The sequence below is a fragment of the Urocitellus parryii genome, chromosome 3 (assembly GCF_045843805.1).
Source record: "Urocitellus parryii isolate mUroPar1 chromosome 3, mUroPar1.hap1, whole genome shotgun sequence".
Classification (NCBI taxonomy): Eukaryota; Metazoa; Chordata; class Mammalia; order Rodentia; family Sciuridae; genus Urocitellus; species Urocitellus parryii.
In genome coordinates this window covers 152,356,960-152,501,138 of record NC_135533.1, presented here as the reverse complement: position 1 = coordinate 152,501,138, position 144,179 = coordinate 152,356,960, and the positions used below count along the sequence as shown (strand labels likewise).

At 45.3% G+C, this 144,179-nt stretch overlaps 1 protein-coding gene and 2 pseudogenes across 1 annotated transcript; 1 reads left to right on the top strand and 2 right to left on the bottom strand.

Annotated features, from left to right (window-relative positions):
* The first annotated feature begins 59,569 nt into the window (after nt 1-59,569).
* Nucleotides 59,570-61,263, top strand: LOC144253788 (KH domain-containing RNA-binding protein QKI-like; annotated as a pseudogene).
* Nucleotides 61,264-93,459: 32,196 nt separating this feature from the next.
* Nucleotides 93,460-101,280, bottom strand: LOC144253787 (uncharacterized). Its single transcript, XM_077796465.1, is given in 11 exon segments — nt 93,460-93,735; nt 94,058-94,787; nt 94,789-96,195; nt 96,197-96,394; nt 98,400-99,304; nt 99,306-99,478; nt 99,481-99,786; nt 99,950-99,983; nt 100,654-100,886; nt 100,944-100,988; nt 101,244-101,280. Coding segments are annotated over 11 exon segments (4,344 nt in total).
* A 237-nt stretch (nt 101,281-101,517) lies between these two features.
* Nucleotides 101,518-141,353, bottom strand: LOC144253786 (carnosine N-methyltransferase-like; annotated as a pseudogene).
* Between the last annotated feature and the right edge of the window lie 2,826 nt (nt 141,354-144,179).

Below are 144,179 nucleotides of genomic sequence, written 5' to 3'. Positions count from 1 at the left end.
ATGGTTATTAAAACTCGCCATCCACCATGACAAATTTGATAAGGATGAACATGCTTAAAAAGAAAAAAAAATATGTATAGCAACCCACACTGTATCTAGTAGCTTCTTCAGGCCCCACCCGTCTCTCTATGATGATGTGGGAGAATGGCAACCTGCATGCTTTCCTTGCTGAACCTCTCTTTGTACCTTTCCCCTTTCTCCAGTGAAGTCCACTTCTTGTGTGATTTCATAGAATTTGTCGCATACCCTGGTATATAAAATAGCTAACTCTAGGGGACCCACCTTGTAAGACAGCTCTGTGTATCCCATAAATCCATAAATCTCCTACTTGAGGTCTTTTCCCTAAATTGTCCAAGAATGTTGGGGATGTACTCTGGTATATACAGAGTGTGGGTTCTTCTTCCAACAACAGGTGAAGAGGATGTTGAAGTCTCACAGTCTACTCTTGATGCTTCTCATGGCCACATACTGCTCTCCTCTTCTATCCTCTGATATAATGATGCCCTTGGTGGTCCGGTATGCTGTGACATCACAGTGGACCCTAGCCTCCCTCAGACTGGCTCCTCTGTTAAACCACAAAATATCCCCACAGTATCTTTTATCCAGAATACCTGTTAGCATGAGTCAGAAGCTGTGCCTAAGAACCTTGACCTTAGATTCCTGTCTGGAGCCTGAGTCACCAGCCTATATCAGCTTTTTCCTTTATAATTAGGATTAGGGTGTACTTTCCTTCCATCATCTCTTTACTTTGGTTCCTGGAGGTCAGTTGTCATTCTCCTCTGGAAGCTCCAGTTTTGCATTATAGCAGCTATCGGAAGTTGTGGTTTGATCAAAACAGAAATTAATAAATTCTTCTTCTCCCTGAACAATTGGCAGCCACCTTTTTTTTTTCTTTTTGCCCCAAATTGCAAACAGAGATCATTCAAGTTAAAAATATCTACTTCAAGATACATTTCTGAAAGCTGGAAAAAAACTTAAGAACATTCAATACTGGTATCCCAATCAAGCTCTACCTTTGTAGGTTTCCCTATTAATAATTAATAGGGATGAATTATCTTTCACCCTGAATATTAACTATCAACTGTCATATTCCCATTCAATCTCATATTCCCAAGATGAAGATTTGAACTTATTACTATGTGATTTTGGGGAAAAAAAATCTCTGCTTCAGACTACTTCATTTTGAAGTGTGGATAATAATAGTAATACATATGTCCAAGGTTAGTGATAGGCACATAATGCTTTTGTGTTTATTTTTATCATTATTGTTATTATTACCATTACATTTAGGTAATAATACTTTCCTTCAAACACTTGACATCCTATTTGTTTTGAAATTCCTTTTAGTGTCTTTTTAATGCACAGGGCAGAATTCCATAATCAAGTAATTGAATATTTCCACAAACAGCCCTATGAATAAATTGGAATAGATAAACTATGGACACCTTGTGTTCTCTTAATTTAGGTCCGAATTCAGCAACAATTGAATTAAAAATCTTCTTATTATTCAAACATTTTGAATTTCAGAACTGCACATAAAAGATGGCAAATCAGCATTATTATTTATTTCTTTTAAAAAATGACATAACAATTTGCTCTTCTGATTATTCTCTACATGGCTCCAGTTTGCCACTGTCTTGCTTAATATTGAGATTCCCAGAATGAAACATGTTATTTTGCGTATAACGTGCTGGGTTCAGTAGAATTTATCTGTCAACCTCTTACTGTTGATATTAATGATTTTGTGGCCAGCTTACCACATTATGATTTTTCCATCAACAAAATCTTTATTTCTTTTTCATATGTACTACTTAATGTTTAATATCATATCTTTTATAGTTGTGTTACTTCTTTCAGGGAAATAAGTTTGTCCCCATGAAATTGTTTTTCCCCATGAAATTTAATTTTTTTTAGGTTTGGCAAATTTTTCCAATCTGATGAGTAATTTTGGATCCTGACTCTGTCATCTATTTGCTATTGCCATGCATCAGATGTAACTTTGATCAGCATATCTTAATCCAATTTGGTGAGAAAAATATTGAAAAGGACAGTGCCAAGGGCAGAAATAACATTGCCCATTGACAAACATTAGTCAACACTATTTGAAATGGTCATTCAATTTATTAAAATACATCAAAGTGTATGCCAATACATGTATCCATCATTGTCTATAAGAATATATAGAGTATCTTTGCCTGTGGTCTTATTAAAATCCACTTTTGATTATGTATAGAAATCCAATGGCATGCACTGTAGTAGCCCTACTGTAGAAGGAATTAAGATAGACATCACCTAATTTTGTTTTATAAACCCATGTTTCATTCTTGTGCTTGCTTCCTCTCAAAATCATCACAGAAACCCATATGACTGTCTGTTCCTCAGATTTTCAAGACTTTATCTTTTAGTCCAGATATACCAACATAATTCTTCTTTCCATTTAGGAAAATTAGAAGTCCTGTTCATTTCCTATTACAGCACCACTTTTATTTTCTATGTAGTCTCAAAGATGGTTGCAAACAATATAATGTCCTATATTTTAGTAGGCAGATATAATGTTAAAGATGAGCATATATTTTATTATCCAAATAAAGATAGTTTTAAAAGGGAAAGGAGGTCTGTTAATAATTATACTAAAAAGGCAGGCATAAAGCAGAACTGTCTTGGGCAAACCAGGGCATATGGTTACCTACAAATGAACTGGCCTGCAGTCTTTTTTTTTTTAATTTTTATTGTTGGTTGTTCAAAACATTACATAGGTCTTGACATATCATATTTCACACATTTGATTCAAGTGGGTTATGAACTCCCATTTTTACCCCGTATACAGATTGCAGAATCACATCGGTTACACATCCACTGTTTTACATATTGCCATACCAGTGTCTGTTGTATTCTGCTGCCTTTCCTATCCTCTACTATCCCCCCTCCCCTCCCCTCCCCTCCCATCTTCTCTCTCTACCCCATCTACTGTAATTAATTTCTCCCCCTTGATTTTTTTCCCTTTCCCCTAACAATGAGGCCCTGCAGTCTTCAATTCATTCAGAGTCCCTTTTAGAATTGCCTCACTGCTGCTTGGGAGGCTGAGCAGTTGGATCCAGAGTTCAAAGCCAGCTTCAGCAACAGAGAGGTGCTAAGTCACTCAGTGAGACCCTGTCTCTAAATTATTACAAAACAGGGATGGAATGTGACTCAGTGGTCCAATGCCCCTGAGTTCGATCCCTGGTACCAAAGCAAAACAAAACAGAATTGAAGAGTTGCCTCACCTGCCAGCTTTATGCCAGCATCGTCCCCACCCATCTTTAATTGATAGCTGTCCTCTGTGACAGAAGAGAATGAAAATGAGCCCTGCATTCATTCACCAATCCTCAGATTCATTGACTCTTCCATGGCCATCAGAAGATGCTTGCCTCTGTGGTTCTTCTTGCATTGAGTGGCACTTTTAAAAAAATAGGAGGGGGAGGCAAGGGGGAATGTTTTTCCTTCTGTGTATATTTTTCAAGCCTTACCTCACTATGGGCTTTAGCTTTCTTGACTATATTTTACTAACATTCTCCTCTTTACTATTTGTCCTTCTATAATTTGCACAAATCCTCATGATATTTGAGGTCATCAGAGGTTTCTGTTGATCTCTTTTGATATGCCTTTCCGCCCTTTTTTTTGTTTTCTGAATTATTTGCAGAGAAAAAATGGAAATTTTCTTCTGCCTACTGTAATAACCCTCCAGAGCTTTCTTCCATTTCAGAATCTCAGCTGTGGGTTCTTTCTTCCCTTTATGGGGACTTTTTGAAGTTTCCCTTCCTGGCTTCCCCACATCTGATGCAACTTTAACATTCCTCTCACCAGCTCTCAAGAGGCTTGAGATGTCAGAGACACTTTTTCCTGTGGTTTCTGTCATTTTCTCACTTCCAATCTACCTGATGGCTAGAATTAATTTGAAAAATAGACATTTTTTTCTCATTACTTACTCTATTATTTTCTTCATAATTTACAAGTTTCTATTAAGAGGTCCCTTTCCAGTTTTATTTTCCTTTAAGCTTCCCAATCCCTGGAGAAAGTAAAAATAAAACCCCCAAAGAACCTGTTACCAAGTGGAAATTTACAGCAATTCAGAAAATCTGAAGATATTTATTATGAAATAAGACCTGAGCAGTACAGCAATGTGGACATGGCATTTTAACAGTTAATTTCAATGCCTTTCCAGGAATCTGACAAAGCCTGCTTTGCACACAGAGTCTTAGAATCATTAAATATAAGACAGGACAGAAATCAGGCCACTGTGAAGACATGGGAACCATCTCTCATTAAAATGGCATATATTGATCTGAAACAAGTTGCTAAGAAGCTTCTTTTTTCTTTTATTTTTTTTGAGGGGATTTAAACTCTACTCTCTTGGAAGGAGCAGTACAGCAGTACACATATGGTACCTCTGTCTTTCTATTTTATCTTCCTACTCAACAGAAGGAGGGAGCACTGAGTGAGAGGTAAAAGCCCCACAGCCCATTTCTATGGGGCAGAGACATTGCAGGAAGAGTTGGACCTTGGGCTCTCTATTCTCAGACTTTGTAGGTGTTTGGTTTCTTCCTCCTTATGGTAACTGGGTCTGTTCTGAGTCTGCTCAGCCTGAGCACTATCCTGATAAGTCAAGATCCTGAGAGTTCTCAGTGCTGGGTTCAGGGAGCAGCTTAGGAGGTTCAATATATTCTCCAATTTGATCTTTAATTGCTTTACAAGGATGCATTTTAAAACCTGATTTTCAAGATTTTTTCATAGCAAGGGCCAACATTTTACTCTACATCATACATTTACAATCTAGTGGACAGAATTTAGGGAGGGATTAGGGGTGTGGCAGGATTCTGGCAGAATATTTCACCTTAGACTTTCCCTAAAATAGAGTTGGGAGTGCTCTGTAGAGGAGTGATGTTTTCACATACTTTTGTTAATTCCCTCTTGGAACTTTAACCAGTAGTTTTGGCAGCCTGATTAGTCAAGGGTATTTTCTGAAAAAAAGAATAATTATGGAAGGATAATTGCACTAAAAGTAATTAAAACATTATTCAGCCATACTGATTTTAATATTGTAGTGGCGTTACACTACTAGCCAGGCAGATCAATGGGCTTCAATAAAAAGTCTAGAAACATATCCAAACACCTGTAATCATTTAGTATGTAATGAAGCTGGCATTTCAAATTACTGGGATACAATAGAATTATTTAAAATATAGTGTTAGAACCAATTTGGAAGAAGTCTAAATTTAGATTATTTTTATGTAGTGAGGAGTTAAATAATCACTAATGTTTAATCAAGTATTTATTATGTGCTATACATTATGCACTATGCTTTCAATGGATTGTTACATTTATTACTTTTTAACTGTCCCATAAGTATATACTAATATTAATCACATTTTACAATGAAGAAATTAAAGCACCAAATAGGTTAAAAGTCATGAAGCAAAAAGGTATGAAGGAAAATATTCAACTACATAAAAATTTAAAGCTTTTTTGATTGAAGAAAAATGTCATAAAGGAAATAAGACAAATCAATGTCATTTTAAATATGTATGGCAGAGGATGGATTAATGTACTTAACATATTGAGGGGTATTATAAAAGCTTAATAGCTTGGAAGAAAAGTAGACAGAAATGAGGGCTATTCACAAAAAAGTATAGATGACTCAAAACATGAAAAATGATCAGTCTTGCCAGGTGCTGTGGTGCACACCTGTAATTTTAATGACCTGGGAGGCTGAGGCAGGATGATCACAGGTTTCAGGACTCCTTTAGCAACTTAACAAGGCCCTTTCTCAAAAATAAAAAAAAAAAATAAAAGGACTGGGGATGTAGCTCAGTTTCCAAATGTCCCTGAGTTCCATCCCAGTACTATAAAACAAAACAAAAACAACAAAAAAGACAGTCTTACTCGTAACCAAGTAAGTGCAAAACAACAACAACAAAAAAAAAACAAAAATAAAACAAATAATTCAAAATTTTATTTAAAATACTGGAAATTAGAGACCAAAGTTTTTAACTTTAGGGAATTGATTAAAAGCAGTAGAATCTAATATCAATTTTAAAAGGACATTTTCAGAATATAATGGAATTGCAAATTATACAATGTATTACCAAGTAAAATGAAACTACCTGGGTTCCAATTCGATTTATAAACAAGGCATAGATGTGCAGATGAATAAAAACTGTTGTGTAATATACCAAACCATGAAAATTATCATTTCTAAGTGGAAAGTTTAAGGTTGGATAGTTCTCATTTTTTTAATTGTCTTAACTTGGAATGATATGAAAGAATTTTAACTTAGGTATGGTGGCCACTTGTTCAATCTTAGGCAAGATGTTTTGATTTTGAAACTAATCTTAATTTTTTACTTGAATATTATTTTACAAAAAATTATACAGAATTTTTAAATTAATATTAACTAGTGAATGTAATTTATCATTATATATGAAACATGAAACAGACAAGGTAAGAGAGCCTTTAATTCCCTCTTAAGGGAAAGAGGCAAAACATTTTTAAACTTTAAATAAGTTAGGCTCTCTTTGTTGTCTTTTAGAGATATATTTAAGTTGACTTCTCAGGAGAACATAAAATTTTATAACATTTCTCGGTAGTCATCATGAACCATAGAGTGAGGCTGTTTGAAGAGGTATCCCATCGGCTTATAGGAGGGTGCAGTTCACTGAGCAAGCAGGCCAGTGGTGATACCCTGTCTTTCATCCATAATGAGGTGGAAAGGGTGTTTAGGGTTAGGAAGAGAGAGAGAGAGTGTAAGAATATGTAAGAGCATTCCTGAGCTTTTAAAAGGAATTGGCTACTAGCTTAGGGGAGGTGAGGGTCCAATGAGGGGTCTCCTTAGTGGCCTTGTATAAGGGGTTGGTAAGAAGTGCAAAGTGGGGAACCCAATGCCTGAAAAAGTCTGCCAGACCCAGGAAAGAGAGGATGTATTCCACTGTTTGGGTGGTTGTAGGTCATGGAGAGCTTGAATTCTGTCTGATGTGAGGCTTTTAGAGGTTGAAGTGAGAAGTGTGCCTAAATAATTAACTGAAGAGGTAGTAAGCTGGGCTTTGGGTGGAGAGGCCCAATAGTCCAGGGACCACAGGAAATTGAGGAGCTGAGCAGTGTGAGTTCACAAGCCTTGAATGATGAACCGCATAGAAGGTCATTCACATATTGTAAGAGTGTGCTGCCCCCTAAGTCACAAGCAGTTAGATCCCATGCCAAGCCTTGCCCAAAGAGATAGAGACTGTCCCTGAAGCCTTGGGGTAGGACTGTCCAGGTGAGCTGATGATAACTTCCCATGTGAAGGCAAAGAGCTAATAAGAGTCAGGATGGAGGGACACTATAAAGAAGGCATCTTTAAGATCCAGGACAATAAAGTGAGTGCTCAAAGGGGGGACATGAGAAAGAAGAGTGTCAGGGTTGGGAACCACCAGGTGGATGGGAAGAACTGTCTCATTTATTAGGCGAAGATTCTGGACTAAGTGATAGGCTCCTGAGGGTTTGCATCCTGGCAATCTGGGAGTGTTGCAGGGGGAGTCAGTAGGAAAGCGGGGTCCCTGGGCAAGTAAGCAGTCTATAATGGGTTTAAATTGCTCCCTATAGGTTTTGGAGATGGGAACATGGGGACATAAAGGAAGTTTAGTTTGCAGTTTCAGCTAAATATGTATTGGCTTGTGGTGGGAGGCTATGACCGGCTTGAAGATGTCCCAGTCCTGTAGATCGACTAGATCAGGGGACGATGGCACAGTAGACACTGTCTGGTTATTAGAGAGGTAAAGATTAGAGGCAGAAGGACATGGGTGGTAGTATTCTCTGGATGTATTTTGGACCGTGGCTCTTAGTAATTTGAGAACATCTCTGCCTAGGAGAGGAATCAGACAGGATGGAATGACTAGAAAAGAATTTGTGAATGGGTGTCCCTTCAGGGCACAGGTCAGCTGAGCAGTTCAGTTTGGGGAGGAGGGTTTGCCTTCAATCTCCATAACTGAGTCCTTTTAAGAAAACACAGGCCCAGAGTGGGCAGGGAAGACCGAATAGGTAGCCCCTGTGTCCACAAGGATGGTTGTGGACTTAACCACCACCTGAACTGTTATCCTGAGCTCCGTGAGTGTAATGGAGGTCCTCAAGTCTGGGCTTCTTCAGTCTTCTGTGAACCCCAATAGTTTAAGAGAAGATACCACCTAGCTGGTCATACTCCGATGTAGAGGCAACAAGGAAGGGCCAACCATGGGGAAGTCACTCTTCAAATGTTCTGTGTGCTTACAGATAGGGCATGGCCTGGAAGGAGGGTGTGGCTTTGGGTATTGGTGATTTCAGTGACCTTTGCATCCACATTTGAAGCAAGTACCTGGTGTAGAGGAATGATGGAACCTCCATGGAGCTCTTGCTTGAGCTGTAGGCCTCAGGGCTCTGGTAAGGCCTGGGTTTGAAGTGTTACCCTTTTCTGTAATTGAGCCTACCTAGCTAGTTCAGCTGACTCCTCCTGGACATTATAAACTTTAAAGGCCATTTTCACCAGATATTGGATAGGGTCCTGAGGGCCCTTCTCTGCTTGTTTGAGCTTTTTTCTGATATCATAGGTTGACTGAGTCTGCTAGATGTGGGCTCACTCATGGGGGTAAGGATGGAGGACAGAACAACAGAGATGTCATGCCAGATAAGATCATAAGTCTGGGAGAGGTATTGGCATTTTGAAATATAAGTAGAAATGTCAGCAGAGAAGGACCCAAGGTGCTCTTCAATCTGGGAAAGATCTTGAAGTGAGAATGGGACATGTACTTGGACAATCCCTTCAGCATGAGCCACTTCCCTGAAGGGACAAAGGAACTTTGGGTTATCTGGTAAGAGGGTCTGGTGGGAGTGGGTGTGGGCACTGACAGGAGAAAAGAGGGGTGAGTGGGTGGAGGTAATCATGGCTTCAGGAGAGGAGGAAGGAGGGGGGTGAGAGGGATGGAGTGGGAGGGGAAAGGTTGTGTCAGTAGAAGAGGTGGGCAGAGGAGCCTTGGCTGCAGGAGAAGAGGGAGTTGTGTGGAGCGAGGGAGGAGGAGCTGTGGTGGCAGGAGGAGGGGTGGAGGGGTAAGAGGGGTGGCAGGAGCAGATTGGTGTGTATTGGGAGGGGGAATACAGGTAAGGTAGGGCTGAGAGCAGCTCAGGTGGTTCTGAGGATGTGGAAAGAGAGGTTGAAGAACAATGGGAAGAAGTTTGGGATTTTCCTAGCAAGGAAGACTGGATCAGGAGAACAGATAGAACAGAGAGGAGGACAGAGCAGAGAGTAGAGGGAAGGACAGGATCATATCTCAAAAAGCCTGAATGTATTTGCCCACTTTCCTGTCCAGCAACAAAAATTGTCCAATTCAGTGAGGGTTTCAAATCAAAGTTCCTTCTGGCGGCCATTGTGACTCATTGTTTAAGTCTGGTTCTTTTTCAAACATTCTCTCTCTGGGTTTATGTTCTGCCTTAAACCCCTTCAATCTTTCAGCTGAATTCTCTCAGATTCCATTCATATTTTTAAAAGATTAATGTTTTGCATAGTTTGTCTGGCAAGTTCAAATATTTGGCATCAGTGCCAAGAAAGTTATAGAATGTAGGAGGTGTCAGGTTTCCTTGTATTGTGAAATTTCTTGTATTTGTGCTAAATTTGCCCTGCCGATGAGATGGATGTGTCTCTGCTATTTATTTATTTATTTATGTATTTATTTATTTATTTATTTATTTATTTTTAATCTAGGATGGAACACAGAGGAGCTTAAGCACTGAGCCAGCCACTTTTTTTCATTTCCATTTTGAGAGAAGCTATCACTCATTTGAATAGGGCATCACTATGTTACAGAGGCTGGATTTGAAATTTCAATCCTCCTACCTCAGCCTCCCATCTTCTGGGATTAAAGGCAGGCACTGCCATGCCCAGTTGTGTCTCACATTTGTTTTGGATCCATTCTTATCATCTGCCTTCTCCTGGTGCAGTCGGCTAAGGATGGTTTGGTGTGTGGTGTTGAGTTTCACTCCAGATGCACTCCATTGCCTCTATTCCTTGTTGCATCTCTAGCTGTGACTAGTGAGGACTGACCCTGGGCATTGAGTTCCACAGTGTGAAGGAGTGGAGTTCTCTGTCAAGAGAGTGAGGAGCCTCTGGTGTTCCTGTGGTGTGATGTAGACAGAAGGGTCTGTGGGTCATGCCCCTCTACTTCCTCCTGCAGTTGGTAGGGAAGTGCCTACCACTAGAAGAGGTTTTCTTGAGCACTGAAGGACATTGGTTTTGTCCCTTAAAATCTCATTTTTGGAACAGATATGTGTATGCAATTATCCAGACAGCTCTTCTGAGGAATTGGAATGCTTATGACAGAAAAAAAGATGTGACTCAGATGCCAATTCTGTGTCCAAAAGAGACTGAAAATGAAAGAGCTGCCAAAAATAGTGGGCCCAATTTGAGGGCCATATTGTTTTGAATATTGGCAATGGACTTCACCTAAATGTCCAAGACTGGTAGAAAATTGAATGGAAAGGGGCTCAGAAGTACCTTGAGGGTGACTATTGGGAGACAGCTTCCCCAGGGAGAGTATAGGTGACTCGTTCAATGTAATTATGTTCTCACCTTTGTCTCCAAAGTAATTCACCAGTTGAGCAAATCTTGAGGAGTTCTTTGGAGACTGTGTGATGCCTGAAGTCTCAATCAACATGGAACACACAAAATATGACTCACACCCTAAAATGTAGGTAGGGAAAGAGCTGGGTAGGCAGATAGGAGACTTGCACTCACCAAGGTCAAGTTTCTCCTAACAGAAAGACGACAGTGGAACAGAATACAAAGACCACAGGTGCAAGGCTGAGCTTCAAACAAAGGGTGAGACATCTGTTAAAAAGGGATAAACTTCAACACAGTGACCTTAACATGAGGGGAAGAAATGGCACATGAAGTGCACATTGTCCCTGAATGCCTTACCAAGAGTGGGCTGGAGGCTTATTTTCTTAACCCTTAGATCCTTATAAAACCTGAGACAATTGCCACTCATTGGGAACCCTGCCTTGGGACCCCACCCATGCAGGAGTTCTGCTTTCTTTATATTGTTTTTGTATAATCTGACACTTTGCCCTCACACTTTCACTATTTGTGTCTGTGAAATTCCTTCAATGGATGAACAAGGCAAAGAACGCAGTCAATTCCATGGTGTGTGTCACAAAATCACTGAAGACTGATTATGTCGGGAAACTAGATTGATAGGGGAAATGATATTACCTACTGCCGAGCTCCACATCCTGTCTGTCCCCAGAATGGGGCTGCCGTTGAACCCTTATGAGATCATTCAGACCTCACTAAGAAGAATGCATTCTCCATTTTGAAAATATGAAGACAGCACTCAATATTCTTTACAGCTGCCGAAACTAATTCTGACCTCCATGCAGGAATTTCCTTTTTCTAGGACAACACCCTCTCCTCAGGACTCTTCTCATACATTCTAGGCAGGAGACTCAATCCTACTTAAGACATAGAAAAGCCAGAGATCAGAAGTGCAACTCATGGATAAGTGGACAGGCGCTCATGAATTTCTCCCAACCACGCACTCACACATTTCTAACCCTCCTTCACCACATCTGAGGAGGAAGGACACCACCAGAAGATGATTGTCCTGCTCATCCTGGGAATCCACAGTCCCTGGTTAGCTGACAACCCCTCTACAAATATCACATGTCTGTTCAGGAGACAAGCCCCAGATGGAACATACCAAGCTTTCATGTGTTCAATTACTGTTCCTCTTGACCTTCTCTATCCCTCCCTCAATCCAGGTCAGATTCCTTTCCACCTGGTTACAGATTGGGCTCTCAGTTTCTGATCTCCATCATCAGGTCCATGGCTGGGACTTCAGAGAGCTCCCTCTGCTGGACACTGACTAACTTGGAAAATTCAGGCAGCCATTCAAAGTAGCTGGCAGCAGTCTCCTAACTGGCTCAGATCAGGGGGGAATGCTGCCATGCTCAACCGAAAATGCCTCCTTCCCCCTTCTAACCAGGAGAGTCCTGAGATGTTAAAAATCAAGGCTGAGAAGAGAAAATATGTCTCTTCTAGAAAGAGAAGGATTCGACACCACTCCAGACAAAGGCAATGGAGTAGGTAATGGAGCCAGATGGCTACTGGCAGGAGAAGCTGAATGGGTGAGAGATCCACCTCATGTATTGGTGCACTACATGACTTTTGTGGGACTCTCCACCGAGTAGATTGGGATCCCTAAAGATGTGGAATGCAACCATCACCCCAAAGGAGACCCTGTGCCTTGGCCTATAGATGCATTCTTGCAAAATAAAGCATCCCCTTTTCTGGCCTTTTCAAAATATTTCTTGAGTTGAAGGGATGCTGGCCCCTGATCTCTTGCCCCCACTGTAAGTGTAAAGCTTGTACACTTGCTGTACAAGCCGCCAACTGTCACCCACTTCCTTGGTCTTGAAGGGTCTGAATCATCTGTCACATCCACTAGGGGCCCCACTGCCCACACTTTTCCCTTTCTGAGGTGGCCTCTTCTTTTTGATCATTTGTGCAGTTTGTGAGTCTTGGGCCAATCCCCATCACAAACATCTTAAAAGAGAGTGCAGGCCTGGCATCAGAACACCTGTGCCAGGAAGAACAAGAAAAGAAAACTCACTTTTTTTTGAACCTAGGGAAAAATTAATTCAAGGGTGTAACATATTCTTGAGGCATTGGTGTCATTCTGCTTTGACAGAGGAAGAGTTCCCCCTGAGGACATCTTCCCACTTTCTGGAATTGGGATGGTAGTAGAGTGTTTTCTGTGTGAACAAAAAACTTAATCACAGTAGAATACACTAAGATGGTTATTCTGCACCTATTTTATAAATTTCATGAGAAAAAATTAAACGGTCATAACTACTACCCAAAGTGGGGGTGGGGGAATGGAGTATCCAGGAGCAGCTCTTGGTTGGGCCATCACCTCTAGGATTGCAGCTCTCCTTTAGCTTGATTTGGATCACTTCACATTTCTACCAGGACATTTAATTTACTGAGAGCCATGTTGCCTGCCTCAGAAAGCTGACACCTGTGAAGACTTGTGTTGGAGTTTCTTTTAGGGCTTCCTCCGATGTCATCAAACAAATATCTTGTGGCATTTTTTCTATATTAAAAGGTAGGCTAATTGACAAGTCCCCTCTCTCCCCACCCCCCCAAGCAAGCAAACAGTGGTTTTATGTGAAATGAGATACCTCTCAGTTTTTGAGAGCTGTTCCATTCCCTTAATGACTGTTTGTCTCAGTTGTTGGGGTTAGTATCAAGACTTCCTGGAAATCTTTATCATTTTCCCCATATTTTTACTGATGCAATATGGCTCAGTTCCCCTACCCCTACCGCTTGGTCCCTTTTCTCTACTCATCTTTCCCACATTCCTTTTCCTTTTCGTTCTTTAATTTTTGCATATCAGAGAAAATGTACATCCAATATTTGTGCATCTAAGTTCTTTGGGGATGTTGATGTGTAGGTTTTTTTCCTTGATGTGTCCTTATCTGGTTTGGGTATGTGTGCAATGTTGGCTTTATAAATGTGGAATGTGTTCCATCCCTTTGTATTTCATGGAGTAATTTGAGGAGTTTTGGCATCACTCCTTCTTCAAAGTTTTTTGGTAGACCTCAGCTGGGAGTCCATCCAGCCCTGAGTTTTTCTTTGTTAGAGACAGTAATGAAAAGCCTTCCATCTCATTACAAGTCATTAGTATGTTTGGGTTTTCTTTTGCTCTGGATTCAGTTTTGGGAGATCCTATTTATCTAGAAATGTATTCATTTCTTCTAGGTTTTCCAATGTATTGGAGTACAAGTTTTCAAAATAGTCTCTAATGATCCGCTGGATTTCTGTGATATCTATGGTGATTTCACCTTTTTAATCTCTAATTTTATAAACTTGGCTTTTCTCTGCTTTTTTCTTGGTTACTTTAGCATGGGGGCTTTTCAATCTTGTTTACCTTTTTAAAGAAACAACTATTTCATTGGTCCTTAGTGTTGTTATGTTTGTTGTCAAGTTCATCAATGTTGGCTCCGATTTTATTTCCTTCCTTCCTTCAGTGTTTGCTCCTTCACCATAGCCTGGCTTTTACACCATTTCCCATTTACACAGTGCACGCTGTCAGCTTCCTCAGTAGAGGGCGCTGAAGTGACACCGCAGGAAGCAGAGGCCTCTTGTGGTTAAGCTACTGCACCATTGCTCTGTGATGCTGGTATGAGTCCATGTGAGGGCAGCGTGGATCAGGTGAGGAGATCCTGAGGTCCTGAGGAAGGCTTTGGTCTCCAGGAAAATTTCCCAACACTTTCCAAGCTGATCTTAGGTGATGGTGCCCTCCTAGTGAATGGTCCAACTGTAGTGGGAGGCACCTGGCTCTGAGTTCAGAACTTGGCAGTCCCTGGCTCTACTCATGCCCACCTGAGTTGTAGCACACCAAGCACACTGCCCTTACCAGGCACATATTCCCAAGGGTCCCCCATCCCTTTCTGTTCAGAGGACGCTGTGAGAGCCATGGCTGCTGCTCCCTCAGGTAAGGAAGGTCAAGGTGGGCTGGGGAGTGGACAGCCCTGGATGCTCCTACCATGTGGTCACCCATGCCCACCGGCTTGTCCCCTAGAGATGAAGACCTGGCATAAGGCAGAAGCTGCTGTAGAGTATTGAAGCTGCTGCTGACCTTGAGGAAGAAGGTAGGTGCAGGCCGCACATCTGGGAAGGCACAGCCAACTTGGGTGGGGGCCAATGGTTACTGGAGGGGTGCTCCCTGGTGACAGGAGCTGCCACACTGTAGGCAGGCTCATCCAGGTGAGCATCTACCTCTGGAGGGCTGGAGGGGTGACCCATGTGTTTAGGGTTCTGGGGCTGGAGGTATGGGGTACCTGTGGTGTCTTTAAGCTGTGTGCAGGGGTGGATGCAGTGTGAAGATTCTCCAGGTTGGGGGCATACCTTGAGGTGTCTGGTTGGGACCCCCTGTTGTGCAGGAACAGTTGTGTGGGTCTCAGTGAGGGGGCCTTAAAGGAGAGACAAGCTCCTGGGGACACGTAGGCCTGTTTGGGGAGGACCATGTTGAGTGGGCCTGCCAAAGAGGGCCCAGCGTTCAGCAAAGGAGAGGTTCAGTTTGGGGACAAAAAGACTCCCTCCTGCACGCACACATTTGCAGTACCCAGAGCCACCACCACCAGGAGACAGAGGCCACTTCTTGGGGGTCTCAGGTCTGTGGACTGCTCCATTGGCAGGCAGCGTCCCATCATCTTAACCACCTTACACAGGAGAATGACAAACAGACTTCTGCTGCCCTGCTGCCCATTTACCGTCCCTTGGGCCATGGTGGAGATTAGTCCAGCCTCTGAGGTCCCTGTAGAGGTAGGGAACATTTAGAGTGGAGGGGCTGAGGATGGCATCTGCAGGTCTGGACTGAGTGTGCATGGGTACACACATGGCTGTGTGTGTGTGTGTGTGTGTGTGTGTGTCTGTGTGTGTGTGTTGCACATATGTGTGGAGTTTGGGCTGCAGTGTGTGAGTATGAGAATGTATGTGCATCTGTCTGCAGATGTCCAAGTGTATTTCCAGACATTTCATGTGAATCGGAGTGAACTGTTGTTGTGAGTTTGTTTAGTGTAATGCATGAGTATATATGAACAAATAAGGCTATGATTTGTGTGTGTGTGTGTGTGTATGTGTGTGTGAGATTTGCCCTTCTCTTGTCACCCCCCACCATTGCTCAGCCTGGCACCCCTTTGCAGCCATGTTTGCATCTTGTGAGCTGTCAGCTCGAGATCTTGCATGGTGTAGATATTTTGGGCCAGCCTGGTCTGTGTGTGTGTGTGTGTGTGTGTGTGTGTGTGTGTGTGTGTGAGGGGTGGCATCATGTGGTAGACGAACTGAGCACCTCTGAGGCTCCCCTCCCCGTGCAGATGCAAATTGAGCACTTACTCACATGCTTTCATTGAGAGCACAGTCCAGTCTGAGGACAGGTAGATAAATAATAAGTTCCATGGCAGAAATAGAGGTCAGAAAGACAGGGAAAGGGCTCACCAGAGGTGGTGGTCAGCTTGGCCTTGCTGAGGGGATAATGTTTGAGCAGAGCGTTGAAGGAAGGGAGGACATACACTTGTTCAGGAAGGGTGTTTCTGGCAGAATTATCAACACCTGCAAGATCTTGAGCTGGGAAGACAGAGTAGCAAGGTGGCCAATGAAACCAGAGCAGAGTGAAGGAGAGTGATGATGCGGTCAGAGAAAGAACAGGGTCCACCTTGCAGAGTCTCGTGGCTGCTGAGGTGTTTGGCCCTTACCCTGGGTGAGATGGGAGCCTTGGGGGAGTTTGGACCAGAGGAGGAACATGGAAGTATCAGGGACCAGTAGGAAGAAAGCACGGTCACTAGGGTGTCAGGCCAAAGAGGAAACTTCGGCCTATTCTTTGCAGAATTTTGCCTCTGGGCTGGGAACCCCAGGCTCAGCCTCCACTTTTCAGCATTCAGAGTAGGGCTGGTAGAATCCTTGTTCATGGAATGGGCACAGAACTTCCAAGAAGGACATATCTGGGTCCCTTGAGTCCTGTAGGATTGACTCAGTTGAGCCTGTGTGTAGGCTCATGGGGGCAGAACTTCTCATGAATAATGCAGTCCCACCCGTATGATGTGTTTTGAGGCTGTTTCAGGACTCTGGCAGCACAGCTCCTGGGAGCTTTGGATAGTGTTGGGTGTCTGGTAGCCTTGATCTTCCTGGTTATCAATAGTGAGAGTGGCAAGAGGGGCCTGGCTTTCTTGTTTGCTTGTGTCTCCTGTGCCATGCTGTTGGGTCTCCCTGCAGAAGCCTCATGAGGTGCTGTAGTAGCTTGGGGGAGGATTTTGTCATGGGTTAACAAGTAGGAAAGGGCACTTTTGTCACCCCCAGGGGCCTGCAAAATTGCTAAGGCTTCAGGCACCTGATGCAACAGGACATGGCCTGAGCCTTGTTCCCAGGCCTCTGTCCCTAACAACCATATGATTCCTAAAAAGTCCCTGCTCACATCCCCCTGTTCCTGCTTTCTAAGTACAGGAGGTTCTAGAGCTGACCACCACCTCTGCTGAGCCCTAGGTTCTAGCCACCAGCTGGCACCACGCTCTGTGACCGGTCCTCCCTGGAATTTGCCAGGGCTGTACTTAAGATATAATAAAACAGCAGCTGATAAGGCTTGCTCCCCTCCAGGAAGCCCAGGATTCAGTTAAAGACATCCTGAGTAAATAAAGGCATAAAAACCAACCAACAAAACAAAAAATTACCATATGATACCTAGCTGTTCAATAGACAATCTCATTTAACCACCCCCATGCTCTGTGGAGTGAACAACACACCTTCACTGGTGCATTAGAAAACTGGGACAAGGACATGGCAGGTATCTTGCCTAAGGTCACAGAGCTAGTGAGTGGTTCACCCAGGGATCTGGCTGCAAACCGTGGTTTACATTGCTCTGCAGCTGCAACCAACAGCCCACAGGTGGTTGTGACCTATGCTGGGAGTGTGAGTTGGAGTTGGCAAAGGGCCAGAGTTTGGAATCAGACACTCCTGCGTTCAAATTGTGGTCCTGCCCATTTAGTAGCACCTGAACCTCTGGAATGACAGTCTCTTTTCCCTTGTGCAGCAGTGTTGCTGACCTGTTCTAGTGGTGTCATCTGTATGCAGGAAGGACTGCTTCGCTCACTCCAGTGGGAGCAAGATGGACTCAGCTGCAGGGGGTCAGTTTCTGCCCTCTGCTTACAGATGACTTTGCAGATGCTCTCAGAGCATGAGCTTGATCACCTGGATAAGTCCTTGGTAGGGGTGCTGCAGGCCCCAGAGCTGTGCTATATGTTGAATGCAAGGGGTATTTCTCGATGTCCAAAGGGACAAGCTCTTTGGGGGGAGCCTCCTGATCCTGCCATGGAGTTGTCCTGAGCCCTTGGGTGAGGGGTTTCAGAGTTGTAAATTCAGATGGGTCACTGTGTTTTTCTTTTAGTGATATGAGAAGATGGAAGATCCATATTTTTATGCTTTTTCTGTTCCTGATATTTTAGGAGCTCAGATTGTGGGTGTTCTATGGAATGCAACAGTTGCTGCCATACCGAGGCCACATTGAAAAATCAGATAGCTGAGGCCCTAGGAGTCAGACACTCAGTGATACTTGAGTCTTTGAAAGCATTCCCTGTAGTTATTCTTCAGTCAATTATGCTTAATTAGTAGACTAGAATTATAGAATCTTCAGTTCATCAAACATCAATCCTAAGTGCTTTGCCTTGTCTCATATCATCTACAAGGCTGACTTCCTCTTGTGTAGGTGAAAGTAGCAACTCCTCTTTATTAGCAAGGAAGTTGAAGCTCTGAGTGTTTAAGGACTTGAGCCAAGGCCAGACAGCTATGAAGCAGCAAAGCGGTCCACCTTTCAAATTGGATAAACCCTAACAATGTTAGCTAGATCAATAAGTAAACAAGCATAAGTTTACAGGAGAAAGAAAGGTTGACAAGTGGATTGCTTTGGTTCACATGTTTGGGAATTGTGGGCTGAACACAACAGATTCAGGCACAGCTTTATCCAGAGGTTGCAGTGTCATCATCAGGACACTGCCTCTCTCCATCTCCCGACACTGCCTTCTTTGCCCACCCTGTCTCTGGGGGTGGTGGCATGTTGCCAAGCAGCTTTAGAGACACAATCTTCTAGTTTGGCATTGGAGGAAAAGACAGTGTCCTAATGATGATAGTGAAAGTCATGGGCCAGCCTGGGTCACTGCTTCTTTCCCCCCATCATGGTGGGATGGATTGATCTCAGTGGTCAAGCCTGGAGGGGCTGAATCATTGTGTGAGAGAAAGAAAGAGTCACCAAAAATATTCAAGGGTAAATGATGAGACAGGGAGATGAAAGCCAAGCAGGCAAGCCACAGATGTCCCCACTGAAGGGGTGAGAGCAGCTGCATTTAGAACACAGCCCCTTGCAGTAGAGGTGGCTGATTTTGCCCCTGTGCCTGTCTTTGGTCTTAAGTGCTGCCTGCAGGCTTACTATTTGCCAGGTGTCCACTGGATCATGTGAACAATCCCTGCTATTGTACAAACAGACACCAACTGGCTGCATGGAGAGAGCATCCTCAGCTTTCCTGGGTACCTGCAAGTGTCCAGAGTGCAGTACCCAAGCCTGGCTCAGATTGCCCAGTTCTTAATCAGTGGAGGCAGTTGTAACTACGGCGACTATCAACTGTGTGGCTTTGAAACATCAGAAACTGATTTCTCACAGATCTGAAGGCTGGCAGGCCAAGATCAGGGGGCCAGGATGGCAGGGTATGGTGACGGCCCTCCCTCAGGTTGCAGCCGACCCACTTCTCATTATATCCTCACCCTATGACTTTTCCACATCTTCCAAGCCCTCTTTTCCAATCTTGGGGGAGCTGTGGAGACAACAGTGAGCACAAGGAAGGCCCCTACCCTCTTGGAGCCCACAGTCTAGAAGCAGAGACCGAGCAAGGACAAGTAAACTGATGAAGAAATAGGATGAATTCAGAAATGGTTGAGGAAACAGAGGAGAGAGAGGGTCAGGGTGTTCCTAGGTGGCAGTCAGAATGGGCTTCTCAGAGGAAGTGTCATGAGTGCTGAGAGCTTATTGATGGACAGGAGCTGCTGGGCCAAGAAGTGGGAAGGGCAGCTCAAAGGTGCTCAGGCAGCAAGCAGCTGGCAGCCTCTGAGGGAGCAGGGGTGGAATGGAGATAAGTAGGGACAGCCCAGGGACAGAGAGGGAGAGGTGGGCCACCCTAAATCTGAGTCTCCCCTCAAGGCCTTCTGAGGAGGTGTCAGGCAGGGTTTCTGAGCTGTCACCATCAGACAGCTTCTCTATAAAGACCCCAAAGCCCCTTGAAGACCATGCTGTGCTGAGCTGGAGAGAGGCAGGTTGGGAAGGAGATGCTGGGTCTGTTTGCCCCAAGCTCTGGTTGCCTGCCCTCAGCCTCTCCCAGTGCAGAGTGACAAAGCACACTTCTTCCTCCTCTTGTTTTTTACTTGATAACTTTTTAGAGAATTTTTAAGCTCAAAATTGAGGGGAAGAACAGAGATTTCCCAAATGCTCCCATCCCTGCCCAGCCTCTGCCTCTGTCACCATCACGACCCACCAGAGAGGCACATTTGTTCCAGTTCAGAAACCCACAACATTGTCACCTAGAGTCTGGAGCTAACCTTAATCTTTCCTCTTGCCGATGCACATTCTGTGGGAATGGACAGTTGTAGAATGACATGAACCCACCTTTGGCCATGACCATGATGTTTACTGGCTGTGATCTGAGGAAGCAGGGGTGTTGGCCATCAGGAGAGAGCGACCTGAATCCATGTGGAGCTTCACTGATGCAAAGTGCAGTCTCCTCACAGGCCTGATGGGCCTTACCTTCCTGGGTCAGCAGCCTCATTGGAAGCTTGGGAATGGTAAAAGTGACACCTACATTGCATGGGTGCTATGAATATTTGGGCTTACACAGGAAGCACTTACTTCCAGGAGGCACCCATAGGGGTTGATTGAATGAGTGAATAATGGTACTCTCTTCCAGACTTGGTGTGGGGCAGCCTGGATTTGAATTCCCCCCCTGCACTTGTAGCTGAGTATTCTGTGGCAAGTCATTTCATCTGACCATGACTCATTTTCCTCATCTCTAGAGGGGGGATATACCCATCACATTGAGTTACCATGAAGAGTTGAAGAAACCATATCCATGAGCATGGGCCAGAAACACAGTGGTAGGTGGTGCTACTAAAACAAATGTATGCACACTTCCTATGCAGCAGCTACTGTCTTCAATTCTTGAAAGGTACTGCATTCCTTCCCAAATTTGGACATTCCTCAGAAGGTGCTGGAGCTGCTGTGTAAAAGATGTGTATTGCTTCCAAGCCCTGGCACATGGCCATCTCCTGCTTGGTGCTGGGAATTCTGGGAACTCAGTCAGCTCTGGGGAAAGTAGTGTTTTCAGAGGAGCATCCTGCCTGGATGTTTAGAAAACCGAGTAGGATGAGCCCCAAGAGTGTCTGCCTCAGGTCTGGTTCTGTGTAACTATAGGCAGCCTATAGCTCTGGCCTTACCCTGTGGGCATATCCCCTCCCTGTGAGAAAGTTCTCTGCCTCAGGCCTCACTACTCTGAGGCTTCAGGAAAAACAATTTCCACATTTAGGAAGGAGTCTGTGGATTGCATCTGGGAGCATTGCAACCTGCATGTAGCCAGAATAGGGACACCTGGGGAGAAACCAATAGGTTCCTGGCCCTGAATAGCTAGGCAGTAGGTGGTATGGCTCAGTCATCAATCAAATGTATGTGTAGCACCACCATGGGCCATCATTTGGCCTATTATTTAGGAATCAATGCAGACAAACCTTCTAGTCCTCCTGGAGTTCCAGTATTGTCAGGAAGTTAGTCAAGCCCACCAGCCATCTTGGCAGATGAGGGGCACAGGATGTTAGAGGTGTCAGCCTCCTCACCATCTCTAGGTATAGAAGCCTGCAGCCAGATGTTTGTGGGGAGTAGCTTCAAGGAAAGAAGGGTGTGTTCCTTGGGCCAGTCAGGAGGGCTCCTGTTTCATGGGGAGCTCTTATAAATGATGGCTGGGCAAATCCCAATTTCCACCCTGTGTGATTTCTCACAGAGGACTCAACTCTGGGGTTTACCCTGTCAAAAGAACATATTGTTCTGCATTGGATTCTGGGCACCAAAGGAACAGAGTAGTGATTGGGGCCTCAGAGCCAAGCCCTGTGTGGATCCCTTTTCAACACAGCCAATCCAAACCCAGGTTGCCACTACTTTCCTGTACAGAGACCGGAGAGCAAGTGTGGGGAGCCCCTTACCCACACATGTGGCTCACAGGTTGCCCTTTTGATCTGGTGCATGGACTTGCCTGGCTACTCTTTGGGAACCCATGATGCAGGGACCTTGGGAGGTTCCAGTTAAAAGAGAGGCCCTGTCCATCATGACTCCCTGTTTCACTCCACATTCCACAGCACCCTCTGCTCCATCTTCAAAATGCAGCTGTACCTCTATCCAGAATATTTTTGAGGTCCCAAGACTTGGACAACCTGAAGCTTCTCAGGACCTTCCTGTTGATCATTATGCCTGAATCAGAGGGGAACTTCCATGTCCTTCCCCAGCTGAAGAACACAGATCCTGTAAGTCTGAGCTCTCTGATGATGGGGTCTGGGGTGGATGACTGAAGGTATGTGCAGAGGAATCTCAGCTGGTGCCCCTGGGATCTGCCATATGTTCCTAAGACACACAACACTGACATCCTTCAGCTGGTGGAACCTAGTCTGGGAAGATGGCCAATTGTGGAGGAGGGCCAGGACTATTCTCAGAGGCAGGGTTATAGTGTGAATTGGGAAAGGCCCAAGGAAAGTCAGTCATGTTGGGTGTTTTCTCCTGCAGCTCTAGCACCATATCAAGTGATATAATTGCCTCCAGCAGCTGTGGCCCAATTTACTTGCTTACATTTGGGGGAGCATATCATCACATTCCTTGTGAAGGAGGATAAATAGCCCTCAAAATCAGAGGTTGGTCCTACACAAGCATTGACCACACAGGAAGATATGGAGCCACCAGTGGCCACTGAACCTTCAAGAAGAGGAGGAAGCTTAGCTGCCAATAAGCAAGTCAGTGGATATTGAACACTATCTTCCACTTGGTATATATGTATGGTACATATGGTGCTCCAAGCTGCCATCACATCCTCTGAAAGAGAACCACCTTTCCTGGCAGCAATATAAATTCAGGGTCCAAAACAATAGAGGCAGGAGGTCAAGAAACTATTAGGCCACAGCCCTCCACATCTCCTAGATTGTATCCTCACTTCCCTAGTTCTAAACTTTTCAAAGGCATCTCCCACATGTGAGCTCCTGAGCATTACCCAGTGCCAGAACCCCCAGCACAGCTATCCTTCCCCTCCCCTCTGAGATTATCTATTTTATTTTATCTTTTAAATTTCTATTGCTGGCTGTTCAAAACATTACATAGTTCTTGATATATATTACTTCATACTTTGATTCAAGTGGGTTATGAACTCCCATTTTTACCCTGTATACAGATTGCAGAATCATATTGGTTACACATCCATTGATTTACATATTGCCATACTAGTGTCTGTTGTATTCTGCTGCCTTTCCTATCCTCTACTATCCCCCCTCCCCTCCTCTCCCCTCCCCTCCCCTCCCCTCCCCTCCCCTCTTCTCTCTCTACCCCCTCTACTGTAATTCATTTCTCCCCCTTGTATTTTTTTCCCTTTCCCCTCACTTCCTCTGGTATGTAATTTTGTATAACCCTGAGGGTCTCCTTCCATTTCCATGCAATTTCCCTTCTCTCTCCCTTTCCCTCCCACCTCTCATCCCTGTTTAATGTTAATCTTCTTCTCATGCTCTTTGTCCCTACTCTGTTCTTAGTTACTCTCCTTATATCAAAGAAGACATTTGGCATTTGATTTTTAGGGATTGGCTAGCTTCACTTAGCATAATCTGCTCTAATGCCATCCATTTCCCTCCAAATTCTATGATTTTGTCATTTCTTAATGCAGAGTAATACTCCATTGTGTATAAATGCCACATTTTTTTTTATCCATTCATCTATTGAAGGGCATCTAGGTTGGTTCCACAGTCTTGCTATTGTGAATTGTGCTGCTATGAACATCGATGTAGCAGTGTCCCTGTAGCATGCTCTTTTTAGGTCTTTAGGGAATAGACTGAGAAGGGGAATAGCTGGGTGAAATGGTGGTTCCATTCCCAGCTTTCCAAGGAACCTCCATACTGCTTTCCAAATTGGCCGCACCATCTATTTTATTTCTCTTCAGATCGTATAAATCTTTCGCCTTTTCTATTTTATTTTTTGTGATACTAATTCTTATGGCATTGTAAGTAATTTTAATGGCATTCTTTTATGTTGACCTAAAAGTGATTAATCCATTCACCAGGCTGTGCCACCAGCAGTACTGCATAGCTGCTGCGTAGAGCTCATAGGTGCTGTGAGAGAGGATACAAAAAGCCATCCAGGAGGAGGTGAGATAGATGCCCCAGTTATGGAGCAGAAGGGATTGACTAATGAGTGTTGAAGATTTTAGGCAATTATAACTCATAATATGATCTATTTTAACTGTCATGTGGCACTACAAATCCCACTCATATAAGATAAAAACCTTAATATGTACATTCTTATTGCTCCACAGATCATGGCTCACCATCCTCTTATTCTTCAAGACACAATATTGTAGTTAGAACCGTTAATGACTCAGTAATGGTCTCTACTGTTTAAATAAAAGGAAGAGTCTTTCGTTTTGCACTTCAAATAAAAAGCTGTGCATCTTACACTACTTTGTCACACTGAGAATGCAAAGGAAATGTTCAAGAAGGAAATTAAAGTACTGCTCCAAGGCATATGTAAACGACTAGAAGGCAAAAAATGCCTTATTCCTGATCTGGAAAACCTTTTTATATTCTGAAGAAAAGAAGAACACCATACGTTCTATGAAGATGAAGCCAAATCCAGAGAAGGCCATCACTTTAGATTGTTATACTGACAAGAGAAGTGAGAAAGCTGCAGAAGAAGTTTAAAGGTGCCAGAGTTTGGTCCATTATGTTTTTGGCAAGAGGCCCCTCTCCATAAAATAAAAGTGCAAGACAAAGAAACAAGTGCCGATGTAGAAGCTCTTGCAAGTCATCTAGAAGGTCTTGCTAAGCTATTCCATGAAGATGTGTTGTGCTTTAGGTAGTAGGTGTCCCCAGAAGCTCATGGGTGAGCCAATACAAGAATTATCAGTGAAATGATTCAGTTCTGAGAGCTTTAACCCAATCAATGGTTAATTCCCCTGACAGATATGAACAGGCATCAGGCATGGAAGGGCATGTGCTGGACCCTTCCCAAGCCTGGAGGTATAGGTGGCACCTGCAAAGGCATCTAGTGGCTGTGAAAGAAGTCTGGTTTCTAGGACTGAAGCATATAGAAGCCAACCTCAGCGTTCCACAGCAGGGTTTCCATTGGAGGTTCCCAGTGACCAGGAGCAGTGTCAGAATCCTGTAGCAGGGGCATCCATCTGTGGGGAGAATGTCAAATAGCAACCCTAGGTGTTTTAAAGGAGTTTGAGGAGCCCAGATGTATCAGTAGCAGGATGGAGAATTGGACTCAGGCTTGGAGGACAGCCATGGGCAGGAGCCTGAGCATTAAAGCCTTGGTGTTTGGAATCTGTGGAGGTATTGGTGTCTGAAGTTCAGCTATGGCAGTGATGGCAAAGGCAACTGAGGAGTCTGTAGTTGGCAACGTCAAGCCAGGCATCCAGAGAGTTGCATTCTCATCCTCTGGCAGTGGCAGGAGTCTGATCCAAGTGCAGTGATGGTGGCTGCGGCATCACTGGTGGCCCGGTGGGGACTCCAGTGGCTTCAGTGTGGAGCTCTGTTAGTGGTGATGGTGACAGCTTGGGACAGCAGGCCTCAGAGTCAGAGGGTGACTGGAGGCTGTGATGGCCTCTGCAGTAGCTCCTCCAGGCAACTGGTATTCCTCCTGGTAGGGCCTGCCTGCCCACAAAGTAGGGCGCAGGAGCCGGTAGTACCCAGACACCTGCTGAGGACCTTATGCTGCCCATTCCAGCAATGCCTGGCATTGGCCTTGAGTCCACTAGGCTGCTCACCTAATCCTTGAGTTCACCCTGCCACTCCCTGAGTTGCAGCCTCTGAGGGATGAGTAGGCCTGTTGCCAGCTGGGGTAGCCTTGGGAGAAGACACCCACCCTCCCCAGCTACATCTCCCCTGGGTTGTGGTAGCAGAGTGCAGAGGTGGGAGGTGGGGGGGCCTAGAAAATCCTCACCCTCCAAGTGCATCCCATGGGCAGGACAAGGGTGGAGGGCACAGGTGGCAGTGGGAGTCTAAGGGCAACGAGTTCTCTGCCTTGGTCTTCTGCCACCCCCAGCCAAAGAAATGCTCTTTGGGGGTGAAGACGTCCTAGGACCTCTGCTTTCTGCACCCACAGTCCACGCAGTATGTGGCTGGGGATTTTGAGGTTCTCTCCCAAGACGGCCCCAACCTTGCAGACAGCCTAGTTCCTCAGTAGAGAGGCTATATCATGTGATGGGGTGAGCAGACACACCATCTGGTGGGCTCATGGCCAGAGCGAGACATGGCAGCTGTGGGAATCATGAGGTCCTGGGCAGCTGCCTGGGTACCACCACCTCCTGCATTCTTCTTCCTGAGCAGGCCAGTTGACCAGGCACAAGACCAGGGCCTGCAGCCTCCACCACAGAGGGCATCCCAGCTACTGGTTACCTTATCACTCTGACATCCACTATCCCATGCCCTTGGTGCCATGCCAGCCTGGAGCTCTTTGCTGCAGCCAATCACACTCCCCACATGGCCACCTGATGCCACCTTCACTATCCTTCAGCCGGACCCCCGTTACTTCTGAAGGATGAAGATGCTCACTGCTGGACACTGCCTGTTGTTGCTGCCCCTGCTTCTGAACTCTTATGGTGCCACCATCATTATGCAGCACTGAAACTTCCAGACTCCAGATGGACTCCAACACTGCCCACCCAGGCCCTAATGTCATTGTACTTTACCCCACACCTGGTGCCCGACCCCTATACTGAGGCTGGACCCCTGATGCAGTTGTATGTTGCTCCTGCCCCTGCCAGATTCTGGAGCTCCACCCTGATGCCACCAGACTTTAACATGGATACTAGACAGTGACACTCATTACTGGGGCCAACTTCATTGCAACTGCAGCCAGACCCTTGTCACTATGGCAGATGAAAACACTCACGGCTGGATGCATCTGTTGTTACAACCACCGTTTCTGGATTCTTCCACTGTCACCGCCACCATGAGTAGGAAGCAAGGAACTCCCAAATCAGAGCTACATGCTGACACCACCACAGTCGCCCGTACCTCACACCAATACTCAACTCCTGACTTTTGACGCCTGATGCCCTATGCTCAAAACAGCTGGATGGGGCTCTTGCCTCCATATGTCACCATTTCATGATGGTGCCATTGCAGTGAATTGACCCCAAGGATGCTTCTCTGCAAAAGATGTATAAGAGCTGGGAAACTGATCATTCTCCATTATAGTCACCTCACCAAGTTCCATTGCATGCTGCCTGCCTTTTGTCACCCCAGGACCAACCACCAGTCCTCAGGACCCTTGAGGAGTTGTGGCTCTAACTCAGGGAACTCATCCAAATAAACAAGTGAGCACTCTAAGTAAAGGCTGCAGTCCTCACAGCAGGCAGTGGGTGGGACTAGGTGGGTCCAGCTCACTGGTGAGAGGGTGGGGTTAGAGCCTGGGAGCTGCTGGCCAGGTCTAGACCTGATCCTGTAGGGAAAGATAGAGAGGGATCTTTGGCTGCTCTGGGAGTCTAGCCCTGGAAGAACCTTCTGGTCCTTTCTCCTGAACTTTCCATGGTGTCTCCTTCCCCTACTCCTCCACTCTTCCCTGAGGAGACTCTGTGTCCTGGACATAGGGTCATCTGGGCACAGGGTCTCTGGGCAGTGGTGTGAGGCCCCAGTACATTGCAGCAGGCTGGGGACAGCCAGACTGGCCATACCTTGATTTGTAGGAAAAATAGCCTATCGGGAAAATACCCTCCTAGAGCTACCAAATTTAGCCTAACACTGGCTTCTTCCAAGAGATTATCAAGAAAGGAAAAATATAAGTGAGCAAGTTTGTCTGGCTAAGGGGTAGTGTGAGGAGAAGTAAAGACTTCAGATTGGGTAGAGCTGGATTTAAAACCCTCTTAACTGGGTGACCTTGACCAGGGTGCAGAACTAGGTACAACTTTGGGTTTGCATCTTGTATAGTAAAGTTGGTGAGGAGGATCAGCCAGGGGTAAAATTAAGCTGTTGAGCAGTACCTAAACTTTGGGAGCCAGGAAGGCATTTGACATGATTTCCATGCAGAAATATATTCTGAGATTAAAGTCAACCCACTTAGAGGTGCACCTTTGGAAGGCAACTGACCTGTGAGCAGGTGGTTGAATTTACTTCATTTTTTAGATGAAATAATAATATATGGAAGATCATAAGCCAATGTTGGGTCAGGCTTGTGAAATTATAGGCTGTTTTCAAATTTGTTTAAAGTTACATTGAGTTAAATCTACATAGTTCAAGCCTCCTGGGATATCCCCCACCTCTTGTCAAACCCCCACATAGAGCACTATCTACAATCCCTTACTCTAATTTTTAGAGTGTCACCAAACATGTCAATGCGTGTATGTACATATGCAGAGATATACATTATGTAATACTTTGTTTCTTTTAGCCTGCTTTGGAACCGCCTGAAAATAAAATCTCTTATTCTTACATACATTCTTTTGCAGCTTTCCCTCCTTAATTTGTACCCCTTAAGCTGAGCATCAGAAAGAAGGAAACATCAGAGAAACTCAAAGATCCGAAGGACACCAACCCTGCTCAAGTCACTCTGGAAGCTGCCTAGCCTGAATGTGCCCAAAGCTTGAGGAAACATCAGCCTTGCTTCAGCCACTCTGGGTTGGATGTACAAGGTGAAAGACATACTAACCAAAAGGAAAATGGACTGTTTCACTCTTTAAGACAGCTCTTATACTGTCATTGCCAACCCTTACTTCTGTCATATACAGAGTCCTTTGTTTTGTCTTGACTCTAGGACTGATAACAATCAAACACATAGTTAATAATATCAGAAAACAAACACATGTACCAGTTCAATCCTGAAAGGGCATTGCAGTTGAGATCCAAGCTCACTATTTGGAGGATGGTTTCCTTTTCTTGGTGGATTCAAAAGCTTAATTGACATAGCATGGATTGTGCTATGAACTTGTGTATTGCTTCCATGTTTGTTTCCTCTTTTCATTAAAACTAGTAGTTCTACAATAGAAGCAGGTTTCTTTTTTAAAAAAGAGAAACAACAACTATGATATTACATTATATAAAGCTTTAAGCCAAGAAGATAATAATGCCCTTTGACTTATAGGATTAAACAATGAGCATCAAAGGGGGTAATGCTGTAGTTCCCCAAAGACTGCCACCTTAATTGTAACACACAAGTCTTTCTCCTAATCAAGACGAGATTATTTTAAGAAGTCAACAAAATTTCCAGAGCACTCATTGTGCTTTGAGCTCCTTTTTGTTGTAAAGGCCAGGTTTCTCTTTCTTGTAAGAGTTAGGCCTGCAGGGCTGGGGTTGTGGCTCAGTGATAGAGCACTTGCCTCAAACATGTGAGGCCCCTTGTTCAATTCTCAGCACCACATAAAAATAAAGGTATTGTGCTCATCTACATCCTAAAAAAAGGTCTCCAATCAAGTTTTTTTTTATTGTTGGTTGTTCAAAACATTACATAGTTCTTGACATATCATATTTCACACTTTGATTCAAGTGGGTTATGAACTCCCATTTTTACCCCGTATGCAGATTGCAGAATCACATCAGTTACACTTCCATTGATTTACATATTGCCATACTAGTGTCTGTTGTATTCTGCTGCCTTTCCTATCCTCTACTATCACCCCTCCCCTCCTCTCCCCTCCCCTCTTCTCTCTCTACCCCCTCTACTGTAGTTCATTTCTCCCCCTTGTATTTTTTTCCCTTTCCCCTCACTTCCTCTGGTATGTAATTTTGTATAACCCTGAGGGTCTCCTTCCATTTCCATGCAATTTCCCTTCTCTCTCCCTTTCCCTCCCACCTCTCATCCCTGTTTAATGTTAATCTTCTTCTCATGCTCTTTGTCCCTACTCTGTTCTTAGTTACTCTCCTTATATCAAAGAAGACATTTGGCATTTGTTTTTTAGGGATTGGCTAGCTTCACTTAGCATAATCTGCTCTAATGCCATCCATTTCCCTCCAAATTCTATGATTTTGTCATTTTTTAATGCAGAGTAATACTCCATTGTGTATAAATGCCACATTTTTTTTATCCATTCATCTATTGAAGGGCATCTAGGTTGGTTCCACAGTCTTGCTATTGTGAATTGTGCTGCTATGAACATCAATGTAGCAGTGTCCCTGTAGCATGCTCTTTTTAGGTCTTTAGGGAATAGACTGAGAAAGGGAATAGCTGGGTGAAATGGTGGTTCCATTCCCAGCTTTCCAAGGAATCTCCATACTGCTTTCCAAATTGGCTGCACCAATTTGCAGTCCCACCAGCAATGAACAAGTGTACCCTTTTCCCCACATCCTCGCCAGCCCTTGTTGTTGTTTGACTTCATAGTGGCTGCCAATCTTACTGGAGTGAGATAGTATCTTAGGGTGGTTTTGGTTTGCATTTTTCTGACTGCTATCAAAGTTGAGCATTTTTTCATGTACTTGTTGATTGATTGTATGTCTTCCTCTGAGAAGTGTCTGTTCAGGTCCTTGGCCCATTTGTTGATTGGGTTATTTGTTATCTTATTGTCTAATTTTTTGAGTTCTTTGTATACTCTGGATATTAGGGCTCTATCTGAAGTGTGAGGAGTAAAGATTTGTTCCCATGATGTAGGCTCCCTATTTAACTTTCTTATTGTTTCTTTTGCTGAGAAAAATCTTTTTAATTTGAGTAAGTCCCATTTGTTGATTCTAGTTATTAACTCTTGTGCTATGGGTGTCCTGTTGAGGAATTTGGAGCCCGACCCCACAGTATGTACATCGTAGCCAACTTTTTTTTCTATCAGAGGCCATGTCTGTGATTTGACATCAAGCTCCTTTGATCCATTTTGAGTTAACTTTTGTGGCTGGTGAGAGAAAGGGATTCAGTTTCATTTTGATGCATATGGATTTCCAGTTTTCCCAGCACCATTTGTTGAAGATGCTATCCTTCCTCCATTGCATGCTTTTAGCTCCTTTATCAAATATAAGATAGTTGTAGTTTTGTAGATTGGTTTCTGTGTCCTCTATTCTGTACCATTGGTCCACCCGCCTGTGTTGGTACCAGTACCATGCTGTTTTGTTACTATTGTTCTGTATTGCATTAAACCTATAGAGAACTTTTGGTAATATCGCCATTTTGATGATGTTAGTTCTTCCTATGCATGAACAGGATATATTTTTCCATCCTCTAAGATCTTCTTCTATCTCTCTCTTTAGGGTTCTGTAGTTTTCATTGTATAAGTCTTTCACCTTTTTTGTTAGGTTGATTCCCAAGTATTTTATTTATTTTTTTTTTGAGGATATTGTGAATGGAGTGTTTTTCCTCATTTCCATTTCAGAGGACTTGTCACTGATATACAGGAATGCCTTTGATTTATGCGTGTTGATTTTATATCCTGCCACTTTGCTATATTCATTTATTAGCTCTAATAGTTTCTTTATAGACCCTTTTGGGTCTGCTAGGTATAGAATCATGTCATCTGCAAATAGTGATAATTTAAGTTCTTCTTTTCCTATTTTTATGCCTTTAATTTCTTTCGTCTAATTGCTCTGGCCAGTGTTTCGAGAACTTTGTTGAACAGAAGTGGTGAGAGAGGGCATCCCTGTCTTGTTCCAGATTTTAGAGGGAATGCCTTCAATTTTCCTCCATTCAGAATGATGCTAGCCTGAGGCTTAGCATAGATTGCTTTTAAAATGTTGAGGTATGTTCCTGTTATCCCTCGTTTTTCTAGAGTTTTGAACATGAAGGGATGCTGTACTTTGTCAAATGCTTTTTCCGCATCTATGGAGATGATCATATGGTTCTTATCTTTAAGTCTATTGATGTGGTGAATAACATCTATTGATTTCCGTATATTGAACCAGCCTTGCATCCCAGGGATGAATCCTACTTGATTATGGTGCTCAATTTTTTTGATGTTTTTGAATCCTATTAGCCAGAATTTTATTGAGGATTTTTGCATCTAGGTTCATTAGAGATATCCAATCAAGTTTTTTGATGTGCGAAAATTTCTGTTTTCTGTGTAAAAAATTGTGAAACCTCTGTCCAACCTATGAATGTGGAACAAAATTAAGTTATATTAAACATTGTGCTGTGTAACCACCCATTGAAATCTTAGAGAATTTCCAGACCTGGGGTCCAGAGCTTGTTTGGTGTTAGCCCCTCTGGATTGCTGCAGCTTAAATAAATCTGCTTCCTCCAAATTCCTCAGGTGTCCAGACTCATCTTTCCTGCATCAATGCCTGCTTGAAATGCTAGAATGTCCTAATTCTTGAAGGGCCTGAAGAGACAGTCTCTCAGACTCTGTCACCGAATGATTTCTAGGAAACGTAATTCATCACAACGAAAGTAAATTTAGGTTTCATTATAGGGACTTCCTGGATGTAATATCAAAGTTGCATGATAAAACTTGTATATGTCTATTGAGTTTCCATGATATATCTCATAAAGATATATAAATGATATATTTTTTAAAAATTAATCTGGGGGAAATATGTCTTGTGAGAAATCTAAAGCCATGCTTACAGTAGGAGCCCAAGAAATACAGGGGAGGACAGAGGAGGGCCAGCAGGCTCGGAATCTGAGGTCTCACTGAGCACTGAAAGCTTGGAATGTCACAGAGCCTTGGAGGCTGGGGACATCACAGCGCACTGACCTGGAGGACATCACAGTGCACGGACCATGGGGATATCACAGTGCACTAACTCTGGGGACATCATAGAGCACTGACCCTGGGGACATCACAGTGCATTAACCCTGGGGACATCACAGAGCACAGACCCTGGGGATATCACAGAGCACTGACCCTGGGGACATCATAGAGAACTGACTCAGGGGACATCAAGGAGAACTGATGTGAGGACACCACAGAGCACAGACCCTGGGGACATCACAGAGCACTGACCCTGGGGACATCATAGAGACTGACTCAGGGGACATCAAGGAGAACTGATGTGAGGACACCACAGAGCACAGACCCTGAGGACATCACAGAGCACTGACCCTGGGGACATCACAGAGCTCTGACACTGGGGACATCGCAGAGCACTGACCCTGGGGACATCATAGAGCACTGGCCCTGGGGACATCATAGAGCACTGACTCTGGGGACATCACAGTGCACTGACCCTGGGGACATCACAGAGCACTGACCCTGGGGACATCACAGAACACTGACCCTGGGGACATCATACAGCAGTGATCCTGGGGACATCACAGAGCACTGACCTTGGGGATCCATAGAGCACTGACCCTGGGGACATCACAGAACACTGACTCTGGGGACATCATAGAGCACTAACCCTGGGGACATCACAGAGCACTGACTCTGGGGACATCATAGAGAACTGACACTGGGGACACCACAGAGTAGTGATCCTGGGGACAACACAGAGCACTGACCCTGGGGACATCACAGAGCACTGACCCTGGGGACATCACAGAGCACTGACCATGGGGACATCACAGAGCACTGACACTGGGGACATCACAGTGCACTGACCATGGGGACATCACAGTGCACTGACCCTGGGGACATCACAGAGCACTGACCATGGGGACATCACAGAGCACTAATCCTGGGGACATCACAGAGCACTGACACTGGGGATGTCACAGAGCACTGACCATGGTGACATCACAGAGCACTTATGTTTGGGATGTTCACAGAGCACTGACCTTGAGGACATAATAGAGCTCTGACCCTAGGGACATCACAAAAAAACAAAGGCAGCCAGCCCAGCCAGGTGACACTTTGGGGATGAGGTGAGACTTTCCTGCCAGCAATGTAATAAAGCACAAGAGCCTGGCCCCGGTTGGAAGAGGGAGGCCGGGCTGTGGAGGACAAGGCACACTCCAGTCCAGCCTCAGCCAGCAGTCAAACCAGCTGGGCAGGGAGCTGTCTCTTCTAGATGCTTCTGTCTCTGCCTGGAGCAGGAGTGAAGGTCTGGATCCAGAGGAGCCTGTGGGTGGGGCTGGTTCCACCCCCTGGAGGAGAGCAGGGAGGTGGGAGGCTGCCAGGCCATGACGTAGGGGCTGGCTCTGCAGAGCTGAGAGCATCCCATGTACAGTAAGAACAAAAATAGCTACTCAATCAACTGAAAGGAACTCTGCACGGCCACTCGTGGGGCTATTCTAAGTCACAAAGACCAGGCAAAGCACCATCAATGGTGGTAGAGAAGTCGTGTGTGCAAGGGCTTCAGCAGCAGTGTAGCCCAGGTACAGTGGGGTGAAGGACCCTGCGGTCAAGGGGGATTGTGTTTCCCTCCTTATTTCTCTCCCAATTTGATATTGATGAGTATTACTCTGTGAGAATATCTGCTTCACTTCAAAATCCTCCTTAAAATCATTAGAGAAGAGTAAGTTCCACTTGGAATCAGCACAAACTCCTTTATGTCCTGTTTCTTTCCTGTTGATCTTGCTAAATAGAGTATGTGCCTTTCTGCAGAAGAAGACTGAGGAATGTGTGCTAGGGAACCATTAGGACCTCCTTATTCTGGCCGCCAGTGCTATGGGCAGTGGACCATCTGCAGGCCATGGCGGTATAGGTGGGGCTCCTGGTGCCTTAACCAAGGAGAATCATGGTGGAGGTTTAACAAGCCACGTGCCCAAGAAGGTATCAAAGGATCTCCCACCATCCCTCCTCCAGCCCATCTGATGGAAGTACACATTTCCTAGTTTTCAAAGTCTACCATGACCCATTTTTTCCCCTTTTGCACAATTGTTTCAGCTATTTTAAGTCCTCTACTTTTCCACATAAATTTTAGAATTTGCTTGCAAGTTTCTACCAAAAAATAAGCATGTTGAACATTGAATGGGATTGCACTGAACATAGACAGGCTCAAATTATATCAAGGCTTCAAATCTATGACTCTAATTAATTTTGGTCATCTTTAATTTCTCTCAGCAATCTTTTGTTTTCAGTATGCAAATCCTGCACAGCCTTTGTTAAATTTAATCCCTAAACATTGAGTATGTTTTGTTCTAAGAGGAATCATGTTTTTTTTTTTTTTTTTTTTTTGTGTGTGTGTGTGTGTGTGTGTGGTGCCGGGGATGAACTCAGGGGCACTCGACCACTGAGCCAAGTCCCCAGCCCTGTTTTATATTTTATTTAGAGACAGGGTCTCACTGAGTTTCTTAGTGCCTCACTGTTGCTGTGGCTGCCTTTGAACTCTCAATTCCCCTGCCTCAGCCTCCCAAGCCACTGGGATTACAGGCCTGGGCCCCTGTGCCTGGCGGGAATTGTGTTTTTAATTCAATCTCCAGCTGTTCATTGCTAGTGCCCAGCACCAGCAGTGGACTTGTGCAGATCAGCAGGCACCTGTGGCCTTGCTGAGCTCACTCATCAGCACTCTGTGGGTTCCTGAGGCTCTTGGGGACCCTGGGCTGTGGCCTAGGATGGAGATGAGCTTACATCTTCCATCCTAGTCTAGACTGTGTTCTCTCCTCTTGCTGAGTGGGCTGTGAATTCTAGCACATTTGGGGGAAATGTTGAGTATCAACAGCATTTACCTAATTTTTAGGGGAAATAAATTTAGTCTTTCACCATTAATTCTGATGTTATCTATAGGTTCTTCATAGATTCGTTTTAGAATACATATTGCTCAGATTAAATGCTCTTATATTCCTGGTTTTGCTGAAAGTTTTTATCATGAATGGATGAAGTTTTTCACATTTTTTGCATCTATTAAAATGATCACAAAGTTTTCCTTTTGTTTTGGTAACACAGGAATTACAGTTTCTGTTTTCCCATTTTAAAGCTACATACATGGAGTCTGGTCATCAGATGCTTCCTCCTTTGGACATAGAAGGATTTGACCTGCTATTGTTTTACTAAGGAATTTTGTTTCTATATTCATAAGAAATATTAGCCCATCATTTTCTTTTTCTTTTCTCTTTTTGTAAAGTTTTTGCCTGTTGAGGGAGTTTTATTCTTTTCAAATCAGTGTAATGGTCACAGATGATTTTTGGAAGTTTGTCAAGGTGGTATTGCCTATTTCTAAAGTGTTTGCCACTCGAGCATCAGGGCAGCTGTGGAGCACAGGCTTGAGGCAGATATGGGCATGAGCATCCAGGTAGAGGGGTCCACTGGGGCACCTCCTCAACCTGCCCTCCTGACACAGAGGATCAATAGCGAGTGAAGTGTGAGACCAGGGACAAGGACAGAGCTGGGACTGGGCCACAACTGTAGGTCCCACCATGGACCTTGGCACTGGGAGCCTGAACAGCTCAAGGTGGCATTGAAGGCTTTTGCTCTGTTAGAATAGACTGCCAAAGGACACGGTGAGAGCAAGGAGCCCCGCTGGGCGTGCTGTCCTGGTCTGGGTGAAGGTCCTGGCTCGCCAGGCGGTGTGGGGTGGGAAGGTACATAGTAGGGCTGCATTTTAGAGGCAGAGCTGAAACTTGTGGACAGATAATATGTGGTGTGTGAGCAAGAGAAGAGGAGAGATGGGAGTGTCCAGGAGACCGGGAGGAGCTCCATCCGTGGCTTGTTGGTGCTGGGGCTTGAATGTGTCCCTGGAGGTACAAGTGTCAGGAACACATGGCTCAAATCCATGTGCAGTTGGAGGTCGGGACTTTGGGAGGGTCAGGGTCTGATGAAGTCAACAGAGTGGGGCCCATGCCAGCATAGTGGCTTCATAAAAAGAAGGAGAGACTGAGCTGGCTGGCCCTACCTTCCACGTGAAGGCTGCACACGTGGAGCCCAGCAGGAAGGTGCCACCAGAGTCAGGACCCTGACCTTGAACTTCCCTGTCTCCTGAACCATGAGAAGTAAATTGATTCTTTACAAATTGCCCAGTCTATGGTATTCTGTTTCAGTGACGGAAAACAACTAAGATTTGGGTTTGAGATTGTTGGACATCTCAGTGTGGAGCCAGAAAGGCCTGGGAGCTGAGAGTCTTGTGCTGAGCCTGGGCCCAGGGGTGTGAACCCAGGTAGATTCTGAGGAGGGAAGGGAGACTGCGAGCTAGCAGAGCTCAGCAGGACCTGGCTGCACAGGGACAGGAGCCAGAGGAGAGTTCACCCTCTGCCCAACTGCCTGAGTGGGGATGTGGGCCCTCCTGACTGGACCGGGACCTGTCCCTCAGCTGGTGGGCAGTTCACCCATGGACTGGACTACACCCCACCTGGCTGGAACTGGGACTTCTCCATCTCCGTAATTTCGTGGGCAATTCCCTGTGATAAATCTGTGTATGCACTCACTGGTCAGTTTCCCTGAGGGACCTGATACAGGCCCCAGCACCTGCACATAGCTTGCCTAGACTCAAGTCAGAGAGCAGAGGGTGAAGGTGGTCTGTCCAGAGGCTGGAAGGACATCAAAACATTGGTCCTGGCTATTTCTGGGCAGGCTTTTAGCTCGGTACCGCATCACGTGCAGGTGAGGGGACAGATTTCAGCTCTTCTGCCTTGATTCACTCAGTCCCACTGTGTACAGTGAATCTACTCGTACCTGGGGCAACAAGGTCACTCCCGGGTACAGCTTCATCCTCCCAGCAGGGGCAGGGGGCAGTGAGGAGGGGCCGTGGGTTGTGGTTGGGAGGTGAGGCCTTTGGGGCTGCTCTGCAGGCCACAGTGCTCAGGGACAGCCGGCCTGCCTGCCAGAGCGGTGGCCTGGGTCCCAGTGGACAGGAAGCTGGTGAGACAACCTGGCAGGCTAGACCCACAGAGCGTGCTCTCAAGCGTCTGAGCCCAGGAGCCGGGACTCCCATCCCTGATGCAGACATGGCGACTTCAAGATTTTCTAAAATGCTATTGTTGGTGTCGACCCAGAAAGGTAGAAAGAAGCAAGACAAGGGACGGCTGCTGGAGGTGACCAGATGGACTCTCAGCCAGCTTCTGTCACCGGACGTTCTCTGGGAACGTGCAGTGCAGGTCAGAGGGCACATGGCTAGCGTACCAGACAGGAGCTTTCTGTGCAGTGGCCTCTGAGGTTGGCTTGGTAGAGCACAGGTGCGGGGTCTGTCCTGTGAGCACTGTCACTTGGCTCCTGGCCTGAACATACCTGTCTATCTCTGAAACTCAGGCTCTGCTTAGCTGCAATCTAGTGACGGTGCAGCCAGGGGACCTGTGGCTCCCTGACAGTCATCTCACCCTCCATCATGCTGAGGAAGTGGTCCAACCACTCACTTCAAGTGCAATTGGAAAACTGTGACCAATTACACACACACACACACACACACACACACACACACACACACACACATACACACACAGAGCAACATATCCACTGATGGATATGTTCCACATGATTTTAAAATAAATAATCGTTTCTGTTTGCCCAGCCAAACCTCGGCACCTGGGCAGGGGACAGGCGGGGCCCATGGTGGTCAGAGCAGTCAATCGTGACAGCCAGAGTTGAACGTCCTCCACATTGACGCCAAGACCACACGAGGCACCAGTACTGCCCATACCTCTCAAGTCAACATCCCCTCAACCATACGACCCCAACAGCAGAACGAGAGAGAGCCCTGCTCTTGGCTTGGTAGCTTCTGTGCATCCACTGCATGACTGATGTGCTTTGAAACCCCCGTAGTCATCTCAAACCGTCCCAAACTGGACACCTGACCTTCTTCATCACTGCTCCTCCCCCGTCTTGCCAACAGTAAGTCACAGGCAGGATGGGGGCCCACTTGCACAGGCCCAGAAATCCAGAGCAGGGACCCAGGTGCTCATGAGCAGTAGAGCCTCTGTTGGTGCAGAAGGCAGGAGACAGGGACTCCTCAGGCTTCCATTCCCTCTGGGGTGGGAGAGCTCGCCCTTCTCACCAGTTCCCACGTAGTGCGTGGGGTCAAGAGGAAGCGCCTCAGAGTCTTGTGCTCACATGAACCTCAGCCCACCCCATGGTCTCTGGGTCTTGCCCTCCTCGCCCTGGGGCTGCTGCAATGGTGGCCCAGTCACCCCGGTGCAGGAGGGGCACCCGACAGTCCCTGGCTGTTGCTTTTGCATCTCCCCTTTATTCCCTACAGCAGCCACAGGGCTGCTTCCTAAATGCCATACAAACAGCCTCACTCCTCTGCTCCAGACCGTCCAATACCTTCTATCCACCCAGAACCAAGCCCAGAGCCCTCAATGTGTCCTACAGCCCACGGGGTGGGAGCTGAGTGGGAAATGGGGTGCCCGGGCTCCCTGAGTTGTTTTCCTGGGGCTGTCAACAGAGCAGGGATCCAGACCTCATCCTCTGGCACTGCCCTGGTGGTGGGTGAGGCTCTGCCCTCAGGCACTGTCCCAAGAGTTCACCCTCCTTCCCAGCAGAACAGAAAGCCAGAAGCCTGGAACCTGGTCTCCTTCCTGGTTCATTCAGTGACCCACTGGCTAGCTGGAGGACTGGCCGCATGTCGCGCACAGACCAGTGACTGTTGAGTGTGCCTCCTTCCTGCCCAGCAAGCCTAGGGCCTCACCAGGAGCAGAGCCACGCAGGGCCGGCTCTGCAGAGTGTTTAGGAGGCAGCCGAGTCTTGGTAGGAGGGGACGTTGTTCCCTTCCGCTCTCTTTCCCAAGTTGAGTTGGCATCTGAAAGATGAGCTTCCACATTAAAAGGAGGAGACAGAGGGCGATCGCGATGGTTACCACAGCATCGATGTCCTCACCCACCGTGTTCCCCTGGTGGCGGCTTCTGTCTGAGGTTGTGCCTGCAGGTCCTGAATAATAAGAGAAGAGGCTGAGACTCGGTTCCAGATGAATTTAAAATAAACAATCGCTTCTGTTGGCCCCAGTGCCGTTGGCCGGTCGCCAGTGCCTCACTATGGAAAGTGTGCTGCTTTTCTACCTTGCAGTCGGTTTTGTCAGAGACAAAGTCACCTGGAAGCCCCTGTCCACCTACCTGGCCATTTTCTTCCGAAAGGTCGCTGCTCCCCCACTTCCACCTCCTGGGGGCTTCCCCGTCTTCAACGTTCCTACAGGAGTCGCTCTGCGAGGAGGAGAAGGGCGCTGTCCTCAGCCCCGGGTTCCAGGTCTGTGAACGAGACATTCCAGGGGTTTGCTGTGCCATGTGGGTCTGTTTCAAACCCCTGTGGCTTCCCTCATTCACATCATCTTTCTGGCTCCTCCGGGTACTCCGATAGTGGGCTTCGCCCCCAGGTTTCAGCCACCTGCCTCTGGACTCTGCCTGAGCTGCTTCCCAGCCCCATAGGCTGGGTCTCAGTTTGGGAGACAATAGAAGGAGGGAAAGGAGTTTTTCACAAGCTCCCAGCCCAGACAGTCAGGCTTCAAATGTCAAAGAAAACACAAAACCACAGGTTCGTGCTTTTCCTACTCATCTCCATCAGCATTGTGGAGGAGGGGGGTTCTGTGCAGATCTGAAAGCTAGGTGGTCCACCTTTCCAGGACCTTGCTTGGAGACAATCCAGGTCTGTGGATTTCTTACAGTGAGCATTTCAGGGGAAGTAGGAGAGGCTTACGGGACACTGATGGCCTGACACTGTAATGAAGGGGAGCAGAGCCGAGCTCTGAGTTCCAACCGGCCTCTGCCCTCTAGTCCCCTGGGCTTAACCGGGTTAAGTCTGGTGATGTGGGGCGAGTTACTTACTCCCTGTTACCTTCAATTTCCTTATCTTCAAAATGGAGTTAACTATCACCCAATCTGGTTACTAAGAGGATTGGTTGGATTGATAATCACAATGTACTTACATGTCAGTATTTGAACAATCATTAGTATGATAATGGGCGTAAATCTTGGCTCATAGAAAGACAATTCTTTGAAGCAAGAAAAAGCCTATATTGGGGGTCGGGCGTCACTGGCATGGGCTGTCCCCTTGTTCCCAGCCACCTGATGCATGAAGGTGAGTGACATAAAGTGGTCCTGGGATGTGCAATGGCGCAGGCTCGGGAAGCCAGAGAAATTCAAGGCACGGGAGAGCAAGGACATGGCCATGGCTGTCGGGTGTGGAGGACAGATGAGGCTGGGCCCCCGAGGGAGTTTCAGGAAGAAGGTTTATTGTCTGCAGGGTCAGAGGGGCTCTTGCCTAAAACTCTCTGGACCATGCCTCTACGTTTTTGCGAGAGTCTACATAAGAGTAATTTTTTTTCTTTGATTTCTCAGAAAGTAAGTTTTGTCTCATTTTTTTTTGGAATCGTTAGAGGTCTTATATGTTTTACCACAAAAGCAGAAGCAACACTATCAAGTCCATGGTTAAACTGAGCTTTTTGTAAGACAGAAAAACAGGAAATGGGACATTCTAAACACGTGGAGCTCTTCTGCAGAAATCTTTGCTGGTATCCTGTTAACAAGAACAATTACGGTGAGGGTCTTTGTAGAAGCTTACTTAAGATGCATTGGCGGAGGAGGGAGCACCACTATAGGGCAGCAGTGCAGTGAGGTCCCCCAAGAGGTGATTGGGTCCACAGGACTATGGGACATGACAGGAAGGCTCATGGCTAATTGTCTATGAAGAGGTGTCAGTGGTCACTCAAGGGAAGGGAGGTTGGGGTCCTTCTGCTGATGGAATGGACACAGCATGGATGTCCTGGTTATGGGTACTTCTATCTCCAGGTGATGCCCGGAGCCTGGTGTACTGTGGGCCCTCCAGCTGTGTCTGTTCAGGCTGCATGGGGTCATGGAACCACCCCACGCCAGCATCACCTCATCTGTAAAATGAGGAGATAATGACCAGCTCATCATGCCCACCAAGGACCTAAGCTGCAGCTGTCCGTCACCTCTGGTTTCAACACTGGCCTGTGTGGTCAGGATGGACCATGCTGTAACACCACCAGGCTTTGTTCCCTTTGGTTCCCGTGGTGCCACAACCAAGCACCACATTAAGCACGTCTGCCATGTGCTCAGCTGGTGGCTGTGTGATAATGGATAATTCTGGGAGAAATGTCTTACCTTGGGGGATATTTATTCCATTTTCCAAGTGAAGGGTGTTTTGTGACCACCTTCAAGTCTTGGGATTTATTAGAAGGACTCACAAGACCAATTCACCATGATTTGCTAGAAGGACTCAAAGTCACTGTCCTGGCTAAGGTTCATTCCTGCAGGTGGACAGGAGGGATAGCAAGAGGTGTACCAAGCACAGAGGAGCCAGCCAAGACCTCCAGAGCCCTTCCTCGGGGAGTCACGTGGGAAGTTGTTTTCTCATCTTGCCGTGATCTTCAGCAATCCATAAGAAATATTTCCACCCAAGGAAGCCCACCCAGGTCTTCAAGCCTGAGGCTCTCACCAGGGGCCATGACACAGGTTCCACATTGGCAGAGGACCACAGTACAGTTGGGCAAGTTGCCCACTTTACAACTCTAGGGGATGGTCATTCATATTGATAGTCCATGCAGCATTCAACATGTATCATGTGATTTTCTTGCAGATCACTGCTAAGAGTCTTACCAAAGAGGCAGATTTTCTAATTCATAATTCAGTGTACCATTTGGAATTGTAATGGAGCTGGAAATAATGAGTCAAGTGGTACATATTTAATAATAAATATTAACAAAACGCTTATGTAATTTAAAATGTATATTCTCTAAGGACCAAATGTTTTTAGCTGATCAAGAGAAAATCTGTAGAATACTTTCTAAGTGATGGATATTGGTTGCCCTTGGCAGTGGATAGGGAGTTGGTCCGTGAATAATTTTTATTTCATATATTTATTGTGAAACATGTATTTATAATAAAAGACTTAAGACCCATAAGCTTGACCCATACTGACTTGAATGTTTTGCTTTATGAGCATGCTACTGACCTTCCAACCAGTGAGGCACGCTGGAGCTTGACCTTGCAGGACCAGGTCATGGTTCCAAGGTGACTTCCAGGAGCTTCCGCACCTTGGCAATTCTCCAGGCCTGGAGCAGGCTCGCTCTGACTTGCCTGTGTAAATCCAAGTTCAGGATTCTCAACTTCATAATTGACTTAGAGGCTTCTTGTCCCTGGACACTGAGGAGACGCCACTTCCCCCTTTCCTGTGTCCAGCAATGATGGCTGCAAGGCTGACTCTAGGTTTTGCAATTTTATCCAGGGATATACCGAAGATTAACTGAAAGGAGTCTAATGATGAATGCCAACCATGCTTCACACCCGTGACCTCCCAGGAATTGGCTTTTATTAGCTGCAAAAAGAAAACCCCCAGTCTATCAAGCCCCTGCTCGGATCTGCCATTAGTATCTAACAAGTGAAATTCAGTTAAATCGCGTGTCACCAGATTTCTTTTTTTTATTGGTTGTTCAAAACATTACATAGTTCTTGATATATCATATTTCACACTTTGATTCAAGTGGGTTATGAACTCCCTTGCAAAGAAAACTTGAAGCTGAACTTTGCAATTGATTCCCCAGGCCCTCCCAGAACCCACAGTGCTCCTTGTATTGTTTTATGAGTATTTTCTTACTGAGAAATAATTGACATAAAGTACCTATACTTAAGGAAGTAATTTTCTTATTTTTGATTTGCTTATATACCTATAAAACCATCACAAACAAGATAACAAACATTTCCTTTGCTCCAAAAATTATCACACCACTGATGTCCCCAGGCAACTATAATCTAATTCAGGCACTGTAGGTTAGTTTGCATTTTCTAAATTTATGTAAATGTGATCAATTGATTTACATTTTTACTTTGCATTTTTATCCAGAATAATTCTTCTGAGTTTTATTTGTGTTATTTCACAAGTAGTTAAGTAGTCTACCATTATATAGATATACCATGATTTTTAAAATCCATTTGCTTTTTGATGGGCATTAGACTTGTTTCCAGTGTTTGGCTATTAGAAATAACATTGCTATGTACTTCAGTCATGTGTGGACATATGTTTTTATTTCTTTTTGATAACCAAAAGTAGAACATTGACTCATATTATAGGTGTATATTTAGACTTTAAGAAACTATTAGATTGTTTTTCAAAGACAATGCCTATTCATTTATATTCTTGCTTACATCTGGTGAGGTATATTTTTTAAATTAATGATTCTAATGTGCATGAGTGATATCTTTTTGTGATTTTTAGTTTGCATTTCTCTGAAAACTAATATTGTTGAGAATATTTTTTGTGTGCTTATTGCCTATTTATATTTCCTTTGTGTGAATTATCTATTCAAATCTTTTCCTCATTTCAGTATGAGTTTTTCTTTTTTTATTGTTTTGTAAGAACTCTTTCTGCCTTCTGATTGCAAATATATGGTCAGATATATTCATTGCAAATATTTTCTATACATTGTGTTTTTTTAAAAATTTTCCTTAGTGTTTATCTTTGAAGAACAAGTGTCATTTTATCTTGGTGAAATCTGTTATGTTTGTTGTTTGTTTGTATTTTGGCATTTTTCTTGTCCATCTCAGAAACCTTTACCTACACCAAGGTCACAGGGATTTTCTACTATGTCTTCTTCTAGAGGTTTTGAGTTTCAGATTGTTATTCAGGTGCCTGATCTATTTGGAGTTAATTTGTTATATATGGTTTGAAGTGGCAGTTTATATCTACTTTGTTGTAAATGGCTCTCCAATTGTTACAGCACCTTTTGTTGAATTCCAGATTGAATTGCTTTGATACTTTATTAGAAGCTAAGTTTTCTATACTGTACACCTGTATGTCTCATGTCAATATCACACTGTATTGATTACTTTGTACTCTGTGAAGTCTTTGAAAGCAGATAGAGTAAATCTTCCAAATTTGTTTTCTAAATTTTCATTATTTCTATTTTTTGTTTTTATAAGAATCCATTGTATCTTCTTATTAATGTTAATTAATTCATTTCTTCAAAGCATTCTAGAATTTTAGACTTGCATTGAATCTATAAATCAGCTAAGTGATATTTGATTTCCTAATATTGTCTTTAAGATGTGTCTCTCTTCTCCTAAGGGGAGACACAGCAATGCCCTAAGCAATGTAGCAAGGCCCTGTCTCAAAATAAAAAAATAAACAACCTGGAGATACGGCTCAGTAGCTGAGTGCCCCTGGCTTCAATCCCTGGTACCAAAAATAAAATAATAAAAAAATTAAGAATTAGTCATTTCATCTAATTTGTCAAGTTTATTAATATAAAATGTTCTAATAATTCATAATTACATTTTATATCTGTGGGTCTGTAATGATGTCATATGCCTCATTCTTTATACTGATAATTTGTGGTTTTTCTTTTTTCTTTATTAGTCTGACCTGAGATTTATCAGTTTCACTGAACTTCTCAGAAATATATATATATATATATTTTTTAATGTCATTGACTCTTTTTCTAATGGTTTGGTTTTCTGTTTCATCGATTTCTACTGCTATATTTCATTTCACTTCTTTTGTAGTCTTTACATTTCATTTGCTTTTAACAATTTTTTAGCCTGACTTCCTAAAGTATAGTTTGAGGCCATTAACTTGACTCAAATCCATAATTTCATTGTAGTGGAAGCCTGTGAACTTGCCATGATGCATTTTCATTCAGTTCATAATGCTTTTAAATTTTCTTTGGAATTTTTCTTTGATCTAGGTGTTGTTTAGAAGTGTGTTGCTTAATTTCCAAATGGTTGGTGATTGTCCTGGACATCTTTCTGTTATTGATTTCTAGTTTAATTGCTTTATGGATGGAGAATAAATTTTGTTTGATTAAAATCCTTTTAAGTTTACTAAGATTTGTTTTGAAGTTTCAAGTATTATCTTCTATCATTATCAATGCCCTGTTTCACACACACACACACACACACACACACACACACACACACAAACACACACACACACTGAAGTGTTTGGACCTCAAGCATGACAAGCAAGCATGCCACTTATCCACACTCCCAGTCCTCAGTAAATGTCACTTAGGTGAAGCTGTTTGACCATGTTAAAATCTTCTATATCCTTGATGGCTTTCCACCTAACTGTTCTGCTAGTTATTAGGGGAGGCACATTGAAATATTTGCTTACAGTTGTGGATTTGGTTATTTCTTATTAATGTTCTATTAGTGTTTGCTTCAATTATTTTATAGTTTTGTTAATTTTTCAGGATTTTTATATCCTCCTTTATTATTATAAACCAACCTTATTGTTGGTGGTAACATTCTGCAGTCTGCCATCTATCTATGCTGACATTAATCTAGTAACTAGGGCTTTCTTTAGATTGATTTTTCATATGGGATATAATTTTCTGTTTCCTTTTAAGTGTTTGTATCTTTATATTTAAAATACTATTTTTTATAGAGAGCATAGAGTTGTATCTTTAATGTTGAGTCAATCTGACAATCCCTGACTATTTTTATTTTTTTTATTATTATTATTATTATTATTATTATTATTATTATTATTATTATTATTATTTTGTACCAGGGATTGAACCCAGGGACACTTAACCACTGAGCTGTATCCCTAACACATTTTATTTTTTTTTTTATTTTGAGACAAGGTCTCATTAAGTTGCTGAGACTGGCTTTGGACTTTCAATCCTCCTGCTTCAGCCTCCCAAGCCATTGAGATTATAGGTGTGCACCACCATGCCCAGGTGACAATCCCTGACTTGGGAGCAGAGTGCTTCTGCTCAAAGATTTCTGTGATTACTGGCTGCTGGCTTTCTTGCTGCTTGTTTTCTGCTTGTTTTTTCTATATGTTGCTCCCTCTTTCCCCTATTTCCTGCTTGTTTTCAAGTAAATGGATTATTATTTTTGATTCAAATTAATACTTGTTGGATCATTAGTTTAAAAGCTTTGTTTTATTGTTTAGTGATTTCTTCAGGGTTACTCCATTTCAAATATAATGTGAGGACCTTGCAACATTATGGTTCTTGGTGTCCTTGTTACAATATGATTTTACATATTTTATAAACTCCACCCTACATTGTAATAACTGTTGCTTAAGCAGCCCATTAATTTGAATACTAAGAAATAACCTTATAAAACCTTATATAGAGCCAATGCAGTTACCATTTTTGGTTCTCTTCATTCCTTTGGGTGGATTTATGTTTCCGTTTTCCCTCTACCAGATGAACTTTCCAGAGTTTCTCTTATTATATGGGTCTTGTGCTGATGAGTTGTTTTGGCTTTGTATGTCCGCAGATGTCTTCATCTTCCTTTGTTGTGTGTTTCCCTGGGTTTAGGGCTCTAGAGTTTTCTTTCCGTGCTCTAAAGATGTTTCACTGTCCCACTGCCTTCAAGTTACCTGGATTCTTTTTCTTTTAAAACTTGCTATCCTTGGCTCTTTTTCATAATCATTTAAAAAAATGTTTGTTTTTTTAGATATACATGGCAGTAGAATGTACTTTAACATATTATACATACTGGTTTTGGCTGTGGTTTTTTTTTTTGTTTTTTTGTTTTTGTTGTTGTTGTTGGTGATGGTAGTTTTTTTTTTTTCCTCTTAGGGTTTTTGAGAAAATTGATTATGATGTGCCTTGAAAAATTTTTTGAGTGTCTTACACTTTATGTTTGCTAAAGATCTTAGTTTTGGGCATTAAACATTTTCATAAAATTTGCAAAGATTTGGGGTATTTTCTTTTTTAAAAAAGTTTTTATATATATGTACACACACACACACACACACACACACACACATATATATATATATATATATATATATATATATATATATATATTAGTTGTAGATGGACACAATATCTTTATTTTATTTTTATGTGGTGCTGAGGATAGAACCCAGTGCCCAGTGCATGCCTGTCAAGTGCTCTATCAAGAAGCCATAGCCCCAGCTCCAAGATTTTGGGTATTTTCTTCTGACATTTTCCTACCCACCCTTTTATTAATAACAATCACACACATTTAGACCACTTACACAATTTTGTTACAGAGCTCACCTCTTTTTTTTTTCATTTGTATCTATTTTTTCCTATGTGTTTCTTCTTGGATAGTTTATACTGCTGCTGTATCTTCAAGTCCACAAATTTGTTTTTATACAATGTCTAATGTACTTCTAATTCTACCCAGTGTATTGTATTTTCATCTCAGACTTGGAGTTTTTATTTATGAAGTCTGGTTTAGGTTATGTCTCTACTTAACTTTTTGAATATTTAGAATATAGTTGTAATAAAATTTCAATGTTGTTATTTACTAATCCTTTTTATTTTCATTTTGATTAGCATATATTAATTATGCATATACATGGGGTTCCGTGTAATATTTTAATACATGTGTATGATATGCACTAATCAAATCCAGCCTCCTTTATCCACCCCCATTTTCCTATTTCTAATAACCCCCATTCCACATTTGGGTTAACCATTTTGATTACTTGTTTTTGATACCAAAGATTGAACCCAGGAGACTTAACCAATGAGCAACATCCTCAGCCCTTTTTTTACTTATTATTTTTGAGACAGGGTCTCATTAAGTTGCTGAGGCTGGCTTTGAACTTGTGATCCTCCTGCCACAACTGGTTGCTGGGATTACAGGTATGTGCCACCATGCTTGGCTGTTTTTTCTTTTCTTTTCTTTTTTTATTGGTTGTTCACAACATTACAAAGCTCTTGACATACCATATTTCATACATTAGATTGAAGTGGGATATGAACTCCCAATTTTTACCCCAAATGCAGATTGCAGAATCACGTCGGTTACACATCCACAATTTTACATAATGCCATATTAGTAATTGTTGTATTCTGCTACCTTTCCTAAACATCCACATACAAGACACAACATGCAGTACTTATCTTTCTGTTTCTTCTTTATTTCATTTAATTAGTACAACCATTTTGGAGAGCACAATGGAGTTCCCTGAAAAATTAAAAAACAAATCCACCATATGATCCAGCTATCTCACTCCTAGGTATATAACCAAAGAAGATGAAATCAGCTTACTGAAGAGATCCCTAAACACCCATATTTATTGTGGAACTATTTCCGATAGGGAAGAAATATAATCAGCTTTGGTGCCTATCAACAAATGAATGGATAAAGATAATGTGGTATAAAAACACATCACAGTGGAATAGTATTAAGCCATAAAAAGAATGAAATCCTGTGATTTGTAGCAAAATGGATGGAAGTATAGGGTATTATGTTAAGTAAAATAAGTTTGTATAATAATTGCAACATTTGTGTCAGTTCTAGTTTGGTTTAATTGGTTACTTCCCTCCTCATTATAGATTATATTTTCTTGCCCTTTTTCATGCCTGATAATTTTTGATTGGTTATACAAGATTATGAATTTATCTTGTTGGATGATGAATTTTTTGTATCACTATAAATACGTATATTTTTGTGTGTGTGGTGCTGTGGATTGAACCCAGGGTCTCACGGATACTAGGCGAGCACACTACCCCTAGGTTACATTCCCCAGCCCAGCTCTAAGTATTCTTGGGTGCTGTTTGTCATTAAGTTACATGGAAAGAGTTTGGTTCTTTTTGCATCCTGCTTTTAAGATTTATAGACAAGATGTGGTGTTTAGTCTACCACCAGTTATTCCCCACTTCTGAGGCGACAGCCCTATTAGTATTCTACTGTTTCAGTCTGTGCAGGTGCCACAAACCTAGACAGTATCATTTATGAGGAATAGGGTTTATTTCTCATAGTTCTAGAGACTAGGAAGTCCCAGGTCAAGGCACTGATGAGGGTGTTCTCATTATGCCAAAAAGGCAGCAGGAATGGATGGGATGAATACTATCCTCATGTGGCAAAAGGAAAAAGTTTGGTTTGTTCACCTTCTTTTATAGGAGTATTCATCCATTCATCCCTTTAAATTCATCCCTTAATGTATATAGTGATCAATATATACTATGTAATATTTTCTATGTATTATCATTAATGAACATATTTACTTATTTATTAATTATGAATGACTGGCTCACACAATCATGGAAGCTGAGAAGTCCCAACATCTGCCGTCCACAGTCCGAGGCCCAGGAAATCTGGTGGCAGGTTTCAGTGCACGTTTACACTCTTGAGAACTGGGAGGGAGGTGACAGTGTGATTCTCACTGGAAGGCAGGGAAAGATGAAATGAGACGTTGGTGCAGTCAGTAAGGTGGGAAGAAAGGATGGATTCTTCCCTCCTCTGCCTTTGCCCAACTGAGGCCCTCAATGGATTAGATGATGCCCACCCCCATGGAGAAGGGCTCTCCACTTCACAAGTCCACAATTCAAATCCTTACTCATCCAGAAATGCCCTCCCAGACAAACCCAGAAATAACGTTTATCTGGGGCATTCCTGGCCTCTTCAATTCATATATACAATTAAATATGACACTCAGCCTCTCAGTGGCTTATCTACATGCAGGCCTCCATCAGCACACAGCTGAACACTCAAGAAGACTTGCCATTGATCTCTCTATGGGGCTCTCTCCTCTCTGGTACTCTGTCCTTTGCACGCCATCTGACTTGAATCCTGGGGTCTCTCTCTCTGATTCAGGGACTCCCTAGGGTTCTCCCTCAGTGCTGCTTCTCTCCGCCTTTGTGTGAAGACTGTCTGGATTTAGAGCTCACTGGTTTCCCCCTTTGTCTCAGGTATCACTCACTGTCTTTTTGTTTTTAATCCTTCACTGGTTCCCTATTTTATTTTATTTATCTTTTATTTGTTGTTTTCAGATATACCTGACAATAGGGTGTATTTTGACATACCATACATACATGGAGCACAGCCCATTCCAATTAGGATCCCATTATTGTGGTTGTACATGATGTGAAGTTACATTGGTTGTGTATTCATATATAAGCATAGGAACGTGATACCTGATTGATCCTGTTGTCTTTCCTATTCCCATCCTCCCTACATTTCCTTCATTCCTCTTTATCTAATTCAGTGAGCTTCTATACTTCCTCTCTCTACCCTCCCTTGTTATGGGTTAGCTTCAGAAAAAATATCCAGCCTTTGGTTTTTGGGGACTGGCTTATTTCACTTAGCATGATATTCTCTAGTTCTATCCATTTGCCAGTAAATGACATTTCATTCTTCTTCATGGCTGAGTAATATTCCATTGTGTGTGTGTGTGTGTGTGTATCACATTTTCTTTATTCAATCATCTGTTGAAGGGCATCTAGGTTGTTTTTATAGCTTGGCTATTGTGAATTGGGCTACTATAAATATTGATATAACTGCCTCACTGTAGTATATTGTAGTATAGTCTTTGGAATATAAGCCAAGGAGGGATAGCTAGATCAAATTGTGGTTCTAGTCTAAGTTTTCTGAGAAATCTCTATACTGCTTTCCAGAGTGGTTGTACCAATTTGCAGTCCCACCAACAATGAGTGAACCTTTTTCTCCACATCCTCACCAACAATTATTGTTCCTTGTATTCTTGATAATTGCCATTCTGACTGGAGCAAGATGGAATTCCAGTGTAGTTTTGATTTTATTTCTCTATTGCTAGAGATGTTAAACAGCTTTTTATGTATCTTTTGACCATTTGTATTTCTTCTTCTGTGAAGTGCCTGTTCAATTCCTTTGCCCACTTATTGATTGTGCTATTTATATGAATAGAGAGCCTAAAGAATGGGAGAAAACCTTTACCACCTCTACCTCAGGTAGAGCACTAATCTCCAGGATATACAAAGAACTCAAAAAACTGAACACCAAAAAAAAAATTAAAAATAACCCAGTTACCATATTTTAAAAAATTTGTTCTTTTTTAGATATACATGACAGTAGATTATATTTGGACACATTGTACATACATAGAGTATAATTTATTCTAATTAGGATCCCTTTATTGTGGTTGTACATGATGTGGAATTTCACTGGTCATGTATTCATTGTGGCCTAATATTTGGGAACATAGAAACCATTGTTTCATATATTTTGTCTGTATTTTTTTCTTTATTATCTCAGGCATGAGTGCAAATTTATTTCCTGTTACTCCATTTTAAATGGAAGGTGAAGTCATCCTATCTTCTTTCTAGAAATAATGACCTCCCTGACCCATGTGTGGCCTCCTTTGCAGTTGTGATTAATCATGCCATTGAGTACAGTATTCTCTTTTTATGTTATTTGGCTCAATGGGACAAGGAGCCTCAAATTTAGTTCCCACATTGAAAATGTTTACTCATTTCAAATTCTTATTTAAATTGCTTTAAAATTCCAACTGTGTTGCTTATCTTCAGCAAGCTCGAAGACAAAATGACTTGCTGAGGGACAGTAAAAGATATAGCAATGATGACATTACACATTTGTGGAATGACTTCTTTGCACTGTGCTTGACATCTATGATCTCATTTGATCCCCAAGGCCCCAAGAGACAGGCACTAGGATTATCTCCATCTGGAAGATGAGGGAAATGGGAGCCCTGTGTTTTGAAGACTAATCAATACCTTTGCTGTAATTAAGACAGCCAAGAGGAAGGTGAAGAGGAAGATGAAGACTGCAAATTGGTGCAGCCAATATGGAAAGCAGTATGGAGAGTCCTTGGAAAACTTGAAATGGAACTACCATTTGACCCAGCTATCCCTCTCCTCGGTCTATACCCAGAGGACTTAAAATCAGCATACTACAGGGACACAGCCACATCAGTATTTATAGCAGCACAATTCACAATAGCTAAACTGTGGAGCCAACCTAGATGCCCTTCAATAGGTGAATGGGTTAAAAAAATGTGGCATATATACAAAATGGAATTTTACTCAGCAATAAAAGAGAATAAAATCATGGCATTTGCAGGTAAGTGGATGGTGTTGGAGAAGATAATGCTAAGTGAAGTTAACCAATCCCAAAAAAACAAATGCCGAATTTCTTCTCAAGCTGACTCATAGTGGGGTAGGGAGAGGGGGCATGGGAGGAATAGATGAATTCTAGATAGGGCAGAGGGGTGGGAGGGAAAGGGAGGGGGCAGGGGATTAGCAAGGATGGTGGATGTGATGGACATCATTACCCCAAGTACAAGTATAAAGACACAAATTGTGTGTCAACATACTTTATATACAGAGATATGAAAATTGTAGTATATATGTGTAATAAGGATTGTAATGCAAAAAAACCCCACAAAGTACATGTATAAAGACATGAATTGGTGTGAACATACTTTATATACAAAGATATGAAAAATTGGGCTCTATATGTGTAATAAGAATTGTAATGCATTCCACTGTTGTGTATTTAAAAAAAATAAAATCGATTAAAAAAATAAATAAAGAGTGGCTCCCTTCTTTCCCAGTTCCTTCATGACCTCCTGTGAGTGGTGTAACTGTAACCCCCACATCTAAGAAACACATGAGTAGGAAGCTTGACTGAAACACAAGGCCCAGGAGAGCAGGGTTGAGAGTAAAGGGACGCTGACTCCTCTCCTCATATTCCTGGGACCCTTGTAGTAGACATGTCTTGTTTCCATCTGCTGATCAACCCTTCTTGCCTTCTGATGTTGAAGCCATGCTGAACCATACATAGGGATTAGACAGGTTGCCTCCAGTAGGGATTTCATCCTGGGTTTTCCTGGCCAGTAAAGGACCTGCTCCCACCTCAGCGATGGTACTTGTCTCAAGGACATGCATGAGACATGGGTTGGGATTTACCAGAGTCCATTCCAAATCTACTTTTGACAAATGTATGAAAAATACTTTCTCCTGGTGCTATGAAGGTGTGTATAAAGCAGGGACTGCCAAAACCCAAGTGATAACACCAGATACCTGAGACTGGCTGTGCTCACAGAAATTCAAGTTGTACAAACCAACACTTCTTATTTTTGATCTAGTGATTAAGTTTCTTTGAGCTTGGTTTTTGTCTCTAACTTGCCAATTTGCAGCTTTCTACCTTGAATGTTTACCTTCTCCAAAACTGTTCCAGGAGTGATCAATCAGCATCACCAGGGGAGACCTGGTCTATCTCATCCTTCAGACCATATCACAATCATTGCAATGGTCATGAGAGGCAAAAGCAAGAGTTCCTCAGACTGGACCCAGTGATGGTCACAGTACCTGGTACCATCAGGCCAGGCTTGACCTTCTTGCCCACAACACAGTGAGCCTGGGCATGATGGCGCCTGGCTGAAGGATGAATCCTAAATCCAGAGTTCTCAGTGAACCCCAGCTGGGGCTGAACAAAACTGAACATAGCCTTTCCCACGGATCTGACATTTACCTGTGCAAGCTCACCTAACTCCTTGCAGATATGGATTCATGTAATAGCGTGATTTATGGAGGTTGTATTAGAGAAAAAGCTGAGAAGTATTTTTTGAACCCTGTGATGTGCTTTACCCTATGCTGGGGACTTTCTCATATGACTTTATTTTCACAAGCTTTTCAGTGGCTACTAGATGATCAATTTTATAAATGAGGAAAACAGACTGAAGAAATTATATGACCTACCCAGGGTCATGTGAGTCAAATAACATCTTACTGGATGTTAAATTCTATCCTAAGTCTTGTTTGCTACCAGTTATGAAATGGGTTCAAATGCATGTAAGGGAACATCAACAAAATAGTCTTTTAAATAAAAGTGTTTTACTTTTTAAATAATAAGTATTCAGGAGATCTGCAGCCTAGGCTCTAGGATGTTCATGGGGGGAAAGGGAACTTTTGACTTTCTGCTCTTCCATTCTCATTCTCATTCGTATCCATGAAAGAGGTTGGAGTTCTACTATAAAAGAACATAAAAGAATAGTGTTTCAACAAAAAGTGCTGGGATAGCTGTCAGCCCTCCATATGTAGGTTCTGCTTCCATGGATTCAACTGACTACAGATGGAAAATATTTGAAAGAAAACATTTCATCTGTACTGAACACATGTGGACTTTTTCATCCTTATTGCCACACAATACAGTGTAACTCTTTCCATAGTGTTTACATTGTGTTCGGTATTAGGAGTCATCTAGAGACGATTCAAATTAAACAGGAGGATGTTGTCGATCATGTGAAAATATGGTACCATTTTACGTAAGAGACTTTAGAATTCGCATATTTTCATATCCTTATCTCGAGATGTTTCATTATTAGGTACTCCTAGAACCAATTCCTCATGGATACCAAGGGATGATTGAATATTTATATGCAAAAATTTAAAAACTTTAAAATATCTATAATTAACTTTAAAGGTATAAAGTCTATTGAAGTCATAGGCCTAAAACTTAACCCTGGCACTGCCATCAATTGTGCAACTTTGCCTTCTTTAGGCCTCTATTCTCATTTGTAAAGGGAATGTTTTGGAAGAGATCAAAATGGTTTCTCAGGTCCTGTCCACATCTAACCTCTTCTTGATCTGTGGTCCTACAGCTCATGAGCTTTGAGATGCTGTCACACAACAGGTGGGCACCAAATCAAGAATTCATGGTCATGGGTGCAGCACTTTGCCTCTCTACCTGTTGCCACTAGACCTCCTTTCCCTGACTCCAGATCCCTGTAGGACATTCCCCCAGGCAAGAGAATATCAAAGTAGAGCCAGGAAAACCACATTCTAGTTGACAACCGTGAGGAATTCCCTCATATACTTCTATTAGTTACAAAAGCCTTTTTCTTTTTTCCCCACGCTTTAAGGTATAGAGACTTTTTCAGATGAGCACACATGAAGAGGTTTGTATCAGAATGCTGGAATATATGGGCAAAGTGCAGGGCGTGAGCTCAGTATCTTGACAGGAAGTCAGATGTTCATGCACGATCCCCCCAGAAAGTACCCACAGGGATGGCAGCATTAGAACCCCTGTGTCTGGCCCAAAGCTCAGGTGTCATGCCAAGTATTGTATCCAGAGCTGCATGATCCCATTGCACGATGTATAGCAACGCACCAGATAAAAGCTTCTGAAAAGGGGGCCTTGGTCTTTGCTGAGGCTTGGGATCCCATGGAGATTCAGAATAATGCCAATGATTCACACAAACAGCCATAATTTTCTTCTTGTCTTATTTATTTAATTCTATTTTTTTATTTATGCTTGTATTTATTTAGGTGCTGAAGATTAGACCCAGGGCCTCACTCATGCTAAGCACATACACTACCCAGCTGTAGCCATCCTTCTCTGAGTAGCTTTCTCACTTTGCAAACACTATTGACAGACTACCATCCTTGCAGGATATGTGTTTTTCTCCTTGTTTCCCAAATGAAGAAATAGGGCATTGGGGAGGGGAAGTGACTTCGTGGGTCTTTTGAACCCAGGACTTAAGAGAGCTGGCAGTTTTAGCTCTCTTCTTCTTACCATGCTCATTCCTATGTCACTTACATTGACATCCATCTGCCTCCCTAAGAGGAGCCAAGGCCATGTGGAGGTGTAGTGTTATCAGTCCCAGTGATCTCATAGCTGATCTACAGGAGCAATCACCAGTCCTGTGAATGAGCATCTTGTATGGTTCTAGCTCATTTTATCAGTAGATGGCCAAAACCAATAAGCCATTCAGTCCAAGGGCCAGTTAGCAGGAACCCAGTGAATTCAAGCTCTCTGAAAAATGATAAAATAGGTGTTTATGGTGAATGATTAAGCTTTGGAGTGATCTATTACAGGAACAAATAATTGAAACAATGATTACCCTTATTCTGGGCAGTCTCACCCTTGCGTTTCATTGGAACTACAATTTTGACTAAATTCTGTAGGATGTAATTCTAAAATCTCATAAAATCTGTATTTAAATCACAGCCGTTATATCAAGTAATTAGTTTAACTCAAGTTTCACTGACACCACTTAAACAAAACATGTATTGATCTATTTATCTTGTTTTATTTAAAACTAAAATGGGCTCATCCATTTGGTTCATGTTCTTTATTCACACATTTGGTATAGAGACTAAGGAGCAGAGTTACCGGCTTTGATTTATGGGCAATCCTTCCCGGCTTTGTACATGCAGTCCTACTAAAGCACTCAGCATGTGGTTGGTGTGCAGAAAAAAAAATTTTTTTGCCTTATCTGAGGGTTTTCCTTTGCTCTGCCCAGAACAAGCTGTCCCCATAGCTGCAAGTGTGTCCCCCATTCCACTCATCAACAGTCATTTAAGTCAAGTTCTTCCTTCTCACATTTATTTGATTTTTGTCTTAATGAATCTGAACCATTCCATAGCACTCCATCCTGACTCAGCAATTTTCAAATTAAATGCTAAATGGCATCTAAAATGCTGTACATGTTTATCTCTGCTTAAAACTTAGGATAAGAAAAGTGCTTTAGAACAAACAATAACAAAGCCTTGTAACTCAGTATTTCCTCAGTTTCAAAAATACCATGGAAAGCCTGGTGCTGTGGCACACGACTATACTCCCAGCGGCTACGGAGGCTGAGGCGGGAGAATTTCAAGTTCAAAGTCAGCCTCAGCAACTTAGTGTTGCCATAAGCAACTGAGACCTGTCTCAAAATTAAAACAAAACAAAGCAAAAAAAAAAATGGAATGGGGATGTAGCTAAGTGGTTAAGCACCCCTGGGTTTGATCTTTGATACCGACCTACCTCCAAATACAAATGGAAATGATTTATTAGTAGGAAACAACCCAGGAAAAAATTAGACCAACTCTTTCCATTCTGTATTCTCCCACTACTTCTAATACAGTTTTGGCATGCATGCATAAAAGTTATAACAACAGCTAACATCTAGTAGCTTTTAATAACCAAGCAATTAGAGCTCCTACTATGTGCCAGGTGCCGATCTAAGTGAGTTTTATTGTTGTTGTTGTTCAACCCACTTATTCCCTCAATAACCTTATGAGAGCCCCATTTTGCTGTGGAGGAGGAAGTTGGAGCACAGAAAGGTTAAACAACGTGCACAGGATCATAAAATTATGATGCTGTGTAGATAGAATTTAAATAGAAGTATTCAATTCTAAGTCTAAATAGCTTTAAGAGTCAATACTGAATATCTTAGCCAAAGAAAACAAGAAGCTAACAGCCACTGGAAAGGCATTCTTTGTCACTTTGTACCTCTCATAAGAAGTACAGTCATCCTAATGAGAATAGTCATGCCTTTTATGCATGCCTTTTAGTCATCCGAATGAGAATAGTCATGCCTTTTAGTCCTGAAAATTGCTCTTATTGTTATCACATTCTATGTATTTAGCATGTGTAGAAGCATTTATTTAAATTATATGCTTACAAATTATATGCATACATGTATACATGTGTATGTGTGTATATCTACCTATACTTACAAGAGTATCTATAAATATATAGGTAGATATAGATGTGCAGGATGTACCTCAGACATCTATGTGTTCATTATATATAATACCTGTATATATATGAGGGGAAGAAGACTAAACTAAATTTAACTGAGTCACTAAATAACTTTGTTTCAAACACTTCTTGTTCACTTCTTCATTTACCCTAGGCCTTACCTCTTGTTGCAGCTATCTCTACAGAAGCAAGTTCTGCACAAGTTTCCACAAGTTTCCAGCAGGTGTAACCCAACATCTTCTGACATTGGGCATCTCTGGGACAACAAGCACTTACAAATTAAACATGGAGGAGTGGACAGACTACATTGTGACCCTGGATATGAAGGATGGCAGCTAACAGAGAGGTTTTTCTTTCTTTCTTTCTTTTTAAATAGGAACAAAACTTTATTTTTTTCTTCTTTTTTTATTGGTTGTTCAAAACATTACAAAGCTCTTGACATATATTTCATACATTAGATTCAAGTGGGTTATGAACTCCCATTTTTACCCCAAATACAGATTGCAGAATCACATCGGTTACACATCCACAGTTTTACATAATGCCATATAGGTAACTGTTGTATTCTGCTACCTTTCCTATCCTCTACTATCCCCCCTCCCCTCCCCTCCCATCTTCTCTCTCTACCCCATCTACTGTAATTCATTTCCCTCCATATTTATTATCCCATTCCCCTCACAACCTCGTATATGTAATTTTGTGTGGTGAGCCATACTTATAGACCGTGGCCACCATTAGAAGATGGCGCCGGCTTCCACTGTAGCCTGTGATAAACAACTCCTGATATGGAGAGTTGGCGCGCAATCCCTTATCACCCTATGAGAAAGGTCCACGTGGCGGCTTGGGATTGGGATGGGGGGAGCTTTATTAGGCTGTGCTTGGGTGTGTGGGGTGCAGGCGCTAGCAGATGATACATGAATCAAGGCCTGAATAAACTGCTGAAAGAAGAATCCTGAGTCGTGTCCTCCTTTGCCGGCTGGGGGTCGAGACAGATTTTTGTCTCCTATCACAAGTCCTCTCTCTCTCTCTCTCTCTCTCTCTCTATATATATATATATATATATATATATATATATATATATATATATATATATACCGCAGTCTGGCTGGGCACAATTCAGGAGCCACTTGTCAAAAGAAACTAACTTTATTTTTAGAACTACAAACGCCAAGCAAAACAGCTCCTCAGGAAAAAAAAAAAAAAAAACCCTCAGAGCCCAACTGCCACCACTGGCTTCCACAAGCCTCTCACCCACACAAACCTCACCACCTCCCACAATCCTCCTGCTCTTGAGGCTGATTGGCTGGGTCGCATGGGCAGAGCCAAAGAAGACCCCAATGAGCAGCTCTGTGGTCTGAAGGGCAGGGAAACAGCCCAATGAACATCACCATAGAGGAGCCAATCAGCTAGATGTTGCTGGGGCCTCTGTGAGCCAATCATCAGCCGGCAACTGGAAGTTTGCTGGGGCCCCTTTGGCTGTGGCTCTCAATATATATATATATATATATATATATATATATATATATATATATATATAGAGAGAGAGAGAGAGAGAGAGAGAGAGGATAAATTTAAGATTGTCCATACAGCCATACAGCTGGGGACCAGAACCACTGTGGCATATGTCACAGGGTCTCCTCACACTGGAATACATACACATTCATCAACATTCACTGTAGCTCATATAGAAGCCTCCATGGGCCTCAGCTCTGTGCCCAGAGCAGGACCCCGTGCAGAGAGGTACACTAGGTCCTCAGCAGACAGTTCCCAGGTTTACCCCCACCCATACCTCCTTTCTGGAATTGGTGCCAAGGCATAGGGTAATGTGATCTGTGGAGACTGGAACATGGTCAGGGGAAATGGTAATCCCAGATAACCTGATGCAGTTGGTGAAAGACAAGAAGCTCTTGAGCATCCTGTCCAAATTCTGAGGGATCTTCCACCACCTTCATCGGCTGCCAGAGAAAGGAATTAGCAGACTACATAAAGTCACGTACACACATTAAATGGCAGTACAAAAAAGAAAAGGAGTGCAAAATTTCCTAATTATGTGGGGCCTATTATTAAGTTATGAGAGAAACTAAATGTGTCTGTAGAGGATATTCTGATTTTTGCGACTCCAAAATGGTGTGACCACTTTGGAAAGCAGATTGGAGATTCCTTAGAAAATTTTCAATGGAATCACCATTTGACCCAGCATTCCCACTCTTAGATGTATACACCAAAGATATAAAATCACACCATAGTGATGCAGTGATATCAGTGTTCATAGCAGCTTAATTCACAGTAGCTAAACTGTGGAAACAATCTAGATGCCCTTAAACATTTGAATGTATAAACAAACTGTGGTACATTTGCAGAATGGAATATTCCTTAGCCTTAAAGAAGAATGAAATATAGCATTGACTGATAAGTGGACAGAGTTGGGAATATCATGGAACAAAATAAGTCATTCCCCAAAAGCCAAAGCCCAATTATTTTCTCTGATAAGTGGATCAGGCCCATCATATTCTGGGGGAAAGTCAAGAGAATAATGGGAAATTTTGGATTGAGCAGAGGAGAGGAGGTGGAGGGGAGGGTGTATGGGGGCAAGATGGTTGAATGAGAAAGACATTACTACCCTTTGTAGGTATTATTTAATGAATGGAGTGACTCTGCATCATCTACAACCAGAGAAATTAAAATCTGTGCTGTGTTCGGGAAAAAAAATCCAAAATATCTAGATTTTAATTTTCTTGGTAGGATCTTTGGCCCAGAGGATTCACAGCCAAAGAGCTACAGGCAGAAGCTGGAGGTAAAACAATGGCCATAGGCAAAGCCTCAAAGATAAAGAGAAGGAGGAGCAAGATAGAGCAAACTGAATTGGAAGCATATACATGAAGATTCAGATGTACTAATCACTGTGGAAGTTGTTCAGAATAGAGCAAAGTAAACTATAGAGGGCCATTGAAGAATTGAAGCAAATACTGGTACCTGCAGCAGAATGGGAAAAATGTTAAAACTGAGTTAAAATTATAGAACCTTTATTTTATCCATCTTTAATAAAATTTTGAGAACAAGGTACATCCATGATGTGTCACTGTGTTGGGCAAACTTAAGAAGATGCAGTTGATGAAACTTCTGATTCTGAATGACACCTGCAGAGGTGCCAACACTAAATCATCTACCCTTGCCTTTTCTCTTGTTGCAACAGCCCAGGCTGCTCCTAGGATCATACCTGGGGCTGCACCTTTTCTCTCACCAGTGACCCTGAGTACTCGTCTCCAGCTGACCCTACCATAATACCTTTGATCAGACAAATACAGACCTCTGTCATGCCCAAAGGAACTCCTCACATTGATGCTGTGATAGCCCCTCCAGGGCCAGAGGCTGGGTTGATCTACACAACCTACAAATACCTGACACGTTGGCACCAGCCACTTCAGTTCTTGAGTGCCCTTTGAACCCAATGGTGTATGAGGTGCAGTGTCCTACTAAAGTTCAAAGGCACAGTGTGTGTGTCCATCCTTTCCAAAGGATTGTGACTGAAGGTGGAGCTGACACTGGCAACTAACCTATGAACTTCTTATCTCTGAACTCTTTACCCAGTAATGACCTTACCATGCCTGCCTGCTGATCACTTAAATGGTTATTGCCTTTCCATGCCTGTGGTCATTGCAGCAGGTAACATTGACAGTGAAAAATGACACTATAATTTCTTTCATCTTCATGTCAAATATATTTAATCTGAATATTTTGTATGTTTATCAAATATTTTGTATGTTTTATTATCGGGAAAGTAAATTTATGAAATAATAGATGAGTAACATTTATGAGTAATGTTGGCTCTGAACAATTTTTGAAAACAGTTGACAAAATATTGGACCAATGAAAAAGAAGCATGAATTTTGAAATCTGAATGCATTGGTTCTCAGTACTTTTTCTCTTACATATTTTTTTAGTTATCAATGAACCTTTATTTTATTTATTTATATGTGGTGCTAAGAATCTTACCCAGTGCTTTACATAGGCTAGGCAAGTGCTCTATCATTGAGCTATATCCCCAGCCCATCATTTAAAAAAAGTAACATTTTTAGTTGCAGATGGACACATGCCTTTATATTATTTATTATATGTAGTGCTTAGGATAAAACCCATGGCCTCACACATGTGAGGTAAGTACTCTACCACTTAGCTATAATCCCAATCCCTGTATCATCATTCTTTATTGAATTTACTTCTTATTAAAGTATATAGTTTTAAGACATATTTTTACAGTATTATGTAATTTTAGCATGGTTAGATTGGAGTGATGCCTATATGTTACCATAGAGCAGACATTTATATTTTGTCTAGACTTTATTATTATCTTGGTAGTTTTCATGCTCTCTCTATATAGAACCCAACCTATTTCCAATGAGAAACATGTCATTTAATGTATTTATCACCATTGGTACAAGTTTATAATGTACGTTTCCAACTTGTTTTATATGTATGTGATATATTACAAAAAAAATTCTTCTTGAGAAAAGGATACAAAAATGTAAAACCACAATATTTATAAATGAAAATTGCCAATTGTTTCCCAGCCCTTTCTTATATTGGGTGTCTTGAGATTCAGTTAGCTAATGAATGGATCAATTAATTAAACACTTATGAAATTTAGTTGGGATTTCACTTAGCTTGCAATATAATTATTCATTTTATTTCACCTACTCACCCACATTGTTAATTTAGTGAATGTTATAATACCAACCTGAAAAACAACCTAAAAAGCAAACTGAGGGGTATGGGAGGAGAGTACTGATGGTGATGGGGGTCACCAGGGTAACTACTTTGTAATTCATTGAGATCTACCTCAGGCATATCTACCTCTTTTCAGTGTGTCTTATTTTATAGAATGAGTTGAAAAAGCAACTCTTATCAAGGAAATATAATTTTATATAAAAATTTATCAAGAAGGACTAATATTAAAATTATTAACAAACACACAAAACTGTAAATTCTATACATAACAGACTGTTATGTCTTTGGAACCATAAAAACAACTCCTCCTCCAAGTCTTGCTGGCTAATTCCAGGTGCTGTGCACTATAGTGTTCCAGGACCGAAATTACTCTCCTGTGTTCCAGGGCCGAAATTACTTCTCTCCCAGGTGTTTTACAGGGTCTATAACACAGAATCAGGTAAAAAGGTCACTTTGGATGAGTTGCTGGCCACAGAGAGTGGCCAGGACCACAATTGTTCTCAGGAAATGCAAGATGAATTTGGGCCCTAATCTCTCCTGGGGTCTGGGCAGGGAGCACTGAGGCTGGTATGCTGCCCTCAGCTGAGAGTGTTGTCTGTGGGAAGAGTGTCTATGAATGTCCTCAGGAGGAAATTCTTCTGAAGCTGCTCCCATAGAGAGTAAACAGGAGGCAATGGGAAGGGTTCTCTAGGACATTTGGGTGTAAAGGCTGAGTAGCACACACCTGGGACCCTGAGGAGCAGCACCTGTGATGACACAGGGTGGAGCAAGGACCCTGGCTCCTCCAGCCCTACCCTCTTTAGCTGTATCTTCAGAGAGCTCCATGCACTGATTTTAACCAAATTGTACCTCCCCTTGCATAGCCATGGTCACATGCAACTGGGGACACTTGAGTGCTCTAATTTCTTCTGATTCACTGCATAAAGTACAACAAAAAAATTTAAGAAACCAATGGAGAATATTTTAATTTTGACCTCTGCTCTCCCTCCCATTTTTTCCACACTCAAATTGCCACTTCCTAAACTGTTTCATCACTTTTGCTGCATTGAGCCCACATTTTAAACCAGGAGAGGGCCCCTGGAAACAATTCATGTTATGGGAACAACTTTCCAACTGTGTAATCTTGACCTAGGAAAGGAAGGGTAAATTCATGCATGCTCAGAACCAGCAAAGGCAGGAGAACCCAGCTATTCAGTGGTCAGTAAAATAGAACCAGATTGTTTATGTCTCATGCATCAGGCAACAACTCAATATTTCTGAAGCCCCCTGCACTCAAGCTCAGTACATGGACATGCAGTATTGCTCAGCATGATTCAGTGGTGTGGCCTGTGGTCAAAACCAGGGCAAGACAAAGAATGCTAGTGCAGAGAGATTTAACAGAAATTAAAGGTCCAAGGACCTCAAAGATCTGAATGAGGATAGCACATTCAGAAAAGTCATAAATGTGGGAAATATGAAACATATAAAAGCTACAAAAGCTATACATAAGAAAGGATAAATAAGAGAACCAATAGGAAATCAATTACGTACAGATTTCTGGTCCTTTACTCCTCCTCTTTCTCCTCCTCCTTTTCTTCCTCCTTCTCCTCCTCCTCCTCCTCCTCCTCCTCCTCTTCCTCCTCCTCCTCCTCCTCCTCTTCCTCCTCCTCCTCTTCCTCCTCCTCCTCCTCGTCCTCCTCCTCCTCTGCATCAGTTGCTATGTCTTCTCTGTGGACCATGGCCATGATGGTGATGATGTGGCCTTAGAAAAAGGAAAGGCAGAGTTAAAGTCCAGGTAAGAACTGAGTTGCTCCTTTTCCTGGTGTTCTAGAACCCACAGTCAAAGCTCTCCATTCTTCCTCTTGTCTGCATTCCTGTCTCCTGGCCTCCATCACCTCACCTCTGCAATGAGAAATAGATCTAGCATCCCAAGAGCTCTTTTCCAGTTCACATTCTGCCACTGTACTTGGTAGGGATTCTGAGTCATCCTGTTCCTCCAAGAGGCAGCCACAGTCTCCCTGATTTTCTGGACTTATGCCTCTTAAATACAAGCAAATTCAGATTTTCCTCCTAGTCCCAGGGCTTGGGAATTAGATGAAGACTTGAGGTTAGAAACATGTTGAAGGAGGAACTTCTCTCCATTCTTTTACAGGAGAACACAGTGGCCTATTCAAGGAGAACTGAAACAATTTTCTTTTAAGTCTCCCACATTTGGGAGTTTATTTCAACCAGAAATAGACAAAACACAGAAGAGAAAGTGCTGCTCTAAAAAGAGAACATTCAGAGTGGAATTGTGACTTCATACTCACTGCTTATCACTAGTGAGAGCTTCAATTACAGGTTTTCAAAGTGCTTCTAAGAAAGTATGTCCCACTAGATTCTTTCCATTGTCGATCAAACCTAAAGTGCAGATCTTATTTCTTTCATGCATGATGCAAAAAAATAATCAATAACGAAAGCCAAGCTACTTGATGTTTATTAGAGGCGAATTTAGGACAGAATGGGACTTAACATGGAAGATTGTGTTTAACTGGCAAAGCAAAAGTTGTCTTCTTATGAACAGGATGTCAGAAGGTCTACTAACTCTTATTTTTATGAAAATAACACATATTTCTGTTTATTTCTATTTTATTCCCATTTCTCATTTCCCACATGAGTAGGTGAACTCAAATCCTACCAGGAAACATTTCTCATTTTGCCATACCCCAAGGGCTGTTCCTACCTGCAGGCTCCTCCTCATCAAAGCTGGACTCATAGTCCTTGTTCCATATCCAACCTTTAGAGACACAGACACCATCAACAGAGTTACTTAAGATTGACTAATGCTTTCTTCTACACAATTAAGCTTATGATGGTTGCTAGAGTTGGATGTTTTTTATCCCATACTGGATTCTGTGATTGAGGCTTGGTTCTCAGTATGGCCACAATGTGATTTGTGAAATCTGTGTGAGGAAGGGTCTGCTTGGAGGTGTTGAGGACATTTGACGGTATGAGAGTCAGAAGTAAGAATATAGATTTCTCAAACACTTGTTAGATCCTGTTATATAAGAAGAGCAAATGAATCATCTGATCCTTGCTGGCTTCCTGTCTCCCCATGTGATGTCTCCCTCCTGCACCTGCATCCCTGCTGACACCACCAATCATGCAATGCAGGTAAGAGGGTATTGACTAAAGCCAAGTGTTTGCCAGTGCCATGCTTTTGTATCTCCAGAACTGTAAGCTAAACACACCCAACTGTATAATTTATTCAGTTTCTGGGTTTCCTTATTAGAAAGAAAAACATAGTGATACTAATATTAATAGTCAGGATCATCCTCATCTCTGTTCTGGGTTCTCAGACCCTCTCTGAGTTCTGGGGAGTCAGAGGCCTCAAACAGGATGCTGCAAACAATTGTAAACCTTCTAACGAGAGAGTGGAGCTGTAAGGAGTCAAATTTTAACTACTTTCTTCCATTGGAACATTATCACTGTCTCCTTGAAACAGACCAGGCTGACATGCAAACTGTAATGCCAACAGTTTCAGGAATATAAACACCAGAATATATACTGTGCCAGCATCAGACCAGTTGCTCACAAGACAAAAGGAAATGTTCTCTGCTTTATGCACATGGGTCTACTGGCCACATTGAAAGTATTGTTTTAAAATTAAAATAAAATTTAAAATACTGTTATTTTGGATGGCCAAGATCTGGAGTTCAAAGGTAAAGCAGGCAATAATTTCCTTCCCCTGGGTTTCCTTGGACAGCAGTTTGCCAGCATGTTCTCACTCCTCATACTCCCCATTTATAAGTAGTCTGTGGAGTCATGCAAAAGTGAAAAGTGCCAGGAACTCTCTGAGGGCCTGAGGAATCTACATAAACAAAGTCAACATTAAGATCCAGATGGCTCTGCACAAGGTCAAGCACGTCCCACCTAGAGCTCATGAGATATGTGTGTGAAAAGCTTGGACACAATGCTATCTTCTTAACTTACCTACTGATTCTGGCTAGTCCTGGTCAGATCCCAGGTGGATACCTGGTTCATTGCAGAGCCCCACATGCCTGACAAGTGAGATCTTAGCATAGAGTTGCATTTATCAAATGATGACATGGACTAAGATGAAGACACTCTGCCCAGGGAGGAGTTCAGGGATGAGAAGGAATGATGACCACAGTGGTTCTACCCTCACGGTGACCAGTCAGTGTCAGTATCCATGTATGTATGAATAGAAGGACCTAGACAGCATTTGAGACTGTCAGTATGAAGACCTATCATATATACTGTCAATGTGATATCCTGCAGGCCACACAGGGGGCAGCACAGATCTAAACTAGGGATCGGACAACATTGCTCTGCTGAGCTGGACCTTCACTAGAGCCCACCTTTTGCTCTGTAACTACATGAGCTGCAGTTGTGCTGATCAGGCCCCATGAAAATCCATCCAGTTATAACATGTTTCTAGAAAGAAATGTCTACAAAAGACCCAATAAGGTAGCTTTCAGTGTCAGTTGGAACATGCAAAGTAAGCCCTTCCTTAGCTACAGTAACCTCTGGCCTGTGTATCTCCTCTGTCTCAGATACCGCCTCACCACAAGTGAGCATAGTGTATTGGTGGACCTGAGGGTCACTGTTAAGGATTGGCCCTGTCCAGAAACTTGTGCCTAGAATGGGGATTGGAAGATGAATTCTGACACCTCTCACAGAAAATGTATATGAACGTGAAAATTTTTCATGAGTGAAGTGTTGTGAACAATCACATGCACTGACTAAATTCAGGGCCTACTGCCAGGTGAGGTTTGCTATTAAACGAAGTTGCTACTGGTGCAGTGACAGGAATGAACCCAAGCTTTTTCCTTATAGAGTGTGGTGAAAATTTTCTGGGTTTTGATGGGATATGTTTTGCATGTTAATTGAGGTATTGGTGTGGAATGAACTGCACACATGGAAAGTTTACAGTTTGATCTATTTACACATATATAAAATCATGATCTAATGGAGATGGCTTTTTTGTTTAAATATGTGGACATTGGCATCTTGGCATGTATATATCTAGAGAAACAACAAATGTGCAAAAATGAACACAAAGGCACACTCAGAATCATGTTGCATGAATGCACACAGAGACACATGTATAAAACTCTCATTGACCTAACCACTTGGCTCAACTCACTCAGATGCTTCAAGGAAATATGCAGAATGCCATAGATTTTTTTTAAAATTAATTTGGACCGCAACCCCCTCACTTCACATTCTCAAGGAGGTAGTGGAATCACTGAGACTCTGCACTCAAAAGGAAGGAAGACTCTCCGACTCTTGGCATCATCTACATTTTGCAACAGGAAGAGAGTGAGGCCAGGATACATACCAACTATGGATCCTCTCGAATCCTCCTGTAAATATGAAAAGGAGTCACTATGAAGATCAAGCCTTGCTCTGTCCTGTGTGCTCAAGTCTTTTGTTTACTTGGTGACATTAGAAAATCCAATGAGAATGTGGGCAAAGCAAGGGAACACATAGCAAATGCACTCTCACCAAATGACACAAGCTTTTCTAGGGGATTTGTGTCACAGGTCTATATTAGGTGATAATTAAGGAATTCGATGGCCAGGAGGGAAAACCACAGCCAGGCACAAAGCTTGTTATCATACAGTGTGTAGTGGATACTGTTTCTTGTTAATGTTGCCTTCAGTGAGGTCTCATTTGGCATCAGACACCCCGGTGAGAATCTGCACACTCAGGAAATTGTGTATGTCATCTCAAGGAAACCATATCATATTACAAGAGAAAAAGAAACTAAAGAGCAACACTTGGATTTCAGAGGAAGATAAGCAACCTTACCATGTCTTTTGATGGGGTCTCTTGACTCATACTGTCTTCAGAAATGAACTCCACCATGCCATTTGGGGGAACTAGGAGGATGCAGAATAATGATTAGTATACTGATTTATTGCTTATGAATAGTTCAGGGCATTTCTTGATATGGACATCAGTGAAAATATACAGCAAAGATAAAACAAGAATGAATGAGAAGCACAGCCTTTGGGTTTGCAGTAGATTGGAACCAGGTGTGATATGTGTGTTTCTGATTTTGTACCTTTAGAGGTATGTTTGTCTCTAGATATGACCACTGAGGATACTTTAAAAGTATGCAAAATATTTCACATCTCTGTAGGAGATTAGTTATTACTAATATATTGTAATCACCTGCAATGTGTTATATCGCTAAGTGATGTATACAGTTCCCTATCCCAAAGCATCACCATCAGGATAATTTCCTGAATTCTTAAAGCTTCTTTCACTTACAGAGTGAAGAACCTGTACTTTTGGCTCAGCAACATCTCTATCTACAGAGAGGGCCTAGTAACCACAACTTTACATTTGGGTGTCATGAAGTGGGAAGAAATTATATCAAACAAATCATGCATTGGTGTGGGTTTTTATTTTTAGAAAACGGATGCTTCTTCTGGGCATGTTAGAAGAGAATTTCTGAAGAAGCTCCCATAGCCTCACAAACACATACACAATTGTTACACATGGACATGCTCAGAGATACCGCCCCTAGCTCATTCACATAAATGCACACCACCCAAAAGACAGCTGTTTCAGGATCATGGTAGATGGCCACAATCCTTCACTGGATTATCACTTTGTCACCATATCCCAATCCTCATTTCCAAACAAAATCTAAATCAAGGATATCTTTTTACATAGAAACAGGAAGGAATGTCTGACCTATCTAAATACAGAGGTTTTCCTCAGCATGTTAGGGAGTTGAGAACACTTTAAGATCTAGTTGGCTCTGCACAAGGTCAAGAACGTCCCACCTAGAGCTCATGAGATATGTGTGTGAATAGCTTGGACACAATGCTATCTTCTTAACTTACCTACTGATTCTGGCTGGTCCTGGTCAGATCCCAGGTGGATACCTGGTTCACTGTAGAGCCCCACATGCTTGACAAGTGAGATCTTAGCATAGAGTTTCACTTATCAAGTGATGACATGGACTAATATGAAGACACACTGCCCAGGGAGGAGTTCAGGGATGAGAAGGAATGATGACCACAGTGGTTCTACCCTCACGGTGACCAGTCAGTGTCAGTATCCATGTATGTATGAATAGAAGGACCTAGACAGCATTTGAGACTGACAGTATGAAGACCTATCATATATACTGTCAATGTGATATCCTGCAGGCCACACAGGGGGCAGCACAGATCCAAACTAGGGATCGGACAACATTGCTCTGCTGAGCTGGACCTTCACTAGAGCCCACCTTTTGCTCTGTAACTACATGAGCTGCAGTTGTGCTGATCAGGCCCCATGAAAATCCATCCAGTTATAACATGTTTCTAGAAAGAAATGTCTACAAAAGACCCAATAAGGTAGCTTTCAGTGTCAGTTGGAACATGCAAAGTAAGCCCTTCCTTAGCTACAGTAACCTCTGGCCTGTGTATCTCCTCTGTCTCAGATACCGCCTCACCACAAGTGAGCATAGTGTATTGGTGGACCTGAGGGTCACTGTTAAGGATTGGCCCTGTCCAGAAACTTGTGCCTAGAATGGGGATTGGAAGATGAATTCTGACACCTCTCACAGAAAATGTATATGAACATGAAAATATTTCATGAGTGAAGTGTTGTGAACAATCACATGCACTGACTAAATACAGGGCCTACTGCCAGGTGAGGTTTGCTATTAAACGAAGTTGCTACTGGTGCACTGACAGAAATGAACCCGAGCTTTTTCCTTATAGACTGTCGTGAAAATTTTCTGGGTTTTGATGGGATATGTTTTGCATGTTAATTGAGGTATTGGTGTGGAATGAACTGCACACATGGAAAGTTTACAGTTTGATCTATTTACACATATATAAAATCATGATCTAATGGAGATGGCTTTTTTGTTTAAATATGTGGACATTGGCATCTTGGCATGTATATATCTAGAGAAACAACAAATGTGCAAAAATGAACACAAAGGCACACTCAGAATCATGTTGCATGAATGCACACAGAGACACATGTATAAAACTCTCATTGACCTAACCACTTGGATCAACTCACTCAGATGCTTCAAGGAAATATGCAGAATGCCATAGATTTTTTTTAAAATTAATTTGGACCGCAACCCCCTCACTTCTCATTCTCAAGGAGGTAGTGGAATCACTGAGACTCTGCACTCAAAAGGAAGGAAGACTCTCCGACTCTTGGCATCATCTACATTTTGCAACAGGAAGAGAGTGAGGCCAGGATACATACCAACTATGGATCCTCTCGAATCCTCCTGTAAATATGAAAAGGAGTCACTATGAAGATCAAGCCTTGCTCTGTCCTGTGTGCTCAAGTCTTTTGTTTACTTGGTGACATTAGAAAATCCAATGAGAATGTGGGCAAAGCAAGGGAACACATAGCAAATGCACTCTCACCAAATGACACAAGCTTTTCTAGGGGATTTGTGTCACAGGTCTATATTAGGTGATAATTAAGGAATTTGATAGCCAGGAGGGAAAACCACAGCCAGGCACAAAGCTTGTTATCATACAGTGTGTAGTTGATACTGTTTCTTGTTAATGTTGCCTTCAGTGAGGTCTCATTTGGCATCAGACACCCCGGTGAGAATCTGCACACTCAGGAAATTGTGTATGTCATCTCAAGGAAACCATATCATTTTACAAGAGAAAAAGAAACTAAAGAGCAACACTTGGATTTCAGAGGAAGATAAGCAACCTTACCATGTCTTTTGATGGGGTCTCTTGACTCATACTGTCTTCAGAAATGAACTCCACCATGCCATTTGGGGGAACTAGGAGGATGCAGAATAATGATTAGTATACTGATTTATTGCTTATGAATAGTTCAGGGCATTTCTTGATATGGACATCAGTGAAAATATACAGCAAAGATAAAACAAGAATGAATGAGAAGCACAGCCTTTGGGTTTGCAGTAGATTGGAACCAGGTGTGATATGTGTGTTTCTGATTTTGTACCTTTAGAGGTATGTTTGTCTCTAGATATGACCACTGAGGATACTTTAAAAGTATGCAAAATATTTCACATCTCTGTAGGAGATTAGTTATTACTAATATATTGTAATCACCTGCAATGTGTTATATCGCTAAGTGATGTATACAGTTCCCTATCCCAAAGCATCACCATCAGGATAATTTCCTGAATTCTTAAAGCTTCTTTCACTTACAGAGTGAAGAACCTGTACTTTTGGCTCAGCAACATCTCTATCTACAGAGAGGGCCTAGTAACCACAACTTTACATTTGAGTGTCATGAAGTGGGAAGAAATTATATCAAACAAATCATGCATTGGTGTGGGTTTTTATTTTTAGAAAACGGATGCTTCTTCTGGGCATGTTAGAAGAGAATTTCTGAAGAAGCTCCCATAGCCTCACAAACACATACACAATTGTTACACATGGACATGCTCAGAGATACCGCCCCTAGCTCATTCACATAAATGCACACCACCCAAAAGACAGCTGTTTCAGGATCATGGTAGATGGCCACAATCCTTCACTGGATTATCACTTTGTCACCATATCCCAATCCTCATTTCCAAACAAAATCTAAATCCAGGATAACGTTTTACATAGAAACAGGAAGGAATGTCTGACCTATCTAAATACAGAGGTTTTCCTCAGCATGTTAGGGAGTTGAGAATACTTACTTTGGTCATTTGTTGCAGACGCTTCCTGTAGTTACAGATAGGAAGACAGTGTCAGCATGAGATTATTTTCACAAGTCTACTGTTGGCTATGGTGACATTAGTTAACTAGATGGGAAACAGCATTTGGGGCAAAGATCACAAAGTAAGGCAGAGGGCATCTGTGAAAATACAAGAGCTTTGCATGAGGGATTTCTCAGGTACAATTTGATGACATGCACAAAATTCTTTTTCTATCAAGGAAAATTGCCACTGAAGAAAATGCTCACTACAATCATTTGACAATTGTTGTTCTCATATGTGAATGTCATCTTGAATCATTCTCACAGGGAATAGATGAACAGTTGTAATTCCACCACCTATGAGTCACCTATAATGAAAACTGTCATATTTTCATGCAGGAATTTGAATTAAAAGGAATAAAATAACACTTATATCTTAGACAAAGAAGGGTCACATTACCTGAGCAATACGATGTATTTGGTCTCCTCCCAAATCAACGGATACCACCTCTATGATGACTTGATAGATATCTAGGGAAATATAGAGTAACTGTCAGTATATTGGTTTGCTGAAGAAACACTCCAGGGGCTTCCTAACTGTGGACATGGGTCTAGAGTGTATGGAGATGGTTGTTTAACACACACAGGCTCAATTACTGCTGGAACATGATTGTTTCTGAATGGCAAGCGAAGGAGCATACCAGCAAACAAAACAAAATAGACAAAAAATGGAAGGAACTACAATGAGAAATTAAATATTCTACTGTTACACTAGAAGGTTTCAGTATTCCTTTATAACACTTGACAGATCCATCAGGAAGTAAATAAAAGTATACTTTTGAATCAATAATTTCTGTTATGGGTCAAATTACTTCCATGCAAATATATGTTTAAGTTCTAAACATGGTTAAGTTAGAACTTAAAGAGTGCCTCCAAATTTTACTGGGTTTGAAATGAGAGTCATTGTGATCTTAGCAATTAAAAATATCCTCTTTGAACAGGGTGGACCCATTCTCCAAATAGGGCATCTGTTCTCATGAATATGGGGCACATTCATGAGAGACTAATGCCATGTGATGATGCAAGCAGAGCTTAAAGTGCTGCAGTTGAAAACCAAGCATATCAAGGATGGCCACCAAACCAGTAACAGTTAAGAATGGGCAGGAAAAATTCTTCCTTAAAGTTTTCAGAAGTAACATGTTTCTGCTAACAGGTCAATGTGGGATTCCTAGGGAATAGAGCTCTAAGATAGTACACTTGCATTACTTCAACCCAAGAAAGCTGGTACTTAGACATGGCAACCCTAGGAATTTACCAAAACCATTATCAATCACATAGATCTATTTGGCATTTGTACAAATACTTTATACAACAGTGAGAGAATAAAATTTGTTTTCAAGTTAACATGAGGTATTCATCAAGATAAAATACATTTTGGCCCCAAACATTCCTTGGCATGTTGAGAAATTGTGTAAATTTGCTGTCAGGAGAAGAGAAGTTTGCAAATTGGAGGAAGGATGCACCCACGACAGTTCTTCAGTGCCAGACTTAGAAGGCAAGAAGACTGCTTCTCAGTGAGAGGGGAACTAAAGGAAGTCATCAAAACTTAATCGTGAATGGAAAAAAATCATATAAAGTCAGGCATATAAAGTCAAAAACTCAAGCAAAAGAAATAATACATTACAAGACAGAAGCAAATTTAAGATAGAGAGAACCTTTATTTCTTGCAGCTCCACAACCTGTAATGCAAACAGCGTGAATACTCCTTCCTCTCAGGTGGGCAAAAGAGGGGTTTCACTAAAACTCAATAGTGGACACTCAGGGAGTCTTAGAGAATCAGAAACTTGGCTACATTAAACAAAGACAAAAAAGAAAGTACACTGGATCCAAGCTGATTGTGGCAGCAGCAGCAGCAGCAGCAGCAGGAATAGTGGCACAGCTAGATCACAGAAAGAGGGAAAATGCACAGAAACCAAACAGACAGATTCCGTGTGAAAATCCTGAGATCATAGAGGCAACGTTTTCTTGGCTGAAGAAGAGGCTTCTTTGCACTGCACACTGTACATGAAGGGAGATCTGTGATTCCTGCTGTCCCAAGAGAGCAAGGCAGGAGCCACCTTGACACAGCCAAGCTGATGCTGCCACTGCAAGAGCCAGGAGCTGGGAGATCTGAGCAGGTAGGCACACATGGACCTCAAAGGCACCTGCCACAGCACCTAGGCTTTGCCTGGCTGAGCTAGAGCAAAAGGCATGGAGAGCATTCTCCCCAGGGGAACTCAAGTCAGAGATGGGCAGGAAAGCTCTGGTCCTTTCCTCCTTGAGTCTGGTGCCTCCCAGGACCAACTGAAGGGGATTGAGAATTTGAAGGAGCTGGTGTAAAAATGGGCTGCTGTGAATAGCTGCCCAGACCATAAGCCCAGGAAGCATGGAAAGGTTGCTCCACGGGCAGCAGAGTGGGTGGGGGGGGGAAGCTGACTAGCACACCCATAGTTGGAATTAAGAACAAGATTCATAAAATGGATGTAGAAAAGCTAATGATTAAAAAGGAGAAACAATTCATTTCAAAAACAAAGGAGAAACCTGGAATAGAAGGAACTTCGTTTCAATATTATAAAAGCCATATATGAGAAATCCAAAGCACATCACACTGAACAGAGATAAAAATGAATGGTCTTCCTCAAATATCAAGAACAAGAAAAGAATGTCTACTTTTGCCAATTTTATTCAATGTATTTTTCTGAAGTAATGTCAGCACAATCAGGCAAAAGTAGGAAATTAATAGGATACAATAAGAAAAATTCAAATTGTCCACATTACCTGGTGACATGATTCTATATTTAGAAGGCCCCGAAATTTTCACCAGAAGAATTCTAGCACTAATAAATTTAGCAATGTAGCAGGATAAAAGATCAACACAAATAAATCAATATTGTCACTATACTCCAACATTGATGCAACTGATATAGAATTCAAGAAAACCATTTCTTTTATAATAATATAAAAAAGGCCCTGGGGATAAATCTGCCAAATAGGATGTAAGATCTCTACAACAAAAACTATAGAATACTGAAAAAGAAATGGAAGAAGACCTCAGAAGGGGCAAAGAAGTTCTGTGTTCTTGGATAGGCAGAATTAATATTGTCAAAGTGGCCATAATATCAACAGCAATATCCAGGTTCAATGAATTCAATACAATCCCCTTCAAACTACAAATGATATTCCTTACAGTATTGAAAAACCAACCCTGAAATTCATTTGAGATGATGATGAGAACAATAGTAATAATAATAATTATTATTATATTAATTATTATATTTATTACTATTTAATAATAATAATAATTATTATTATTATTTGGCAAAGCAATTCTGAGCAAGAAAATGTAATAACCAATCTTATATTTTACTACAGAGATGAGTAGCAAAAACAGTATCTTATTGAACTGAAAATAGATATGAAGATCCTTGAATAGAATATACCACACAGAGACAACCCACCTGATACTTACATCCACCTGATACCAGACAACAACACCAAAATATATGTTAGAGAGGAGATTATGGTTTAAACCAATAGTGCTGCAAAAACTGGATAAGCATAGAAATACCAGGAAGGATAGGAGAAAGAAGGTACACTGACACAATGTTGGTGGGTCTGTAAATTATTATGACAACTCTGGAAAGCAATGTGCAGATTCCTGAAAAGCACAAGAGTGGAACTCATAGGACTCAGCTATTATACCCCCTCCCTGCTTATTCTATAGAACTACAAGTCAGCATACTATAGTGATACAATCACTTCAATGTTTGTAGCATTCACCATAAATACATTGTATGACCAACCCAGATGTCCATCAACAGTTGAAAGGATCAAGTGCACAAAATTAAAAGGTAGCTAGATCTTTACTTCTGGAGCTATAGCACTGAGGAATGACTCAAAGCATGTAAATTTGTACAAGTTAAGTAAAAGAAGAATCGGAACTCTGAATCAACTAGAATCATTATTGCAGAATGGACACTATTTCAGGATTTCCACAGTACCTTCGTTGGACTCTTCATTTGGCTCAACACTGCTTGGTGGCCAGAGGCAGACTCCTCTGTACCAAGGCCTGCGTACCTCTTCTCCATTTGGGTGTTTCTTCCAACATGGGAGGCAACCGCCTGGGAAATGTGATTAAACAGAGCTGTTGACAAGATGCTAGCAAGAAAACACAGGGTCATCAATAATAATTCAAATAACAGTTCAACCAGTTTTAATTGATAAGTGATCATTGTAAATATCTGGGGGTATAATTTGAGCTTTGAATTCAGTATATATTTATACACTAATAGCATGCCCAGAAACTTAAATATTTCTTGTATTTTTTTGCTCTGTCATTTTCAACAACAAGAGGTAATTATGTTATCAGAAATAGGTCTGGGACACAAAGATAAATGCTGCATAATATCACTCTTTTGTGGAAACTGAAAAATTGATCATAGAAGGTGAGAGTAGAGTATTAGTCAGCAGAGCAGGGGAGACAATGTTACAATTGAATATTAGAAAAAAAATTTCTGATGTATTTTTTGCAGTCTGTTAACAGAGTTAAAAATAATAAAATCTGAGTCTCGGGTTGTTGCTCATTTGGAGAGTGCTTACCTTGCATGTGTGAGGCACGGGGTTTGATTCCGAGCACCACATTTAAATAAATAAATAAATAAAGGTCCACGGATCACTCATAAAAATTTTTAAAAATAACAAAAATTATGTTTAATAAATTTTGAAGGAGGGATTTGAATGTTATTAGATTTCACACTACTGAGTCCATTTTTCACCATTGGTGCAGCAAAGCACCTGAGTCAGATTGAGCTTTAGGATAACATTGCAATGTGTGAGATCTACAACCCAACACAATATTGTGTGGTCAAAAAGAATTACTAAGGCGGAATCATAGAAAGGCAGAGAAAACAGTGACCATCAGCAGAGGCTGTGGTTATGTATGTGGCTTTTGTTCAAATCCTACCTCAAAAGTTAAATACCTGTGCAGTTAAATAAACCCCTTCTCAATTGTTTGCAAAAAGTGTGCATCTGATCCACGTAATGGTATAAGGCTGACAATGATCACATCCATGCATCCTTAAGAGGACTGGTGCTTCATATGGGTACTAATGTGTCCTGTCATTAAATAGGACACTTCATTAAATGTGTGGAAAAATAAGCTCAATCGTTGACAGTGTTTGAACAGAGAGGTGTCAAACAGAGGTCATCCTGCAGAGCAATGGGTAAAGAAAGTCTATTCCTCATTCTTTACAGATGGATATCTGTAAAGCTCATGGAGAATATCTGTGACCTCCTGTGACTCCATATCAGCCTAAAGGGATGGGTGGAGCAGAGTCTGTCCACCACAATTTTGAGTTTAGGTGTTTGTAATTTAGAGATTTTATGTGACTTGCCCAGATTCACAAGAATGATGAGCAGTGGATGTGGGACAGGAACGTAGCTATGTACCTGGGACCAGAAATCCCTGAGCAATTGAGTCCTCTAGTATATATCCTAGAACCAGGAAGCCAGAACTCTTCTCAGTTCTTTTCAAATACTCCTTCCTTCAGGCCTCTTTGGCATGAGGTTTCAGTAGCAGACACCATGAAAAATGTTCAAGTTATAACCAGGGCTCCTGTCTCTTCATTACAATTACTGGCTTAAAAATGATGATTTCATGCAAATGAAGCCTATCTGAAGGTCAATGGTAGAGTCCACACTTGTAGCCATCCTCCCCCAGGGTCATCTCACTGCCAGCTGCCTCCCAGTGAGCCTTCCTGATGAGCAGTTGACCATCTAAATCATCAGAGTTCTCTGGGGCTCACCAACTGTTTTGAGAACTTAGGACATTCTAAACCAACTGCCACTTGATGGCTGTGCCCAGAATGAAGTTTCCTTTTGCTTTTCCCACCTGGATGGCCTGTTAGTGGGGATTAATCAGGGAAACGGATACTCTGGGCTGATGCTTTGTTGTTTCCATGTCAGAAGCTGGCCTGCCCCATGTCTGCAGTCTAATATTCTGAGCCATCATCTGAGCAGTCAGACAACACCTGGTTAAAATGTCATTTCTCCAGATGCACCAGCTCTGATCAGGCATATTCCTGCTCCTGGCTTTCCAAGCCTTTTCCTAGATCCTGCCTGGCCAGGGGCCAGAGACTTATCTGCCTAGATGGAACCACCACTAACTCTAACCTGTGAACCTCCCCCAATGGATCCTCCCCCTGTAGACCACTGAGGCCCTCATTCCCTCCATTATCAGACATCCACTCCACTGACCTCAAGGCACTGTCCTTTTTGCCTCCTTCCCAGTAGTCCCCCAACACCTGGGATCCTGTAGTCATCAACCAATTGGAAACTTTTCCTGAAATCTCAGTCCTCTTTTCTTTTACAAATGTCTTGATTTAGACTTCTCTAACATTCTTTTTAGATGTTCATATACATTGAGATGGGTTTGGTTTCTAATTGCCCTGTCATGGGATATATATTGCCTTACTTAGCATCCATATACTCTCTCTCACTTTATGTCTTCATCTCATGAAAGCAAGGTGGGTGTCCTCCTCCTGTAATTCACTTTAAGAGCACACATGTTATTGGCATTAGGAATGGTTCATTTTCTAAATTTAGAAAAACATTTTCAGTAACCAGGTCAATAGAACAAGCAAATATATGAGTTGAGTGATAAAACAATATCACCAAATACTTAAATCTCAGGAGAGAAGATTCAGTGTTGAAGATGAAAAAATCAAGAGGAAAATATATTCAGTAAACATTAACTGCCCTTTGAAGAAACAGCCTTGAAAATATCACTGACAACATACCTTCCCCGCAGCAGTTTAGATTTCCCATGGTCGACCAAGAACTCAAAACCTCCCTAGTCTTCTCCAACCTTAACTGACACCACCTCACTCACCACACCACCTGAGTGGAAATGGAAGGTAAGATGTGCATCCCACATTACCATGGTGACTGGACAACATGGAACTTTCATTGTGAGCACATGCTACATTCTGAACTGCTACTGTTCTCTTAGTAAGTGTATTTTCATGTCCAAGTGTGTTGTTGAATAATTTGTGAATTGCTTCTAAAACTGAAACCTAGTCCCACATATTAATATTTCTTGTTTATGAAAATAAGTTAAATTAGGAAAAAAGGATTTACTCCCAAAATTATTTCATTGATCAAAAAATCATGGGATGAAAGGGACTCATAGCTATAGTTTTGAGAATCAAAGAAGATTCCTTTCTTGGTTTTTAATTCTAAACCTACACATGTCTCAATCTTTCTGAACCTCCAAACATTTGTAGATAGAAAAAAATAAAATGTCTTTTTGATTCAGAATTAAAATATATACAAAGTTTTATCCTTTAAGTGTTGAAGAAATTTTCAGGAAGGAGAAATTTTAAGATCACATCCCCCTTATTTTAAATTTGAAAACAAAACTATTTTCTATTTAGTAGGATTTAATCCAGTCATTTGAATTAATCTTCCTCTTCCATGACTCCTGCTGTGGAATTCATTCTTTTGCTTCTCATCCTATCCTGTCATCTCATTCCACAAAAACTCATGGTTGAACATGCACATGGTGAGGTCTATACAAACAATGTATGCGCCTTCTCATTGTAAAAGCTATCTATGCTAAATCCAAGGCCAATATTATTACTAAATGAGAAAAAGAGAAAACATTCCCTCTAAGGACAGAAACAAGACAGGGATGCCCTCTTTGAAACTCTAGTCAGAGCAATCAGACAGATGAATGTAATTAAAGTGATTTGCATAGAATAAGAACTCAAATCATCACTATTTGCTGATGACATACTTCTATATAGAACCAATACATACATTCAGCAAATTAGGATATAAAACCAATACTCATGAATCAAATGCATTTCTATATATAAGCGATGAATCCACAGCAAGAGAAAGTAGGAAAACCTCCCCATTGACTCTAGACTCAAATAAGTCGAATACTTGGGAATCAATCTAACAAAAGAAGAACAAGACCTCTACAATGAAAACTATAGAACACTAAGGAAATAATTGAAAAAGATCTTAGAAGATGGAAAGATTTCTCATGCTCTTGGATAGGCAGAATTAATATAGCCAAAATGGCCATACTACCAAAACTTTTACAAAGATTTAATGCAATTCCTATTAAAATCCCAACGACATTCTTTTTTTTTTTTAATTAAAAGCACCAGGCAAAGGCTAATGCTCTCCCACATGGGGTCTTTCCCCTGGGGTCTCTCCTGACCCTCTTTTTGGCTTTGGCTTATGCTTTCCCTCAGGGAAGTCTTTCCCTGTGGACCTTCAGGACCTTCTTTTTGCTTGGGGCTTTTTCTATCTCCCAGGTTGCATATGCCTGGGTGGTTCTCAGGATATTCTGCCTGGCCCCAGCAACTCAGGCAAGTCTGGACAAGGCAACTCTGGGAACTCTGGACACACCGGTAACTCTGGACACATTGAAGAGCCATTCCCTCCAGGCACTCCACTGGAGCCCACAAGCCAGGTGGATAGGTCACTAGACTAGGCACCTGGGGTGCAATGGCTGCCACTGCTGGGGCTGTTGCTCCTGCTGATTCTGATTCCATTACTACAGGGGCTTGTAGAGATGTTGAGTATGGGCATCCCGCTGGGATTGGCACTGGATGGGGCACATACATTTTCACATGGGGTTGCATTGCCTGGAGCCAAGGACATGGGTGTCCTGGCACATGAAGCAAAGGTGCTGGGGCTGGCATCTGGGCCTCCAAATGTGGCATGCCCTGTGCTCCAGGTGCTACCACCTCTGCCTGCTCCTCTCCTTCCAGGGACCATGCCACAGCACCATGCTGTTGGGCTCCCATAACAGGTACAACCTTTGAGGGCAATGGATCTGCCAAGACTGACCTCTCAGCTTGAAGTAGCCTCTCACAAGACAACCTGAGTGAAGTGCAGCTGAGTAGTAGCATCATCAGGGTCCTCATACAGCCGCTGCAGCTCAGACACTAAAGCCCAGCAAGACGCCTCACCTTCCTCCAGTTGATCCTGCAGCAGAAAGGCACGACACCCCTGCTGCTCCCGCTGCCTGGCCACCGCTTGCACACCCAGGGCAAGGGCACTTCAGGTGCATTCCCTCTGAGGTCTCGAGGCACCTGAGAGTCCACCACCACAGTGCGAAGCCGCTCCTCTACCTTGTTCCAGGGATGAGAGCAAAAGGCCATGTAGAACTCTGGGCCACCACTGTTCAGGAGAGCTTCATTGTTAACCAATCAGACCACCTCCTTGTGGAGAAAGCCACTGGCATTGTCGCCAAATTCCACTGCCATGGCTGCTGTGGGCTTTATTTCTTAATTTCATGAAAACAAGGTGGATGGCTTCCCCCTGTTTATTTATTCACTTTTCTATTAAAATATTTATTTATTTTAATTTGCTATATATGATGGCAGAATGCAATTCCTTTCACATTAGATGTAGAGAGCACCATTTGTCAAGTCTCTGGTTGTACAAAAAGTATTTTCACACCGTTCATGTCTTCATATATGTACTTAGGGTAATGATGTCTAACTCATTCCACCATCATTTGTACCCCCATGCCCTCTCCATTCCCCTCCTTTCCCTTTGCCCTATCTAAAGCTCTTCCATTCCTCCCATGCCCTGCTATCATCATTATGAGTCAGAATCCTCATATCAAAGAAAGCATTTGGCCTTTGGTATTTTTGGATTGGCTTACTTCACTTAGAATTATATTCTCCTACTCCAACCATTTATTTGTAAATGCTATTATTTTATTCTCTTTTAGTTCTGAGTCATATTCCATTGTGTATATAAATAAAAGTTTCTCTGTGTATTCATCTGCTGAAGGGTATCTGGTTTGGTTCCACAATTTAGCTATTATAAATTGTGCTGCTATAAACATTGATGTGTCTGTGTTCCTGTAGTAAGCTGTTTTTCTTCTAAGCCAAAGAGTGGGATAGCATGGTCAAATGGTGGTTATGTTGCAAGTTTCCATGAAATCTCCATACTTACTTCTAGATTGGCTCCACCAAATTACAATCCCACAAGCAATATATGAGTGTGCCTTTTCCCCTACATTCTGGCCAACTTTTATTGTTGTTTTAGTGTTGTTTGTTGTTTGTAATGGCTGCCATTCTGATGGGAGTGAGAATCTTAGAGTACTTTTGATTTGCATTATATCTCTACCAATGAATGACAGTCTTCATATAACTAGAAAAAGAAACCACAAAGTTCATTTAGAAAATTAAGAGGCCTAGAATAGACAAAGCAATCCTCAGCAAGAAGAATGAAGCAGAAGGCATCACAATACCAGAACTTAAACTATACTATGGAGCAACAGTAACAAAAACAGCATGGTGTAGGTACCAAAGGACACATGTGGAACAATAATACAAAAATACAAGACACAGAGATGAACCCACATAGATATACTTATAGTAGACAATGGTGCCAAAAATATACATTGGAGAAAACATAGCCTCTTCAATATATAATGCTGGGAGAACTGGAAAGACATATGTAGCAAAATGACATTTAACCAGTATCTTTCACCTGCACAAAAATCAACTGAAAGTGGATCAAAGACTGACAGTAGAACAGAGACCATGCACCCAATAGAAGAAAAAGTTCGCTCAAATCTTCATCACATTGGCTCAGGACCTGACTTTTTGAAGAAGACTTCTATGTGCAAGAGGTAAAATCAAGAATCAATAATGGGATGCACAGACACTAAAAACTTCTTCTCAGCAAAGGAAACAAGCAATAACGTGATGAGAGATTCTACAGAATGGGAAAAAGCCTTTACCACACAAACCTCAGATAGAGCACTAATCTCTAGGATATAGAACTTAAAAACCTGAACATCAAAAGTCAAATAACACAGTCAATAAATGGGCTAAGGAACTGAATAGACACTTCATGGAAGAAGAAACAGAACCAATCCACACACATTGGAAAAAATGTTCATCATCTCTAACAATGAAAGAAATGCAAATCAAAACTCCTATAAGATGTCATCTCACTCCAGATTGACAATGTATCAAAAATATAGTCAATAACAAGTGTCATGAAGGTTGTGGGAAAACATTTATATTCATATATTGCTGGTGAGGCTGCAAATTGTTCCAGCCACTATGTGAAGCAGTATGAAGATATCATAAAATTTGGACTAGAAGCACCCAGCTATCCCACTCCTCAGTTTATACCCAATGGACTTAAAATCAGCATACCAGAGTGTTGCAGCCACAGCAATGCTTAGAGTCGCTCATTTCACAATAGCTAAACTGTGGAACCAACCTAGATGCCCTTCAACAGATAAATGGAGAAAGAAAATGTGATACATATACACTATAGAATATTATTCAACCTAAAAGAAGAATGAAATTATGGCATTTGCAGGTAAATACATGGAACTAGAGAATATCATGCTAAGTGAAATAAGCCAATCCCCAAAATCCAAAAGCTGAAAGTTTTCTCTGATAAGCTATTGCTGATCCATAATGGGGCTGGGAGGATCAGGTAGAATCAGAAAGGCACTTTGGTTTGTGTTGAGGGAACTGAGGGGAGAAGTGGGGGCTGTGGGGATGGGAAGGGCAGTAGAATGAGACAGACATTATTACCCTGAATACATGTATGATTACACTACTGGAGGGACTCTGCCACATGTAGTGCCAGAGGAAGAAGTGGTGCTCAATTTGTGTACAATCTGTCAAAATGCATTCTACTGTTAAAAAAAAACAAAAGAAAGAAAGAATAAAGAAAAAGACCCAGGGCTGGGGATGTGGCTCAAGTGGTAGCGCACTCACCTGGCATTCGTGCAGCCCAGGTTCCATCCTCAGCACCACATACAAACAAAGGTGTTGTGTCTGCTGAAAACTAACTAACTAACTAAATAAATATATATTAAAAAATTCTCTCTCTCTCTCTCTCTCTCTCTCTCTCTCTCTTTAAAAAAAGAAAAAGACCCCAATATTTAGAAGATAAAAAATTTATTTGGATTCTCAAAGGTCTCCCACGTCACAATCCATAAACAATTGACTCCATTCCTTAGGTCTTGAGGAAAGCGTGAACATCATGGCAGAAGAGTGTGGTGGAAGAAATCAGTTCAAGACATGATCACAGAGAACTGGGGACTTAAGCTCTTCTGGGTTCTGTTGTTTGAGCCTCTAGGGGGCATTCTCTGGAGAAACAGGTGGCAGTGACAGGTCCACTCACCCCTGTGCACCCCTGTTGTGTCTGTTGGTGCCCTCCTTGTTCTGCAGGCCTAGCATGGAGCAGGAGGTGTTGGAACCTGCTGGTTGCTGCCTGGGAGGAGAAGCTGAACTCTGAAGGCAAGGCTCACAAACACTGGCGCTACCACCAGGGGAATTAGCGCTACAACATGGGGACCTGGGCCCCATGGGCAGTGCTGCCTCTGCTTACACCAAAGAAGCTGTGGACACCAAGAGCTGGATGATCCACAGAGGACTCAGACCTGGCTTCTGCTTCTGCTGGTACCAGTGCCCAGCATATTCATTGGCAAGGCTGTCTCAAGAGCTGATGATTGTGGCCATCTGTCCCAGAGCAACTGACACCAAGGCCAGCTGTGTCAGCTCAAAGACAGACACAGAGCCTGTAAGAGAGGAGACAAGAGGGAGCCTGAGGATAAAGGTCCCATTCCAACATTCCATCCTGAGGCTCTGCCTGGGCTAAGTCAGGGTATGGGGTGGGTTCTATTTAGGGTCCTGTAAAGGGTGAGACTAGGGAGAGGACTGACCATGTCATCTGTGCAGAGAAAGATGGAACTAGGATGGGGAGCCAGGCCAAGTTGGAAATTTCCCAGAGCTCAAATACATGATGTCCAAAGCACACATGGTCCCCTCAAATCATCTTCTGCTCTCTCATGATTCTGGGAGCAACTAGCACTTGGTGATAATGCAAACTTATTCCTCTCATGGAGCAGCTGATTCAGGCCTACTGGGGAGCCTTCTTGTGGGCATTGGGGTTCAAGAGAAGGCAAAGGGGGAGTGTTGGAGCCCCAACTTCCTCCATCTGCTGTTTTGGGCATAGAATCAGTCTTAGTCTCCAGGGACCCAGGTCAGAGGTTCCTTCCAGGAATTGACCCATGACTACTGTGCTGACCCTACTGGGCTATCATATGCCCTAGGAACAGCTCAGTAAGGCTATTGACCTTCCTGAAGCCTATCCAGGATGGAGCTGGGCAGCTGAGACCACTGATAAAATCTTACTCAGTAGAAAACCCACCTTGTCCTCCTTCACTCTGGGTCACCCCATTAACTTGTGTCCACTGATTGTGATTTTGTTGCAATGTGACACTGCTAAATTTCATTCTATTTTTGAAATGAGTTAATAACTGGCATTATCTTTATTAAGCAATCTCCTGCTTTTGTTGATTCTTCACATTATCTAGTGTAACTTCATAGATGGTGTCTGTTCCTCTCTTTGGGAGCCTCCTTACCACAGTAGACTGTCAACTGTCACTGGGAATTTCTTATTTTCCCCTCCCATTGCTTCAGTGTTGTACATAATAGTCCAAGTACCCAAAACCGGACTTGCCTAAGGAATGCACTGAGTCCCCATGGTTTCTGGGAATTATGTCAGCATTGAGGTTGCACAGAGCTAAGCTCTTGAGGGTAGTAAGGCATCCCTCTAATCAGAGGGATAATGTCATGAAACCAAAGAAGCCTTACGATCACAGCATTAACCAGAAGTAGATGAGATCCATGTCTGACAATAATCACTTTGACTAAACAAGGAAACACATGTGGGCTCAGCAAGGGTGTATATATGGTGAATACTCAGCCAGTTCATCCTACTGCCTGTGGGGGCACTGGCCCAAGTAAATCCTGGGTGGCTCAGGGCCTTGGAGGGTGGCAAGATCTGTGCCCTTTGGCTGCTTAGAGTCTAGCAGCAGAAATACTCCAGATTTTAATCAACAAAAGTAGCCTGTTTGTGATCCTTTTTGTGTGTGTGATGTTTGATTTATTCATCTTTTTAAAAAGCGCTTATGCAAAAACAAGCAGATTTTTGTTTCTAAGAGTTAAAAGCACTCTTCAAAAAATTTAAAAAAAGAACATGGATTACATGTTTTTCTCATAAGCACTTAAGTGAGTGAATGCACCACAAGGAAGCCATCACAGGCACATTGGGATACTCAGGACTGCAGCTTAACCCAGCTAATGCTCACTGTGGGTGGGGGTCTGTACTTGGGTACAGAATTGGGTTTCTGTTTATACCCAGGGGTGCAGGAGGTGTACAAGACTCACATCCACATTAGAATACCAACAGCATCCTCTGCATACATGGTAGACTCTGCCTCACAGCTGAATCAGAGTTGCAGAACATGAGGTGACTGGAGGACATTAGTGGCCAGTGTACCCTGTTCCCTCAGTGACCATGGATAACTTAGTACCACAGGGCAGAAGGTAAGAAAACCAAGGCAGCAACACCTGGCCTTGACTCAAGGGACCAGAGGCCATAGCCTACAACCAGCACCTTTCTGTCCCAGGAGGTGTGCTGCAGGAGGCATTGACAGCACTGGCTCTGTCAACTGTCAGAGCCCTGACTGGGCTGCAGCTCCTGGATGGCAGGTGTGGGGATATGCAAGGCAAATGAGCACTGAGCTCTGGCCAAGTTGTCTGTGGAACAAACCACCCAATTGCTGTACTTATTCACTTCTGTGCACAAATCAAGAAAAGGACAGTCAAAATGCACATGCGGTGTGATCTCTTAGAATCATGATCAAAAGAGGAGAACAGCAGCTCTCCTACAAAAAGAGGTTTTTGTAGATGTTAGAATCACCTAGTGACTGCAGGAGACTGGACACAGAAGGACTGGGCTGCAGAGAGAGCCACTGTCTCAATGGGGTCTCAAGAGGCACACACTGGCTGGTCAGTTTGCTTCCTAGTCACTGTGCTTAGAAACATTTTACTAATCCAAGGCTGTGATTACAATTTGAAGAGGAACTGCTCTGGCTGCTAGGGACCATCGTGTCTTTTATTAAAAGCATTGTTCTGGGAGCTTCTGACAGACACTAGGGCATTTTAGTGCTTCCTAGAAGGCGGCCACTGCCTCCTCAGCCTTGAGCATCTGAACTACCAACTGACCAGAGATCCAGCCAGGGTGACCCTCACTGTGAAGTTAAGAATCAAACTGCATGTCTAGCAATGGCTCCTGAGTGGACCACAGAAAGCTGCAGTTAGGAACACCCTCCAAAATCAAAAGACAACATTTTCCAAAAATATTTTTTACAGCAGTATAACTAATTTACAAAAAGCTACAAAAATCATATTTACTAGGACACATCTGTTAAATAAAAACAGCATGTTAGTGTTCATTTGTGCAGGGCTATGTACAAGGATTCTGGTTCTTGCTCTCCTTAGAACAATAGCCCATGCCCAATGGGGCCCAGCCTGGCAGGGCTGCAGGGAGGACAGCAGAGGCAAAACAGACCCTCCACACAGTGGCACCCTGCCCGCCCTGTGCCCCCCCAAACTTACCCCGGCATCATGCAATGTTCCTGGCAGCCCCATGGAGGCTGGTGGGAAACAGGGCTCAGCCTCCCCAGTCAGGGTGATCAGCAACGACTCCTTTGAGCAGAGCATCCAGACAGAAATAAAACCATTTCTGAATGAGAAAAGACAACATGAAAACCGAAAGTGTGACAGGTCTGTAGATAAGAAAGCAGACTCAAATGAAAATTCTGCCCAATCCACACTGAAATCCACCCAGGAGCCCCCTGTCATGCGCTGCCTGCCACAGTCTGATGGAGCCTGTTAGGAGTTTGTCTTCCATGAACTTTCAGGTGAGCAAAGATGAGCACAGCACCCAGCAGCCTCAGGCCTAAGGTTACCACGGAGCTGAGAACCTGGGCAGCACAAGGCCTGCTGTCCCCAAATCCCAGGCAGCACAGAATAGGGGCACGGGCAACAGGAACTGTGGGGCTGACAGGAGGGGCAGCAGCTCCAGGACCCTGGACCCCCAGCACAAGGTCTCTAACTCCAGCAGCGATGATGGCATCCAAGAGGCCATCCAGCTGTGTCAGTTGGAGAAAACCAGGAAGGAGGCCAGCAGAAAAGCCACAAAGAGCCCAGCTCAGCAAGAAGGGGCTGAAAGTTGCTAGAAGCCTGGGCACCTCACTGAAAAATGCCTTCCCTGAAGCTCCCAGGAGAACACCAGCAAGAGGAACTCAGCAGTCCCCAGGGACACAGACCTCATCCCAAGGAGCTTGGACTCTTACCACCTCTTCAAGCCACCAAAGGATGCCACAGCTGCTGCACCTCCAGGAAGCACCACCACCAGGAGGGAGCCTATGGAAGTGACCTTGGCGGGGCAGACACTTCTGCTGAGCTGATGTGCACTGAAGCAATCCAGGGTATTTCCAAGACCAACCGTGGAGGGCAGCAATACGCCTGCATTTGTGAGCACACTCTTCTGCCCCTCCAATATGCCTTCCCATCTAATGGGAACAGCAGCTTTGTGGACCATTATGACAACACAGAGCAGGAGATCCAGATGTTTTTGTCTCTGAAGGCACATTCTGGAAGCCTGCTGCTCAACTGGCAGAGATGCCTTCCCACTCATCCCTGGCCTCTCCTTCCATGGCCACTCACATCATCCCTTAAGGCTCTTTGATCATGTTCAGTAACAGGTGGAGGAGGGGAGAGTTGGGCCCCTTCCCTGGATGAAGCATGCACAGTCTCCTTGAGGAGACTCTGCAGAGTGCTCTACAATCTTATTTGCCTCAGGGCCTCAGGTATGATCATGGGCCTGAACTTGCTTAAGTGAAAGGATCCTCTTTGCTTAAGGGAGATTTATACACCTACCTTCCAGAGATCCCTTCTAAGGTACCTGCACCTCAGCTTTGTGTCTTGTGTGATTTTCAGCCCTACAAAATCTACTCAGGCTGATACCTGAGGCCAGGTTCCTCCAGTGCCTTTCTTAGGTGAGTCTTGTTCTATGTCCTGGGCTTCTTTAAATGTCCTGGAGAGACCCAGAGATCTGGCCCTCAGACTCAGGTTATAGTCCAGGGCATAGGATGGACTGTCCTGACTTCCAGTTCAATGCCTGACTCTTAATCTTCTGTTCTAAACCCCCACCCTGGCCTCCTCTTTGTCTCTCCTGGGCAGCTCTATCCTCTGACCTGGAGTAGTACCTCTGCTGCTATCTGTTGATGGAGGAGACCAAGAGCTTGCCTTTCCCTCTAGATGACACCAAAAGCCTCTGTCACCTGCAATAATGTGGACAGGAGTGCTGCCTCACTGTGCCAGCTGCACTCTGTCCTGCACAGCACAGAGAGGTAGCTTCTGTCCCATGCATGGAGGGACACTGGTGTATTTCCTGTAACTGAGTCTTAGTATGAAAATCTGTCTCTCAGCCTTGTGTTTAATAGAAAGTGGAGCCTATTGAATAAACTGTAGCTATTCTTTAATGTATCGAGGGCTACAGAAATTTTTGTGACACACTTTGGTGCATTTACCACCTTCACATTTTATGCAGGAATCAAGACTGATGCTTTCCTCTGCTCCAATAGCAGTAGTAGCAATGTCATCAGAACAGGTGTTGCTCTGGCACAGCAGGCCAACTGTGTATATCACCATCACCATCACCATCACCATCACCATCAACATCACCATCACCATCTTCTTCCTCCTCCTCATTATCACCTCTGCTACAACTATTTTACTCCACCACACACATTTGCAGTGCATAGTGGGGGACTTCCCCATCAACTCAGTGTGTCCTTTCTTCAAACTGGGGATTTCCTTCCCATCTCTATGGGGGAAGTGTTCTCCCACCACACATAAAAACAACTATTTGTTGATCCCATTTTCCAAATTTCTCTAGAGGAAGGTCAAGACTCCAAGAATCATCTCACTCACTGAGATCTAGGGGAGACATTTTTCAATTAATGAGACCCTTTCTGTTATTATATCATTTAATTTGAAAACAAAATTAAAAAGCCATACATGTAGATATAGTTGAGGCCCAAGGAGACTCTATTGACAGGATAACTGAGAACATTTCTTTCAAACTAAGGAAATTATGCTAAACATAGGTATTGCTTTTGTTGTAGCAGGATTTGTACAGGTCATCTAGGGTCAGGGGAGGGCATGAGGCCAGGATGGGAGGCACAGCTGGGCACACACTTTATAATGATGCACACATATACATATATGCACACACTCAGATGCACACAAGGGCAGTGATGGTTTTATTATGTGCATAGGCTAGAAGAGGGTCCCTATGTCTTGAGTAGATGGTTTTATGTTACAGGGACCTGGTCCTAGTTCTAGAGCCATCCCCAGGATGTGTACAAGAAGACCTATAGCCAACTTCTTTGTCTTGTCCACTCTGTGATGAGTGTGTAATTTCTCTAGTTGCCTCACTAGACTTGATGCTGCTGTGACATCCAGATTCTGGGAGGAGGAACTTACCTATGCAGTAAGTATAAACATGGTTAGCACAGCCTTAATAAATTATGTCCTCTGACCTATTCACTTGGGCAAAGGGGTGGAGAATCACCACCCTTAGAATCCAGGATCATGATCACTGAACAGATGTCTGCCCCTGATTTTCCTTTTGGTCAGGTTTCTTTTGTGCCTATGCCCCAGACTAGAAAATACCAAGACAGAATGGTCCTGTCACCCATAAATCAACACCTCATCATTTTGAAAATTATTCATTTGTGGTTAAAGCTAATTTAAGAAAGAAATGTTAAGGCTTACATAGTTTAGTAGCTAGGACTAAACTTAAGAAATACAGAATTAAGTAAGTCCTCCAATGACTCTTCTATTATTCATTGATACCACATTTTTGAGTTTAGAATATCTTAACTGAAAAGCTACAAGAAAAAAAAGTGATGCAAATATTTATAGAACATTTAAAATCAACACTCATGAGTGAGAAATTAAAACAAATAAAATATCTAACTTCGGAGTTAACTAATGTTTATTCTATAATTTGAAAATGTAGGTAACATTATTAAAGGATAAAACCTGATAGTAAAAAAAAAAATAGGTAACAAAAACAATCCATCAGTTTTGATCTGTTTTTGACTTTGTGAGAAAAAGATCTTTTGGTTTGATACAAGTTGAGAAAACACTAGTGAGCGAATAAAAGGCATTTTTAAAATTATTCAAAACTAGCATGCACTCCTTGCTGTTCAACGGATGTTTTTAAATATATATGCTCCTTATTTTTTTCTTAAAAATAATTTTGTTTTTTCCCATTTTGCAGTTAATTTCAAGTTTTTTTCAAATAAGTGATAAGAATTTCTACCAAATATATGCCTGCCAAGTACTGAGGGACACAAAAATATCATAGTTTTATTTTGTTTTGAAAAACCTCAGGTTTCAGATTTCTCTAAATTGACAAGTCAAATTAACTTCGTGGAACCCTACCCTGCATACCAGGAATAAAGGTCAAAGTGCTCCCTCACTCTATGCAGAACCCACCCTCAGATCTAATGATTCACAATTAATTTTCTTATAAAAACCATGACACTTAAGTTACCAGCACATTAAGTCCCTCTAATCCAACTGCCAAAGAGATCATTTAAAGTAATCATAATCGTCTATAATTATATTCAATAAAAGTTCTTTCTTTTCTCCAAGAAAAGGTTAAAACATTGTTCACCTTTACTCTCCAAGAGATTGAAAACAGAATTACAAACATTAAAATAAAAAAAGAAGAAAGGAAGGAAGGAAGAGAGAGAGAAAGAAAAACTCCACCTAATAAAGATGTGCTAAAGGTAGTAATTTATGGCAGCATATGTAATTTTTAAGCTCCATCTATCAAGGAACAAAATTGTGTTAATATGAAATGACATGAATGCCTTCTTCTTAAGGACACACCACAGGGGATAATTTATCCCTGAATTTCATAGTCAAGATTTTCCACATTAATAACATTATGACAGTTTTTACTAGTATATGATTAACTAAAAAAGTGCTTCCTTTCATGATCCTGGTAATCCAAAAATTTTAAAAAATCCATTATTGTAAACATCACACTGGACAAAGTGTATTCACTTTTAGTTTGAAATCATACATTTCGAATGGGCAGATGTTTATTTTCCACTCTTGTAGTGCTACTTTTAAAAAGACTTTTGTGCCTTACTTCAAATGTTGAGTTCATTTCAAAGTGATCCATGATGAGTTTGCTTTCATAAAGTGTTCTATTTAATGTGCATAAAAGACTTAATTACCCAATTATATTTTACTGATTAACTTTAATATTTCATACAAATTAAACAGCTGATTCTTCTCTAAATTCAGGTGAACCAGAAAAAAATACAATCAATTAATTTGGAAGAAAAATGAATAAATTTATATTTTATATATAGATTGCTAGGAAGAAAGCAAATAAAATGACAATTCCACATGTTGAATGTAACAGAACCTTAAACTTCCAAAAATAGCATACGAAATGCATATAAAACAATACAAAGGCGATTATTATAGACTTCAGTACAATCAGTCAAATACAATGGCAGACTTGTGACAGTTTCATGAAGACACTGGAGATTAGTTTTTTCCAACTGAAAGACAATTGTGGGCTTCAGTGAAAAAGTATATATGAAGGTTATTTCCTCCATTTTTACTTGTGCAATGGAAATCTGCATTGCATACTTTATTTATGAACAAAAGAATTGGTAACTTAAAGTGAATAGACACTATTTCTACATATTATTAGTGTTAGGGTCGGGCAAACATCGGAGGAAGAAACCACCAAGAGACTTGTCTCATGCAAAAGCAAAGGGTTTATTGGGGGGGGGGACCAGCATGCTGGGGCCCAGAGCTCTCCTGAGAGAAACTGGAGCCCTGAGTATAGCTTAAGCAGAGTTTTTATACAATGTTTAAACAGGGAAGCTCATATGGCAGTTAGGGTGCAAGAGTGGGATTGTTACAAAATAACCATTACAGAATAATCATGCGTTTTGTCAGGGGGTGTTGGGTCAGGGTACATTTTGACATAAGTAACTGTTTTTAACATAAGTTTCGGGTTCCAGGAAAACAGAACTTAAACTTACAGAAAAGCAAAACTTAAACTTAACAGGAGAGAAAATCTTAAATTTAACCTTTACATTCCCCACTCCTTTTTCTGAGTACTTCTAATCCTAGAAGTGATAGATTATTGAGGAGTGTCACATTCTGTTTCTGCTAATGGGACATATTGTTGTCTTATTACCATAAGTTTAACTTGTCCAATTTCAGCTTGGAGAAAGGAGACCACACGGTTGAGTATACAGGGTCCCACAGTTAACAATAACATGAGGATTATTAAAGGACCAGCTAGGGCTGATGGGGGTTAGGATTGCTGGTGGTCAAGGGGAGAGTCCATAGCCCTATCCATACGACGAATACACAATTTGAAAGGGTTACCAGTCTTTTCCAGTTTCCAATCGGAGTCTGGAGAGGGAGCAGGCTTGAGATGGGAGGCATGGATCCAGGAAGCGATTCCATCCACTTTTACTGCCGTAGGTATTATAAGCAGCACTTGATATGGTCCCTTCCAGCGAGGCTCCAGAGATGACACCTGATGCCGATTTACATAGACGAAGTCTCCCACTTGGTATCGGTGTGGGGTTCCTTGTCTCCAGGTTGGCAGGAAGTGGCCAGCTGTTTCCACAGGTACCGTTGGGTTTTTTCAAGAGCTTTAAGTCTGTCAAGCAAGGGAGTATGGAAGGAATCATTAAGTCTCAAAGTTGGGGTTAAGTCTCTTATTGGAGGAGGAGTACCATAGAGGACTTCTTAGGGGGTGAGATTACATAAAGAAACAGAGGGAGTATTTCTTGCACGAAACAGTGCATAAGGTAGGAGCATAGTCCAATCTTTTATGCTGGTCTCTAAGCTTAATTTTGTTAAGGTCTCTTTGATGGTTCTATTCATCCTTTCTACCTGTCCTGAGCTCTGGGGTCTCTAAGCACAATGTAATTTCCAATTAATCCCCAGGGTCCTGGCCAATCCCTGACTTACCTGGGCCATGAACGCCGGTCCGTTATCGGACCCTATTACCTTAGGCAGCCCAAATCTCGGGAAGATGTCCTCCAGGATCTTCTTGATTACCACTTGAGCTGTTTCTTTTTTCATGGGGAAGGCTTCAACCCACCCTGAAAAAGTATCTACAAAAACTAGGAGATACTTAAGTCCATACCTTGCTGGCTTAATTTCAGTAAAGTTCACTTCCTGGAATTGCCCCAGTCTGGTTCCTCGTAGGCGCTTCCCTGTGGGAAGCTTGGAAGGGTAAGCATTAACCAATTGACAGACCCGGCAGGCTCTTATTACCCGTTCGGCTATTTCTTTTCGTTGTGTGCCGGTCAGTGGAAATCTCTGCTCTTGATCCTTCAGGAATGCCTGTAGTTTCTTTGAACCAAGGTGAGTGAGTTGATGCACATCTTTAACATAGTGTAGGGCTTTTTGAAATTGCAGGCTAGGCCCAGTGGAGTCAAGGAGTTCAGTGTCAGTTTCCTGATAAGTTGCCTGGGTACTGGACGCAGTCAAATCTCCTGACTCTTGTTCCCCCCGTGAGGAAAGTGTTAACATGATTATTCCGTTTAGATCTGTCAATTTAGCTTCCTCATTTGCCCTTCTGTTTCTGACCGCCATGGGATCATTTCCCTTTTGGTGCCCTGGGCAGTGTACTATAGGTAATTCTTTGGGGTTTTGCACTGCTGGAGAGAAGGCGAGAATCTCGTCTTTGTTTTTTTTTTTTTCCAGCTGAAGTTAATAGTCCCCTTTGCTGATAAATAGCCCCGTGTATATTGGCGGTAGCAAATGCATAATGGCTATCAGTATATATGGTGGCCTTTTTGCCTGCAGCTAGTTCTAATGCCTTTGTAAGGGCGATTAGCTCTGCCTCTTGAGCAGATGTCCCTTCCGGGAGACCAGAGGACCAGATGACTTTAGTCCTGCTAACTATTGCTGCCCCAGCTCATCGCTTACCATCCTGGAGGAAGCTGCTGCCGTCCATGAACCACACGACTTCAGGATGGGGCAGTGGCTGATCCTTTAGATCCTGTCGTATACTGGTCTCTTCTGCCAGTATATGTTGACAGTCATGAATGACAGGCTCTGACAATTCTTCAGGTAGGACTGTAGCTGGGTTAAGTGGGGCTGGGGGTCCCAGTGTTATTCTGTCTTTGTCAAGCAACAGGCTCTGGTAGTGAGTTATTCTAGAGTTTGATAGCCATCTGTCTGGAGGCTGACGAATGATGCTCTCCAGGGCATGAGGGGCTATAATGGTTAGCTTCTGCCCCAGCGTTAATTTATCAGCATCTTTTATTAGAAGGGCCACTGCTGCTATAGCCTTTAGGCAATGGGGCCACCCGCTAGCCACTGGATCTAGCCTTTCGGATAGGTAGGCTACGGGTCTCTTTCAGGGCCCTAAAGTCTGAGTGAGCACTCCTCGTGCTATTCCTTTCTTTTCTTCAATGTAAAGAGTAAAGGGTTTTTCTACATCCAGAAGTGCCAGTGCTGGAGCTGATAGCAGCGCCTTTTTAATGTCATCAAAAGCTTGCTGATGTTTGGGGGTCCATTGGAATTGGGTGTCTGCCTTTAACAGTGGGTATAAAGGAGCGGCTAGGGATGCAAACCCAGGAATCCATAATCTACAAAAGCCAGCAGTCCCGAGAAACTCTCTAAGTTGCCTCCTATTAGATGGGGGCAGTATCTGCACAACAGTCTGTTTTCTGGGTCCCGTGAGCCATCTTTTACCATCTCTAAGGGAATACCCCAGGAAAATAACTTCCTGCTGGCAGATTTTAGCCTTTTTGGCTGAAGCTCTATATCCAAGCCGAGCAAGCTCGGATAATAGTGCTTGTGTCCCAGACTCACAGTTTTCCTTAGTGTCAGCTGCCAGCAGCAGGTCATCCACATATTGAAGCAGGGTGACTTCTGGATGCATAGTCCTGAAGTTATTGAGGTCCCTGTGGAGGGCTTCATCAAAGAGAGTGGGGGAGTTTTTGAGCCCCTGTGGGAGTCTAGTCCAGGTTAGTTGGCCAGATGTTCCTATTTCTGGATCCACCCACTCGAAAGCAAATAGTAGCTGACTGTCCTTATGTAAAGCCAGACAAAAGAAGGCATCTTTTAAGTCCAAGACAGTATACCATTTTCGCTCTGTTGTTGACTTCCCTTAAGTTATGCACAGGGTGATAGTCTCCTCCTGGTTTCTTTACTGGTAGTAGAGGAGTGTTCCAGGCAGATTGACAGGGCCTTAGGACCCCCAGAGCCAAGTATTTTTGAATATGAGGCCTTATTCCATTTCTAGCTTCTTTGCTTAGAGGATATTGTTTAATATTGATTGGGGAGGCAGAGTTTTTTATTTTTTGAGAATTTTAATATTTATTTTTTTAGTATTTGGTGGACACAACATCTTAGTTTCTAGGTGGTGCTGAGGATCGAACCAAGGCCGCACACATGCTAGGCGAGCACGCTACCACTTGAGCCACATCCCCAGCCCCACTATTGAACTATTTTTTTATTTTTTTATTTTTTTATTGGTTGTTCACAACATTACAAAGCTCTTGACATATCATATTTCATACATTAGATTGAAGTGGGTTATGAACTCCCAATTTTTACCCCAAATGCAGATTGCACAATCACATCGGTTACACATCCACAATTTTACATAATACCCTATTAGTAATTGTTGTACTCTGATACCTTTCCTATCCCCTACTATCCCCCACTCCCCTTCCCTCACATCTTCTCTCTCTACCCCATCTACTGTAATTCATTTCTCTCCTTGTTTATTTTCCCATTCCCCTCGAAACCTCTTATATGTAATTTTGTATAGCAATGAGGGTTTCCCTTCATTTCCATGCAATTTCACTTTTCTCTCCCTTTCCCTCCCATCTCATGTCTCTGTTTAATGTTAATCTTTTCTTCCTACTCTTCCTCCCTGCTCTGTTCATAGTTTCTCTCATTATATCAAAGAAGACATTTGGGATTTATTTTTTAGGGATTGGCTAGCTTCACTAAGCATAATCTGCTTTAGTGCCATCCATTTCCCTGCAAATTCCATGATTTTGTCATTTTTAAGTGCTGCATAATATTCCATGGTGTATAAATGCCACATTTTTTTTTTACCCATTCATCTATTGAAGGGCATCTGGGTTGGTTCCACAGTCTAGCTATTGTGAATTGTGCTGCTATGAACATCGATATGGCAGTATCCCTGTAGCATGCTCTTTTAAGGTCTTCAGGGAATAGTCCAAGAAGGGCAATAGCTGGGTCAAATGGTGGTTCCATTCCCAGCTTTCCCAGGAATCTCCATACTGCTTTCCAAATTGGCCGCACCCAATTTGCAGTCCCACCAGCACCTTTTCTCCATATCCTTGCCAGCACTTGTTGTTGTTTGATTTCATAGTGGCTGCCAATCTTACTGGAGTGAGATGGTATCTCAGGGTGGTTTTGATTTGCATTTCTCTGACTGCTAGAGATGGTGAGCATTTTTTCACGTACTTGTTGATTGATTGTATATCCTCCCCTGAGAAGTGTCTGTTCAGGTCCTTGGCCCATTTGTTGATTGGGTTATTTGTTATCTTATTGTCTAATTTTTTGAGTTATTTGTATACTCTGGATATTAGGGCTCTATCAGAAGTGTGAGGAGTAAAAATTTGTTCCTAGGATGTAGGCTCCCTATTTACCTCTCTTATTGTTTCTCTTGCTGAGAAAAAACTTTTTAGTTTAAGTAAGTCCCATTTGTTGATTCTTGTTATTAACTCTTGTGCTATGGGTGTCCTATTAAGGAATTTGGAGCCCAACCCCACAATATGTAGATCAGAGCAAATTTTTCTTCTATCAGATGCAGAGTTTCTGATTTGATATCAAGCTCCTTGATCCATTTTGAGTTAACTTTTGTGCATGGTGAGAGAAAGGGATTCAGTTTCATTTTGTTGCATATGGATTTCCAGTTTTCCCAACACCATTTGTTGAAGATGCTATCCTTCCTCCATTGCATGCTTTTAGCTCCTTTATCAAATATAAGATAGTTGTAACTTTGTGGATTAGTCTCTGTGTCCTCTATTCTATACCATTGGTCCACCAGCCTGTTTTGGTACCAGTACCATGTTGTTTTTGTCACTATTGCTCTGTAATATAGTTTGAAATCTGGTATCGCTATACCGCCTGATTCACACTTCCTGCTTAGAATTGCTTTTGCTATTCTGGGTCTTTTATTTTTCCATATGAATTTCATGATTGCTTTATCTATTTCTACAAGAAATGCCATTGGGATTTTGATTGGCATTGCATTAAACCTATAGAGAACTTTTGGTAATATCGCCATTTTGATAATGGTAGTTCTGAGGCAGAGGTTTTTAATTCCACTACTATCGGAGGCTGTTTGACTGCTAAGCCTAGTCCAGCAGTTTCTGCCCAGGCATCGGGGTAATCTATTATCCATTTCTGGGGTAGTTTGCCCGTTTGATCAGTCTTAGAGGGCATGAAGAGTTGATGTTCATCATCTACTGACATAGTTAAAGCCGTGACTATGGGAGTCTTCACTGAAGGGTTTAGAAATTCCACTTGGGGACCATCAGGGTTAAAGGTTATTCTGGCCCAAAGTTTGGTGAGCAGATCTCTGCCCATTAATGGGGTTGGACATTCTGGGATTACTAAGAAAGAGTGATGAACTTTTCCCTTCCCCAAGTCCATATTCCTCTTAGTTGTCCAGGCCTGATATTTACTGCCATTAGCCCCTTTAACTAGTGACCTCTTGTTTGACAAGGGGCCCAATGGAGTTTTAAGGGCTGAGTATACTGCTCCTGTGTCTAGTTCAAAGTTTACTGGAGTCCTCTCCACTTCAAAAGTTACCCTGATCTCGGGGAGGGGATCCGAGCCCCGACTCCCCTAATCATCTTCCAGGGTCAGGATGGCTGGCTGACGTGACTGTTTCTTTTTAGGGCATTCTCTGGCCCAGTGTCCCTTTTCCTTGCAGTAAGCACATTGATCTAAAGCCAGGGGCGATTTTTGGCATGGGCCTAGGTACCCTTTTTTGTCTCCTTGCCTTTTAACTTCTAGTCTATCTGCTGCTGTGACCAGGACCTTTGTCAACATCTTAGTCTGTCTTTTATTCCTCTCATCTTCCTTCTTTTCCCTTTCTTTCTCCCTTCTTTGTTCCTTTTCTTCCTCTGTCTCCCTTTCATAATATACTTTCTCGGCCTCTCTGACTAAATCTCTTAAAGTCATATCTTGTAGTCCATCTAAACGTTGTAGCATTCTTTTTTTTAATATCTAGGGCAGCCTGCCCGATGAAGGCCATTGCAACAGATGCTTTTTGGTCCTCTGCCTGAGGATCAAAAGGAGTATATCTCCTCTATGCTTCCATAATTCTCTTTAGAAACATTGAGGGAGACTCATTAGGCCCTTGGATAATCTCTCTTACCTTGGCAAATTAGTTGACCATCTGGCGGCCACTCGGAGACCCACTATTAGAGCCCGGCGATAAGTGGACAGATGCTCCCTACCTTCCAGGGTGTTGGGATCCCAGTTGGGTCTGTTCAGGGGAAAGGCAGCTTCAATTAGATTGGGAAGTTGGGTTGGTCGTCCATCTGGTCCAAGAATATTTTTCCTGGCTTCCAGGAGGATCCTTTCTCGTTCCTCAGTTGTGAAGAGGGTCCCTAGAAGCTGTTGGCAATCGTCCCAAGTAGGCTGGTGTGAAAACATCAGTGACTCTATTAAACCTGTGAGTCGGGTGGGATCTTCAGAAAAAGGGGGATTATTTTTTTCCAGTTATATAGATCAGAAGAGGAGAAGGGCCAATATTGGTAAGCTTGTATTTCTCCCCCTTGCCCATCATCAATCATTGGCCCATAGGGGCGGAGGGGGAGCATCACGGGAGCATCAGGATTCTTAATTATTCACCGTCAGCTGGTTCCCCCTGCTGGCCCAATTTCCTCTGATAGAGGAGGAGTTGGGTTTATTGCAAGGGAGTCATCTGGAGCAGTTTCTTCCACCGAAGGGATTGGATCTGTTTCAGGGGAATTGTCTATAGGACGTTGAGGGTTGAGGGGCATGGGATATGGGGGTGGAGGAGGGGAATCTAGTAAGGTTTAGATCTTGGGATTCAGGGAGGATGGAGGAAGAAGAGGAGGAGGAGGGGAAGGAGCGGAGGGTTTGAGGGACAGAATGGTGGGGGTAGAGGTGGAGGCAGGTACAAGAAAAGATTTCACCCATGAAGGGGGAGATTCACAGAGGTCCTGCCAAGTAAGAATCTATGGCTGTTGATCTGGATGACTATGTGGCCCCGGCTCAAAGACAATATCTTTGACTTTTTGGATTAGAGGGAGGTGGAAGGATCCTTCTGGAGGCCATCCGACTCCGAGAGTGGGCCATTCTGATGTACAGAGAGTCTGCCAGGTCCTGCGTTTCACTGAAAAAGAAAGATTCTGGGCCCTTGAGCGGACTTTAGTCCAATGATCAAGGGTCCAAGATAGGGGAGTTGAGGTACCGTGTCCCATATTGAGAGATATGCAAACAGTAAAAGTAATGAAACAGACAATAAAGACAAACAATAGACATCCACCACAAGTTTGAAACAGAAACCAAAACTGAGTAGCTGGCAGAACCTGATGGGCTGGCAACAGAGTCACTGAGTCTGAATCAGTGGCAAAATACAGCTGAGCTGAGGGCTCTTCCGTCTCTCGCATCGGGGGCACTTCCGTCCCTTGATTTCCCGAGTCCACCAAGGCGTCCTTTGGGGACGTGGCCTGTGGCTTCTGGACACGTCTGTCCACCACCGCCGGGGAGAACTTATGCTCTCCGCCAACAGCCACCTTGCCAATCCCTAAAACTGAAAGTCCTGAGCGATTGCCACGAAGAAAACAAAATCAAAACAAAAAGGAGGTGCCTTACTTACCCCGAGAGATGTCCGTTGGGGTCTTTCGTTCGCTGCTGCCGGATCCTGGAAGAGCCCCAAAATGTTAGGGTCGGGCAAACGTCAGAGGAAGAGACCACCAAGAGACTTGTCTCATGCAAAAGCAAAGGGTTTATTGGGGGGGGGGGGACCAGCATGCTGGGGCCCAGAGCTCTCCTGAGAGAAACTGGAGCCCCGAGTATAGCTTAAGCAGAGTTTTTATACAGTGTTTAAACAGGGAAGCTCATATGGCAGTTAGGGTGCAAGAGTGGGATTGTTACAAAATAACCATTACAGAATAACCATGCCTTTTGTCAGGGGGTGTTGGGTCAGGGTACATTTTGACATAAGTAACTGTTTTTAACATAAGTTTCGGGTTCCAGGAAAACAGAACTTAAACTTACAGAAAAGCAAAACTTAAACATAACAGGAGAGAAAAACTTAAATTTAACCTTTACATTAGGAATAAGAAGGCACCACTGATTTGATGTCTTGTAATCAATGATAGTTGATTTTGAGTTGTTTATCTCAGCATTTGTTCTTATTAAACTTTTCTGAGTGATATAACCTGAAACCATTATTGTGGCTTATGAACTACAAATAAGACAAATTCATAATAGTATTTCATCATAGAGAAATCCTTCACAGTCTATGTTGACAATACGGATTCTTTGTCCACCTGTACCTGGAATCTATTTTGCAGAACAACATTGTTTATATCCTCATAGCTCAATTCTATGGAAAATTCTTTGCCAAATTTTCAAAGTGGTACAGCAGAGAACCAAGATTTATCAAAATTCACCTGGCTTGAATGTGTTTCATATTGGATAAATATAGTCAATTACATTGTGATCTGTGCCTATGCAGAAACAGGGGGCAATATAGTGCCACCTACTGCATTATGAATAAATCTCCTGAAAATCTTCTGCTGTCAAACAAAATTTAGAACCAGGAGGAAGACTGTGGGGGTCAATATCAGGGAAAAAATGGGTGGCATCTGATCTTCTGATCTCCCATTATTGCTAAACAGGTAGATCCAGGAATAAAGTGTATGTTTATTAATTTTAGAACATCTGTTCAGAACAAGGTTGAGATAAAAGAGCCTAAAACAACAACAACAACAAAAAAAAAACCACTTAATTCCTATCCTTGACAAGGATCACCTAGCACAGCTAATTCCCAGTCCAGATTTCCAAGTTCAGCAACAGGTATCAGAATAAGTTCTTTAGTAGGATCCCATCTGTCTTAGAAAAACTCAAAATTTCTTTAATGATTAGCTCAAAAGCCAGGCAGAGAACTGCACTTGCATTTTTCTTACTCTCACGGAGGTTGCCCAAGCCTCCCCTGCAGCCCTTGTGCAGCTGAGAAAGGGTCAGTGGGAGGCAACAGTGTTGCTGGATTGCCTGCTTGGCCCTAGGCATCTCAGCCTTGCTGCTCCTAGCTACTGAAAGTGCTGTGGCGGCTGGTTTCCTCCAGATGGCGCTGGTCGCAGACATGCCCTGAACAGGCTGCCCACCCCGCCCCCACCAATCTCAGGGTTCCAAACACACTGGGGTCTGACTGGTTTTCAGCTACTGAGATTGTATGGCCTTCAAGGAGTGATTGTAGTTGCTTTCAAATATATAGATTAACAATAAAGTGCTTTAATGTATATTTTCATTATATAATTAACAAATTTGCATGAATGTAAGACAAAAAATTCTTGCAAATTGTCAAGCTAATATTGAGTGTTATCTTTGTAGTATATGAAGTTTGATGTCAATGTCTTACCAAATTATCTATTCTCTGACACTGCCGGTACCTGGGCATCAGAGATATATGTAAATTGGCAGGTCTGCAGTATAAGTTGGTTGGCTAGCTGGGATAAGATTTATTCCCAAGTATTTTGAAAATAGTTTTTGTTGTAAATGAATACATTTTATGTATTTGTATTTGGTGCTGAAGATCAAACCCGGTGCCTCATGCATGCTAGGTTAGCGCTCCACCACTGAGCTACTAACCCCAGTTTCTATTCCCAAGTATTTGTGAGGCTATTGTGAATGAGATACTTTTCCTGATTTCTCTCTCTGCAGATGCATTACTGGAGAAGAGCAAAGCAATTAATTTATGTAAGTTGACCTTTTATCCTGCTACTTTGTTGAATTTGTTTATCAACTTTAGAAGTTTTCTGGTGGAGTTTTTTGGGACTTCTAAATATAGGAGCTTGTCAACAGCAAACAGAGATAACTTGACTTGTTTTCCTATTTGTATCCTTTGAATTTCCTTCTTTTGCTGGATTGTTCTGGTGATAGTTTCAAGGACTATGGTGTATAGTAGTGATGAAAGTGGATACCCTGTCTTGTTATTGATTTTAGTTTTTATCCCTAAGTATGATGTAGGCCTTGAATTTGTCATATATAGCCTTTACAGTATTGTAGTAATTTCCTTCCATTCCTAGTGTTGTAAGGGTGGTTCAACTTATGCAAATCAATAAATGCCATTCACCACATGAATTATGTGATTATTAAGTATAAGAATCATGTGATTATCCCACGTGATGCAAGAAAACTATACAAAAAAGTCCATCACCCATTCATGTTGAAAATACTGGAGAAAGCCTAGTGTTTAAAACACTAGGAATGGAAGGAAATTAACACCTTCCTTGGCAGCTAGCTAAGAGCAGGATTCTGCAGACAGGAGGCTGGCTAAGTGCTGGGGTTGGAGTACAGAGGGAGGAGGGAGAGAGTCATGGTCCAGCTTCAACGACCCAGGACTGTGACCCTTGGGCCTGCCATGCTATGCTGGGCCCCCTGCCACAGGGGTCCTCTTTTGCCTAGAGCACAACAATTGCTCTAAATCCAGAGTCCCAGCAAACCAGTTAAGTATAACAGTCATTAAACATGTCCCTAGGTCCTGGGTGCCTGTCCAGGCATCTCCTCTTCTGAACTCTGCCATGCTGGGTTTGGGGACATTTGTTGGTTGCCAGAGAGATGGCAGCGCCAGGATGGGGGTACAGAAAGTCAGAAGCCCAGGAGCCCCCCAAGCCCTTGGTAACCTTCCCAAGGCTGGCCATGCACGAGAGGCATTTTGGCCTGATGTTCTATTTAAACTACTGACACCCCTGCTTCCTTCTTATGCATCTTCCCTGGGAAAGTGGGGTTGGCCATGCAGGTTCCCCACAGTGTTTCACCTGCTGTCACAGGCAGGCACTGTGCTATGTAAACTGTATTTCCTAGCCCAGGAATTCAGGAAGACCTGGGTCTGGCTGGGGTGGGGGCCCTCAGTGCTCACTGGTCAGGCTCACTGCCATGACTGGGCCACATCACCAGTCAAGCCATGCCACAGATAGTGCATATTATCAACTGTGCCATGCTCTTGACTAGGCCTCCCTGAGACTGGGCCATGCCACCAACCTCTCTGTGCCATAATGACAAGTTCCCTGTGCTACCTACCATACATGATGACCATGTCCCTCACATCATGACTGAGCTAGGCTACCACTGCACCATGTCCTGTGGCCCCCAAGACGTGAGGTGTGGTTTGTGAGTTCACTGGTATAGATGCCCATGTTGACTCCAGACTGAGCCACACAGGGGAGGCAGGCAACTGGGAGAGCAGCCACATGGCACTCAGCCTTCCTAGCAGAAGGTATCAGGCACAAAGACAAGGCTCTATTCCTGCCGAGACCACTGCTTTTTGGAAACCAACTACTGAGAGTCGGCCCTCCGCACAGGCCCTGCTGTCAGCACAGCAGCCGGGGTGGGCTCTCTTCTGATGCAGCCACAGTAATTGGCTCCAGCCTGGCCCCCCTTGGGGCCTGCTCGCTGGTCTCCATAGCAACCCCTCCCCTGAGCAAGCATGAGGGGGCACCTTTATATGAGATAATCAAACCCAACTTTGTGGCATTGGATCCTATTCACAGTGGGGGCCCAGGGAATACAGAAAACCCAACCAGGCAGTCGGGAGGGTGTGCCCTGACCTTATACCATGGCTGCCCCATCTGACCTCTTCCTGCTCTCCACCTTGGAAAGCAACCCCTCCCTATCCCCCAGAAAGCCTCACTGGCCCACCCCCACTGCCCTCTGCAGCCTTCTGAACTACAGGGCTCCTGACCTCCAGGGCCGGTCCCCTCCTTGCCCACCTCTCCTATTTTTCTCCCCAACCTGACCATTGATTCTCCCAGGAGGTTCTGCCCTCCTCCTGGAGATCAGGCTCGCCACCCCTGCCAGTCTCATCATCTCATTCAGGTCCCAACTCTCAGTGATCATCCAGTGTGAGTGTGACTCCAGACACATCTGGGGAGAAAACAGCCCTGCAAGGGCTGCAGTTCTCATACGAGTGAACCACATGGATTGCCCCTCAGACCCCTGCAGCCACCCAAGAGCAGGTGGCTCCTGTGGCCACCTGAGCCTGTGCACACACTGGTGCCCCTCTTGCCATTCCCCAGGAGCCTGGCTTCCGCTGTATAGGAGCTCCCCCCAGACCCAGGTGGGTGGGGTCTCCAGCATGGAGGGGCGAGTTTCCTCTACCCTGGCACCTGCGGTGTAGAGCTCCTCCCCCATACCCAGATGAGAGGGGTCAGCCGCCTGAAGGGGCAATTCCCCTCTGTCCTGGCTGAGGTGGTATACTAGCATTCCCTGACACCCAGGTGGAGAGTTCTGCCTGGAGGAATGAGTCCCTTCTACCCTGGCTAGCATGCTATAGGAGCCCCCACCCACAGGACACCTAGGGGGGAGGGGTCTTCTGCCTGGAGGGGCGAGTCCTGTCTACCCTGACTGCTGCGGTATAGAAGCACCCATGACACCCAGGTGGGAGGAATCCCCCGCCTAGAGGGGCCAGTCCACTCTTTCCTAGTTGCTGTGGTATAAGAACTTCCCCTGACACCCTGGTGGGAGGGGTCTCCCGCCTGGAGGGTGGAGTTCCCTCTACCCTGCCTTTCTGGGTATATAAGCCCTCCTGACAACCAGATGGGAGGGGTCTCCCGCCTATTGAGGCGAGTCCCCTTTATACTAGCTGGGCGGGATATGAGCTCCTTCTGCCTAATGCCTCTGCCTGTAGGTATTAGTCCAATCCACCCTGGCTAAGGCAGCATACAAGCTCCGCTGGACACCCAGGAGATAGGGGTCTACTGCCTGGAGGGGCGAGTCACCTCTGAGGCAGTCTGGCTGAAGCAAAATAAACAATAACCTGGGGGGGGGGTGACGAGCAACTTGTGTAGATTGATACAGCAGGAGTGGGAGCTGTTTATTGTAGGACAGGAGGGGTATATATACATTCCATACAGCTTATCTTAATTAACATAAACTAGATACAGCAGTCAACCAATAAGAAATCTCCACACTTAATGGCTCGCTGGCAACACCTCACAAACCACTCCCCCTGGCAAAATGCCAGGTGCCATCCTGACTTGTTTACAGACTCTAACACACCTCGACCCTGGTGGTGGTGGTATATGAACTCCCCCAGACCCTCAGTTTTGGGGGGTCTTTGACTTGGTCTTTGAGCCCTCCTCTCACTGTGCCACCTGCTCCATTTCTATTCTCACTCCCTACCCCAGCTGTGTCCATTTTCATGAGACACTGGGCTAGGTCATGCCACTTGGCTCTCCATTCCTTGGCCTCATCCCTTGCTTGAATCCCTGGCTGTCTTTCTAGAGGATCCTGTCCCTGTCCCATGATTTTAGACCCATTTTTACACCCCCTCCTGTGTCTCCCCACTGTTCCCCGTGTACTGTGGTATCCTGGCACTGCCTGGACCCTCCCCTCCCCCTGTTTCTCCCTAGCCTGGGCTCCTAAAAGGGAGCCTGGCTCTCTAGCGACCCCGCCCCCAATTCTGGGCTCAAGGTATCCCCTCACAGTGCCCTCCTTTGGCCCGCCTTTGGTCCTGGTCTCTCTGTGAGGTTCTACTGGGGGCAGAGGAGTGGGATTGGCTAGCCTCTGGGCCCTGAAGGCTCCCTATGGGAAACCCAGCCCTGCCCCTTGCCTTTTCCCCCTTCACCTTCCAAACCTTGACACCTGGCAGTGGTCTTGGGCCTTAACTGACCTTGCCCTGTGCCATCATCTTCCTTTCCTCCCCTACCATCTAGCCTTGCATGCAGGCCTTACGGCCTTACACCAACCCAGCCCTCCCTAACCCTGATGTTTTGTGCTCTAGTTTCCCGGCCTGGCTGCTTGCCTGAGGTACAGACGATGTTCCACCTGATGCTAGGTATTGCTAGGTGTCACTTCGCATTGGGTATGACCTGGAGTCCCTTGCTTGGTCCCCTTAGTGCATTCCACTGGGTGCCCTTTGCACTGCCCTCTGTCTCTACATCCTAGTGCCAAATCTTCCTCTCCTTCCACTTGTGCTTTCCCCTGGAGTGCTGGCCTCCTGCTTCTTGGGTTTCTAATGCTCTGTTGGGGGATCTGCCCCTTGCCTTGAAACCTGACTTGGGTCCTGATTCTTGCCTCTCTCAGCACCCACCGCGACCCCTCACCGTGCCCTCCTGTCATCCTCCTCCTGTTCCCCATCCTTGCCAGACCCCCTTGGCCTGGTTCCTGGCCCTTGATTCTCATATGGGCAGGGCACCCCATGGGAAAGAGAGCCCTGTCCCTAGCCTGGGCCTCTTGCTTTCCCTGGGTCCTTGGTCCTGCTCCTGGAAACCTGAGACCTGGCAATGGCTCTGGACCTGGAGCCTGCCTCCCCACTGCCATGTCCCTTGCCTTCCCTCCTCTGCCATATACACTGTCCTAATCCCCCTGCCCCAGACCTGGCCCTTGTCTCTCCATTCCCTGGCCTGTCTCCTCACTTGAGCCTCTGGTGGCCCTTCTTGCTCTGTGCTTCCCTGGGCCCCTCATTTAGGCTGCTTCCCTGCTCCCCTTGGCTTCCCTGCATGGCAGAACCCTAGTGCTGCCTGCCTGCCCAGCCGCGCCCTTCCCTGCTCTTTCAGAATGGGGCCCTCCTCTAGGTCCCTAGACTGGTATCCTTGCTGGGGTCCTGGCCCCCACCCCACCACCAGGAGTCCTCCAGAACTTCCTGCTATGCCCTCCTTGGGACGTCCTGTTGTCAGTGCCCCCCCTGCACCTGTTTTCCTGTTCCCTTTACCAGGATGCTCACCAGGGTCAGGGGACTGGACCTGGCCTTTGGCCCTGTGGGTTCTCTTTAGGAAAATGTAGCCCTTCCCTTTTACTGGACCCTTTGGCCTCCCTCATCTCGGGCCCTGCTCCACAACCCTGAAACCCATCTGTGGACCTGGGCCTTGATCCCACCTCTCCCTGCACCACCTATTGCCCTTTCTTCCCGCCCTCCCCTCCCTATCCCTGTATCTTTTCATGGGAACTCTATATTGAACAACAAACTTGGCTCTCCATTCCTGGGCCTGGCTCCTTGCTTGAGACCACCCTTCTGCAGGACTCTGTTACTTTCCCTTGACTTCAAGCCCCTTTATCAGTCCCCCTCCTGTGCCTCCCCTCTGTTCCCTTTGCATTGAAGTGTCACCCCCTTTCTCCACAAAAACGTCTTACCTGGGCTTCTCCAGAAATCTTCACCATGGCTGTTTTTAGGACTGTCAGCAAAAGAGTCTCTGCAAAAGAATCCAATGTAGATAAACTTCCTATTTTCCTGTTGCCCTGTTTTACTTGGCCACTGGCCGAGAAGATACCAGAATTCCAGCTGCTGGGCACCCCCTTACTAGTTTTTAACAAACATATCCTGTATAGTAGTTTGTATCAATGTGCAACAAGGCCACTGGCCTTGTGATGGGCTTCACAGAGATGTCTACATTTTTAAGATATGTTACCAACTGGGTTCCATGGTAATGACTGGCAGGGAGAGAAAAAATGGGGAAAAGAAGCTCTCCCCTTCTCAGATGTTGTCCTTGAAGAGTTAATTTGCCCAAAATAGTGAAAGTAAAAGCTGCTTTTGTGTGAACTCTGCAGACTGTGAAATTCTGAGCCCCTACCCTTACATGCTGGGTATTAAATTCAGAAACTGCCTGAGGATTGATTGATTACAGCAAAATCTGTGCCCTCTGAGCCTGCCTGCAGCCAAATAAATCTATTTCCTGCTATGTTCGGTGCCTTGCCTCATTTGACCCTACAACAGTACTGTGGTATCCGGACATTGCCCGGACTCTCCCTTCCTACTGCTTATCCCTAGTCGGGGCTACAAGAAGGGTCCTGGCTCCCACTGACCCACCCAATTCCGAACACAAGGTATCCCCTCACAGTGCCCTCCTTTGGCACTCCTTTGGTCCAGGTCCCTCTCTGAGGATCTACACGTCTAGGACAGTGGAGTGGAATTGGCTGGTCTCTGCCCACTGAAGGCCTAGTGCTGACCTTGCGCTTCCTGATTCCCTCCCTTCAATCCCCCGCCCTCTATCCTTGCATACTGCCCCTACCCCAACACAGCCCTCCTAACCATAACAGTTTGTGCTCCAATTCCCAAGCCTGGCCACTCACCTGAGTCCCTGAACACGTACCTTGTATCGCATGGCTTCCCGTGGGGTCTCTTGTTGTCCAGTCTGACCTGGGGGCTCCTTGCTTGGGCTCCCTAGTGAGCTCCCCTCCTTGCCCTTGGTGCCACCTTCTATCTCTTTATCCTAGCACTGCTCCTTCCTCTCCTTTCCCTAGCGTTTTCCCCTGGAGAGTGGGCCTCCTGCTCCTTGGATTCCTAATCCTCTTTTGGGCTGGTTGGTCCCTTGCCTGGATTCCTTGTTTGGGTCCTGGTTCTTGTCGTTCTCCATACCCACCGCAACCCTGTGCCATGCCTTCCTGTCGCCGTGCTCCTGTAACTTGTTGCTTGCCAGGACCCCTTGGCCTGGCCCCATGCCCTTGATTCTCATCTGCACCAGGGCATCTTGTGGGAAACAGAGCCCTTTCCCTCATGCAACCCTGGTGAGTTTCCTCCTAAGATCTCAAAGGGCTGGTTCACGTGGGCCTCTTGCTCTCCCTGGGCCCTTGGTCCTGTACCCAGAACCATGATACCTGGCAGTGGTGCTGGCACTTGAGCCCAGCTCCCTGCTACTGGATCACCAGCCTTTTCTCCCTAGCCCTTGTCCACTGTCCTGAGCCCCCTGCTCCAGCCTTGGCCCTTACTTCTCCAGTCCCTGGCCTGGCTCCTTGCTTGACCATCTTGCTCTGTGTGTCCCTGAGCTTGAACTGCAGGCCCCTTGCCTGGGCTGCTTCCCGGTTTCCCTTGGGTTCCATGCACTGCAGAACCCTAGTACCGCCCTCCTACATGGACTCACCCTTTCCTGCTCTCCCTTGGCCTGGGCCCTGCTCTAGGTCCCTAGCCTGGGCTTCTTTCTGGGGTCCTGGTCCCCTCCCCACCAACACCAGTCCTCCGGCCCTTCACGCTGTGCCTTTCTGTGGCCATCCTGTCTTTCCTGTCCCTGTCATGCCCCTTTTCCTGATCCTTTTTCCAGGATTCTCACTAGGGACAGGGAACTGCTGCATTTCCCTTTGGGAAAATGTAGCCCTGCCGCTTGTCTGGGCCCTTTGGCCTTCCTCTTCCATGGCCCTGCTCCCCAACTCTGACACCCAGCTGTGGACTTGGGCCTTGAGACCTCCAATACCTGTGCCACCTGATCACCTTTCTCCTCTCCCTCCCTTTCTCAGCCCTGTCCATTTTCATGCAACCCTGGACAGGGCCAAGGCACTTGGCTCTCCATTCCTGGGCCTGGTTCCTTGCGGAAGCATCCTGTCATCCTTCTCAAGAACCCTGTCACTGTCCCTTGATTTCAGGCTCCATTTTTGAGTTCCTGCTGTGCCTCCCTCAATACCCCTTGTCCTATAGTATCCTGGCATTTTACGAAACCTCCCCTTCCCCTGCTTCTCCCTATCCTGGGCTTTCTAATGAGTTCTGACTCCTCCTGACCACCTCCCAATTCCAGAAGAAAAACATCCATTCATAATGCCCTCCTTTGGCACTCCTTGGTCCAGTCTCTCTCTGAGGATCTACTCACCTGGGGCAGAGGACTGGAATTGGCTGGCTTCTGCACCCTGAAGGCTCCCTGTGGGAAACAGAGCCCTGCCCCACTCCTGGGCCACTGGGTCACTGGAACCCTGACACCTGACAGTGGACTTGGGCCTAGGGCTGACTTGGCCCTATGTGATACCCGCCTTCCATCCCCTACCCTCTAGCCTTGCATGCTGCCCCTACCCCAACCCAGCCCTCCCTAACCCTGAATGTTCGTGCTCCTGTCCCTGGGCCTGGCCACTCACCTGAGACCCTGACCACATTCCTTCTGTTGCATGGCTTCGCATGGCATCTCTTGGTGTTGGTCTGACCTGGGGACCAGTTGATTGCGTCCCCTTGCACACTCCCCTCCTTGCCCTCTGCGCCCCCTCTGTCTCCTATCCTAGCGCCACCCCTTCCTCTCCTTCCTGTCTTGCTTTCCCCTGGAGCATGGGTCTCCTCCTTCTTGGGTCCATAATCCACTGTTGTTCAGGTCCATCCCTTGCCTGGGCCCCTGTTTTGATTCCTGGCTCTTGCCCTTCTCCACACCCAACGCAACCTGGTGCTATGTCCTCCTGGCCCTTGTCCTTTGCCAGGCCACCTTGGCCCAGTCCCTGGCCCTTGAATTTCATCTGGGCCAGGGTGACTTACAGGAAACAGAGCCCAGGCCCTCACCTGGTCCCCTTGCTCTCCCTGGGCCCTAGGTCCTGCACTTGAACCCTGACACCTGGCAGTGGCACTGGCACTGGAGCCTGCCTCTCCCCTGCTGCATCAGCTCCCTCTCCTCCGCAGCCCTGCCCACTGTCCTGAGCCCCCTGCCCCAGCCCTGTCCTTTGGCTCTCCATTTCCTGGCCTGTCTCCTTGCTTGAGCTTCTGGTGTTCCTTCCTTCTCCATGCTGCACTGGGTTTGAATGCAGGCCTCTCACTTGCGCAGGTTCCCTGCTCCCTTGGCTTCCATGCACTGCAGAACCCTAGTGCCGCCCTACTGCCAGGGCCCCCCATTTCCTGCTGTCCCATGGCCTGGGCCCTCTTCTAGGTCTCTAGCTTTCTGGGGTCCTGGCCCCCACTCCACCAACAAAAGTCCTAGGACCCTTCACGCTGTGCCTTCTTCAGCCCTCCTGTAGCACCTGTCCATGTTGGGCCCCTTTTCCTGATCCCTTTCCCAGGATGCTCACCCAGGCCAGGAGACTCCACCTGGCCTTGTGTCCCTGTAGGCTCCCTTTTGGAAACATAGCCCTTCCTCTTGCCTGGGCCCTTTGGCCTCCCTCAGCCTAGGCCCTGCTCCTGAACCCTGACACCCTACATTGGACCTGGGCCTTCAGCCTTCCTCCCCCTGCACCACCAGCTCCCCTTTCTCCCCCCACCTCCCCTCCCCATCCATGTCCCTTTTCATTCACCCAGCCCCAGGTGCGAGCACTTGGCTCTCCATTACTAGGCACAGCTCCTTTCTTGAGCCCCTGGCCACCCTTCTTGAGGACCCTGTCCCTGTCCCTGTCCCCTGGTTTCAGGCCCATTTTACTGGCCCCCTCCTGAGCCTACCCTCTGTTCCACTGGTGCTGTGGTATCCTGGCACTGCCTGGACCTTCCATTCCCCCTGCTTCTCCCTAACTTGGGCTTCTCGAATGCATCCTGGCTGCCCACTGACCCCACCCCCAACCTCCACTCACCAGGTATCTCCTCACAGTGCCCTCTTTTGCCCCTCTTTTTGTCCTGGTACCTCCCTGAGGATTCACTCACCAGGGTCAGAAGAGCAGAATTGGTTGGCCTCTGCGCCGTGAATGTTCCCTAATGGGAAACACTGCCCTTCCCTTAGCCTGTGTCCCTTTCAGTGTCTGAACATGGAGGGCTGACTGTTATCAGGAGACTTGCTTTAACCCAGCCCTCAGCGATCCCCTCCTTTCCCTTCCCTGCCCGCAAGCCTGAGCCCCGACCCAGTTCCTCATGTCCCCTGGCTTATTGTGGAATCTATGTTGGGTATGACCTGGGGGCCCTTGCATGGGCCTGCCAGCGGGCTTTCCCAGGTGCCCCTAGTACTCCCCTCTGTCTCCAGGTCCTCGTGAAGCCATTCCTTCCCTTAACATAGTGCTTTTCCCTGGTGCTAGGGGGTCTCCTGCTCCTTGGGTCCCTTGTCTGGGCACCTGGCTTGGGTCCTGGCTCGTGCCCCTCCATGCACCCCCCACAACCCCCTGCCGTGCCTTCCCATCATCCTCCTCCTGGCCCCCTTCCCTTGCCAGGCCTCCTTTGACAGGTCCCTGTCCCTAGATTCTCTTCTGGGCCACTGTGCCTTATGGGAAACAGAGCCCTGCCTGTCACCTGGGCCCCTTGCTCTCCCTGGGTGCTTGGCCTTGCACCCAGAACCCTGATACCTGGCAGTGGCCCTGGGCCTGGAGCCTGCCTGCTCCCTTCTGGATCCCCTGCCTTCCCTCTCAAGTCTTGTTGTCCACTGTCATGAGCCCCCTGCCCAAGGCCTGGCCCTTGGCTCTCCATTCCCTGGACTGGCTCCATGCTTGAGCCTCTGGTGGCCCTTCTTGCTCCGTGCTTTTCTTGGCTTTGTCTGACGGCAACTTGTTGGGGCCACTTCCCTGCTCCTCTTGGCTTCCCTGTATTGCAGTACCCTAGTGCAGCCCTGCCTTACCAGCCCACACTTACCTGCTCTCCCCTGGCCTAGGCCCTCCTCTAGGTCCCTTGAGTGGGCTCCTTGCGGGGGTCCTAGCCCCCATCCCACCCACACCCATCCTGTGGCCCTTCAGGCTGTTCCCTCCTTCAGCCCTCCTGTCATTTCTGTCTCTGACAGGCCCGCTTTCCTAATCCCCTTCCCAGGATGCTCACCCAGGCCAGGGGACTCCACCTGGTATCCTGGTCCTGCGGCCTCTCTTTGGGAAAACTTAGCCCTGCCCCTTGCCTGGGCCCTTCAACCTCCCTCAGCCTGGGCCCTGTTCCTGAACCCTTACACCCTATAGTGGACCTGGGCCCTCTGTCTTCCTCCCCCTAAGCCGCCTGCTCACCTGTGTCACCCGCGCTCTCCCTCCTCTCCCTATCCATGTCCCTTTTCATTCACCCAGCCCCAGGTGCTAGCACTAGGTTTCCATTTCTAGGCCCGGGTCCTTTCTTGAGCCCCTAGCTTCCCTTCTTGAGGACTCTGTCCCTGTCCCTTGGTTTCAGGCCCCTTTTACTGGCCCCATCCTGTGCCTCCCCTCTGTTCCACTGGTGCTGGGGTATCCTGGTACTGCCTGGACCCTCCACTCAACCTGCTTCTCCCTAGCCTGGGCTCCTCGAATGGGTCATGGATGCCCACTGTCCCCATTTCCATCCTCTGCATGCCAGGTATCCCCTCACAGTGCCCTCTATTGCCCCTCGTTTGGTCCAGGTCCCTCTCTGAGGAACTACTCACCTGGGGCAGAGGAGCAGAACTGGGTTGCATCTGCACCCTAATGTTCCCTATGGGAAACACTGCCCTGACCTTGACTGCATCCCCTTCACTGCCTGAAACTTGAGACCTGGCAGTTAATATGTGACTTGCTTGAACCCAGCCCTTAGAGATCCCCTCCCTTCCCTCCCTTGCCCTCTTGCAGTGTATGCTGCCCCTATGAGCCTGAGCCCCTTTCCCAGTTCCTCATGTCCATTGGCAAAGCGTGGAATATCTTCATGTTGGTTCTGACCTGGGGGCTCCTTGCTGGGGCCCACCAGTGGGCTCCCCTAGGTGCCACTTGTGCTTCCCTCTGTCTTCTGGTCCTCGCTAAGCCTTTCCTCCCCTTCCCCTTGCACTTTTCCCTGGTCCTAGCTGGTATCCTGCTCCTTGGGTCCCTCACCCTCGAACGGTCAGGTGGGTTCCTTGCCTGGGCACCTAGCTTGGGTCTGGCTCTCGCCCCTCCATGCACTCACCGTGAACCCAGGCCAAGCCCTCCTGTCGCCCTCCTACTGGCCCCCTTCTCTTTCCAGATCTCCTTTGCCAGGTCCCTGTCCCTGGATTTTCATGTGGACCACTGCACCTATAGGAAACAGAGCCCAGCCTGTTAACTGGAACCCTTGCTCTCCCTGGGTGCTTGGTCCTGCACCTGGAACCCTGACCCCTGGCAGTGGCTCTGGGCCTGGAGCCTGCCTGCCCGCTGCTGTACCCCCTGCCTTCCCTCACAAGTCTTGTCCACTGTCCTGAGCCCCCTGGTCCTTGTCTCTCCATTCCCTGGCCTGGCTCCTCACTTGAGCCTCTGGTGGCCCATCTTGCTCCATGCTTTTCTGTGCTTTGTCTGAGGGCCCCTCGCTGGGACCACGTCCCTGCTCCCTTGGCTTCCCTGTACTGCAGTACACCAGTGCAGCCCCCACTTACCAGCCCCGCCCTTTCCTGCTCTTCCCTGGCCTGGGCCCTCCTCTAGGTCCCTAACCTGGGCTCCTTGCTGGGGTCCTTGTCCCCACTCCACCCACAGCTGTCCTGTGGCCCTTCAGGCTGCTTCCTCCTTCGGGTCTCCTGTCGTTTCTGTCTCTGACAGGCCCACTTTCCTGATCCCCTTCCCAGGATGCTCACCCAGGCCAGGGGACTTGATCTGGCCTCTTGGTTCTGTGGGCTCCCTTTGGGAAAATGTAGTCCTGCCCTTTGCCTGGGCCCTTTGGCCTCCCTCAGCCTCGGCCCTATACTCTTGAACACTGATACCCTGCAGTGGACCTGGACCTTGAGCCTTATCCCCCTGCCCCAGCTGCTCCAATTGCTCCCCTCCCTCCTGTCCCCATCCATATCCATTTTCATTCACCCAGCCACAGGTGCTAGCTCTTGGCTCTCCATTACTGGGTCTGGCTCCTTGCTTGAGCCCCTGGCTGCCCTTCTCAAAGACCCTTCCCTTCCCTTGGTTTCAGGCCTCCTTTTAGAGGCCCCATCCTGTGCCTCCCCTCTGATTTTACTGGTGCTGTGGTATCCTGGAATGGCTGGGACCCTTCACTTTCCCTGCTTCTCCCTAGCCTGGGCTCCTCGAATGGGTCCTGGCTGCCAACCGACCACCCCCACAACCTTTGTATGCCAGGTATCTCCTCACAGTGCCTTCTTTTGATCCTACTTTGGTCCAGGTCCCTCTCTGAGGATCTACTCACCTGGGCAGAGGAGAGGAATTGGCTGGTCTCTGTGCCCTCAAGGTTCCCTATGGGAAACAGCTCTGCCCCTCGCCTGAGTCCCTTTCAATGCCTGAACCTTGAAGGCTGGCAGTTAACATGAGTTTTGCTCCAACCAGCCCTGAGAGATCCCCTCCCTTCCCAACCCTGCTGTCTTGCCTTGCATGCTGCCCATGCCTACACCCTGCCCTCCCTAACCCTCACCCTTTTTGCTCCAGTCCCTGGCCTGGGCACACATCTGAGCCCCTGACAGTGATCCTCATGTCACTTGGCTTAGCATGGAGTCTCTTCCTGTTGGATCTGACCTGTGGGCCCCTTGCTTGGGACTGCCAGCATGCTCCCCTAGGTGCTCCTTTCACTTTTCTCTGTATCCTGGTACTCGTGCAGTCCCTCCTCCCCTTCCCTTGCGCTTTCCTCTGGCGTTTGCAGTCCTGCTCCTTGGATCCCTCACTCACTGTCGGTCAGGTGGGTCCTTTGCCTGGGCACCTGGCTTGGGTCCTGGATCTTGCCCCCCTCACACCCAACAAGAACCCCTGCTGTGCCCTCCCATCGCCCTTCTCCTGGCCTCCTTCACTTGCCAGGCCTACTTTGCCAGGTCCTTGTCCCTTGATTCTCATCTGGGCCAAGGCATCTTATGGAAAACTGAGCCCTGCCCCTTGCCTGGGCCCCTTGCTCTCTCTGGTCCTTTGGTCCTGCACCTGGACCAACGTGCAGGTGGCCCTGGTCCAGGAGCCTGTCTGCTCCCTGCTAGATCCCCTGCCATCCCTCCAAAACCTTGTCCACTATCCTGAGTCCCCTGCCCAAGCCTGGCCCTTGGCTCTCCATTCCCTGGTCTGCATCTTCACTTGAGCTTCTGGGGGCCCATCTTTCTCCGTGCTTCCCTGGGCTTAGACTGCAGGCCTTGCTGAGGCCTGGACCCTGCTCCCCTTGGCTTCCCTGGACCTCTGCCCAGCCCCGCCCTTCCCTACTCTCCCCTAGCCTGGGCCTTCCTCTAGGTCTCTAGCCTGGTCTCTTTCCTGGAGTCCTGGCCCACACCCCAACAACAACCTTCCTCTGGCTCTTCAAGCTTTACCCTCCTTCATCCCTCCTGTTGTCCCTGTCCCTGCTAGGTACCTTTTCAAGATCCCTGTCTCAGGATGCTCACTTGGGCCAAGGGACTAGAACTGGGAATTTGGCCCTGTGGGCATCCTTTGGGAAAAGGTAGTCTTGCCCCTTGCTTGGGTACTTTGGCCTCCCTCAGCCCAAGCCCTGCTCCTCAATCCTGACATCCATCAGTGAACCTGGACCTTGAGCCCTCCTCTCCCTGCGCTACCTGCTCCCCTTACTCCCCTTTCTCCTCATATACCATCGCAGCCAGGAGAGGGGACTCGCCCTTCCAGACAGGAGACTCCTCCCACCCGGGTGTCCAGGGAGCTCCTCTACCCCAGCAGCCAGGGTAGAAGGGACTCCCCCCTCCACAGGGTAGACCCCTCCCACCTGGGTGTGGGCAGAGCTCCTATACCACTGCAGTCAGGGTAGAGGGGACTTGACCCTATTGCAGGAGACCCCTCACACCTGGGTGTGGGGGGAAGCTCAAAACAGCCACAGCCACGACAGAGGTGAATCTCCCCTCCAGGTGGGAGTCCCCTCCCACCTGATTTTCAGGGGGAGCTCATATATGACCACAGCCAGGGTAGAGGGGACTCGCACCTCCAGTCCCCTCTTCCCTGGCTGCAGTGGTTTAGTAGCATTTCCTAACACCCAAGTGGAGGGGTCTACCACCTGGAGGGGCGAGTCCCCTCTACCCTGGCTTCTGTGGTTTACAAGCGCCCCCTGACAACCAGGTGGGAGGGGTCTCCCATCCCGAGGGGCAAGTCCCCTCTACTTTGGCTCGTGCCCTATAAGAGCTCCCTGGACACCCAGGTGGGAGATGTCTTTCGCCTGCAGGGCTGAACCCCTCTTCCCTGGTTGGGAAACTATAAGAGTTGCTCTGGACACCTTGGTGGGAGGGGTCTCATTCCTATAGGGGCGAGTCCCCCCTACCCTGTCTGCAGTGGTATAGGAGCTCCTCCGGACACCTAGGTGGGAGGGGTATGGCGCCTGGAGTGGCAAGTACTCTCTACTTTGGCTGCAGGGGTAAACAAGTCCCCACACACACCCAAGTGGGAGGGGTTTACCGCCTAGAGTGGCAAGTCTCCTCTACCCTGGCTGTGGCAGTATAGGAGCTGCCCAGGACACCCAGGTTGGAGGGGTCTCCCTCCTCTAAGGGCGAGTCCCCTCTACCCTGGCTGCATTGGTATTTGATCTCCCCCTGACCCCCAGGTGGGAGTGGTCTTCCGACTGGAAGGGTGAGTCCCCTCTACCTTGGCTGAGGAGGTATAGGAGCTCCCCTGACACCCAGGTGGGAAGGGTGTCTCCCCTGGAGAGGAGAGTCCCTGTTACCCTGACTGTGGTGGTATAAAAGCCCCCTCCCCACACCCAGGTGGGAGGGGTCTCTTGCCTAGACTGGTGAGTCCCCTCTACATTGGCTCTCCATTCCCTGGCTTGGCTCCTCCCTGGAGCCTCCAGTGCCCCTTCTTGCTCAATGAATGGTTTCAACAATGGTTTCAAGGGCTTGAAATGAACGGCTGGGTTGATAGCTCTACATGGTTCCTGTGGCCATGTCCCGTTCCTGCTGTAGTCCCCTGTTCCTGTTGACACCTCTCTCATGCATCCCAGCCAGTGTCATTACCCTCAGGATGGACGAGGAGCCGTCTCCCAGCACTCACTGTTCTGCTGAGAGTTCCCTCAGAAGGCCTCTGGGGTGCGCTGACTCCACCCTCAAGGATGGAACCAGCTCTGGGATTGTGGCGGCCTGGCTGCAGGGTCCAGGCCAAGACGCTGACCACTGGCCTCCTGCTCTTTTTTCCTTTTTCTCTTGGCTGAGACCGAGGAAGTTGCTGACGTCTTCCTATCATTTTCAATCTCTCTCTTAACCTAATGGTCCCTGCAAAACAAGCAGGCAAGTTTCCCAGACACTCTGGCCGGGAGGGTGATGGAGGACGGGCTTGGGAAAAACGGTCACTCCCTCCAAGCCACGAAAGCCGATCTGAACCCTCAGTGACGCAGGAAGCCCGGCCTGCTTCTCCTGTCTTAAGTTGCACTTGCTTTTCTGGCTCAAGTGGGAAATAAGCAGAAGTCACCAGAGAGATCCCCACCCCTTCCAACCCCGGGAAAGGAAGTCCCCCATTAGCAGGGAAAGAAAGAGCAATTTACGTCCAAACTTGGCTGTTGTGGTCTATTGGCTCCGAGACGGGTGGTGGGCCAACGGGACCACTGTGAAGGGAGACCCCAAGTTTGCCTTGCTGAACTCCCCCTGCTGCTGAGCACTGGGTGGGGGACTTGCCTCTCTGGGGTGCCCCAGGGTCAGCCCCACCCCCCTGTCATCAACAGGAACACACACCCCTCCCTCTCTGCCTGCCTCTCCCCCAGTGTCAATGCTAACTGTCTTGGATCAGCTCAGGGTTTAAATGTGTCACGTTGGCACACCTCCCGCAGGCCGTGAGCTGATGTCTGCACCACTGTGCCGCGGGCGGGCCAGCACCTCTGCAGAGTGACAGTGACATCACTCTGCTGGAGGAAGTTAGTTTCCCTTCATGCACAGGCTCACTGGGCAGAAGCCACAGGTCACGTGCCCAGGCGAGGGCTGACCTGTGTGACCCCCTACCCAGGGCGCGTCTTGTGTGGACGTGTGGGAAGCAGCGGTGGTTTCCAGCTCCATTGGTCCCCTCCCTCCGTGACCCTGGCCTACGGGTTACTGCTTTTGTAGTGTCCTGGGGTTGAATTTGACTCTTGTGCTCACGTGGAGGGAGCTCACTCTTGCACAGGTTGGTGCGGAAGTGTGCCCTGGGCTCTTATTTTTCAATTGTTGTCCCTCATTGAGCTGAAGACGAAACAGACGTTCAGAGGGATCAGGTGCCTGGCCAGCTTCCAAGGGAGCCACAGGGGTCAGTTCCCACAGGCCACGCACGGGCTGATCACGGGTCCTTTCCTGGTCTCTTCGCGGCATCCAGGCCCCTTTCTCTCCCGTCTGAAGTGTCCCTGAGCAGGCTGCTCCGCAGAAGGCCCAAGGCCCTGATGGAACAGAGGCCAAGCCGAGCCTCGATTCTTCAGTGTGGCTCTTGGCGGCCGAGACCCAGGCCTCAATGCAGCAGGGTTGGGACTGCCCTTTATCGTCTGCCTTGAGTTCAAAAGGAGGAGACGGGCACCAAACTCAGCACGGGCAGCTGCAGGCCTCCAAGTCTGCGCTGCCCACCGGGCCAGCTGCTGCTGACTGCAGCTCGTCCCCAGCCAAAGGCCGCCTTTGCCTCCCAGTCTCTGGCATTACTCACCCCTCTGAGCCCCCGCCAGCTTCCCCCTGGAAGGGCCCGAGGCCCAGCAGCAAAGGGCCTTCCTATCCACAGAGAGGAAGTGTCCCCGAGAGCCATGAAAACCCTCCTCAGGAGATCCCCCTGCTGGCTTTTCAGATCCACCAGCTTGAATCCTTGGAGAGACATCCAAAAATTCTAGGCTCTCCTCCAAGTGGAAACTGAATCCTGAATCTTTGGAACTGTGTCCACATGCATCTCAGACCGCTCACTGTGAATTCGGCCATGCTGTGGTGTGAAGTTTTGGACTGACAGCCCATCATAATACTTGGGTAAAATATGAGATTTCATGCTTTCAGATTACAGTTTCCACATGGCTTCTACCTCCCAGATGCCCTGTGTTCTGAGGAGTCTGTAAAAACTCTTCTGCAGAATCAGCAACATTAGATCGCTGCTAAAGCCTGCGGAATTGATGAAGCACCTCCGTGTCCAAAAGCCAACTCAGAATGGCTTAACCAAACAGAGTGGGATCATTGGCTCAGGAGGCTGAAAGGCCCAGAGGTGGCTGGACATCAGGTGAGGCTTGATTCAGATGCTCACAAAGTATCATCAAGTTTCCATTGGGCTACATTTCTTGGATCTGACTTTCAGAATGTCAACTTCAACCTGAAGTGGCCCTCAGAAAGCACAAGCTTTTCTCCTGTCACAGTTCCTTTGGTGAGAGGGAAGTTTTATGCCACACTATCCAGGGGAAAGGGAGAGGTTCTCAGGGGAAAGAGGGCTTCATATTCTGGGAAACTCAGCTCATCTCTGCACTGTGCCCTTTTTCCTTTTTGACTATGGTCAGATCAACTCCGTTGGTAAAATGGAGGAGACATATCCGTGGACTTAGGGTCACAGGTTCCCTGCAAGAGCCGGGATGGCATCAATACCTCCCAGGCCTTGGGATTAAGAAGGAGGAAGGGGAAGTTACCAAGGGAGATCCGGGGTGCTATTTCTAGGAAGAGAAGAAGGAGGGGAGTGTGGGAAGGACAGTTGGGAACACAGAGTCGGCTCCTCATGCTGTCCGGGTTCAGACAGAAAAGCAGAGCAGGGAAGGACACTGTCCAAGGCGTTTGGAGGCATTTGGTGACTTCCCACTGCTCTCGGGACAAAGCAGAGTGTTGGCGTGCCCCCCGAGCCCTGTGCAATATGGCCCGTCATCCCCTGCAGCCCTCCGGCCCCCACATCCTTGCAGACCTTCTCGGCTCCTCGAGGGACCCCGTGCTCTTCCTATGGCCTAGGTAAGCCTGCGCTTCCCGCTGGGCAGTGGGCTGGATGCTGAGTCAGCACTTGGCTGTCAGGCCCACTCCCGGGGCAGAGTAGTCAGGGCAAGAAAGTTGGCCCATCCTTGCGGACCCACAGGCTCCGTCTACACTGCAGGGATTCTGTGGAAAGCAGAAATCACCAGTCCAGACTGCATAGCCGGTGCCACTAGGCGAAAAAATGATGAAGTGGAGTCAAGATTACCTAGATGGCACTTGAGAGCCAGCCCTCTGGAGGAGCCTGGAGCCCGGTTACCCAGTCTAGAAGCCGTTTGGTCTGGCTGGTATTGGAGGTGCCTGGCTCTGAGCTCAGACCTTGGGCCAGCAGCAGAATCCCTCGGCTCAGGTTCTCACCCCCAGAGCCAACCCTGGTCACCAGCCTCATCCTCACAGCTCCTTTCTGCACTCCCTTGGGTGCACCCCAGGGCCTCAGCGCCTGCACATCTGCCTACCTCTCTCTTGTGGGTTTCAGTAGCCCCGTGAGGTCCTGCAGGCAAGGATTTGGTCCTAGTGTATCTGAATTCCCAGCATTCCTTGGGGCATCTGCAGCGGCTGGCGCTTCACAAATACTAGTGAAGGGAGTGGTTTCCTCAGCTCCATCTGCATCCAGGCCCGATTCTCCACAGTGATTTAGAGTGACCCCCTCGCCTGTGAGAGGGCCGCCTGGAGGAGCAGATGTCGATGTCCAGTTCACCGCAGAGCAGCTGATTCCAGGAGGTGAGGCCCCAGGTCACAGGTGTAAGGCGGTGGCAGGGGGCACATGCCTGAGTCTGTTTGGAGCGGGGAGACCTCCTCCTTCTATGTGCTCTGAGCTACAGCAACGGCTGCTGGTCCCAGAGCAGGGCTCCCGGGCTGAGCTTCAGGAAGCCAGTGGGCACCCTGGGACTCCAGGAAAAAGGGGCACCTGTGTGCTTGCCCTTGCAGAAAACCCCCTTCTCAGGAGATCACAAAGCCACCAGGAGCCAAAAACCATTGAAAGCAACTGGCCCCAGGGAATGAGAGCTCTCTCTCTCTCTCCCCCTTGACTGACACTAATGCTGACACCCCCCGCCCTTCCCTGCACACAATCGTCTGGGCGGTGGGTTCAGGTGACCTTCCCTGGATTACAGCCATGCCTGGCTTCCTCCTCTGCCCTCTCCCTCCAGCACACTCTGTGGGAGCAGGATAATGTCCCAGCTTCTCGGTCTGCTCCATCGTGAAGGGGCTGCTTCAAAACCCCACGGGCTTCTTTTCATCGTATTTTAACTACTTAATTTGACAAGTTCCTTGGAGCTGCCTATTGATAATTGATAGAGTGTTCCTTCCTTTCCAATTTCCTCTATTAATTATCCCAGGAAGTCTATCAGCACTTTGCATGAAACCCAAGAGGTCAGAGCGTGTGGCCTCTGCACAGACCTGTGTAAAGGAATACCGTCCGGCTGCCCTCTGACCAGAGAGCTATCAGGTAGCATCCTGGCCAGCTCCTCTTCACTGGAACAACCCTTAGCAGGGCACAGGGACTTCCCTTGCTCTGGTGGCTCTCAAGTGTACCCACCTCCCTGGGTCCCTGCAGGCTGCAGTCTACAGGAGTCCGGGAGGGACCTCCAACTGAGGTCATGGGTGTGCGGGACCCCAGCCTGGCCCAGTTCCTCTTGTTTCCTGTGGCTGTTTGGTTGTGCTCCTTTCTTTCTCTTGTCCTGTTCAGGCAAGAAGCACTCGCTACAGACAAGTCCCCGGGGAGGATCTGACCCCGGGCTGCATCATGCTAGAAGCTGTAGGCAATTACCGGCAGACTCTTTATTTGTCCGGCTGCTTCAAACAACCAAGTTAGAGAAGATCCAGAGATCACACTTGAAATTCCAGTCTGGGCTTCTGTTGGGACATGAGCCAGAGACATCACATTTTCACAGAGGCTGGCGGAGCTCCTGGAGTCCAGGTGCTGTGGATGGCTGCTGAGCAATGGGCAGCACGGGTCTTGGGCATGCCAAGGTGCAGGTGGCCTCCCAAGCCCGTGGACGAGCAGTCAGCCAAACTGAGGCCCGTTGCTCTTCTGGGCTGCACTGGGTGTGCCAGACGACTGGCCTGTCTCCAACTGCATTCATTTCATCCTGCAGTGACATAGTCATGGTCCCCAATCCCCAGCCTGGTCGTTCTCGTCACTCACTTCAGGGGGGAGCTCTTCTCCCTCTGTGGTAGGGTGGGGTCCCGAGAATGCCACCTTCCTTTTTCCTCTGAAGTCCACATGGCATGGGGGCAGGGCAGGGTGCCTGTCGCAATGACCCTCGGCCCTGTCCACAGCACCATCCACAGCCCCGTCCACAGCTCCCGTCCAGTGCCATCAGAGGCAGAGGAAGCCATGAAGAGATGCCTGTGAGGCGGGCTCTCTGCCCTTGCAGGTCTCGCCATCCACAAACACGTTGGTGCCGTGCCCTCAGCACGTGGCCAGAAACACAGGGGCCGGAGCACCTGGCCCACAAGGTATGAGAGAGGCCAAAGCAGCTCAGGAGGAAGCAGCAATGTGAGCGGGGAGGTGAAGGGCACTATGGCCTGGCTCTTAAGTGTCCCCCAAACCCCTGTGTTGAAGCTTGGTGGCCAGCCTGGGGTCCACTGGAGCCTTCAGGGGGCGGGGCTCAGCAGGAGGACATTGGCCACAGGGGATGGGGGGCAAGCCCTTAAGGGGACAGTGGGCTCGGCCCTTCCTGTCTCTCGGTGTCCTGGCTGCCAGGGCTTCCTGCCTCTGCAACTTCGAGCAAGGCCTTGCCCACCACAGGCTCCCCATGACGCTCTCCTCGCCACAGGCCCCAAAGCAACGGAGTCAGCTGACCATGAACCAGGAGCCCAAACAAACCTTTCCTCCTTGAAGTGGATTCCCTCATGCGCTTTGTCCCAGAGAGTGAACTAACATGGTGAGTTGGGGACTCAGCCTTCAGGGGGATGGCTATGGAAAGGTGCAGAGAGCAGAACCATGAAGGTAGAAGCAAGAAATCCTTGGAGCTCCAGCCAGGCATGGCTCCCTGTCACACTGTGGGCCACCTCTGGCTCCCTCTGCATCCACAGTCAGAAGAGTGACCGCAAAGGGCCAACGTCCCGCCATGATTGCTGCAGAGTACCTGGGGGAATGAAGAGTGAGGCTTTAACTGTGGCGGGGACGGCGAGTGGGACGGCCCTTGAATGCACGTGGGTGCTCAGGCTGAGGATGGAGGAGGGACAGATGGGAGAGAGGCTGGTCCCAGTAGCCATGAGAGGCTGGGCTCTCGGGTCAGCTTCATGACAGGCTCTGGCTTCATACCATCAGGAAGGCACTGTATGATGAGGACCCCAGAGAACCCCACACCTAACTCCTGGGATCTTTAAGTTCAACCTCAGAAACATAGAACCTTGCCCAGTGACCTAGGAGGATGAGGCAGGAGAATCACAAGTTCAAAGCCAGCCTCCTCAACTTAGGGAGACCCTGTCTCAAAATAAAAAAAAAAACAGAAAAAGGGGCTGAGAACGTGGCTTAGAGGTTAAGTAAAACTGGGTTCAATCTCTGGGAGAGAGAGAGAGAGAGAGAGAGAGAGAGAGATAGATCACCTCCTCAGGCACCTGTCTGCATTACGATGGGTTCTGGGCCATTAGATTCAAGAGGTTATCTCAGACTCTCCCTGATTTTAACCTCTCAGTTCAAAGGAAGCTGGTATCTTTCATTTTCTCTGTCCCAGTTGGGGGTAGTGATTTTGTTGATTCTGCTCAGTGCTTGAGGCTGGAGTAGAGAGAGATGGGAAGCCTTCCTTCCTCTCCCAGAGCCCCTGAATACATCCGTCATTCACCTGTGTGCTCATGCAACCAAGCCTGAGCAGAAGTGCTTTTCTTGCACTGTCTACCACATGTGGCCCAGGTCTGGATGCGAGTGCTCTGTGTGTAGACCACTCTTCCTGAGAGCGGAGGCTGAGCCCCGTGCCTGCCTCCAGCTCTGGCCCTGGCTCTTCCCTGCTGCACTGAGACCAGCCCCGTGGCTACCCACAGAGCTCCGGAGCCCTGACCTGGCATGGAGAGAAGAGGACTCTCCTCGCCTCCCTGGGTCACTTTGTCTGAGTTCGTCTCCTACGAGTGAAGCTGGACTAGAGATATTGGACAAACCCATTATTGAGGGTCTGTAGTTCCTCGCAGGAGACCTGGAAGGGAGCAGAGAAACCAGGAAAGGATGGGGAAAATCCTGTAAGCATGGTTTCCAGGGACGCACTGGCCCCAGGAGGACCTCTGCAGTGTGAATGGCTCCGCAGGGGTTGTCCTGCCCAAAGGGAGGGGTTGGGCTGCTAGACTGCCCCTGGGTCATGGTCCTGGTCCTGGTCAGGAGTAGAGCAGGGATAGTGGAGAAGGGATAGAGTATGATCATGGGTGGAGAGCCCCTGAGGTGGCTCTGGCCTGTCCAGGGCAAGCTGGAACACAGGGCCATCTTCAGGAAAAGCATCCAGCAAGGACCTGTGGGTGGGAGGGCAGCTGGGTCTTCTGTGTGTCTGTGACAGACAGGTTACCCTCTCAGCACGTGGACCAGCTTCAAGTATGCCTTCTCCCCTCAAAGCCAAGTAGCTGCCGGCAACTCATGGGTCTTCCAGCCACAGCCACCACTGCCTGTTTTGCTAAAAGGGGTCATGAGTTTTTCACCTTCTGGGATGGTAGGGTGGCAACCAGACAATTCGAGTGAAGGGCCCAGCACCCCCAGTCCTGGGTCAGCCCCACCTGGGATTACAGTCCTGACTGCAGCTGGTGCTGTCCCAACAGGCGCCCGTTGGGAAACTTCCTGCCAACTGGGACTCTGATCTTTTGGTGGTTTCTTGTTCCTTTGAAGCACAAAGGGATGTTTCATTACAGGGTAACATGAAGAAATGGATATGAGTATGTGAAGTGTGCAGGTTTCTAGAAGCTAAGCTTGGTAGGAGCCTCGTTACCAATCTGATTGGCATTTGGCAGGTTGTGACTCATCGTGGGGTCCAGCCTCCTGAGAGCTGCTTGGAAAGGAATGAGTTGTTGGAGCATTTTTGCCAAGAAGTTGTGTCAACAGTCAACACCTTATTTTCCATGTGAACATCATGCAAATACACAGCCGTCAATTGCCTGCAAATTGCCCAGCTGCCAGTTGCCAGGGTGTTCTGGGATCAGCCTCCCTCCGCACATTCTTAGCGAGTTTTTAAAGTGAAATGTGAAGATCATTTTTATTATGTTAAGAAAGGTACAGTCTTGAAAGACCTACTCCATCCACCTTATCTTCATTGTTTATTCCTCCCAATGCAGCATGTTTCCATTCCTTCAAATTGATCCAGGATGCAAAGTGGGTCTAAGCTGGAATTTCCTAAATGACCTTGGGGGAGCTTGGTGGAACAAGAGAGAGCTGATTAATCCTTGACTCCCCAATTTCATAGGGGTCATTTGATGGCAGCAACCAAGGCAGTCCTTTTGCCAGACTTTCCCCAGTACCCCAAGACAGTAAAACGTTTCAACAGGAGCCAGCAGGTGATCTTATTACTGCCCAAAGAAAGATCTTATTACTCCCTACACAAAAAAAGTGTAATACCCATTTTGCTTTCTATTGCAGTCCTTGCAACTGTAGAAGGGGTGGGGAGAAGTTCTAACCAGGGGAGATTGACATTGAAAAAAAATACAAATGAATCTGTGGTTGCAACCAGCCCATGAGCAGTAGTGTGTGAATCTGTTGCAGGGGAGGACTGTTGTTGCAAAGGTCCCTGAGGAAGGTCTGGGGTGGTGGCATGTTCATGGTCTGATGTTGAAGGTCTCCTAGGCACATGTACATCAACACTCATCATTTTGTACTGTCAGCCTGTGTGTGGTTCATGAGCTGTCAGTGAGACCTTAATAAAGGTGTGAACAACAACGTGAATTACTTTCCTTCTTTTTTAGTAAAATGTTATAAAGTTACGATGAAAACACTCCCAGGTAGAAATGCAGAACATGAGATAGATCTTCGGCCTAGAAGAAGAGACAGCAGGCGTCTTGGTGCTTCAACAGTCCTGAGGCTGGAGACCCTTACCTGCCTGTCCATCCCTTGAAAGTAGGGGTGGGGGATGCTGTGGGAGATGCTCTCAGGCCCTATCAGGAACTTGAGGAGCTTAGTTTTCTTAAAATCTAGAAAAGCCTGTGCCAAGGAAGACCCATTGTTCAATCCCAAAGATGCGATACTAAGAAACGTGTGAGAATTTGCTGAACTGAACAGAATATCAACTCTTATCTTTTCCTTGTTCCTCCTGATGGTTTTCTACCCCAGCATGAAGTTGAAGGGGAACACTCCACAAACGATAGGGTTAGACATTTATCTCAATGTGATTAAGTTCCAGAGCCAATCCTGGAGAGGAAGGGTCCTCTCCTCCCTGCTCTCTCCCCACTGCCAGTGTGCCTCCATTCCTACAGCCCCCATGTTCCCTTTCCTGCTCCGGGAGCAAGTGAAGCTTGTAGGCATGGGCACAGACCCACAATCACGAGGTGTTCTTAAAAGTGAAGTCTGGCTATCATTCCCCACCCACTCATTGACTTATCCAAACACTCCTTGTTGAGCATCTATAATGTTTCAAGGTGCAAGGGACTGGGTGATAAAACAGACTCAGTGCCTGTCCACAAGGAGGTCACCTCCTAGAGGGATGGACACAGTAATCAAATATTGTTCTTCTGCATCCTCAGAGGGTTGGGTCCAGATCCCCTGGGGATACTGCAAGTCGGAGATGCTCATGCCCTTTATATCAAAGGGCACAGTATTTGTGTATAACCTTGCTTACTTTAAATTCCCTCTAGATTACTTACAACACTTAATACAATGCAAATGCTATGTAATTATATTTGTTCTGTTCTGGGAATAATGACAAGAAAAAGTCTGCTCATGTTCAGTACAGATGTCATTTTCTTTTTTAGAATTTTTTGTTTGAATCCTTGGATGCAAAAGCCAGAGGTATGGAGGGTTAACTGTAACCCAAATCCAAAGAGAAACTAAACATTATTTCTTTTTTTATTGGTTGTTCAAAACATTACATAGCTCTTGACATATCATATTTCATACTTTAGATTCAAGTGGGTTATGAACTCCCATTTTTACCCCGTATACAGATTGCAGAATCATATCGGTTACACATCCACATTTTTACATAATGCCATATTAGTAACTGTTGTATTCTGCTACCTTTCCTATCCTCTACTATCCCCCTCCCCCTCCCATCTTCTCTCTCTATCCCATCTGCTGGAATTTAATTCTCTCCCTTTAAACATTATTTCTGCTGTGAAGTAGAAATAAATGTCTACAAAGAGCAAATTTTAGGGAGACTTAGATTAGTCAGTAGCTCTACAGGAGAACTGACAGGGAAGAGGTTTGAAGGAAGAGCAAAAGCTGACCAGGTAGAGAAGGCTGGGAGAGCGGGGCAGGCCCAAGGAACCACGTGTGCAGAGGAGCAACCAACTAAGGGGCTGGGAAGCATGGCACAATCCAAGAACTGACCAAAGGCCTGTGTAGCTGAAGCTCAGAGAGCAAAGAGGAGAGGAGTCAACCGGACAAGCTGAGGCCAGAGGACATATGATGTTTTATAGGCCAGAGGAAGGAAGTGCCAACTATCAATTTCCTCCAAAGAACAAAACAAAGCACAAAACCTCTAAACAAACAAAACAAAAAGGCATACCTATCAAGCAAAGCTAATCCAGGGGAGTTTTAGTAAGGTCTTGGAGGGGAGGACAGGCAAAGGTAGTCCCTGCATAGGGCCTGAGCTGCATGACTTCAAGACAGAATCAGATGGGATGGAGCAGAGTTTGATATCACAGCTGTAGATCTGGGGACACAGCAGGGAGTCTGAAAGTCTTGTCACTCATCTACATGCACAAGCTCCTTTGATAAATCATCTTGCTCCTCTCTGGGCTGGGAGGTATGACCTGCTCAACACAGGGACAGGGAGTCGTGTCACTGAGGATCTGAGGTCTGACTCCACTCTGTGAGCAATGGCGAGTCACAGGTGGTCCTGGTTCCAATGGCCTGCTGGTGATGTTGTGCATGCTGTGCTGTGCTGCTGTCCTGAGGCTGGTCGTCCCGGCTGTCCCACTGGACAGACGGGAAGATGACTCCCCAGGCACACACCAACATCCAAGTCTCGCCTTCCTGTGGCCCCTGGGTCAGGTCGATGGAGAAGAAAATTGCCTCCTTTGCTCAGACTGTCACTTGCTACCTCTGACCCTCAGCCTTATTTTATAATCAATTTAGAGATAATTTTATTATTTAAAATGTATTATTTATAATTTTATTATCTCTAAAATGAGAATGACAATGACATTTTATTAGGATTGCAGTGTGTAAATTCTCAGTCCAGTTGTCCCTTGGTAGCCTCTGGGGATTGGTTCCAGGAGTCCACAGGCATGAGAATCTAAGGATGCTCAGGCCTGCATATAAAATGCCATAATATTTACATATGATTTATGCACACCATCCTGCATACTTTAAATCATCTCAAGATTACTGACAGTACCTAAGCCAGCATACGTAGGTGCTATATGGTGTCATTAAGAGAAGGATGACAAGAAAGTCTACATGTCCAGTATAGGACCAATTTTTTTCTGAATATTTTCAATTCACAGTTGGTTGAATCTGCAGATGTGGACCCACGGATACAGGGTGCCAATCACATCGGCCTGGCTGAGTCCAGGGGATAGTCAGATACTGAAGCTGCAGCCAGGGGAGGAGCCTGTGACAGAGGGCTTTGTGTCCTGGGGCCAGGTCTTGCAGAAGTACCTTGACATACCACGGGGCTACCTCCAAGTGCACCCACCATGAGTGGGGACACTCTAAATTGAAGAAGCATCCAGGGCACCTTGCCTAGTGGCCACCAAGGCTGAGCCCATCCCACTTAGCCACACAGCACTGCATGGCCATGGCCAGTGTCTCAGCATTAGTTACCATAGTTGTTTTCACGTTGAACTGCAGAGCAGGAGAAATATCCAGAAGCCCCACGGCCATCCCATGACCCTCTAAAGCAACTGCCCATCTAATTTGTTGAGGACTCTTGTCCAAGTTCCTGCTGTGGTGATCTCGGTTACCTTTTTTGACCTGTATCATTGACTCTGATCCCAAGGACATCAAGGACCCTGATGGGCTATTTCTCCTGGAAACGTTTCCAGTGCTCCAGACATGCCCTCCTTAGCTCCACATCTGCAAGTCACTGGAGGAAAAGGAATGTGTTTACAATACTTTCCTTCTGCACCACATAAGAGCTCAGGGGTGAAAGAATGAGCTTCATTTATTGGATTGAGATGGGTTGAGTCACTCTGGCCCTGGACAGGGTGCTGAGCACTCAAGGATGGCTCAGACACACCAACCCTGGGAATCTTCCCCTGGCCTGCATGTGAAGAGCCCAGTCCTTGCCTCCTGGGGTAATGGGCTCAGCTCTAGATGGATGCTAAGGGTCTGCTGGAGGAGGTGATTTGTTGGACCAAGGCATTGAAGAACACTTCACAGAGGCACGGTGCCTTGACAGGGCTCATCAAAGCACACATCGGCACTATTACTTCTTTTTTTTTTTTAATTAGTTACACATGACAGTACAATGATCTTGACATATCATACATTTGAATCAGATGAGGTATAATTTCTCATTTTTCTGAGTGTACAGGTTGCAGAATCACTTTGGTCATGCAGTCACGGATACACATACAGCCATATTAATAATAATGTATACATTATTCTGCTGTCCTTCCTTCCCCCTTCTCCTCCTCTCCCTTCCCATCATTATTTCTTAATAAGTAAAATATGCAAAGGGAAGACTTGAAACCATTCCAAAACACTTTAGAGGGGGAGACTCCTTCAAATCCATATTCTTCATCTCAGAAGCACATAGCTACTACTGATGTAAACTGACCACACAGCACTCACTTCGGGGTTCCAGGCAGGTATAGAGCTCGGAGTCCTTTGGTATCGTATGCATTGATCTCCTTTGTTGTTATTATTCTAGCTGCTCCTCCAGTCCATAGATTAAAATATCTGGAAAAAATTGCCTCTGCCCTGAACATGTACAAACATTTTTTTCTTTATTGTTATTTCCTAAACAATACAGTATTTTGCTTACCTTATTAACAAAGGCAGACTTCACCTTGTGTTAGGTATTACAAGCAATTTAGAAAGGATTGGAAACATTCAGGAGGATGTGTGTAGATAGTGCACCATTTTACATAAAGAAGTTCCGAATTTTGATGTCCACAGGTCCTGGGACAAATCCCTGGAGGATACCAAGGTATGTCTATATAATTAACTGTACAGTTACACCCCTAGAGAGATACAGAAAAGCCCTTTCATGTTTTGCTGCTTTAACAAACAGTGCCTCAGTGAAGAATATCTTTATTAAATTTCTCTGAGCTCTTGTGTGGGGACCGTGGGCTTAACTTACAGCAAACTCCCAGGGGCAGGCTGTTGGATCAAGGTATGCACTCGAGGGGTTTTGATAGACCTTTCTAGGCTGCCTTTCCAAGAGGGTGCATTTTTCAGGTGGCGCAGGAGGACTCCAAACTCGGAGGGAGGGGAAGAAGGAGCCCAGGGAGGAACAAACCCAGGTCTAGCCTGGTTAGCTGGTGTGCAGGAAACATATTGAGTCCTGTGCCCCTCCCTTATCTGCAGGGGGTGCCCAGAAATACCCCCAATGGGTGCCTGAAATCTTGGATAGCACCAAACCCTCCGTATCTTGTTTTTTCCTCTACCTGGGTTCCCATGATAAAGTTGAATTTATAAACTAGACATAGCAAGAGAGTGGCCAAACAACTTCACATCTTGAGCCAACCATTTTTCCCAGTTTGCCTGAGAAAGTTCTAGGCATAGGCAGCTTGAAACAAAAACAAAACAAATCAAAACAAGAACACATTGTTTTTTGAAATGGTCACCCATTCTCTCACCTTCCCTCAGGGGTGAGCTATTTCACTTACCTCTGAGCTTCAGGCGTCCCTCCACAGGCCACCAAATGCCACAGTCTGGCTGGATACAAATCACAAGCCACTCAAGCAGGAACAAACTTTATTTCCTAACTCCCATGAACCCCAAGCACGCGGCCTTCTCTCGGGACACACCACACAGCAACCAGAAATCCCTCCTCAGGCACTTCCCCAACCAAAGCGAACTCCCCAGGAATCCCTGGGAGAACTCCAAAGTAGCCAGCACCTGAGGCGGACAGCAGGGGTCTGATATACAATTGAATACACAGCTTAACATAACCATCATCATCTCAATGGCTCCCTGGCATCACAACCACTCCTTCTGGCAAAAATGCCATGCATCATTGACTTGGCTGTGGCTCTCAGCAAGAACTAATAAAAGGGGCTGGGGATGTGCTTAAGTGGTAGCACACCAGAAGGCCCAGGTTCCTTTGATCCTCAGCACCACATACAAACAAAGATGTTGTGTCCACCGAAAACTGAAAAATAAATGTTAGAAATTCTCTCTCTCTCTTTTTTTAAAAAAAAAGAACTAATAAAAATAGAACAGCATGACACTGGATGGTAATGGAAGCTATTTAAAACCATGCATTCTTTATTTCTGGAATCTTTCACTTAACATTTTCAAACCTGCACTTGATGGCAATTGAGGCCACAGAGAGTGGGACCACCTGGGGAGGGACGAACATCCACAATGGGAGAAGGCTGGGGCCCTGGCCAGGCCGGGGGACCTTGACCATTCTGCTGTGCCACTGAGCTGCTTCCTGGAGGCCCAAGGGCACCTCAGGGAGGCTTCAGGGAGGTGCCATGTCTGATGAGCCTTTAAGGAGGAGGGAGCTGGAGGAAAGGAGAGCCTCTTGGAGGGAGGAGGTGGGCGGGGACTGTGGTGTGTGGTGGGGTGTAAGAAAAGCCAGGAGACAGGAACTAAGGCAGAGGTCTTTCACATCTAGAATAATGAGGCTTTAAAAAGTATCTATGCTGAAATCTATGTGTACCTTGCATGTTTATGGGGTACACTATAGTTATATACATATATAGATTTTATGTACAAAGTATCATTCACAAATCAGGAAAACTGGCATTTTTATCTCTATATGCAGGGACATGGATCTTTGCTATGTGAGGGGAGACTCAGGAGTCTTCTGTTTTGAAATATTTCATAAATTGTTGGAGATGGCACTCATCCCACGTTGTTTACAGAATGCTACAACCAACTCCTCCCCTACCTGACTTTGGAACCCAGGATCCGGCCCCAATTCTCCATTCTCTCCTGGCTTCTTAGACTCTAGTGACCACTATTCTGTTTCATCTTTTATGAAGTGCGTTCTTTCATCCTCTGCCTGTGACCAGACACATGGCACCTGGCTTTCTGTGCTGGCTTCTGCTGGACATGATGTCCTCAGGTTCTGTCCATGTTGCCCCAGTTGGCAGTCAGTTTCCGTTCCTCGTTTGGCTGACGGGGACTCCGTTATGTGTACTCACTGGACTTTCTTCATGCATTTATCTGCCAAGGGACACCTTGGTTGGCCGTGCGCCTTGGCTGCTGTGGACATGCTGGGGTAAACACGGGCAGGTAGGCAGGTCTTGGTCTTGGATGGGATGGTCTCCTCTCCTTCAGATGCAGCCCTGTGCTGGAGCTCTTGGGCCACATGGTGGATCCAGGTTTTGTTTTCTGAGAACCGCCCCTCCCCCATCTGTTCTTCCTAATGGCCATACCAATTTTCATTCCCACCAACGTGTAGGCGAGATAATTCTTCTGAGAGCAATTTAGGAGATAAATGGACAAAAATAATACCTTAAGTTGCCTGATATTTTGAGACTCCTTGTCTCATTGGATTTTCTCAAAAACTTTGAAATATTACAAAAGTATCAGGTTCCTGTTTTATACAACTCCGGTGACATTGCATAATAGGCCCAGCGTGCTACGGGAGTGAGAGGAGACAGGCTGGCAGGGGCTCAGGAGATGTGACGTGGCCATTAGAAAGAATATCCAGTTCTTCAGTATGAGTAAAGGGAAGAGGATGCCAGGATTGTGCTGAGGCAGTTACCACAAGTCTTTTGGGAATTGATAAAAAATTCCTTCCCTCCAGTCAAAGGCAAAAGAAATGGTCAAGTTACTTCTCTGCAAAAGTTCCCCCAATTCCCCATTATTTCAAGAAAAGGAGCAAAGTCATTTGTGCTCTCAGGATTGTGAAAGGCACCTTGCAAATACATGTAGCCTCTCCCCACTTGCTTTACAGGGAGATTAGTGAGATTCCAGGGAAAGGAAGTAGTCACAGCCCAGTTCAGGAAAACCCCGCACAAAGGCTTGGAAGACCCTGTGTACTTGGGTGCTAGAGGTGGAAAGTGGAGTGGGGTCTGTATCTGGAAAGTTCCCTGAGCTAACAAGTTTTGGAGATAGCCACCAATCTCCTGTGGATGTAAACAATAGGTTCTGCTTCCCCAAAGCATTGGGGCCAGTGGGCTCATGTTGACCTTGCTATTGAATAGCGTCTGATTGGAGGTACAGTCTGATTGGAGGTACAGTTGCGTGGTATTAGCTCTTCAAATTAACTGTTAGTGGATGCCAAAGATAGTAGGTGTAAGAACTACCCAAGGAGATAGTTTAAACCAAAGTAAAGAGTTAGTTGATCTAAGCAGGAGCCTGTGGACAAGCACCCAGGGTGAATTAGACGCAGGTGGTATGAGGACCCTACTTTGAGAAGCACTGCTGTATTCAAAAGTCCTATTAATTGGACCCCTGCTGATTCTAATACAATGATCTGGTGGAACCTCTTGTGTAGTTAGGAAACTAACACAGACCTAAGCTCAGGACTGGGATCAATTGTGTCAGGTCTTGCCAACCTATTAGGCTGTGACTCAGACGTGTGCATCAGTTTAGTGAACATCAAGGTGTCCCGTGGTCCAGGGAAGCGAGTGAGCCTCTGAGAATCCTGGGACTGAGACGTGGAGACCAACAGGATTTCATTCAATTCGAACAGTTAGAAAATCCACCCCTACTCCTCCCAGTGCCAGATGCTAGAGGTACAGGATGGATCTGAAGTGGCGTCTAGGAGTGTTGGAAAGAGGAAGAGAGGAGGAGGAGAATGTAAGGGGAGGTGCCGTGGAGGAAGGAAGAGCAGGCATCTTCTGAGAGCTTACCCTCAAAGGTTCTCAACTGCAAGCCAACGTGCCCAATGGCTGCAGCAACCTCAATAGGTGTTCTGATCTACTTTAACTTTCCAGGGAAACAAGCCACACTTAATATCTAAAGCATACGGTGCACACAGCTAGCTCCAATTCAGCATCAATTCTATCATATCCCTTTCAATGATGTCAAGGCTCTGGTTTCTGGTAATTGCTGTAGTAAAGCACAAGGACTCCGTGAAAGTCCACGTGGGATAGGAAGAGAAGGTGACCAGGTGTGCCCAGTGGGAAATGGGGGAGCACCCAACAAGCATGCATGTCCCCACCCTAAGTGCAGGGGCCCTGTGTGTGCAGCTGTATCTGGAAAGTTCCCTGAGCTAACAACTTTTGGAGACAGTCACCAACCTCCTGTGGATATAAACCTCCAACTCAACCAGCTCCACCTCCACCAACCATGGACCAAAAATATTTGAACGACTAGTTGTGTCTGTACTGAACCTGTACAGACTTTGTGTTCTTGTCATTTCCCCCTCAACAATGCAGTCTAACAACTATGTACACAGCATTTACATTGGTTCAAGTATTGTAAGTTCTCTAGAGAGGATTTCTAAGGGAGAATGTGTCTGGGTTCTGTGCAAACACTGCTCCATTTTATTTGAGGGACTCTAAAGTCCTTGGAGTTAGGTATCCACAGGGGTCCTGGACCAATCCCTTGGGGATACTGATGGGCAACTGTAATTTATGGCTTTTTAAGAATGAAACAGAAATACTATCATCCTTTCAATTTATGAGTACTATTTTTTTCCAAAGGGCTGCTAAGTTGTTATGTCACAGATACTTATTAAATCTTTGGGAGCTAACTGCTTGGTGAATGGAGCTTTGGTTCTTTCTTCTTGCCTAAGGGCACTATGAAAAGCTACCAAGGTGCTCAGGGTGCTGGGACTGAGGAAGTCTGTGAGCTTCCAGATTACCTTGCTCTTGCAGCATTAAATTCTTTTTAATTTAATTCTTGCAGTGACACCATTGGTTGAGTGCTATTACCGACTTCATTTTAACTTAGAATAGGAAGACCTGCATCCTACAGCTAGTTACCACTGGCAGAAGAGATGAAGTTGGCTGGGTCTGGCGGAGAGTCTGTTCCTAGCCACTGTGCTTAGCCATCAGATCTGTTGCCTTCCTAATTAGCCAGGGCACCCCCAGCATTAGAAAAGCTTAGTTTTACTGTATTGCTAACAAGGCTGCATTATTCTTTCATCCTATCAAACTGCTCCGGTGTCTTATCCTCTAATTTGAAATCCCTTGATGCCTGGGCGGTGCAGCCTCTGACTCAGGCTGCTGGCTCCACTGCTGTGCTCATGGACAGGAACAGAGCCCCAAGGACCCGTGGAGGAATATGTCCTCTAAATACAGGGCAGACTCGGCCCTTTTCAGGCACCAAAGGGTATTCTTTCTGAAGAATGGGGAAAACTTGGAGAGAGTTCAGAAGGAACTCACAAACTGGAAATCAAAACACCTCACAGCATTAGCAAGCAGCTGAGCAGGCCCCTCCATGATACCCCTGGGGAGACAGGCCCGGGTGGAGACTCATCGGAGGCCAAAGAGGGAGTTGGTGGCAGAGCTGGGGTGAGATGTAGGTCCTTCCAAGTGAGCCTGGAAAGAGCCCATGGTTGCCTCCAATGGCACCTCTGCCCCAGCCAAGTTCAGGACGACCTTCAAAGTGCCCCTTTGGGTGCTGGCTCTGTTGTGCCCAAGTTCCAGGGCTGCATTTTGGAGAGACAGGAAGAATGTCCTTTATGTGAAATGCTCAGGACTAGCAGTATTTCAAGTTTTGGAATATTTGCATACACATAATGAGATATTTTGGGGGTCTACTCAAGTCTAAACATGAAATTCATTTATGTTCCATATAACCTTATCTACATCCTGAAGATGATTTCATGGAATATTTTTAGTGACCTGTGTTTGGATGGCAATCCCTTGTGAGAGGTCCATTTAGATTAGGGGTGCTAAATCTCTAGGACCCTGCCCAGCCTAATTCAGTACCCACAATTTCAAGACCAGGCAGCTGAGGTACAAATCCAAGAGCACTTACAAATTAAGGAGGAATTGAGACAGGACTGAAATCCAACCCAAACTGATGCCCTGCCCACAACGATGGTTCTACACCCTGTGCAGTGTTCTTGGCGGGTGGAGAGTATTGAGTAAAGCACTAGCTGCCTCACCGATGCCACCATTTCAGGACATTTCCAGATCCCCCTGGACTTCAACTACAAGCACATACAGGAACATTTCAGGTGCCACAGAGGGCAGGGGTAGCTCAGAGGCAGAGTGGGTGTCTAGTATGCATGAGGCCCTGGGCTCCATTCTCAGCAGCCCTGAAATCACCAACTGCCAGATCCCAGATAGGAGGTAGCCCTAGATTCTCAGTGGAAGAAATCAGCTCCCTCCTGCCCAGCCATTAGTAATTCAGGAGCTGGCAAACCTTTCCTAGAAAGGCAAGGGAGTAGATATTGCCGTCTTGACAGGGCTCTGTTGCTGCCACTACCAGACTCTTCCGTGGCAGCTCAGCAGCTGCTAGAGGCATTGTAGAAAGGAAAGGACGCGGCCACGATCGGATTAAGCTTCATTTATGCCGCAGTGTGACGCCTGCAGCCATGGTCAGTCCGATATCCAAGCACACAGCCTCTATGGTTTAGCCTCCATGTGCTTCTCAGATTGCTCTGAAGAACTTCAACACGGATGCCCTTACCCTGGTCTTCCTGATGCTTTGATAGGGTGGAGGGTGGAGGCAGGGTGATGTCCCAACCAGCCCACTCCAAAGAAGCAGGGAGCAGGCAAAGGTGCACCCCATCCTGCACACCACTCTAGGGGGCTGTGGACACCAACCCTCCTCATTTTTAAGAGTTGCATGAATTCGTCTTGGATTTCCAGAAACCAGAGAGAGAGAAAAAAACTGGTTTGCTTGAGAGCATTAGCCCAAGGATACAGAAGCAAGATTGTGTGGAATACTAAAAGGTTGGTTTTGTAGTTTTACCTTGATACCAACCTGCCCAGCTAAAGTGTTCATTTCTTACTCCCCTGGCAGCTTAGTGTAGCCATGTGGTCTTGTTTTGACCAATGGAATGAGAGTAAGTTACAAGTACTACTGCCAGGCTCTGCCCTAAAGGCCTGGGCTTCCCTGGCTTCTTTCCCTTCTTCCCGACCAGGGTGTGGTGAGAATGGACAGTCTTCTCAAACCCAAGGACAGAAGCTACACAATGAAGATGGAAACCATTTTACTGTCAGAATTGCCTACTGCAGGCTATTGTGTAAGAAGCAAAGTCCTGATGTTTCCGGGTCTGTTTGTTATAGCTGCAAAACCTATACCTCATGCTGGCTGCATAATTTGCAAGCCCCCATACAAAATGCAAATGTGGCACTTTTGCCAAACAAATTATTAAGAATTTCAAGAAAATGACAGCAGAGAACTAATCAAGTGCCCATTTTTTGCACATCTTAGGGAGATGGCTACTTTCCATTTTCTAACACCTGAAGTGCAGGGGCCTTGGCGGCAAGAGGTCACGGGGCAGGTTTTGTTAGTTTTTGAAAGATAGTGAGGCCTCCTAGCTTTCAACCTCTGGTTCCATACTTACTAGCTGTGTGAGTTTGGGCGACCCAGTTCCCTCGTCTATAAAATGCCAATAAATGTAAAAGACCCTGCCTCATGGATTGCTGTGAGGATTAAATAAAACGATCAAGACAAAGTTCTTGACAGTTGGTGAGCTCTCCATCAATGTTCCCTGTCATTACTAATGTAAAACATGACCAGCTACAGGATGAGCTGATTTTCCCAGGTTCCTGCCACTGTCATCCCATCGTCCCTGCCTTCCCCGCGCCCGTCCTGTCCCTCTCCTGGTCTTTGCTTTCCTACTTCTGCCCACTTCCCTGCCCTTGCCACAGTGTTTGACGAGGCAGGTGGGTTTTGTTTTTGTTTCTTTAATTTTTTTTTTAATTTTAAAAAATTGAGATGAAATGGTCGTATTTAACTGGGTCTAATTTATTAAAATAATTGCCTTAATGAATATTAATTACGAAATGCTCGTTTAGCTCTGTGCTCCCCTTTGCTTCACATTAGTCATTATTAAACAAGGCACGAAGCAAACTGTAATTACAGACAAAGCATTGAAGACACAAACCAATAAAAATCAAAGGTAGGAGAAGAATGCTTTGAAGAGAGCTGGGAGGAGCTGGGACTTCCTGTGTCCTGCCAAGAACCTGCAGCAGAGGCCCTGGGCGGGAGGTGGTATGGGTGAGGGCCTTGCCAAGCCTCTATCTAGACAGAGGAAATGGGAAAAGGCACAGCAGCCACCCTGTCCTGTCACTTCTTGAAGCAAGTGGAAGAAGCTGAACTCCATGCAGTTCCCCATCAGGACGTGGGCCAGTGCGGGCCACCTGGGGAGTGTGGAAAGTGGGCTCGCTGGGGGTCCTGCTTCTCCACTGACACTTGGCTGAATTCATGCACCTCAGACTGGGATCGTCCCTGGAGACAGGGTCTTTGCCCGGGCCATCAGTGAAACTGAGGACGTAGGGTGGCCTGAATTCAGTATAACTGGCATCCTCATAAAAAGTGCCACGAACAAGGTGGTTAACAGAATTTGATGGTCTCACAGTTTTGGAAGGCGGTAGTCCAAGTTCAAGGTGTGGCAGGGTTGGTTCTTCCTGAGGCCTGGAAGAGAGCGCCCCCTCCCTTCCCCAGCCTCCGGTGGCTTCTGTCAACTGCAGGTGTCCCTTGGCCTGTAGAAGCATGGCTCTTCTGTCTTCCCCTGGTATTCTTTCTGGGTGCAGCTGTGTCTAGATTTGCCCTTTTATAAGGGACACAAGGCATATTAGAGTAGAGCCCACCTTAATGTCCTGCTTAACCTGATTGCCTGGTGTATGCAGATAAGGTCACATCCTGATGTAATGTTAGGCCTTTAGCATGTGAACTTTGGGGACAGGTAGTGGGCCCCCTTTCTACCATCACAGTGGCCTTGACAAGGATCTTCTCTTCTCTGAACTCAGTTCACCCATCTGCAAAATGAGATGTCGTATTAGGTAAACTCCAAGGGCTTCGGCCCCAGTGCCCTATGGGAGCCAAACAAATCCCAGCCCCCAGCAGGACGGGGGTACTGTACTTGCTGCAGGATTAGACTAGGCAGGTTTTCTTTTTTTAATTAAAAAAAATTGAGATGAAATGTTTATATTTAACTGAGTCTAATTTATTAAAGTAATTGCCTTAATGAATACTAATTACAAAATGCCCCCGAGACTGCAGAGACAGAGGCCACCACTCAGCTTACAGCAGCAATGCCACCAAGAGCTGCCTGTCGAGGGGGAAGTGCCCTTCCCTGGCATTTCCAGGCTTTGTTTGGGGGTACCCCGTCTCTCTCCAACCTCTGTGTTTGAGGACTCTGCCATCCTGGGTAGATGGAACCAGGTTCTGGGTCTAGTCACTTGGAACCAGTCACTAGGGTGACCCAAGGCTGAACCAGAGCCACTGGGAAGTGGCATTAGTCATCTACATTTCCATCCTGGACCTCCATCAATCCATGCAGGCACAAGCATTCACACTCTGTGCTCAGCTGCATCCAGGGGAGCTGGAGTCCTTGGGGGAGGCTGGCAACCCCTTGATGCACGTGGTCCCCTGTGTGGATTCCCAGCAGAGTGTCCTGGCTCCATCTGAGATTGTACCTCAGGCCCCCAAACAGCAGCGACGACATGGCCGAGAGGGCTCCAGGAGCGCTGGCCAGGCGGCACCTCCGACTGATGTTTGCAGGTGAGGAATTGAGCAGCTCTGAGGATGCGGGTGCATCTTTATTTGGTGTAACCAGAGCAGGAGGGTGTGCAGGGCAACTGGGGCTACACATTCAAGTCTGGAGTTTCCTGGATGTAACAGTAATACGGAGTTGCTGGGGGGTGAGGGACACATTCTGTGACTACACGCACCAACAACTAGGCCAGGTCATTGGTTAAGGTCACTTCAGGGTCAAGGCCACCATCTTTGGTCTGCCCATCTCCATCCAAGTCTACCTGTGCTGTTCTTTCCCCTGCCTCATTGATTGCCACTACCAGCTGCACCTACCCTAGGGTACTGGCAGCTCTGATTGTAGCATCGAAAGTCCCACATGTAGCCACCCCGAATATTGAGCAAACTGGGACGATTGGTCAGTTCACCCCAACCCCTCCTGGCCACAACTCCAAACACACATGCACTTAAACCCAAGATAAAAGTACAAATCCAAAATAGCTCCTGCAGCTTCTAAAATGAGCTGCCCTACCTCTGCCAAGCCATCCTCAGACCCTCACCATGCTTCCTGATATGCCTCACCAGCTCACTGTCATCGTCTCCTCCTCATCTGTCACCCTCCGGGTCAGAAACCCCAACAGGGCAACAAGAGGGGACTGGACACAGGGTCTGCCCGAGGATGGGTGGATGTCCAGGCTGAGAAGAGAGCTCATCCTCACAGCTATTGCCTAGGGATGTGTGAAGAGAGGGCAGGGCTAACGCAGAGCCGTACTGCTGTCTTGAAATAAATACAGGTGTTAAAAAGAAATCTAAACAATGCTGAAGCCAAAGTCTGATTCCCCTCCACCCCTCACTCCCACATCTCCTTCCCAGAGGCAACCTTCTCTGGTCAGTTTCCTGTGCACCCTTCTAGACAGATGCACGCAGGCAAGCTTCTCTGTAAAGATGGCCACAAAATGCATGGCCTGTTCTGCACCTTGCCCTCCCCCTTGGCCCTGCTCCTCCGCTATGAGCTGTAGTTAGCATTTGCAGGTCTACATCTCACCCTCCTTTTCTAGGATTCCTTCCTCAAGGCTGGCTGGTCCAGAGACTCCAGAACCCCTCCATCCTGGTACTGCTCACTCTCAGCCCCTTGGGCCTCTTGTCAGTGTTGAGCAGAGTTTTAGTCAATTAAATAATGTGCTGGGATGTTTAATGAGGAACTCAGGCCTGAATCACCCAATAGACCAGCGGAGTGTGTTTCAAAACCACCCTGGAGGCTCATTGGAATGCAAATTGTTGCCCTTTGCTTTCTTCTAAGCAATCGCAAAGATTCTGGTGGAATTCATAATTCGTAAGTCATAATTCGTTGACCCACCTTGATCTGACTTTTGTGCAGGGTGAGAGAGAGGAATCTAGTTTCATTCTTCAACATATGGGTGTCCAGTTTTCCCACTTCCATTGGTTAAAAAGTCTATCTTTTCTTCAGCATATGTTTTTGGCAACTTTGCTGAGGATCAGATAACTGTAACTAAGGTGTGTCTCTGTGTCTTGTATTCTATTACACTGGTCTTCATTAATTTTGATACCAATACCAGGCTGTTTTTGTTGCTCTGTAGTATAATTTGAAGTCACGTATGGTAATGCCTGTGATTGCTTTGGCTATTCTGGGTCTCTTGCTTTTCCAAATGAATTTTAGGATGTTTTTTTCTAATTTTGTGAAGAATGTCCTTGATATTCTGATGAGAATTGCACAGAATCAGCATAATGTTTTTGGTAGTAGGGTCAACAATCTTCATATTGGCACAGGCACCGACTTCTTAGCAAGACCCCATAAAGTACAAGAAATAAACCAAGAATCCATAAGTAGGATGGCATCAAATTAAAAAGTGTCTGCACAGCGAGGGAAAATATAAAGAGAGTGAAGAGACAGCCAACAGAAAAAAAAAAAATCTTTATCAGCTGCTCCTCCGACAAGGGATTAATATCCAGAATACATAGAAAACTCAAAAAGCTAACACCAAAGACAGGGAGAAGGGGAGGGAACAAACAAACAAAAAACCCGTCAGTTAACAGGCAAAAGAACTAAACAGACATTTCATAAAGGAAGAGATGCAAATGGCGGACAAAAACAGGGGAAAATGTTCACCGTCTCTGTCAATCAAGGAAACGCAAATCAAAACTGCACTGAGATTTCATCTCACTCCAGTCAGAATGGCAAACATTAAGAAAACAAAAAATAGTAAATGCTGGTGAGGATGTGGGGGAAAAGGTGCACTCCTCCATTGTTGGTGGGACTGCAAATTAGTACCACCATTCTGGAAAGCTGTGGGGAGATTCCTCAAGACTAGGAAGGGGATCACTCTATGACCCAGCTCTCCCACGCCTTGGTATTTTTCTTAAAGAACTAAAATCAGCAGACTATAGGGGCACAGTCACATCAATGTTTAGAGCAGCACGATACACAATAACCAAGATGTGAAACCAGCCAGGTGCCTGTGAACAGAGGAGTGGATAAAGAAAATGTGGTATACATACACAATGGAGTTTTATCCAGCTGTACAGAAGAATGAAATTATTTCATTTGCTGGAAACTAAATGGAACTGGAGACTATTATCCTAAGTGAAATAATGGAGACTCAGAAAATGGAGAGTTGAATGTTCTTTCTCATATGCAGCAGTTAGAGCAAAGTAAGGCCTGGCAGGTAGATACCAGAAAGACAGGGGAGAGGGTCAAAGGAGATTGAGGGGGAGGGGGGAGGCACAGGAAAGGGGAGGAAATGCAGAATGAGTTTGGCAGAGTTAGAATGTGTGCTTGTAC